Here is a 144,179-nt window from a genome sequence, read left to right on the forward strand (position 1 = left end):
CTTTCGACGAATGGAACGAAGGGAGTCCTAACCGTGAGTAATTGGTTAGGTTCTGAGTGACCAAGGGCAGGGTACACCTTAGCGAGTGTACACCCCCCGGGTCACGTTCACTGGTCCTGACGAAAACCCGGTAGTAACAACGAATGATTGAAACATGTAGACCTTTTTTCACTTTTTACTCACAAGCAGATACTATAGGTCAATCTAACCTATCACGGTATCCCTATCATTTTTTAACATTGTCCAAATTGCCCTAGAATAAATTATTTGGATTGGGTTCAATCTGGCCAATTTTTAACCCAAAATGTTCTATTCACCCTCACACAAAATAACCAGCTCCACTGTAGTCAGGTGTCGCAGCACACCTGGACGGCACTCGGCTGTCCAGGTGGGACCCCGATGATGAAGCATGTCACCAACCAGGTTGGTGAGTGAGGGGTCTTCTCAAGAAAGATAATCTCTCTCCTTTGCTCTGCGTTCCAAATATCCCTAAGACAGGTTTCTGTCTATTGGGAGTACTCCTCTGCTTTGTTTGGTACTGTATTTTAAAGGGGACCAGGAGTACCCCCTCCAATGGTCTTTCATTGCGAGAATCCCTTTCTCTCCATTTTTGTTTTGTGTGGTGGAGCATACCTTTGGTCTGCTGAAGTCACTTTTCCGCTGCCTGGACAAGACCGGAGGTGCACTGATGTACTCGCCCGGGAAGGTGTGTCAGATTGTACTGGCATGCTGCATGCTCCACAACCTAGCCATTCGCAAGGAGATCCCCCTGATCCAGGATGATGATGAGCAGCAAAGGCCCCTGCCTGCAAACCAACCCGTGTCTAGTAATGAGGACAGTGGAGAGGAGGACGTTGTTGACCTGCGTCAACAGCTCATCATCCGATACTTCACTTGAAGGTGAGTGACAATGTACAACGGATCCATTGTCTGATGATGTTGCTGTTGTTGTGAAGGTGTATGTGGGCTTTGTGACTGCAGCCGGTTGTTGACTCAGTGGTGGCTGACAATGTTTCTGGAACAGGGTAGTTTTGTACATTGACAGGTTGTGTATGTTGGCACCTGTTGCCCATTGTGATGTGTGCATGTTGGATTATCTTGATGGTAGGTGTTGTGTGATGCCACACCCAGACTAGTGAATGTTGTTCTGTTGTGTTTTCCTAGGTGCCTTCAACCTCTCCTTGCCTTCATACATTCCATACTCCTGGTACATTGTATTCATGTTGAAGACTGTACATCCTGGGATAAAGACGGAGCAGACACATCAAAATGTGTGCAAGGATTTATTATTTACGATGGTGACATGTGAGGCGGGGTGAACATTTGCATTGAGGTGATTAGTGGAGCAGTGAGTTGATAGTTGTGGTAAATGAGATAATCGAGTTGGTCACAACATTGATATGGTGACCCAGTACAACAGACAGATGCCATTCACAAGGCAGTGTGGGGAAGGATAGTCCAAAAAGTCAATGCAGTGGTGAAGAGGGTTGCCATCATGGCTGGCTCTGTGACTGGCGTTTGGCAGGTGCTTTCCCTCCAGTTACTCACAGGGTTTTCTTCGGAAGGCCCCTTCGTCGCTTGGCAGGTGGGCCCTGCTGTAGGGCCAGTCGGGTCTGAGGACTCACCCCTCTCTGTGGGCGCAGGGGAGGATGGTGAACTGTCATCCTGCAGCCCACCAGAGGGAGGTGGAGGTGTTGGTTCTGGCGCAGGCCTGTCCCTCAGTATCGCCACTTGCTGGCCGAAGAGGTCCACAATTTGTCCCATGCTGGTGTCGATGGACCTCATCAGCAGGATGAGCTTGCGGAACACTTCTCCCGACCGGCCCGTTCGTCCCTGGGCACATTCATATGCCCGAAGGACTCTGTTAATGTGGTCCAGGATTGGGTCCCAGCCTCTTGGTGTCTGTGAGTGACCGTGCCCCTCCCACCTTCCCTGCTGCCCAGGACCTGTTGCCACACCACTGTAGGCACCCGCATCCTCTCCCTGCCATCCTCAGTTGGTGGTGTGGGGTGGTCATCCTCTGAGACAGGGGGAATGCTGCAGGCCACACTGATGGAGATAATGTTGGTGGTGGTGGTGGAGGACACACAGGCTGTGACAGCAGGGGTCTGCAGAGATGTTGGTATTGCAACAGATGTGGTGGGTGGGACGATGGAGTCCTGAGACCTGTTGCACCCTGGCACACCAGATGGGCCGGCTTCGAGCTCATCATCCAGAGAATCCCGGGAGTCAACATCCGAGAGTCCATGTACCAGGGGGGAGACTGGCTCTGCAGGTTGCTGGTTTTGTCCTCTGCAGTGAGTTCTTGGTCACCTGTGGGTCAGATGGGAGATGGTCATTGTAGTGCACCCCAAAAGCTTTGTGTTTGCTGTATATCATTCACTGTTTGTACACCACACAGTTGACTAATCATTAAAAACATTTCTATGTGCACTACTGTGCTTCCTGACATGATGCTGTGGTACATGCATCACTTGTCCATGGTGTGTGTTGTCAATACCTACCATACACAACATGCATAATTTGTGAGTACAGGGACATGTTGCCATCTAGGGACTAGCGCAACTTAAGGTTTCGGTGAGGACTATTTTTGGCTTACTCTGCCCTGTCAGACATTACATCTGTTGAGAACAAAGAAGGCTCGGGTCCTAAAACCTCCTGGACTGGACCACTGTAAATACAAGGGAAAAGAGTGTGACCAGAAGGACTAGTTTGCACAGAGAATACCCTAGACCATCAATTCTAGGGTTCTTATTGCTTTATTTAGCTAATTTTAAATTATTTAGATTAGCAAAGCAAATAAATATTTTGTCATGTCTTAGGAAAGAAACCTTCCATTTACAGAACACCACATTAACAAAAACACATTTATACACAATGTTATATTCCACTTAAAAATGACAAAATTCAAAGACAAAAATGACAAGTGAAACAAGCTTAGACAATCCTGTGAAATAACATTAACATTGAAAGTACAACACCAGTCCTAGTTTTTACATAAGGCACCAAGCGGACGCTAGAATCTTAACTAGACGTTGTTAATTGTCCTGCTTAGACCAAGAGGCTGTGGGTTATGTCTTCAAACCAATGTTGCCTACACAAGAGGAAAAAATTATTACTACATTCCTTAAAGCACAATATATACACAATCCCCCGGGCTCACAAGAGCCAACACGTTTCGAATCCACACAATTCACGGATTCTCCTCAGGACTTGGACAAGGTTGATATCTATAAAAAACAACATAACCATAAGTGAATATTTTATGTTTCCTAAAATGCAACCCAAAGAATACTTACAACAGATACTGCATTTCATTGAGTACCTTATAAGCAGCGTGATGTGCGTCCGCCCTGTGTGTAGAGGAATAGTTGAAACCTCTTCTAAGTCATCATCATCATATCACTTTATTTCGGTCACAAGGACCATAAAAGAGTAAAATAATGCAAGCATACAATAGAAAATACATATTAGTCACAGCATATTGAAATACACCAGATAGAAATTGCGACGTAGCTATGGGGAAGCTTGTTCAAGCGCAATGTTTGATTTTATGCAACGATTGCGACTAATCCACATAGATGTTAAAAATTTCACAACTGCGAATACTGTAGGTGCTGATAAATCAGTTTTTAAAATTCTATAAGCTGGGATGTGCTGCCTAATGCCCAAGTTTTTTAAAAGTGGGAGGAGCCAGTGTCTCCTTGATCTTTGATACGCTTGGCAGAAGAATATAATGTGCAAGTCAGACTCAGAAGAATGGCCACATGCTGGGCATTGTGTTGCTGATTGTGATTGTGACCAACTGGCGGTGTGAGCTCGTAGGGGAAGGGTGCCATAACGCCATTGTAAGTAAAGTTTTCTAGTTAGCGTTGGTTCAATAGCATCTAAGACTACTTCTCGGTTGTACGTATCTTTGAATCCCAGAAAGTGCTCAGTTAAAGAGCCAGCCCTAGCCTTCATATATAGAGCACGTAGATTGTGCTCATAGTAGGCCAGTGAGATGGTTTTGCGAGAAGTCGTGCAACATGCATTGGCTGGGTCAGACCACAAATCAGATCTACCTATTAACTCACAGGATTGTTTGACGTACAATAGCCATGGTACTTGGTCAACTCTTACAAGGCGCAAAATCTCTAGTAGCTCCAACCTATAATTCTCAAGCTCTGGGGTGCACCATAATTTGCGCCAGAAAATTAAAGGTTTGAGGCCCAGCTCCACCACAATAGGTCTTAGTCCCATATCTAGTCTTAAAGGTAATAATGGTGTGCTAGACGGTAGGGCTGTAAGCTGCCTCAGGAAATTATTCTCAGTGATCTGTAATTTCTGATTGGATGTGTGTCCCCAGATTTCGCCCCCATATAGCCCAGCCGCCCTCGCCTGTGTTTTATAAATGTGGAGACGAGGGCCTAGTGGTTTGTAATTCAGCCCACTCAACATCCTGGAGATGGCGCCCGTCATCTGCGTTAGCTTCAAATTTATTTTTGTCTGGTGTGAGTCCCACTTCATTGAGTGGTTAAAAATGACCCCCAAGTATTCGAAGGTATGTACCCTCTCGAGGCTGAGAGCCCCTATCCGAGGGCTCGGTCGGGTTAAGGCGGGCGGGTTGAAGATCATATATTTAGTTTTAAGTTCTAAGTGCCTGATGGTTCAATTTGCCATGAGATGTGAAGAAAAATTCAGGGGGCAAGGTAATGACCAAAACGTTGCGTGCACATATGGCTGTATTTATACAATGTGCTGGTGTTCACAAGCTATTGGGATTAGTAAAGAGCGACCTTTACCTTTAGTTAGAAATCCCAGTTCCCACAGAGACTTTACAAAGTTGTACTGATGGCTTGACTGTAGTCAGTAATTGGCGCCTCACTGTTGGAAAACAATGTTCCATTAGTGAAGTGTTTTTATGTCCAAAGCCTCTCAAAATCGACATAAGTACTCTAAATCAGTTTACCTGCCAGGGGAATCAATTTCACTCCATGAGGCTGCTCAGGAGGCGCCCATCTCGATTCCACTCTTTTTTAAACTTAGTCTAAAGTGGAAACGGTAAAAGTTACTAAAATACTTGACCTAAATGTACTTTCCTATTTATAAAGGCGGTGCCTCATGCCGCTTACCTGGATTAAATTGTTTTACAACATTCTCCACACAACCGATGTCTGATACAATTCAGCAAACATTTGGGTGAAGCAAGGCACTTCCTAAATTTTAACCCGGCAGAGATTCCCAGGAAGTTACAGCGTCCCCGGGAATTCTTGTACTGGTAGTTCTCAAATGAGTAAAGCACTCACTTTGGCTGCTGGAAAATCCAAAATGGATCATTAACTCATGAGCTCAAATATTAACGTTGTTGGTGTAATGTATGTGCCCAGGATATAAATTTATCTTGAAACATGAAATGTTTAGAGCCCTAAACAAAGCAAATCACCTGGCAAAAATTCTGAAATTAGAGGGAATGTTTAAAGTTGTAATTACAGTTTTGTGATCTCAGACAATTCATTAAGCCCATGCAGGGCTGAGTCAAATGTCATAATGAGGAAAGCCTCCCTCTGTGCCAACTGGACTTCAGGGTCACCTCCAATCTGGTTATTTTTCTTTATTTGGGACAAAACCGTCCAGGTAAAATCAGTGTATAGGTGTTTTGAGGACACAAAGGTGCCGATTCCGATCCTGTAAAACCCGGGTACGATTTGTCGTACGGAGCGTATTCTCCATACGACTCGTACCCGGGAAACCCACCGTACAATCCAGCAAGTACGATTCGTACAGAAATACCATTTCCGTACGAATCGTACAAAACACCGTACGGCTAAAAAATATCTACAAGTCTGATCCTGGACAGCACATACGCGACGTCCGTACGGAGTCAGGCAGCGTTTTACGGACCAGCAAGTACGATTCGTCCCTACATCACTCCGCACAGCTATTTTTTACGGCAGCCAAAAAATGCAGGAAAACTGAGTCCGACGCAAAAACGGAGCCCCGGTACGCGACGGACAGCCATGGACCCCATCCTACGTGTCATCCCAGCCCTCCTAGCCTACAACCTGGTGCACCGAACCCGACGCACAGGGGCCAAGGGGGGGTGAGGGCCAGGAAACATACCCCCTACCCAAATTAAAACCTACAATAATGAGGACATACATTACCTCAAGGGTCCGGTCACTCCGGGGGGCATGTCCACCAATCCCTGCGCCACGCAACAACGGAAGTGGACGTGTACGCCTACCCCTACGGCAACACTACAATAGTGATACGCACCGTACACACACATACATAGCGTGTGTACGGTCCGTAGCACAATATTAGTGGTGCCGAGGGGGTACGCATGGTACGAACCGTACACATGCCCCCAGAGTGTGTGTACGGTCTGTATCACCATTGTACTGGTGCCATAGGGGTACGCGTGGTATGGACTGTACACACACCCTCAGAGCGTGTGTACGGTCCATATCACCATTGTACTGGTGCCGTAGGGGTACACGTGGTACGGACTGTACACACGCCCTCAGAGCGTGTGTACGGTCCGTATCACCATTGTACTAGTGCCGTAGGGGTACGCGTGGTACACACCATACACACGCCCTCAGAGCGTGTGTACGGTCCGTAGCACCATTGGAGTGGTGCCGTAGGGGTATGCGTGGAACGGACCGTACACACGCTCACAGGGCATGTGTACGGGCTGTACCATGCGTACCCCTACGGCACCACTACTATAGTGATACAGACCGCACCCACACATACATAGCGTGGGTACGGGCCATATCACCATTGTATTTGTGCCGTAGGGGTACGGGTGGTACAGACCATACACACCCCATGAATGCGGGGGTATGGTCCGTATCACACGTACCCCTACGGCACCAGTACATTTTGGATACAAGGCGTACACACGCCACGAATGTTGGCCTACGGCCTGGTGCAGCATATTACCACTATATTGGTGTGTGTGTAGGCCCAGGACAGCAGTGTACTGCACCAAGGGGGTGGGTGTGTGGGTGGGTGTTTGGCTGCATAGGATTCCCAGCAGTGGACAGACATGTGAGGGGTGGGTGCAGAGGACTCCCAGCAGTGGACAGACATGTGAAGGGTGGGTGCAGAGGACTCCCAGCAGTGGACAGACATGTGAGGGGTGGGTGCAGAGGACTCCCAGCAGTGGCCTGCAACATGAGGGGTGGGTGCATATCACTCCCAGCAGTGGACAGACATGTGAAGGGTGGGTGCATATCACTCCCAGCAGTGGACAGACATGTGAGGGGTGGGTGCAGAGGACTCCCAGCAGTGGACAGACATGTGAGGGGTGGGTGCAGAGGACTCCCAGCAGTGGCCTGCAACATGAGGGGTGGGTGCATATCACTCCCAGCAGTGGACAGACATGTGAGGGGTGGGACAGAGGACCCCCAGCAGTGGCCTGCAATATGATGGGTGGGTGCAGATCACTCCCAGCAGTGGACAGACATGTGAGGGGTGGGTGCAGAGGACTCCCAGCAGTGGACAGACATGTGAGGGGTGGGTGCAGAGGACTCCCAGCAGTGGACAGACATGTGAGGGGTGGGTGCATATCACTCCCAGCAGTGGACAGACATGTGAGGGGTGAGTGCAGAAGACTCCCAGCAGTGGACAGACATGTGAGGGGTTGGTGCAGAGGACTCCCAGCAGTGGACAGACATATGAGGGGTGGGTGCATATCACTCCCAGCAGTGGACAGACATGTGAGGGGTGGGTGCAGAGGACTCCCAGCAGTGGACAGACATGTGAGGGATGGGTGCAGAGGACTCGCAGCAGTGGCCTGCAACATGAGGGGTGGGTGCATATCACTCCCAGCAGTGGACAGACATGTGAGGGGTGGGTGCAGAGGACTCCCAGCAGTGGACAGAAACTTGGGGGGGTATACATCATTATCAGATGACCACAACTCCATGGGTGTATGTACGCATCCATAACTGTGGACAATGATGATAGTGCCATAACAACACATCACTGACAGCAGTGTCCCACTCCCTGGAGGATGGATGTCACTCCCCCAATGCATGACACACCACAGGACAAATAACACATGCATACCCACCCCTGGCGGATGCAGCACAATACACACACTGAGATCATGCCACAAGACCGTATAGTCATGTCACTGCCTACTAAACTAAGAGAGCCAAAGGGAACACACACTGTCACGCACATCCCAGGACTGATAGGAATGCTCAGGTGCTGGGCCAGCCACCAAGATGTTGTCTCTCATGGAAGGACTAGGGTGGAGTTCCCACAGATACAATGCCCACAATTGTGAGTCAGGTGCCCAAATACCCTGCAGAAAAAGTACTATATGTGTGCTAGGCCAGGAGTACACACATGCATAGTGCTGAAAAGGGAGAATTTCTCCATGAATGCATTTCGACATACTCAATACACAAGTACAGTGACTAGCAAGAATGGCACAGACGATGCAGCCGGAGACATTGCTGAGCAGGCATGGCCATAGTTGAAGGGATCCGTCACCAACAAAGGAAATGTAGACACAGGTCAGCACAACAATTGTGCAACTCTTTGCAGGGAAGATGTCAGGTGCCACAGAGGAAGGAACACTCCTTGGGACAATGTCTCAAAACCAAAATAACACACACTAACAATGATCATTTGCAGAGACCTTGTGATGGTACGCAGAAACCATGGTCCACCTCATGACCATCAGAGTAGAACATTTCTCAGAACCATAACGCATTACCACTACACCAACTCCAGGAGCATCAGCACCAACATCAATACCTGAAATGCAATAGTGTGCAAAGTAAAAATAAATGCTTTATTCAGCATAAAATAAAAAACATGAAATGACACTATATACAAAGGCCAATGGCCAGTCTACAATAGAAGTCCTTGGGGGGCACCGCAGGGACAGGAGGGGGAAGGGCAGGTGTGGTGGGTACAGGGGTGGACGTCTCCAACGCAGGGGGTGGGGCAGCGGCAAAGGTGGATGTTAGCACGTCGCTGCACACTGCTGCCAGGGCGTCCAGGGTAAGCCCTGCACCGGAAGAAACCCCAGGGCCAACGGAGGGGGGGTGGCTGAGGGATGGGGTGCAGCACCCGTGGGGGAGGGGGTGGACAGGGGGGGGACTTGACTACCCTGGCCGGGGACTTCCTCGCCCGCTTGCGGGGTGGTGTCACAGTGTGGGTGATGGTCAGCTCTTCGGGTGTCATTTTGGCAGGGGAGCCAAGGGGAGTGCTTTTGGAGGGACTGGGTTGTGAGGCCTGCGGACTCAGACTGTGGCTGCGTGCATGTCTTTTTGCCCCAGACCCAGTGGGTGTCCCTACATCCCCCTGAGTGTGCATGACAGGAGGTGTGCGCTTGCCCTTACTTGGTGGTGTGCTGCCTGTGTCTGGTGGGGTGCGTGCATGGGAATGTCTGGGTGTGCATGGGACAGGTATGGGAGAGGGAAGTGTGGATGGGGCTGGGGTGGGGGGGACGAAGCGCTGCAGGAGACTCACTGCTGCCATCAGTGAAGAGTCCATGGACTGCAGAAACCTGCATTGTTCAGACATCGATGCTGACATGCCCTCCATGAATGACACCATCTGTGTTAGCAGTGTGGTGTGGCCATGGAGGACAGTCAGCACCAATGCCTGCCCAACCTGCAACTGCCGCAGTAGGTCCACAGACTATGCACTGAGGGCAGCAGGGGTGACAGGGGCAGGGGGTGCGGTGCCTGTCCCGAAGGAGACATGGTGGTGCCCTGCACGGACAGAAGGGACCAGAGCAACTGGGAGGGTGGTGATGGGAATGGAGGAGGCGGGGACAGATGTTGGGCTGCTGCCAGGTGTTGTAGCAGCCTCCTCCCCCACGATGAGGTCAGCCTCGGACCCGTCTGCGTCGTAGTTGGATTAGCCACCAGACAGGTCCTCTGACTGACTCCCCTCGCCCTCCGTGCCACTGGCTCCCGCAGACTCACCAGCACTGGTGGCACTGGTGCTGGGTCCCTCCTCCAGGTCCGTGCCGGTGTCTCCCTCGGTTTCCAATGATGATGCTGTGGGCAAGGTGAAGATACAGAAAAACATCTGTCACCTGTATACATCTGACACATGAGTAAAAAAACAATAGGTCACAGTGCATATCAGGCAATGCATCATGAGTAACAGCTAGATTACTCCGCACATATGTAAGCCCTGTACTCCCCAGTTGGTAGACCCACCATGCCACTTGGACACAAGGAACAATAGGACACACCAGCCCAAAACTTGAATGAGAAAACACTGAGGAGCTAGTGTCTGGGAACAGGTGAGCACAGCAATACAATGAAGTCATGCCACCTCTTGTTTACCCTGAAAGAAACAGTAGTGGTGCCCCCAAGGCAAAGTAACACACCTCAATACCAAAGGTGTCCCCACACTCAGAGACCTGTAAGTACTTTGGAACACAAAACGAAAAAAGTGTGTCCTTTGGGAATCACAATACTTGACACAATCGACATGGTCAGAATGTGGGAATGTGCCATTTTGTGAACAGAACACACATGTGCCTTCATAACAGATGGCTCCCAAGGAGGTGCACACAAAACTACATTTACCCAGTCATTGAAGAAGCTGGCAGACTTCTTTAAAGAAGCCACTGTTAGAAAGAAATGTAGTTGCAGAAAGTACATATACATGGGCCCACGGAGGGCTTGATGACTTGACACTCGTAGGTTGGTATCACCAACAACCAAGGACCTACCCAATTTCAACAACACTGGGGGACCATGTATATGTATAATCAGAAAAACAGTCTCATTAGAACAGTGCCTTATTTAAAATTGTGCCAGTGTGTTCCCTGAAAGTGTAAAGGTGGTTTGGTGTGCACTTCCTTGGGAGACATCTGTCATGCAGGCACATTATTGTGCTCAACAACAAAACATCAAGCTAAAGCATAGAAACATGAAGACCTGTTGACAAGTGTTGTGAGTGCCAAGGTACAATACCTTGTGACTAACAACTTGAATTATGTCAGTTGTCACATGGCCATCTGTTACCTGATGACACAGTTGCCAACACATCTGACCCACTGCCTGTCATGTGGAGTGGCACACATGTCCAAACCCAGGACAATGCATGAGCTAATGGGCCTGCCATTTTGTTGTAAAAAGGCATACCTGCACCAAGGAGACACCCCCATGGCAAGCCTGAATGTCCACACAGATATCAGCACACAAAGACCAAACTACGTAGCATCTTGACCACACACTGGTGCAAAACATGAATGAACAGGAATCATGTATCTAAACAATTGACACATGCTGCAAAGCACAAACATTAAACCCTGAACAACATCACTGGGACACTGCACGTTGAGTCTCTGTCCAGCCAATTATCACACACAGGTCAGACCTGGCAAGGAGACATAAGGTCTGGCCATGTAGGCCTCGCCCGCACAAATCCCCTATACCTGAGACATTGTGGTTGAGACAGATCAGGAAGTGACACGTCTTAATCAGGCTTTACTAAAATGTGCAGCAAGACTTCCCAAATGTACTCCACATCACCTTGTGAGGCTGCCAACACATATTTGTGACAAACAACCATCGACAGATAGTTGTGAATAGACACACAGGCACTGCCAAGTGTGAGTATGCACAAGCCAAATGGGGTCTCCCTGTCCAGTGGACACATGTAGCACACTTTGGATAAATACAAATGAGGCCAGGGAACAATGCCACAGAGGCAAACATATGCTGAACACACTGAGAATGCCACAGTATTGGATGACACCCATGATTACGAGGCAAGGGTGTCTCAGGGGACTGTAGTGGGCACACTGTTCCTTGTTCCTGGAATGATCTGACTAACATGAGCAACCGTCCTGGCACTATGCATATCTCCCACTCATGCACATCATGTCTGAGGCCACAACATTGGTCATGCATGCCGCAAGGGTGTTCATTTGAAACCTCACACTCCCATGTTGAGACTCATCATCAGTGCCAACAAATATGGACCCCCAACAGAGTGAACAGGACAGGGCACATGCAAGGTAACAACACATGTCACAGACCACCCTCCCACATGATGCTGAAAGCAATGTGCACTTGGATCAACTGGCAGGCTAGATGACCATGTGCAATTGTGATTACACACAGACCAGGGGACACGTGTCAAGCAGGGGAAGGGACGAATAAGAGCACCGGTTGACTTTGGGGAACAGAAATGCACTGCACAGATAAACCCTGGCAGTGTATCCAGGCGACAGAGCACTTCCAAAAGCTGGGGACACACAACACAACAAACAGACAGGTACCTACCCCCTCCTTGCTGCTGTCCCTCCTACACCTGCCTATCCAGGTCAGGGACCACCACCGCCATGGCACGCATCATGTGGGTGGTCAGGCGTCGGCCTAGGCTTGGGCTATGCGCCGATTGCGACCCCCCGCCACTCTCACGGCCCTGACGATCCGCTTCCAGATACCCCCTTCTCATAGGCAGTTACCTGTGAGGATGACAAAGTGGGACAACATCACTACACCTGCTCCATGTCACAGAGACACACATTTGAACATCGATGATATGTTGAACAGGGCATAGGATGCTGCCAAGGAATCCCATCTTACTCATATCGACATTGGCCTTTGTGGAAGCCCCAATGCACTACATGGCATTGAAACTACACAGGTGGCAGAGTGGTGCGACACACTCCCTGATCATGGCACACACTGTGCATCACATGCAACACCAGGCTGATGGACGGCACCTCAAAGCAGTTACATGCCCCAGCCCATTGGCGCAACCTCAGCAGAGTACACAGACACACACAGGCACAGATCAATCACCTGCCATTGGCTACAGCGGATACATACCTCACTCTGCACATGTGCCACTTGCCTGTGGGGTGTCACAGGTGTCGGGCTAGCCCAGCAAGTCAGACACACAGCACAGCTTACTCCTCACATCAGATGGGTAGAGCTGTTGCCTCCTCCATGCAGCTGTGGTGCAACACTTCACATAGACACTCACCCATATGACAAGGAACCTTCACACACATCAATGTCCAGGAGGGTGTACACATCACTTGGACACTCTCACCACAGCTCCACTCAACTCATACACATCTGTGGGTACAGTCAACTGTCACACCGGGGGGACCACTGAATCACCTCAGGACAATAGCCAACAAATGCCACCCAGGATTTGCCAGGCTGAATGTGTCATGCACTATGCAGTGAATGTCACAGTAAGCACAATGCAAGTGAGGAGTGCACACAGGAATTACTTCATGCTTTGCATGACAGACATAAGACTCCCCCCCCCCCCGGGACCCACTCTAAACCTCATTGCATGTCTGTCACACCTGGACACAATGCCAGAAGTGACAGCTACGAAACAGGTGCACAGTCAAAGGTTGTGGGGTCAGCACTCAACTGCTCCCCTGGTCTGCCATACAGGCTGGGATGAGGACATTCAGCAGGGCCTCATTCTCCTCCAGGGTGAATGACTGGGCCCTCTCCACAGTCCATGACATGGTGCCAGAGGAAGCACGGACAGCAGCAGTGTGGTCAACAGGAAAGTTGTGCAGGCAAGTGCCCTCTCATGGGTTCTGGCTGACTTATATCTGTCTTGCTGGGGGCTTTCATTTACAGGAGTACAGAGTGATTGGTCAGACTCATTTGCATCCTACGTTTCCTCCAATCCCTTTAAACATACACCAATGACACGAATTTGCATGGTTCAAATTTTGAGCATCATAGCAAGGCAAACACCACTTTGCAACATTGTAATTTTTGGCCCAACTGACTTCTCAAGCCCACATGATGGCCACATTGCAACTGAAATCGTTGTATCCATGACAACCAGCATGCATTTTAATACTTGTCCCCTATGTAATTTTTGATTCAAAAAAACATGTACGGTGCGTTTCACATGTACCCGTACACATAGGGCACTACTACAATAGTGATACGGTCCGTACACATGCTCTGAGAGCATGTGTACGGTCCGTATCACTATAGTAGTGGTGCCGTAGGAGTACGCGTGTGTGTACTGTCCGTACCACGCATACTCCTACGGCACCACTACTATAGTGATACAGACTGTACACTCGACATGTGTATGGTCCGTACCATGCGTACTCCCACGGCAGCACTACAATAGTGATACGGACCGTACATACGCTCTGAGAGCGTGTGTACCGTCTGTACCATGCGTACTCCTACGGCACCACTCCTGTAGTGATACGGACAGTACACACGACGTGGGTACGGTCCGTACCACGCGTACTCCTATGGCACCACTATTATAGTGATACAGACTGTACATATGCTCTGTGTACGGTCCGTACCACGCGTACTCCTACGGCACCACTATTATAGTGATACGGACCGTACATACGCTCTCAGAGCATGTGTATGGTGCGTTTCACACGCTTACACTGGTGATAGGAGGCGCACACGAAAGGTATGAAGGTCTCCGACTCGCACAAGGCTGCACATCAAGTCATTGTCATTGCAGACTTTCATGTGCAGGGCCTAGGTGTGTCAGGCAGTGATCTTGCACATGTCTCCTCATGTAGTTGCACTATTGATGTGTGATGACCTGTGTAATCATGTCATGTGTGATGGGTCAATACGTGGCACACTTCCCCTTCACACTTTGCACATGTGTGCCTGCAGTACAAACGTGTCAAGCTCAGCATCACTGGTATGGCACAGTCACCACCACCTGCAACTGTCCCCTGATGCCAGAGACAGGGACACTAACAACTGACATTTCACAATCAGCGTGCCCCGATGTGACTATGTCATGTGTGTGTCATGTCTTCCCATGAGCTTGCTGTTACTGTTCCGTCAACTACATCTGCTGTTGCTGCATCCAACATGTGTCTGTGTGGAGATGGGCATGGCAAACATCTACGCACACCATGCCACATGTGGATTCCCACGTAAGCAGGGTCTGTTTGCATCGGACATGATATTTTCACATCAGGACATATCTGCGTCGTCTCAATGTCTGTGTTTTCTGTTTTCACGTGTACCCCTTCATCGCAATGTGTGTGATCTGTACATTTGACATTCTATGTGACCTGTGCGTCTAGCTTGCCGTCAGCTGTCTGTATGAGATGACATCCTTTAAATGCAGCTATGTGGGTGTATGTCACTCCTGTGATGTCTCTGGCTGTTCACTCAGACTGGCCCCTAGTTCATTTCAGGGCATATCATGTAGACTTGCCAATCAACAGGTGTAGGTGGCTTTTCGTAGGAGTATCACCAAGCTAGCATACGTGTCCTGGATGTATTGCACACACCAGACTCTGTATTTAGCAGATGTGTAGTAGCAGTTGAGCATCTGCTCTGTTCATTGACATTGATATTGTTCTGCCCTCAATCTTCGTCATTCATCACAATTTTCTGCAGGGCACCGCCTGTCGCCCGACCAATGCCAGACTTGGGTGCCATGAGGAAACATGCCTGCATCCGACGTTACAGATTCACTCAACAGTTGATTGAGAACTTGACTGCCAAGGTGGCACCACACCTCCAACCGCGATACAGGTATCCCACTGCACTGACCCCCAAGATGAAGGTGATGGCAGCCCTACATTTTTTTGCCACAGGTACGTTTCAATTCACCATAGCTGATGTTGGTGGCATGTCCCAGACAATATTCAGTAGTGTCCTGCATGATGATTTGGCAGCCATGTTGGAGCACCTTGATGAATTCATCCATTTTCTGACTCCTGAGGAGTTGACAGGTGTCAAGGGTGATTTCTATGCCCTGGGAGGGATGCCCCATGTCATTGGGTCCATTGATGGGACACATGTGGCTATGGTACCACCACAGGCACAGGAGGTAGCCTATCGCAACCGTAAACATTACCACTCTATCAATGCCCTTGTGGTGTGTCTTGCTAACATGCTGATTTCCCATGTCTGTGCACGTTTTCCAGGGTCAGCACACAATGCCTACATCATGAGGCATAGCAGGGTACCACAAATGATGCTGCGGCTGCACAACGAATGAGCATGTCTTGTTGGTGGGTATACTCTGTTTGTCCTGTGTGTTGCGGTATCTCTGGCTCTTACGGCATCTCCTGACCCACTTATTTACATGATGTTTCCATGTAGGGGACTCTGGCTATCCCAACATGCCATGGCTGATGACACCTCTTCGCAACCCAAGATCAGCTGCAGATCACTGGTACAACAATGCACACGGGCAGACCAGGCGAGTGATTGAGAGGACGTTTGGCCTCCCGAAGAGCCGATTCCGGTGCCTTCACAAGACAGGCGGGTCCCTCCCATATGCACCGGCGAAGGTCTGCAAAATCTTCCTCGTGTGCTGCATGCTGCACAACATGGCAGTGGAGAAGGCAGTGCCACTCATCCTCGATCAGGATGAGCAGGATCATCCACCCATGGAGGATGAAGGGCTTGGTCACAAGGCAAGTGAGGAGCCGGAATCAGCTCATACCCAAATTCTTCTCATAATGGTGAGTCACTGGGTCTGAGTGTGCACGCTTGTAGCCTTGGGTGGCATGTGTTGCAATGTGTGGGTCCAGCTGACTGCATGCTAAGTGACTTGGATGTGTGTTCTGATGTGCCACTCGAGTGATGATGTCATTCTGCACATTTTAGCAGGGACACTTTATTTTAAATTTGCATGGGGCCAACATTGTTCCTGTTCAGTAAATGACCATGTATGTGGAGACAAATCTGTTAGCTAACTTCTTGTGTGTCTGTCATTCCCACGTTCTTGCGCAAGTTGTCTGCTCGTGTCATCGTTGTCCTCCTGCTATTCGTCATGAGTATTGCAACGTCTGCTGAATCAGCGTTCCATGCACGGACATGGGGATTTTTCATTTTGGGAAAGGATTGCAGCAAGGCATTTTGGGGGTGGTACGTGTTTGTTATTGGTGGGGACTGCTTCTGTGCATGTTGTGTTGCCATGCATACATGTTGACTCACCATGGGGCACATAACATGTAGCATGACTCCCATGAATTGACAGTCACCCTTCGTGACAGTCAACTGTAATGGTTTTTGGATTCTGATGACGGAATCAATGTGTGTAAAACTTCCCTCTGACACATACGGGATGCTACGGGTGGACATAGTTTGGGACATCCCCATGACGGGCTCAATGGGGAATTGCAGCCTCTCCGTGTACAGCAGGAGGTGTTTGGCTCATCCCCTTAACTTGTGTGCCAGTTCATTTGGACTTACTACATCCGTGTTGTGAAGGGGGTGTCCAGCGTAGGTCCCACATGTTCAGTCAAATTACCTGTGAGTCTGTTCGTATTGATGCATTTCCCTCAGTGTGACCTTGAGTAATAAAGGTGTTCCTCACCCTCCGAAGTGCCTCATCTCTGTCAATGCAGGACTCTTGCCACTTTGCATGCGTCATCTCTGGTATAGTTGTCATAGATTGTGCATATGTGTGTATGTGTAGTTCGGCAACATGCATACATTTCTTCATGGCTAATAATCTATATTGTGCATAAAGTCCATGGTTGTGTATGTATTTGGTCAGGTTGCTTCCACCAACAGGCCGTCAGCGCCTGCTGAGGGTGTGTCTCCTGTGCGCAACTCGGCCTTCTGTTTCCTGATCCTGCGTCAGTCATCTTTGGTGACTGTTCATCCATTTTCTCTGGGTGAGCCATGAGTAACCTGACACTCCTTCCTTTACATGCACCTGTTGCAGTTGTCCTTTCTGACCTCCTTGTCTTTATGTGCTACTTTTGGCCTAGTTTCCAGTACATGCCGCCTGCTGCTGCGGGCCCTGCGGCAAGGGCCCACCAAGTTCCCCGATTCTGCAACCCACATGCCTCCAAGATGCTCCTCCCTTCCTCCCTCCACCCATTCATTAGGCTGTCATAAGCTTGTCTGTGCCACTGTTGCGGCCAGGCGATGCTAAAGGCAGGACGGTCAGCGCATGCAACGTGCACATTGCACGACCCTCATGTCCTTGCATGACCCACATCACACAACAGTCTCATATTGCAGCCACCCTCCAAGCAATGTCCAAGTGAAAATCAACCGCCTGCTCTCAGGCATACCCTAAGCGCACACACCACACCTTCGGCTGCTGAGTGTGCAACTCCAACTGCCTACACAGCGCTGCCCCGCCTTCCAGGCCCTGTCACACCAACCAGGTCATGTCCCTCCTACTCCACACTGGCTCCGTCCAACAGCATGCCATTGGACTCTGTTACCCCCTCAACACAACAGGCACACACATCACCATCATGACAGTGACCTGGATGAAAGCATCCTCAGACCACAACTTCTTCATTGCCATCTCAGATGGATACAAGAGCACCCGCAGGGACGGCACTAACAATCCCGGAGGATGAATTGATATCTATTCCCAAGTACGCACTCAGGGTCACAAATCCGGTTTGGCACAAACCCCCTGCAAACCATCAGAGTAACACTCATCTACAGATCTCCAGCCCTACATCCACAATTCCGCTAAGCCATCAACACGTCCATCGTCACGCACGCCCTCACATCCACAGGATACATGTGGCTGTTGGCCAGGAACTTCTGGCTGGATGAGACCAACACCAGCATCCATCATTGGTCCATCCACATTAGCAACCACGTCTCCGAAGGGCAACACACTGCCACACACCCCGCTACCAATCCCCCAAAGATGCTTGATGTAAGTCAACACAGACATGCTGTGTGGGACACTGGAGCCAACACCACCGTCACACCGTGCAACCTCACACACTGGATCAGCAACTGATCCAACAATCTAGCCACGTAGACGGACTTTCCTGTGACGCACATCACCAATTAAGCCACCTGGGATAAGGCAGACCTACTGGACTCATACACGTCTAGCAGGACTCTTGTGCACAGCTTGCAACACAAATAACCATCAGTGGCCTTACAACCGTGAAAAATGGCACACACAGACATCACCATATAATCAGCAAGGGCAATTGGAGATCCTTCAGATGGGGACGAGGACAAAAACAGCACGACATCAAGGAGCTCATCAGCATCGTGAGTGCACTGACATCAGCTCTCCATCCAAAAGACACCCACCCTTGCAAGGCTGAGCCAATCCCTTGCAACTTTCTACCACTGCAAGCTCATGGACATACACGCAAGCCTTGGTACACAGAGGCAGAATGCACGATTATACGCAGGACAAACCACCCTCAGGTTTTGGACTTCCATCATCAGCAGATACAACAACGGACTCATGTGCAACATCCCCTGGGGATCTCCATCAGGCCCCTTCCCACACAACATCTCAACCACATCATTCCCCATCCTTGTAGCCCCGTCCAGCATGTCATGTATGTATCTTTGGAGTTAGCCACATTCCATGGTAGATAGAGGCATGCAGTGACCCAGGCCCTTCTTAGACAATGGACGGCAGGAACGCTGGCTCTCAAAGAACCTCAACGTGCTTCCATAGCCAGCAAATGTCATCAGAAAGACAGTCAACGAGCAACTGACAAACTTCCTCCACGCAAAGAGCTCCAGGCAACCTGCACAAGACCGTCTTCCACAGTAATCACCCCACTGAAACCGTCATCATTGCCAACAACACCGACAACTTTGCCCTGCTCAACAATGGTGAGGCCACCCCCCTTGACCTCTCCACAGCATTATGCACGATGTGCTCACACACTGTCAGCTCACACAGCTCCAACACTGGTATCCAGGGGATGGACCAGGATGAAATCACCAAGTGGCTCACCAGCAAGGCCATGGGAGTGGGACTCACACCTTCAGCATGTAGTACAGTGGCGTCATCTGGCACATGGCCCAGGGCTCATCTCTCAGCGTGTCAATCTTCAATGTGTCCATGACCCCCCTCTCCACCATCACATGCGCACACAACCTCATCATCATCTAGTATGCCATTGACAGCCAGCTGCTCCTCACCCTCACCAAAGACACAGCCATTGCCAGTTTCAACCTTCAAGAAGGCATGAGGTCCGTTGATGAATGGCTGAACATCAGCCACCTGAGGCTGTTCTTGTACAGGACTGAGGTAATCATCTGAGGATTGTCCCCTTATAGCTGGGTCAACTCCTTGTGTCCCACCCGCCAGGGCACTGCACCAGCACCCAGTGGCCACACACACAAGATGGTGTGCATCATGGACTCGTCACTCACAATTGCCATGCAACTCACCAGCATCTTTACCTCATGCTGCAACACCCTCCGCATGATGCACATGACCCACATATATATCCACTCCAAGGCAAGACAGACCGTCCCCCAGGTCCACAACACCAGCCGTGTCAAATACAGCCCCGCCCTCTACAGAGCAAGTACAGCCAAACTCCCGGAAAACTTGTCCACATCCAGGGTGCATCTGCACACCTCAGCTTCAACATCCTGCGCCCCAGCCACATCACCGTCCACCTGAGATAGCTGCAATGGTTCACTGTCTGCTGCAGGATGACCTTCACACTCCTCACCCACGCTCAGGAGGCAGTCCACAACCCCAGACCCCAAACCAACCTTGGACGTCTGTCATCCAAGACCCCATTGGGCCAACTCCGTGCATCCAACCTTGCCCTGGCAAACATTCTTCACATCCACCGAACTCCAGCATGCAGGACATAGTTCTCCCACCTGGCTACACATACCTGGGACTCCCTCCCCGGGCACCTCCACATGAGCCATGACCTCTACACCTTAATGATGCTCTTCCAAATTGGTCTGTCCGCACAGTATTGCAAGCCCCCCAGCTTGATGCCATCACGGGTGAGTATTGTGCTCCATGTCTGTATTGGATGATACATTGTGACCCATGTGTGTTCTGTACCGGACTCAGATCCCAGGGTATGGATGGTTGGAGTTCGTTCAACACTCAGGCATAGTTTGACATTTCCCCACACATATATTGTGGACTCATGCAAAATGACTACAACATCTAATTAAAGAAAGTTTGTTTTATTCTCTGTGGGGGGTGTCTATTGTGGGTGAAAATAGGTGCTATACAGTGTGGCTAGAATCCAAAGTTCACAGGGGGAGATGGGATCCTTTGCATTTGAAGTCATCAGAGTCCAGAACACAGAGTTTGTCATCATTGGTCAGACTGTGACCAGCAAGTCCATGTGGCAGAGAATGTCAGTGGATGAGGTGCTGCTGTTGCGCATGAAGGCCAGGTGCCAGGCCAGGTGACCTGGGAGATGTGGATGGTCCGCTGCCTCTCACGGTCTTTTCCGTGGATGACCCACCTTCCTCGCGGGACCCTCAGATGCAGGCCTTGACGATGTTTGGGATGCTCCGTCAGACGAATCCTCCTCCTCCTCCCTCCCTGTAGCTGGTGTTGGTCTTCGCTTGGTGCCACAGGGAGGGTTGGCCATGTTGCCGGCGATCCGACGGAGTGAACAGCTTATGTCCGTTTGCACCGCCAGGAGCTCAGCCAGTCTTGCCTCCATCCGTCCTTGGTGTTGTTGTTGACTGGCGTGTTGCTCGGCCTGCTGGTTCTTAATCTCTGTGAGGGTTTCCACTACCTGGCTGATGGCCCTGGTGTCACGCCGGTATGCGTCCATGATGTTGCGTATGTGTGACATACCGGTCCCTTCAGCTGGCTGGTCAGGTTCTCGCCTCCGCCTGCCTCCACTCCCACCACCCCTGCCCACATGAGCTTGGCCTGCCGTTGTGGGCACATCGGGTCTATGGGACCCCTGAGGGATGGCAGTTGCGGGGTTGTCTGCCTCCTCCTGGGTGCCCGGCGAACCTTGTCCCTCCAGGTCAGACTGGCTCAGTTGTTCACTGCGGGCAGGGTTCCTGGGTGTCTCCTGGGATGTGGCAGGAATGGGGGTGGTGGTTGGCACAGTTGTACCTGAGGCAGGTGCTGCAGGGGCTTGGACACCAGAGGGTCCAGGTGGGTTGGGGTAATCCGCTGAGTGTTGAGAGGCATCGCTGCCGGTGGGATCAGGTTCTTCCTGAGCCTGGGACTGTGATTCTTCCCCCCATTGTTGGGGGGAGATCCATGACGTTGCCCTGTGTGTGAGAGAGAAACAATGTTAATGCTGTTTCATGCGACATCCATGTTTCATACATAGTTGGCACAGTTCCTCTAGGTAGTTGTATGTGCCTAGCATTCCCCTCACTGTTCACTTGTGGATGGGTATGTTGCTGGGGACAGATTGATATGTTCTCCTGAGAGTTTGACATGTAGATTTTTGGCTTGGATGCTTCTTTGGCTATGGATTGATCTTGTTGTGTCACATGTCCATTGTGAGAGTGGGTAAATCCATTGGCTGCCCCGGGGGTGTGTGCTTGTGTAAGGGGTGTGTGTGACAGGGCCTGCTGGTGGATGTAGTGTGATTTGGCAGTGGGTCTCCCAGGTGATGTATCTGTCCCCTCGTGGTGCATGCTGGCATGAGAGTGAGTGTGAGTTCCTGTCCTAGATATCTGAGCTTGTGGTGTTTGAGTTTACAGTGGTCACAGGAGGGCCTTGTGCGGGCTACAGCAGGGCCAAGTGTCACCTTGTCAGTACTTTGCCAGTCCCTGTGCATTGAGCATGGTGCATGGGTATGTACCTGGGCCATATGGGCTGAGGGCAATGGTGTCTGATTCAGAGTTGAACAATGTGTTTTGTGAGCCCCACCCTCCCAGCATCCCGGACATCCAGTCTTGGGTCTGTACTTCGTGTAGCCTGGGACATGGCATGGCCTTGCTTTGTGGATGGGGCATACACATGTTAGTGGTATGAGCGTTGTTTTTGAGTGTGGTGGTGTCCGATGAGGGCTTGGGGGTAGTTGCGTGCATTTTGTGTAGTTGGCGTGTGGATGCCATTACCCTCATGTTACGTAAGTTGTTAGTGTATTCACCAGGCTCTGCAACTCCTTCGACTCTGTTTACTCCCACCGGCGGAAGCAGGGCCATCACCTTCTCCTCCCAGGGATGGTAATGTACCGGTCTGCGGGGCAGACCACCTCCAGTGATGTTGCTCTGAGCGTAGTCCTCGTTCATTTTGCGCTTGACTGCCATCCGCAGATCGTACCACCTGGCTTGGCATTCATTCCTGGTCCTTCTGATGGGCGCAACAGCATTCACCCTATCGACGATGCTCTGCCACAGGCGTGATTTTTCGGCTATGCTGGTCTGTCTGACCAATGTTCCAAATAGCTGTGGCTCGACTCTTATGACTTCGTTGACAAGGATGTCCAGCTCCTCCCTTGTGAACTTTGGATTCTTGTCTGTGGGCATGGTGTGGGGTGAGGGTGTGGATGGCTGTGGGTGTGTGGGTGTGAATGTGAAGGTGTGTGTGGGAATGTGGAGAGGGGGTTTGTGTGAAGGAGTGTGTGTGAAGGTGTTTATGTTAAGGTGTATGGGTGCAGTTGTTGGGGTGTGCTCTGTAGCTGCAGTGAGTCTGTTGCAAAGGCTCATGGTTTGTGTGAGTGGGCCTTTTTTATTCGTCCATTTGTGGATGGGCCTGAGTTTGAAATTTTGGTGGGTGTGTTATAAGAGGTGGTTGTGAGTTTGGGCCTCTGTTTACCTGTTTGGATGTGCCAGGTCAGTCATTTTGATGTTTTTGGTACTGTAGACGTGTTTTGTGGTGTTGTGTGAGTCGAATTGACCCTCCTTGTGCTGTTTTACAGTGTCCTGGTTCAGTACGAGTCGTTTTCGCATATGTAAGGTGCATTCATACACGATGTTGTTGTACCGTGCTCGCATACGCAATGTTGTTTTTAAGGTCCGTACATACGTGATGCTGGGGGACGGTTCAGGGGTACGGTGCGTACAAGTACGGTGCTGGGGTACAGTGCATCCAAGTACAGGGCTGGGGGATGGTGCTGGGGTACGGTGCGTACAAGTACGGTGCTGGGGTATGGTGCGTCCAAGTACGAGGCTGGGGTACGGTGCTGGGGTACGGTGCGTACAAGTACGGGGCTGAGGTACGGTGCGTACAAATATGGGGCTGGGGTACGGTGCGTCCAAGTACGGGGCTGGGGTACGGTGCTGGGGTACGGTGCGTCCAAGTACGGGGCTGGGGTACGGTGCGTCCAAGTACGGAGCTGGGGTACGGTGCTGGGGTACGGTGTATCCAAGTATGGGGCTGGGGTACGGTGCTGGGGTACGGTGCGTCCAAGTACGGGGCTGGGGTACGGTGCTGGGGTACGGTGCATACCAGTACGGGGCTGGGGTATGGTGCGTCCGAGTACGGGGCTGGGGTATGGTGCTGGGGTACGGTGCGTCCAAGTACGGGGCTTGGGTACGGTGCTGGGGTACGGTGCGTACAAGTACGGGGCTGGGGTATGGTGCGGACATGGGGGAGGTACAGTGCTGACATATGGGGGGACGTGCGGACATATGCAGGGGGAGGGGGGGGGCTGTACGACTCATATCCCGGGCACAAGTTTACCCGGGATACGAGTGGTACAGAGTTCGCTCCGTACGGGACGTTTTACATACGCTTGTGTATTCGGTAGGGCGGTACGGATCATACTTGTGCGCTCGGACTTCAGTTTTACGATTTGTACGTAAAACTGTCCGGGTACGTCTCGTAGACCTTTTCCCGATGCGATTCGTATGTATTTTTCACGTACGAATCGTTCTTCACCGGTGGGATGGGATTTGTACGATTCGTACGTAAAAATATACGGATACGAGTCGTACGGGAATTTTTTTTACCCGATCGGAATCGGCACCAAAGTGTTCCACCATGGGTGCAGTGTGTATCTTATTTTTCAGGCGAGACCGATGTTGGACAATGTGGTGACGTACCTCCTGACTTGTTTTGCCAATGTAAATCAGGTTACATGGACATGTAATGGCGTATTCCACGTTTTTAGATTTACAATTTGTAAATTCATTATGGCGCCAGTGCCGTAGTCCATTTGTGAATAATGTCCCTTCTTGTGTCGAATCACACAACGAACAGGTACCACATTTGTGGTGTCCCTGTATTGGTTGGAGGTTGAGCATGGTGCAAAATGTAGATGTTTTTTTTTTAAAAGCCCAAAGAGCTAGTAACTTGCTGCCCAATGTTCCAATTCTTTTTTAGTGCAAAAAGTGGCAACCCCACATCTTTTGTGGTTCCTTCAATCAGATGACAGTTGCTTTGGATAATCTTTTTAATGGGATGTGTGTGTGGTCTAAACGTGGACACACATACAATTCGATCTGTTTGCCTTTTTGTCTTTTCGCGGAGTAAACCATGCTCTATTTAGTGACTGTTTTAACAATTTTCTAGGGTATCCCCTCTCTCTCAGTTTATTGACTAGCCCCTCGGCATGTAATTCGAAGTCCTCTCTCCTAGAGCAATTCCGCCGGATATGCAAGAATTGCCCATAGGGCAAGTTGTTTTTAAGGTTGGACGAATGATAACTCTGATAGTGGAGGGAATTGTTCTTATCCGTAGGTTTGGTGTGTAATGGGGTGAAAAACCCACCTTTGGATGTTTTCACATTGACATCCAAAAATTGCAGATTTTTTTTGCTGAATTCAAGGCTAAGTTTATTGTCAGGGCTACGATCGTTAAGCCTATTCCTATTCTTCTACACACAGGGCGGACGCACTTCGTGCCGCTTTTAAGGTACTCAATTAACTGCAGTATCTGTTGTAAATATTCTTTGGGTCTCAGTTTAGGAAACATAAAATATTCACTTATGGTTTTGTTGTTTTTTATAGATATCAACCTTGTTCAAGTCCTGAGGAGAATCCGTGAATTGTGTGGATTCGAAACGCGTTGCCTCTTGTGAGCCCGGGGGATTGTGTATATATTGTGCCTAAGGAATGTAGTAATAATTTTTTCCTCTTGTGTAGGCAACATTGGTTTGAAGACATAACCCCCAGTCTCTTGGCCTAGGCAGGACAATTAACAACGTCTAGTTAAGAATCTCACGTCTGCTTGGTGCCTTATGTAAAAACTAGGACTGGTGTTGTACTTTCAATGATAATGTTAAAAAAAATAAAAATAATTATTTTACACGATTGTCTAAGTTTGTTTCACTTGTCATTTTTGTCTTTGAATTTTTTCGCTTTTAAGTGGAATATAACATTGCGTATAAATGTGTTTTTGTAAATGTGGTGTTCCGTAAATGTAAGGTTTTTTTTCTAAGACATGAATTATTTTTTATTTGCTTCACTAATCTAAATAATTTAAAATAAGCTAAATAAAGCAAAAAGAACACTAGAATTGATGGTCTAGGGTATTCTCTTTAAAGTATGCAAACTAGTCCTTCTGGACACACTCTTTTCCCTTGTATAGACGTTACATCTGGGCATGAACTGGCCATTGTCATCTCCTGCATACCTTTGTCTTGTCATGTGCATATCTGGATTTGTACCAACAACCATGCTTTCTTGTTTCTCATTTGGTCCTTGCTGCTCTGGCCCCATGGCACTTACACATGGAATTCAGTGCTGTGCATGACTGTGCCCAGACTTTCTTCTACATGTGCATTGGTGTGTCACACTTTGGTTGCTGTGACAGTTTCATTTGCTTGTTAATGTTAATGTTAATGTTAAGGGGAATTTATAGAGCGCGCTGTCACCATAAGTTTCCTGGCGCTGATAGACCACGGGGATGTGCAGAGAGGCTTAACGGGAATGTGAGAAAAGCAGAGTTTTCAGTGATTTCCTGAAAGGCAGGAGAGAGGGCTCAGCCTTAAGGAGGGGAGGGAGAGAGTTCCACAGCTTGGGAGCCAGGTAAGAAAAGCTGCGGCCGCCTAATCTAGAAAGTTTGAAGCGAGGGATGACTAGGAGCTGGAGATTAATGGACCTCAGAGTGCTTAGCTGTGTGCACACTGTGAGTGGCAATAGGATCTGTGTGCATGTGTGTGCAATGAGAGGGCTGGTGTTGTCATGTGGCACCATGCTTTTTGAGAAGAATGGCTGTGTGCACATACTGGCTACTTACCTGTTATGTTTTCCCATTTGGCTTTGACTTGACACATCTGTGTGTGTGTGTGGTGGAGGCTTGTGTCCTGCTCAGGGGTGTGACAAGCATGCATGATATGTCTACCTACCTGTTAGTTTGTAGTGATACAATGGCTGACATATGCACCTGGGTGGGAGGCGATGCTCCATCGTGATGCTCTGGGGGACGAGTCGGCCTGTGGTGAGTTGTTGTTCAGGCATCCCACCCCCAAACAGACCTCCCAGGGAAGATGTCTGCCTACCTGTCAGTTTGTTTGTAGCGAGCCAATGGCTTGGAATTGCTTCTGCGTGTGGAGTGCTCCATCCTGCTTGTGTTGGGACAGGGCTGCCTGGTGGGAGTTGTAGTGCAGCCCCCCCCCTACCCCCCCCAAGACCTCCCCGTGAAGATGGCGGCTACCTACTTGTTAGATGACGGTCAACAATGCAATCAGTGCAACATGCTTTTGGGTGGGTGTGGTGCACCATCGTGCTCAGGTGTGGGACAGGGTACATGGTGGGAGTAGTGGTGCAGGACTCCCACCCCCCGACGGGGGAAGGGATTGTGGTTGCTGCTTGACCAGGGCTCACACCTCAGTTAACCAGAAACCCAATTTCTAACACTTATTCTTGGAAATTCACATCTTAGTCTAGGGGAAACTAGAACTGTTGGTAGTTCACACCAAACACTGAATTAAATCTTATTGTAGCAAATCTGCCTCACCACAGATGCACAGACACAACACCAACCCGAGCCAGTGGTAACAAGTCCACAGGTGAGGTAAGAAGATGTCACTCAGATGTGGGAAGACAGACAACGCACATAACAAAGCGTAGCACAGGTTCATTACACATCAGCAACACATTTATTCCACAATAGTTGCATGGTAATTCTACGTAACATTGGACACACACTCTCAATGTGTTGGAGAATGGAAGTCCAAGGATGTGTGGTACATCAGTTGATGGGAATTGTCAATTTTCACACTGGTGTTGGCTTCTGGGTGTTGGGGATCAGTGTTGACCACACAACAGGCAAAGTACCTTGGGAAGGACAGACAAGATACAGTCAAAAGCACAGAAGAACAGGAGAGAAAGGCAATACACATGCACAAAACATGTTGCAAGACACCTACACAAACACTAGTTAGCAGTACTACCCTATTATGGAGTACATACCAGCTGAATGGACACATCACAGCACGTATCCAGTTAAGTGGCGCACAGACACACTCAGAGAGCAACAGAGCTGGCACAACACATTCCAGGCTACCTCCATACGTTCACATAACAACCCTGGAAACTCACATTCAGGTGAAGAAGTTGTTGATGAGCTGTGAGCGGACGTCACCATCATCTTCATCATCACTGGCATCTTGGCCCAGTATGGGATCCTCCACAGGTGCCGGATGTTGGTCATCGTCATCCTGGATGAGAGGCACCTCCTTCCACACCGCCATGTTGTGTAGCATGCAGCAGACAAGGATTATTTTGCACACCTTTGCAGGCTCATGTGGGAGGGCCCCTCCGGTCTTGTCCAGGCAGCGAAAGTGGCTTTTCAGGAGGCCGAATGTCCGCTCAATCATGCTCCTGCTCCGACCATGTGCCCCATTGTAGCGCAGCTCGGCTGGCGTCACAGGGTTCCTGAGGGGTGTCAGCAACCATGGCATGTTGGGGTATCCGGAGTCACCTACACACACAAAAATTAACAAGTAGCTGAGTCTTGTAGGAGTGCGAAATACAACATTGACAAACACACACAATGAGAAACAGTCAGTACACACCAACAAGCCAGGAATGCTGAGCTGGCATCTGTGACATCAGCGTTGCAATGCGACTACTCTTCTAATGTAGGCATTGTGCGCAGAACCAGGGAACTGTGCACACACATGTGTGATCGACATGTCAGCAAGACAGACCACAAGAGCATTGATTGAATGGTAGTGCTTCCTGTTCCTGTATGCCTGCTCATGTGCCTGTGGTGGTATCAGGGCAACATGTGACCCATCAATAGATCCGATGACGTTCGGCATTCTCCCCAGTGTATAAAAGGCATCCTTTATTTCAGGGAGTTCAGCTGGGCTCGGGAACTTGATATACAGGTCGAGGAATTGCAACATCCCCTCCAAGACATCGCGTAGCACCCGACTAAACATTGTTTACGACATCCCACCAGCAGTAGCCACAGTTTACTGGAAGGTACCAGTAGCAAAGAAGTGCAGGGCTACCATCACCTTCACCTCTGGGGTCAGTGCAGTAGGGTATGTCCGGCCAAGTAGCAGATGTGGCGCCAACTGCTCTGCCAACTCCGCAATCAGTGGCCTGGTGAAGCGGTATCGTGTGATGCAGTCGCGTTCCTGCATGGTTGCAAGGTCTGGGAACGACCGATGGACAGCTGGTGCCCTGCAGTACAGAGATGCACAAAGGAAGATTGTCAGTTCATCCACCCATGTGGCCATGACCACGATCACTATCACATGCTAGTTCATCACATTACACAATGTACTGAGGTGTGTGCTGTTGGTCATGGACACATATGTCACCTATAAGACCACCACCTCACATCTCAATTCCACATGTCCACAAGAGTCCCATTTAGTGCAATGGCCAATCATCTGGCTGTGTCACCCAACCCATGTGCTGCTGCAACGTTCCAAACACACACCACAGTGACAATTGAGGCCTCAGGTCTCCCAGGCATCACAGATCTTTGCCATGCAGAAACCCAGGCTTCCTGTATTGCCACATCAACACAGCAATGGACATGGCGTAGCACGTACACACCACAAGGCAAGCGTAAGTCCCACAGGTAGTTGCCACTGTTGTTTCTGCCGGCCCTACATGTACATCTCTTAGACACACACCCCATCAATGTTGATGCATATGCAACATGGATGTGGAGACTGTCACCCATTGGGAACATTTGATCAGACACGTCTGGGACAGAACATGCACACAGACTATGTGTGCACATCAGTATTGTAGCTTCAGGTCTCACAGTCACGTACATGCCATCACCCCCAGGACTCAGGGTGTATGTGACCTGTCCTAAACATATCCAACCTGACACTGTGGCCGTGACTCATGCCCATTACTGTCCAACTGCACATCACAGTTGTAATGTGCACAACACACAAAGGATTCTGCCCCCATGTACACGTGCACAGCCTGGGAGTGGCTGCACAAAGTGCCAGCCAAAAAAACAGATGTGGCCCCGCCAAACACCCAGGGAATGCAGCAGTACATGCCATGGGACACTGTGTGGACAATGCTGTAGTGTGGTAGGTGTGCACAGTTGTCCCTGGCCAGTATATGTGTGTTGCATCCGTATAATAGTCACACTAATGAGGTTCGACGCGGTTAACAATGCATACGCATTGCACGGGTCATGTCCGAGCCGTGCGTATGCTTTGTCACTGAATGCAATGAGGTCCAACGCGGGTGACAATGCGTACGCATTGCACGGTTCATGACCGAGCCTTGCGTACGCTTTGCCATTGACTGCAATGAGGTCCGACGTGGGTGATAATGCATACGCATTGCACGGTTCATGACCGAGCCGTTCGTATGCTTTGCCGTTGACTGCAATGAGGTCCGACACGTGTGACAATGCGTACTCATTGCACGGGTCATGTCCGAGCCGTGCGTACGCTTTGTCATTGAATGCAATGAGGTCCGACGCGGGTGACAATGCGTACGCATTGCACGGGTCATGTCCTAGCCGTGCGTTCGCTTTGTCATTGAATGCAATGAGGTCCGACGCGGATGACTATCATGCATACAAGTCGGACAGGCATGGTCCGAGACAGGCGTACGCTTTGGCCAATAAATCGTATGGAGAGAGGTGCATGTGTATATTCAAAATACGCGTTGTACAGTCAGATGAACGAGCCGGGGGCATCCATTGACTCCGGACTGTCATGGAGACGGATGCGGATTCAAAACTTGTACGATTTGTGCACTGGAAATTCAGTTGGATGCCTACAACAATGTTGCAAGTTCAAGTGTTCCATGAAGGTGAAGATTTGAACGATGCGGAAGGCGTGCACTTTTAAATGGATTGGCCAGATTCATAGAATGCAACCGTGTTGGACTTATCACTTGGGACACATGGCACAGAGTCTGCCTCTGCAGCACAGATATAAGGCTGGCTGGGCCCCAGGGAGCTCTCTTGCCCGCACTACATGCTACTGGACCACATCCCTGCTACCACTGCTGCTGTCTATGCATCCTCTGGCTCCTGCTATGGCACGTACTCTGGAGAGGGCCCCAGCCTTCACTGAGGAGGAGAACCAGGCCCTGCTGGATGGCCTCCTTCCACAGTACAGCAAGCTCTATGGGAGCAGGTGAGTGTGCAGTCCACTGCCTTCCTAATTATGCATGTTGTCTGACTAGCAGTACTAGTAGTGTGTACACCAGTGGCAAGCATTCTCACTGACTACTTTCATCCCCCAAAGTGTGTAGGTACATGTAATGAATAGGTTTCCTGCTGCTAAAGTGCACTATTGCAAGCTTAAACTATCCAGGCATTGTTAACATGTCAGACATGAAGGTGATTTGGCCTTCTCCATGGTTGCACTACCTGTGTAATTCATTTCCCTTTGTGATGATGACATGTATATCCAAATTCGTGCTGCACAAATCTGGGGCATGTGTGTTAATGTACTTTTCACTTTGTCCTCCTCACAGGTTGATGCCCACCAGAAGCAGGAGATCTGGCTGACCATCGCCCGGGCTGTTCGTTCTTTGGGGGTCTACAAGTGCTGGATCCGCAACTGCCAGAAGAGGTGGCAGGACCTTCGGGGCTGGACCCGGAGGATTGCTAGAGTCCAGCCGAAGTTGTCACCTCCACGCAGTAGGGGCAGACACCGGACCCTGACTCCCCACATGCTCTGTATCCTTGCGGTGGTCTTCCCGGACCTGGATAGGCAGCTGAAGGCCAGACAGCACCAGGAAGGGGGTGAGTCCATGTCTGATTTGTGTACTATGTCTGACATGCTAATAGCAGTCTTTTGTCCTGGTCACACTTCCACATTACGTAGGTCTTGTAGTCCACAACTCAGGTCCCTCAATTGTGTGATGCACCCTCCTCATCTGTTCCACAGGTGTTGCCCCTCCAGTCTGTTGCTTGTGTCACTAGGGCACTGTGTCCCTGCAGTCAGCTATGCTTCAGCTACCGATCAGCATCAGTTACCGTGACTCTGTTATGCGTTGCATGGGTGGGTCAATTGTTTACACAATGCCTGAGATCTGACATGTGATCTGTGATCTGTGTGTGCCCTTGAGATGTGTACCAATTGCTGGTCTGACTCGTAACATGTGTCTGGGGTATTCCAAACAAACCCATGCAGCAGGGGACTCCAATTTTTGGGCCTCAGGAGTATGTATATCAAGTATATCACACTTGCTTAGCCACCTGACTATTGTCCAGGGCCAAACACTGTTTCACGTAGACCTGGCCAGTCATGCCTCTTCAAGGGCATTTAGAAACACTCTGTAATCCCACTCCTGTGTATGAAATTGCAGGTTGTGCTTAGTGACATGTGCCCTCAGGTGTCTGCCTCTGTGTCATTAGGGTGTGGCTCTTTGTTACGTACAACTGGGGTGTCCATGATTCAGAGGGTCAGCATGACATCTGCGATGTGACTGTGAGAGACAAGACCTGTGTGACATATAGGTGTTTGATCATCTGACAGCGCACAATGGTGTATGCAACTGTGTCTTTCATGCAGCTAGGTTACATGCATGGCATACTGTGATGTGTTAATGTACAGGGATTTGTGTTTGCAGAGACTCATATGTCTGATTTGCATGATGTGGGGTCTTCTGGGTCCTATTTTGTTTGCATGGGATGGTCAAGTGTGCCGGTCATCTGCAGAGTTAGCTTTACCCCTGAGCTAGGATTGTGGGTCAGTGCATATTGTTGTTCTCTGGATGACCTTCCCCTGTGACAGGGGACAGTGTTGACTGACTTTCAGGGCATCCCAGTGCCATGGCATTTAACTTGCTATGAGTGAGCCTGCATTGTGTTCAAGTGTGCACCATGCACCCCATTGTGGCATTGCCCATCAGGACATGAGTACATCATAGTGTGCGTTGCTGGCATGCATCCCAAGCATGTGAAATGAGTCTCTGCCCATCCCTTCATCCGGTTACCTGTACTGCGTCAGTAGCAAGAGATGTGCTGTGTGTATAGTGACATACTACTACATGTTCACTTGCATGTACAACTAATGTGTGGGTGGTGCATGTTGGCACATTGGGGTGTTAGTATCCAACATGCAACAGGCATATGTGTGAAAGTCAAGGAGGGATATGTGTGCCATGGTTGATGTTGAGAATGACAATTGTCTTATTCTAAAAAGTGTTGGCAATTCGAGCTGTGTTCAGCTGATGATGCCAGGGCTTGCCCTGTGATGTGATGTACTCACTGTGGTGTGTGCAGACGGTGCAGGTGACTGATGTTGTTCTCTTACTTCCTATTCCTATCCAGATACATCAACGGCCACAGGAGGGGACAGCTCCACGGACCAGGAGGAGCCACAGAGCCTTACAGGGACAGAAGGAGAGGGGTCGGGTGGACCCAGTGGCATGCAGGGCGAGTTGAACCACACAGAGGAGTCGTCAGCACCACCCACCCCAGCTGAGGGCCACAGCAGCTCTGAGGATGACTCCCTTGTGGAGGCGGGTGGCAGCAGCCATCAAACCCCAGCTAGTGAGGCTGTCCCCGCCACTGCCACCACCACCACCACCACCACCCCCCTCCCATCGGCTTCCATCCCAGAGGTCCCTGTGGGCTCCCGTGTTCGTGAGCATGTCTCCTTTGTGCCCGTCTGACTTGGGCACTGCAGTGGTGAGCCAATCCACTCCATCTGACCTGCCCACTGGAGTTGTGCTGGCACCCCCACCATCTGACTTGTGCCCCACAGTTGTGACAGCACCCACCACTTCAGTCAGCTCCACTTCAGTTGCAAGCGTCACACCTGCATCCCCCACCTCTTCACTGCCTCCTTCTGCTGTGCCCTGATCCTGACCCTGCGGTGCCTGGCCTGCCCCCATGCATACCCCTCCGAGGTGATGAACTCGGTCCTTAGCAGTGCAGCAAGCAAGGTGTGACAGTTGTCACTCTAATTCACTCCTTGGCATTTGGACATGGACTGGCCATTGGCCTTTTGTTTGCACAGACGTTTAACTTTTAAAATGCTGAATAAAGCTTTTTTCTTTCTTCCTGTGAACTAGATTTAGCTGTACATTATGTTGATGATGTTTAACATGCCCTTGCACCTGTGATGCTTTGTTTACAATGTTTAATTCTGATGTGTTGCTGTGAGGTACTCCCTGTGGTCCATGAGATATGTATCCTATTCTGGTCGGTATCCATGTTATCCTTTGCAGCTAACTGGGTGTGTCAGGATCAACTATTTGTGGACATCTCTCTGTGAGCATTTCATTTGCATGGTCACATCTCTGGCTTGCACCCCTGCACATATGATGTGCTTCCCATTGTCCAATTTGTCACTTCCACATACTTTGTGCTCATCAACACTGGACCTACAGGTGTGGGCATCATTGTAATAGGAGCAACTTGGTCCTATGTGCAACTTGCTAAACATATGTTTTGGGTATGTGCAGATGACTTAGGGGAGACTCACGTACCCAGGCTGTTGTGACCAGAGCCTTCATTGTGTGGTAACTGATGGCTGACTGACCAAGTGTTCTGCAGGCATGAGTGGGACTTGTGGTGAATATGTTTGGCACAGCTGGGCTCCCACAGGAGTTGGGTCCCCTCAAGTAAGTGTGCTGTCCAGTGACATGGCCTTGGCACATGGTGTGTGTTGTATGAGCATGTGTGTGTGTCCACATCCCTGTTCATACACAGACAGTGTTCCCTTGATATGTTCCAGTTGTTGATGCTTGCTGAGTGGTACTAGGTTCATCTTACTACTTTTCCAATGGGCTACCAGATGTGTGGGTGCATGGCACACTACTGTTAATTGGTGTTTCATCTTTGGGATTTGTCAGTTCAGAGTGGTGATGATGTTGTCAGACACAGATGGAACACAGTCAGGGTTCCTCAAGGCACCTGTTTGTTTGCTAAATCATGTAGTTGTCCCTAGGTGGTAGTTTTCAGTGATTGTGACATTTGTATGTGTGTGTGACTGCTCCCACTTGTCGGGTTCATGGCTGCGATGTTGGCAGGTGTCAGCATGTGTGCCTTGTGGTTCTCCTTGGCATCTACATTGTCCTGGGACTGTGGCAGGGATTCTGAAGGTTACGTGAGCTTTGAGGTCATGGCCATGTACCGCATACTGTGCAGTATGTCCGTCATTCCCCAGGGTTGTAAACGGTCCGTGTGTGATGTGTCTGTGCACCTTAGTTCCTCCCAACATTCCTGTGTTTGTCATGGGTGCATGTGCAATGTCACCTGTCCATGTGGGCTTCACAGATACACATTGTTGCAGTTCAAGGTGTGTGGTGTTGAGGGTGGACTGAAGTGCATGTTTGCATGGATAGTCCCCTAGCTCCCGTTTGTCCATGGATGAGGGGCCATGCTGAGTGATTTGTGTTCATGTATGTGTGATGTACGTTTGTGGCACAGAACACATGTCTGGGTTTCCCAGTTTGTACGACATCTGCCTTTAGCATCACAGTGGAGGTGTCATGCATGCTTGTGTCACCCCAATGTCTGTTCCCTGGGGGTAGTAGTGTTATGTGTCAGTCTCTTGCTGTGTTAGTTGGTGTTCCTTCAAGCTTGTGTCACATGTGTCTGTTGTGTTCCCTCTCATCTCCCAATGCCTGATTGCCCACTGAGGGTGTCCCAATGATGGTTTACTTTTGTATGGCACTGTGTCCACATCTGTGTCACTGTGGTTCAGCCCCCCTCATGTGTTGTGTAGTTGCCTGGGTATACTGTGACACACACACACACACATATGCTGTGTCAGATGTGCACTGTGAGTTTGCCTGTTTGTGTTTGTGCATCTGCACCAGTGCATTGGTATTGCTGTTGTGGGCCATTGTCTGGATGCTGTTTCTGTGATTTTGCATGCTGTCCCTGTGAGTCATATCACATCATTATGCACATTCATCCTGGTTGTTAGGTGCATTTGCTGGCATGGAATGTGAGTTTGGGAGCTGACACCTACAGTCTGCATATGTTGTTTTGATTGGTGTGTTTATTTTCGAGATGTGTGCATGCTTGGTGATGGTCACCTCTGCTGTTGTGTCATTGCATACTGTATGCATTGTCAGCCCCCATGTGTGGTGCTTGTCTGCACATGGAGAGTGTGTTATATTTTCACAGCACTGTTAGCCTCACCACATCTCTGTGTGTATGGGACACAACCACTAGTTTGCCCCAGAAGGGTTTGATGTGTTGGGAGCAGGGATCATACATGCTGTTTGTTATTTGCAGCTTAGACCATGATGACACTTACCTTTTGGTCACTGCGATGAGGGGGGTTTAGTCCCCATCACCACAATGCTCAACATATGCTGCATTTTGGAAGCCCACACTTAACTTCTGTTCTACACAGTGAGGTGGTGTTCTTTTTACATTGCCACAGTGCTATGGTGACGCTTGCCTTGTGTATGTCACACTCATGTGTTGGTCACACGTGCTGTTACTTACATTGTATGTTCGTAGACATAATCACTGTTGTGGGCATTTGTCACAGACTACACACTGTTGACATGATGTTAGGGGAGTGTATTTTGCAGACATACCTGATGTTGTAGTATGCTGGATGTGTTGCGCATCACCCATCCTATTGCTGGGGGTGGCAGGGGTGATGGGCAACATCAGCCCTATGGCTGGGGGTGGCAGGGGTGATGGGCAACATGTCCCCTATGGGTGGGGGTGGCAGTAGTGATGGGCAACATAGTCCCTATGGCTGGGGGTGGCAGTAGTGATGGGCAACATAAGCCCTATGGCTGGGGGTGGCAGGGGTAATGGGCAACATAAGCCCTATGGCTGGGGGTGGCAGTAGTGATGGGCAACATAGTCCCTATGGGTGGGGGTGGCAGGAGTGATGGGCATCATCAGCCCTATGGGTGTGGGTGGCAGTAGTGATGGGCAACATAGGCCCTATGGCTGGGGGTGGCAGTAGTGATGGGCAACATAGTCCCTATGGCTGGGGGTGGCAGTAGTGATGGGCAACATATGCCCTCTGGGTGTGGGTGGCAGGGGTGATGGGCAACATAGGCCCTATGGCTGGGGGTGGCAGTAGTGATGGGCAACATAGTCCTAATGCTGGGGGTGGCAGGAGTGATGGGCAACATCAGCCTATGGGTGTAGGTGGCAGTAGTGATGGGCATCATAAGCCCTATGGTGGGGGTGGCAGTAGTGATGGGCAGCATATGCCCTCTGGGTGTGTGTGGCAGGGGTGATGGGCAATATAGACCCTATAGCTGGGGTGGCAGTAGTGATGGGCAACATAGTCCCTATGGCTGGGGGTGACAGTAGTGATGGGCAACATAAGCCCTATGGCTGGGGGTGGCAGGGGTGATGGGCAACATAAGCCCTATGGCTGGGGGTGGCAGTAGTGCTGGGCAACATAGTCCCTATGGGTGGGGGTGGCAGGAGTGATGGACAACATCAGCCCTATGGGTGTGGGTGGCAGTAGTGATGGGCAACATAAGCCCTATGGGTGTGGGTGGCAGTAGTGATGGGCAACATATGCCCTATGGGTGTGGGTGGCAGGGGTGATGGGCAACATAGGCCCTATGGCTGGGGGTGGCAGTAGTGATGGGCAACATAGACCCTATGGGTGGGGGTGGCAGGAGTGATGGGCAACATCAGCCCTATGGGTGTGGGTGGCAAAAGTGATGGGCAACATAGTCCCTATGGCTGGGAGTGGCAGTAGTTATGGGCAACGTAAGCCCTATGACTGGGGGTGGCAGGGGTGATGGGCAACATAAGCCCTATGGCTGGGGGTGGCAGTAGTGCTGTGCAACATAGTCCCTATAGGTGGTGATGGGCAACATAAGCCCTATGGGTGGGGGTGTTAATGGTGCTGGCCATGCAACCCCTATGGTGGGCTGTTGTTAGTGTCCAGGATGTGGATCCCCTGTGTGTGTGTGTCATTTTGCAGGTACGTGTCATTTTTCAGGGCGTGGAAAGGGCGGGGCACACAAGGGGTTAAATCCAGTTTGGCCACTAAGCCTCTCCAGAGCTCGAATACTAATCCTTGGATGGAAGCGTTAAAAACCCTGGTTCATAGTTTAATAGCCTGCCTCTCAGCCCAGAGAGACCAGATGGATGTTAACTGCTGCCCTCCTTGGATGGATTGACCATCTGTGAGCATTTGGGAACAGTTGGCAGAACAAAGGGCCGCTTTTGCACTACCTCATTAGATTTGGAGGTGCCAGTGAGGGAGTTTCCAATCATTTTCTGGACATTCTGAGACTACCAGGTTTCAGTCATAAAGAGGGAGAGAACGAATATTGATCCTATCAGGTGGCAGGAGAGCTAATCTAAATAGGGAAGTGCAAGAGCTGAAGATGTGTCTGTCTGGTGCCAGATGGGTTCTGTCATCGTGAGCCAAGGGTTTATGAATAATTTGACAGTAAGGCCAATATGAACTGGTGCAAAAGTAGGTGGAGGGCTGTGAAAAACATTTCTCTCATTACTAGTTAAGGCACAGGATATATCAAGCATCTCAGCTACCACCTCAACCTCCTCAGAACATTCCTGGATCCGGGATTTGGGAAGAATCCACCTTTAGAGGGACTCATGGCTCCTGCTGGCACCGGGGCTAGAACTGACCTTTGATCCTCAAGCGGTTGGTCTTCTCTTTTCCTACTTGGAGATCATAAAAAGCAGCAGGTCTCCTAACTCCAAGAGAGTCTAGCTGACCATGGAAGACTGGTCTCTGCAGTAGACCTGGCTGTAGAGAGAGACCTGGTGCCAAAGAAACCTGCACTAAGGAACTAGGACTTTAGTGGCTTCGGGATTGACCACAAGGAACTTTTTCAGTACTATGAAAGAAGTGGGACTTAGTAATTGTTTTCATCTCCAGAAGACTTTGAGAATGTTCTGGGATTTCCCCAACAAGGACACATTCAAGGAGGACACAAATTCAGGTTCATCCCACACAGAGAATCTTGTGGAGTTGAAAACTGCTTCATCACAGCCTCATGGGGAAAGTATCAAGCCTTGTTGAGCCTGGCCAAGCTACAGCTTCCAGCCTTGGAACACTGGATAATTTTAACTTCCAAAAAGTGACAATGCCCAAAGCTTTTAACAGGGGCAAAGTAGCAAATCTGTCTGACCTGCAAAGCGACTTCAGTGCCTACAAAATCCAGGTTTGTCTTGCTCTGAACTTTTGTCATCAAAACCAACTGCTTCAGCGGGACCTCGATGAAGGCATACCTGATTGCGAGAGAACACTGCCAGTCAGCTTCTTGCACCTTGCCAAGCTAGAAGATTATGACTTTCATTTCATAGAGTCAATAACTTTGACCAGGACAATTGGCTTGTTGTATCTGATCCCCCACTTCATTGCAGTCAGCCCTAAAACTCTCCTAGCTCCAGGTCAACTATAAAAAGAGACTTTTGATAGTTGCTTTACTTTTCTTGACTCTCTTTGTCTTAGAGTTTTAAAAATTCATATCTCTGGTTTCTTTTAAGCTATTTTAATGATCATGGCGTCTTTTTGCTCATCAAATGTGTCTCTACTTTTCTAAATTGATTTAGGAAATGTTATTTTATTGTCTTTTTTACTTTTAAATTGTTGATAGTGCACATGTCTCTGGGGATAGCTTCCTGCTTTTGCCATATATACCAGGAATAAACAGAGAGTCTCTTAAAACTGTGTTTTAACCTCACTAGATTGTGCAGCGGCACCACATCCCAAATTATTGACTCCATTCCTGGTACACACCAACTAAATAAAACCTTTTAGAGTTGACTCAAAGGCTCATTTATCCTTTTTTCTTTCTCCACCCTACATTTATTTATATTTATACTTTTATTGTATTGGCTGTATGCTGTGTTTTAACAGTGTTCCAATTAAATTCTTCATTAAGGGCTGGATGTACGACCAGTTTTTGCATGCGCAACGGGTTTGCGACCCATTTGCGCAGGCAAAAATCTACATGGCCATGTACAAACACTATTTTCCGACTCACAAAAAATTGCGACTCGCAAAATAGTTTTTTGCAACTTGCTATCAGGAAGGGGCACCAGTGCCGGCAGGCAGGCAGTGGTCAGACAGGGCAGGCAGTGGTCCCAGGGACCACTACCTGCCCTCAAAAAATGAAACGAAAATGTTTCATATTTTTTTTTTTAAATGCATCCCATTTTCCTTTAAGGAAAATGGGCTGCATTAAAAAAAATAAAACTGCTTTATTGACAAGCAGTCCCAGACATGGAGGTCTGCTGAGCCCAGCAGGCTACCATCCCTGGGAGGGCCAGCCATTTCCAATGGGGTCGCAAATTGCGAGTCGCTCATTAATATTCATGAGCCTTGCATTTTGCGACCCCATTGGGAATCACAATCAGTGTCTCTGACACTGTTGTACATTCCAAATTGTGACTCGCAATTTGGGACTCGCAATTGAGCACAAATTGTGAGTCGCAATTTGGAATTGTTGTACATCTGGCCCTAGATTCTTTAATCAACACAAGAGATGTGTAAGCATTGGATATGAACACTAGGAACTGATTTAAACTATGAAAAAATGTCTTCATGCATTGAAGATATGATGCAACTCATTTAAATTGTTTACAAGTAGCTGTGTGATTCTGTATTGTGGTGTGGTGAATATGAATCATTAACATGGTTGAACACCACCCTTTTAATCTTGTGTCCAGTATCTCATTAAATGGTATCACCCACAATATACCTGTATGTGCGTGTGTGTGTGTCTGTGTTTCTGTGCGCATCCAGGTATCCAGGCAGTCACCTCCCTCCTCAGCTCCTGGTTGTTCAACAGTGATGGCTTCTCCTACTGTCACAATGTTAGCTTTACAGATCCCACAACTTATAACTCCTTGCACTGCATTCTGAAGGTAGTAAGCCCTCATGGTCCACACACAACAGCTCCTCGCACTGCTCTTCATAGTGGTTGTTACAAAGTGTTCTCTAGAGATAGTGCCTTGCTGTGCCCCTCCAACACCATACATTGTTTACTCCTCTGCATTCACATAAGAAAGATTGTACTACCCACTCTCATTCTTGTACTGGAGCCTCCATTGCGTGTGCCCAGTACATTTCAATATATGTGATAACTCTTGCTAAGCCCACCTCTATATCAGGCACTTTTTTTCTGCCCTTGGTTTTCCAATCACTGTTTGCAGGTGCTAGTTCTCAGCGTTCACTAGAGAAAGCTACTCCAAATGTACATCTAGTGCTAGCAGCTTTGCTCTTCCACCCCACTTAATGCCACCTTTTTATGTCTACCAGAGATAGATCCTCATACAAACACATGTGTTTGCTCTTTATTGCCCACAAGTAATAGCTCCTCTCACTGCCCCACCTGGACTCATCAGGTGGTTACTCATCAACGTCCATCATTAAGAGGGCACTTGCATGAGCCCTCAACACTTTAAGTCAAATGCTCTCTTGTGAAAGCTCATTGCTTTTCTTGAAGATGGCAGCTCTCCAGTGTCGACCTGTCAGAGTGTTTTGTGCTGCTCTCAATGTGCTTACTGCAGAGAAAAACACTTGAATAATTTGTACTTTGCAGAAGTAAGTGCCTCTTTGTTTGGAAGATGTGATCCTATTCCCAAGCATGAGGAACACATATCCAAAATGAGTGGGAAATCCTTTGGGGGGTTCTTTTAGTAAGCTGTCCATCATCCTGGGAAAAGTGCAGGAAGACATTGCATACCACTAATGAATATGGGGCTGGACTTGTAGGCAAGTTTACATACTCATAGTTTGTAAACGTTTAGAACACAATCTCTAGTCTCACCAGCAGATGTACAGAAAGAAACCCCTTGTCACATACACTATATGAGATTTTGTGCTTGAGAAAAGCAAGGATGCAAACACCTCCATCATGGATTACAGATACGTTTCCACAGTGGAAATGCAGAGAAAACGCAATTGCTTTGTTTGGCCATACCCACGAAGTTTGGATGATTAGTACTTTACAGAAGTGGGACTTTAACATGGGCACCTGCTTTGTTTATATCTGTAAGTCCTTCCATTTGAGGTTTCATTTCTGTTACATGAGCATCGTGCCAGAATGATTTCTGCCCTTTGTATTTATCCAAGACACCACTGTTTTGTGCAACAACTCTACCCCAACTGGAGTACTTTCTACTGGCTAATTAGTAAGTGCTACCTTTTCGGGTAAATGTGTAGTGCATCTCCTACACTACAGCTGTGCAATGGACATCGTGGAAATGTCTCCAGTGACCTTGCATGTCAGTAAATTTGCCAATGTGATTGTTCCTTCTGCATCTTCAACAGATAACTTTACAAGGTGGTACTGCATGGAAAACACACTTGGATGGTTTGTTGTTTTTTAGGTTGAGCAAAACAGCACGTGCGCTGTTGCTTAGCTACCTGTTGTATGTGCTTTGGAAGTTGGACTCCTCTCATTTCTTGCCCATTGCTTTCCAATTGTCTCTGTCCGCGTCCTTTACAAATCCTTGGTTGCTAATGGGCAGTTGCTCCTCTTCGTCCCTCCTTTACATTTCCGGTTTCCTCCGATGCAGCACCGACTAAGTACTGTGTTTTTACTCTTACAATGTTCATGTCTTCCTTCAGGCACTAATTTTCTTTTTTTGTGTTCCCTGGCTCAGCGAGCACAGCTTCACTTCGGCCGCACTTTCCATTGTCCTAATTGTATTGATTTTTAAAAAAACGATCATGCCTCCCACCAACACCAGCTGTTGTTTTTCATCGCAGCAACGCCTCCGGTCGCAAGGTCAATGATTATTTTTTAAATGTCTTCTGTCCCTTTCCTATGTTTTTCAGCGATTGATTGAGCTTGTTGTTTTTTAAGTTTGTCAACTTTTACATCCACAAACCATCTTATTGTCGATGATAACAAGTGTAAACTAAGATCTGTGACCCAAAAATGTAATTAGTAAGACTCCACACATGCTGGTGTCAACATGGGCTTCCATTGGAATTCTCTGCGGCATATTATCAAGCCCATTATCGCCGCTTTAGCGGCAGTTTTCTGCCACTAAAGCGGCAATAATTTTAATGCCCTGCTTGATAATATGCCCCTCAGTGACCTGTTCATTTGGCAAATCCATAACTCGGACAGACTACATTCCTTGCTTGTCGCTTTTTCATGCTAGATGTTAAGCCTCTTCTAGAACACCTAGAATACTTTACTTGGTGACCCGTGCAGGAAGAGAGCATGGTGGCAATCACGGGGGTCCTGGGACATGGGACTCAGCTTTGCACATCGATCCTACAAGGACAGAGCAGGGGTCAGAGAAAAGGCAAGGTGGCAGGCAGGCACAGCCCCTTCATTTGCATTATTCTTGCAACACGCATTTCATCTTCCGGACTGTTCGAACTTGAAGGGACCGATATCTGTCTTGACAATCTGCAATGAAAAGTGTTATCTTAGGTTTGGATACACAATAAGCTTGCGATGTTCTGGAGTAGTAAACCTGCAAGGTTCATACGTTAGACTTTCTTCTAAACTCAAGAATTAACTAGGGAGCTATCCCTAAATGTAGCTGTTGTGGCAGGGGTTATTAAGCTCATTGCACTACTGCAGTCTGGATTCACATTTGCAAATTGACAACTTCAAACATTTGCTGTAGCATAATGTTACCAGATAACTCTAGTCTATATCACCGTCGACTCGGCCCTCCAGTCCTGGGTTTTTACTTAATATAAGCATGTATTTTCAGTATTCTTGTAGTAGTTCGCCTTGATTGACCATGCACACCTAAAAAAAACAGAAGAGCAGTTTAGGACTAGAGCATTGCGTTGATGGTGATTTGCTATCATCTAGTAATTGTACTCAAGCCACCTGTGCATTTTTGACTACTGTTTAGACAAAGTAAGCTCCCCCACATCTAGTGGAAGATATGGTCCATGTAGATAAAGGCATGGCTTAAAAACACTTAGGCTTAAAATCTGTGCTATCATTGCATCCAGATACATAATATAAGTAACATTACACCTGCAACAAGCCAGGACTTTTGGCTATGCCAGCGGTTGCTAATTGCATAGGATAAATAAGCAACAATTATGGCTTTGTTGTATAGAATATTGAAAAGGCTTTGGTTCTACAATGATGAGACAGTGAAAGAACTATAGCGAGTCTCTTTGGAGTCACATCACAGGCAGTAAAGGGTGATACTGCTGCAGAGTTAAGATATTTTTTCTCAGAGGGTGATGACGAAAATAAGAGCCTGAAAGGGACCGGCTTCAGCACCTGCTTTTTAGAACTGCCGGTGCTGGACATCGGCAGGACCCGGCCCACTTAAAACCCTAGAGCCATGTTCACCTGATTTTTGATGGATCTCGTCCCCAGGCACAAACCCATAGAAACTAGGTCATGTGGTTGGTCCCGATTACCTATGGAAAGATCAGGCTCCTTCAAGCTCACTTATTTGTTAATTATCGTAGATGATGCAAATTAATATTACTCCACAGAAATAGCTGTCCCCATCCTATCATGAGTGGGTCTAATTTTTCAGTGAAAGAATATAGACAGACTGTTCTCTCGCACACATATAATATACATTGTCATATACAAACCACACATGCTTGCCTATCCTACATTAATAAATAGATGTATTTATAGTCACTAAAGAGCGAAGCTAGCGGTATCCCTCTAGGACAGCACTGGATTTCTTTGTTAACCCATCATATTAGTTGGTGATATTTTAAATTCACCACAAGTGTGCACTCTTGTTTAGCACCCACCAGCACAATGCTGTTCCAGCCTCTGGAACATATATAAACACACAGCAAAAGGTGCACCACTTCAACGAATACAGTGTGTTATAAATCAGTCCATATCCTTGATGTCTTTTCTTTTCAAAACATTCTTCTTTATTTTTCATTTGTTACACAAACATTAAAAACAGCCAAAGCAGCCGACGCGTTTCGTCCAACTTGGGACTTCTTCAGGGCTGCAAAAGTTAATATGAAAAAATACATATAAGTAACACATATGACGACATATAACAGACAATTTCTAAAATGCAAAATGATATAATCAAGGTGCACATAAAAGTAGAAATTACAACATCAGTTCAAATCCTATGTGGATTACAAAAGACATCACTTAACAATTCTAATCAAACATCAAATGCCTACGGTAACTCTCATATCAGCAATTATAGAAAAAAATAGTTGCAAAAAGACTTTTATTTGCACATTAGCTAGTTAGAATTGCGAATAAGCTGGACATACAAAGATGGCTCAATTGCTTACCAATTCAGACTATATATATGAACTCAATATAAAAGTTTTGTTGACAGGCTCCAGCCTATATTATGGGGCCACATTAGTTATTGAAGCATTGTCAAGGACCTCAACATGGAAAAGAAAGTACTATTTAAATGTATGATCATAGTTTTAGGACATAGAGAGAAGGCTCAAGTTTAATTAAGAGACATGTTTTAAGGCCGTACATCATGTCATACTATAAGTACGAAACTCACAGGAACGAGTGATATACATAGTTTAACTACAATACCCTTTATTTTCCACTATCTAAATCGAGAAAAAGAGAAAAGAAAAAAGGACTGGATATGCACCCACCGTAGACAGCGATACATCGATATATATTTACAATAGTAGCGATTCCAAGAACACCATTAAATGACACTAGAGAAATCAAAAAGCAAAGAAAGTGTAAGAAGGATTTTTTCAAAACAATCTTATATAGAGGCTATATGATTAAGTCATCAATCATAATGACCATTAAACATAATAATCATTAACCCAAGATGGGTATGTTACTGTCATACCCCCAGTTAAATTCATCAGGGGTGTGTGTGTACTTACATTCACGAAGTAAGAATGTCGGTCAGACAGGTAAAAATATCTGCTAAATAACGCCAAAGCGATCACTTCCTTCCAGTGCAGTTCATATTAGGACTTCGTCCAATAATACGGACAGGAATCACAGTCCTTAGAATGCCTATAAACAAGTTATACCCGTTTAGTCAAACACCTTGAGCCACAGGGAAAAATAAAATAAAATATTAATGTAAATCAGCCGACAAACGAAAAAAATGGAAGAAGAGAAAAAAGAGATATTGAGCAGAGATAATGTTTATGTGAGTAAATCAGTAACACCGACCAATCCCGATTTTTTCAAATATACATTGCGTTCGCATATGTCAATGATGTCACCCCTGTCAATTCAGTTAGGTAACAATATACCTAACCGGCCGTGTAGTATAAGCGGTTAAGATGAAAGCAAAGTGAAGATTTCCATCATAATATGAGACTCTATTCACACAAACCCCTTAGCATCATCCCTATACAGGGAATTCAAACTTCTTGGGAAATCCTGGCTACAACACACCCAATTATAAAGGGAGAGAGTTCGGTAAAAAGCCTACCCGATTCCGCATCCTCCGTCTTCAAAAAGGGAGACCAACTCTGTTGGATATCTGCACGAAAAGGCGGTTTTTCCTGCATGTTTAAATAGTGTCAGTCATGTATTGAAACTCGAAACACCTGAGTTTCGCATCCCAAAACCACGGAAATGACGTCAAACAGATGTCACATAGATTGGACGAAACAGTAGTCGCCATCTTTGAAGGGGTAAAAATATGTTTCGGCGAATGAGTATAATCATACTTATTGATTAAAGTGTGGTACATATGCGGTTTCAAATTAAGAGCATACTAGCTCCGCAAATATATGTAGAGGAAAATCGTATAACCCGGTGTAATAATTGGGTACCCCTAAACCGCCATTGAAAATAGGTCAATGCGGGTGATAAAAAGAGAGTTGTCGCCATCATGATATGGTCATGTCATCCATCAATGGCCGAGTGCTTATAATAACCTCGTCTTGATGTAGTGGAGCCACTATGGGTCAAAGGCCAAATAGAGGGGACGACATGAATGGTTGCCATCTAAAAACAGAGATATCAATCGTAGACCTACCAATACAGCGTCACGAAAAGTCGCCATGTTGGAAAGGTAATATCCTCAACAAAAGAAGGCTAGGTAGATATAACTATTCGTCTCAAAGCCACAGAATTAACGTGGATGATGGGCCAAAGAGAAAAGAGACGCCGTGAGTAGTCGTCCACTTGGAAAGGCAGTGTCGGCCATGCAATCATAGCGGCAGGGACAATAATTGCCTGTATGAGAAATCAAATGTAAATTTCCTAAGCCAGCGCCTGAGTATACTCACACATTTTTACCATATTTCAAACGCATGGGCGAATTCCTTAAGAGAAAAATTCCCAAGGTTACTAAGTGTATATACGGTATTGGTATTACAGATAAAATAGTGAGTCAGTATACAAGAATAGGTCATATGTCAAATGCTAAAGGCAAAGTGAGCTACTAGGTCCACATAAACAGAGAAGAGTTCATCAATTCTAGTATGTCACTTAAATAATACAGGTGTTTGAGAGGGGGTGAGTTTGATGCAATGTGTTTTTCATTTCAGATGTATCATTTGAGTGTTACCAATGTTAGAATGAATAACAGTTAGAGATGGAACTTTATCAGAATGCTTGAGAAAGAAAGTAGATCACCTAAACAAATAAACAAGAGGAATTTCATCAGTTCCAATTTGTCACTCGAGTACTACAGAAGTTTGACAGTTTACAGTTCAAAACAAATGGTTATCAAATCAAATATGTTGATCAGGAGACAAGGATGTTAACAAGGTGACATTTAGGGACAGGAGATTCTCAGGGTAACATGTGGTATTCCTGATTCAACATACATGAGGCATAAGTATATTCTAAAGGAAGTAATGCATTTCAGATTCAATGTTATGCCCCATTTCCACACAGAGAATTCATCAGTTCCAATTTGTCACTCGAGTACTACAGAAGTTTGACAGTTTACAGTTCAAAACAAATGGTTATCAATTCAAATATGTCGATCAGGAGACAAGGATGTTAACAAGGTGACATTTAGGGACAGGAGATTCTCAGGGTAACATATGGTATTCCTGATTCAACATACAAGAGGCATAAGTATATTCTAAAGGAAATAATGCATTTCAGATTCAATGTTATGCCCCATTTCCACACAGCGAAGTCTACATATCCAGCTAGCCTCATGTCTTCTTAGTTCCAGCTCTCTATTTCCTCCTCTAGGGGATATTGGTATATGATCTGTCCCAAAGAACCATAATTCATTAGGCTTATGCTGTTTAATCTGGATGTGTGTTGCAAGGGGGTATCTGGGGTCCCCATTCTCTGCTGCTCTCAAATGTTCCTGTATCCTAACCTTAAGTTCCCATTTGGTGCTGCCCACATATATAATGTTGCACGGGCAGCCCAATATATATGTGACAAACTTGGTTTTGCACGTAATGGTGTGTTTGATTTTGTATGTTTTCCCAGTATTATTTTGAAAAGTACGTGTCCTGTTTCTTCCCATTTTGCATACACTGCATTTCATACATGTAAAGAAACCTCCTTGCCCCCCGTCATCCAATTAGATATTTTTGGAGACGTCACAAAGCTCGGACACAACATATTTCTCAAATTCTGACCACGTCTATAGGTAACCCTAGGTGTCCTGGTTATTTCATCCTTTAAACCTGGTATTTCACAGAGTAATCTCCAGTGTTTTCTTAGGATATTGAAGATCTTACTACTATCCTTATTAAACTAGTCACGAAGGCAGTGACAGGACACTCCTTTTTCCTGTTTCGTGGCGTTCTCACCTCTAATGTGCTTTCTCTCTTCACATTTAAGGCCCTTCTCTCAATTTTATTCATTAGGGGCAAGGGGTAACCCCTAGCAATAAATCTCTTTTTGGTTTCTGTCACATTTTGGGTAAATCCTTCCTGGGTGCTACAAATCCTTCTCATTCTTACCATCTCCCCGAAGGGGATGTTGTTAACTACATGTCGAGGGTGGGCACTATCATAGTGTAGTACACTATTGCAGGCGGTACTTTTCCGATGGATTATACTCTGTACTGAATTGTTATGCACGAAAAATTGGATGTCCAGGAAGTCAATCCTCTCCCTGCTCCAATTTATCGTCAATCTCATGTTGTACGGATTGTCATTGAGAAAGTGATGGTAACTCATCAATTCGGGGACAGGTCCATTCCAGATAATAATGACATCATTTATGTACCTGCCCCAGAAAAGTATATGCTCCATCCATGCAGAGGCATGTCGGCCCCAGGCATGCGCCCGCTCAAACCAGCCCATAAAAAGGCCGGCGTAAGCGGGCGCAAACCTGGAGCCCATAGCCGTACCTTGTATCTGTTGGAACATTTCTCAAGTGTCTTGCCTATTTGTATTGACAAACAATCTGACCGCGCTCGTCCAGAGCACACTGTTTCAGAATTTAATGCCCTTAAATCAATGCTATCTATACAATTAGAGACTGAAATGGATACAGACTCCTTACGTATGGAATTGGATATTGTGGAGGATTTGAATATAAATAGTGGCTTAAAAGTAAAATCTAAGTTCATACCAATAGGGACGCACCCAAATATCGATATCTTCTGGGAGATGGTCAGTCAAGACCTATATAAGCTACAGGCATCACACACTAGAACCCATAATACGACATTTAACCTCTCTATGGCCGAAAACCGGGCCCTGAGTGAGTTAAGATCAAACCCTACACTGGTCATTCGTGAGGCGGACAAAGGGGGTAATGTTGTTGTAATGGATAAAGTAGATTATATGGGGGAAAAAAAAAGACAATTAGCTGATACCACCTGCTATATGAAATTGACCCACAACCCCATCAAACCACTTTGCAAATATATCAATGGTAAACTGATTGAATGGCGGGAAATTGGACTTTTGGATAACAAAGAATATGGATATTTGTTTGTCAGGGAACCCACTTTCCCGTGTATTTACATCTTACCCAAAGTCCATAAAGGAGGCCCTTTTCCACCTGGCCGACCTATCATTTCTGGCATTAATTCCCCCACGGAGAGATTATCAGAATACGTGGATGGATTTCTGCAACCATTGGTACAGAATTTGCCTGCATATGTTGAGGAAATATGAATTTTGTGATCAGTTATGTCCCCTATCGTAGACCCCAACGGCTCCATGTACATGCTATAAGTACATGTATGTTCCCTCCTGCTCCAGTTTTGAAGACGCAAATATATGTGCGTCCACCGTCAACATGTCCTCTTTCAGATCCACCATGAATGGGTCAGATATTCCTTTCCTAAGTATGAAAGGCCACCGACTTTATGTGGTTCACTTTCCACATTTTAACAGATTCAGGCGAGTAGGCCCGAATTCTGTCATCAAGCCTTTTCCTGCCTTCTGCCTCTGAAAGCTCCAGTCTGAGCCTGCATCTGTGACCATGAACTTTGTCATACTCCCTGCGCGGCTAACGGTGCCTGATCCAGCCCGTCGCCTGCCAAAAACTGTATTTCACCTTCAAGATTATCTCCTCCGCCCCTCATCCGATGCATTCCTGTCTAGCTGTTTAGGTAAACATTCCTCCAGCTACCGTGCAAAGGGCCAGGCCTCGCTGTCCTCATGCAAGTAATTCATAGCCCTGTTACCATGGAATATTCCTACCCCCTCGCATCTAGTGTAGACACTTAGACGCTTGTACACGCACTAACAGTCAGTATAGTCAGTATAGAATAAGATTCTATCCTAAGAGACCTCTCTTTTTGGATAACACAGTTCTTCAAACATAGGATATTAGATATGATTTGGGATTAGGTTGACATAACCCCAGACTTCTGTCTCCACATGTAGAGCTAAATGTCAAGTCCCCTTCACCCTCTAGTTGCACGTCAATCACACGTCATGCGGCTGCGCGCGCATCTCTGCCAAATATTTCTGCTGACATTGCAGGATTCTCTTATGGATCCACCCACTTGTGACATCATGTATAATGACGTTTTCTAGTTACGCCTATTCTAGTTACGCATGCATATTTTATTTTGTCTTATCAGTTGTTACGCCTACTACATCTGTTTCACTGTAATGCCTTTTCTATAAAAATGATTACCTGTCAATAATATATGCCCTTCCTTCCTGAACTTTCGTGGTGATGGAATAGAATGCCTACAATTCGAATTGTATTCCTTTGTATAGGAATAAAGCCTTTTTAAAACCTCTAATACCACGGATTCTGCCTCTCATTCTACTGAGTTGTTCTTAATAGACTTTACCGCATAAAAAATAGTACCGGTAATGAAATATTTACCACATAAATTGGCGCCCGAACAGGGACACTTTCTCATCTCACGCGCCGGTGGTGCGTTGCAGGCCCGGTCTCCTGCCACAGCTGAACGGACAAAAAACGCGTATCTGCAGGATTTCCTGTATCTCCATCCGGCCAAGCGGGGACGACTGAGGCTGCGATCAACACCCAGACGAGGCGGTGAGAAGTGCGAAGTATCCCGACCAGAGCCTAGCTGAGAGAGCAAGATCCGAGGTATACAGAGACCCGCCAGGTTCCGAAGTTCCGAGTCCAGTCGAGTCGAGTCCAGTCCGGTCCAGTTTCAGTTCCGTTCCGAGGCCTTCCGTTCCGAGCTACCCGGTGAGTACCATTACCGGGGAGGCATTTAACGTGCACATAGTCTGTGCCGGTCAAGACGGGTTTGGGTACACAAATCCGGTCTGCACTGTTTTAGCAGTGTATCTGTACTGTTTAGCAGTATATATAGTATGTTTTGCATAAAAATAAATATAAATAAGTATTATCTAGTGTCAGTATTATGTCAGCAATTAGTTTTCTATTAGTTATCATTGTTCGTAAAAACTGTTAAGTGTTAAATGTTTTGAAATACGTTCTATATACTGTGGTGTGAATGACTGTTCATTATTGTGTTTTTATAAAGTGTGTTCTAAGTAATAAGGTCTAAAAATGCCACTCTTTTCGAAACTAAGACAGATCAAAACTAGAAAAGGTGTACTCGAAGAAGCTGTTCCCATCCCACCAAGGGACACTCCAGGGTACTTTATGTATCATAAGCATGGCCTAGATGCCGTATTATTTCTTGATTTATGGGTAGACTACACCAAAGAATTACCAGAGAGTCAGAGATGGCCCGCAGCGGGGACCTGGGATGCAGATTGCATCATGCGAGTAGAAGAAGAATTATGGAAAAAGAAAGCCAGACAGTCACAGAAAGATGCCATAGAATTATGGCGTAAAGAATCCTATAGACGTACAGAAAAGGCACTCAGACAGGAAGAGAAAGGTAGAGAGAATTCCAATAAAACCCGAGAAAATCTATTACTTGAGGAAGGTACCCGAGTAAAATCAGAACAAGTAGACAGACAAAGAAACGCCCTTATGAATGGTATGTATCCACTTCTGGCCGAAGGGTTACCTAAGGCTACTCCGGAAATACCAAAAGACTTGCCACCTCCATTGTTTCCGATAAAAGCACATCCCAAGGGGCATCCCAGAACCGCAGAAGATGTTTTCCTTTCCTCTTATTTACATGACGCAGCTCCCGAGTATGCTAATACCGCACCACATAGACCGCTTACCGATGGTGCTCATCGCCAAGACTCTCCGTCTGTACCTCCGCAACAACAAGCTCCGACACACATTCCGACAAGCACATCTGTTTCTACAGCTTTTCCCGCAACGACGGTTGCTGTCTCACCTTCAACAAATCCTTTCACGTCCAGCACCCTAGACGGTGCTACAGGAGGTACGACAGACATTTTTTCTACGCCACCCAGAGGAAATAAATTTTCCCTTAGAGAATTAGCACACCAACGTACGCCCAAACTAGCAACTCCCGACATGCTCAAGGAACTTCTAGTAGATTGTAGATATGATCCTGTGCCCGGTAAACGGGACGAAATGCTGCTGTCATCATTACGTATTCGACGAGCTGCAATATATTTAACGAAGCTACCAGGAATGGCTACACATTTAGAAAATATATATCACTTTGTCCAGTCAGGACGAGGTCCTGAAAGTATTAGCAGAGCCATGGAGTACCAGAAAGCGGAGGTACAGGGACAACTGTTACGTTTCCTCATAAACTGTGTAATAAGAAATCAAGACCGGCCTGGGGTAAATCCGGAAGAAATGCAAAAACTTGTCACTTGGGGCCAGAATATATCAGAAGGGAGACATGATAAACAGTTATGTATAGTAGCTATGTACCGAAAGATCCGCAAAGAAGTAGAACGAATACACGAAGAAAGATTAGAGGTAGACGCCACTGACCTAAACAGAGAGGAGGAGGAGCAAGAATCAGAGCAATTAGATACAATAGCTTATGTAGGTAGAGGAAGACCCCATAATAATACCAGAGGTTTTAACGACCCAATACGTCCAATACGTCCAGAATATAATAGACATCTTCCAAACCCTATGCTAAATACAAAATCCCCCGAACACTTATTCCAAGCCGCTGATAAATTACTCCGAGATCGAAGGGGGTACCACGTGCTTGATTCCATGGACGAACAAGAATTAGCCAGGTCAGCAGTACAATGGGCTGACAGTCCCGGCGAATACAATGACGATGTACTTGCACACACGTTTCTGAATCTAGACCCATATGAACAGCGTTTAGCTAGTATATACATGATTCAACACCTCCTTATATTATATAAAGGCCAACACTCCGATCCAGGACCCTTACCTGACATATTGACAGAACTACTCACGAATATATGGAGAGGGTCAGGTACTGATTTGATTAAGGAAATTCTAGAAACCCGAAACCAATATTTAAATTTCGTATGCCCAGAACACGTTCCAGTTCCCATCATGGGAAGAAAAATGTATCACATAGATAGACAGAACCCGTTACGCGAAGTACACCCAATTAGAGGTGCCGGTGATAATTTTACACGCGTGTTTGTGTACACGCCTATAACTAAACTGGAATTATTAGAAATGAAGAAAGTAGTACCCAGCCATGACAAGGATCCAGCAGGTTTCCACCGTGAGATAAAAGACATGTTACTCATGGGAGAGTATACCTACCCCGATATTATGAAAATATTAAAGGTCCTATTACCCGCCGGTGTTTATGAGAAACTCAAAGAAAAAGAATGGGAGGTGGGAGACCAAAAGATAGATTGGACAGCATTAGAAAACGAAGAAAAGGCCCGAGCTGCAGGAGCAGGGCTTGGGGAAAAGACTACAGCACTAGCAGGATTACTAATACAGGTACTGCCACGTTTATTAACTACGAAAAAGGAAGACTGGGGTGCAATCTCAGCCTGTAAACAAAAACCAGATGAAGACACTAGTGATTTCTATTCCCGATTTGAAAAATGTTTTAGTATAAATAGTGGCATAAAAGCCAGTAGTGAGTCATATCCACATCTGTTTGTGACAAAATTAGTTGAAAATTCTCTGCTACAAGTCAAGAATAGAGTATTGAAATTCGAAAGTACCTGGCAAGGTAATACCCCATCACAGATGTTACAGATGTTACAATATCACCACAATAGAATTAGAGAAGAACAAGAACACGAACAAAGACGTATGAAAGATACGAAAATGAAAATGCTTGTTGCACAGTCAGTTCCAGCCGATAGTCATCAAAAGGGTGATCCCGCAAGTCCTGCGAAAGGGACATGCAACTATTGTAAACAACCAGGTCATTATATACACGATTGTCCAGTCCTGAAACATAATATTGCCACAGGTAGAACGCATGAAAGACCACGTCCACCTAGACAGGATCGGAATCAACAACAAATACCTCAGAATGCACAACCGAGGTTAGCTCCGCAACAGGCAGCTCCACAACAGATCGTAGCACCACCACAAGCGCAGCCTATTGCTGCAACTCAAGCAACAACACAACAAATGTATCAGTATGCACAAACAGATTATCCCGATTATCAGCGATACTCATGAGATAGCCTAGAGAGGGAAGTTGGCTTACCCCTTATAGAGGTTCCTGTAGACCAAGAGGGACCTTATGTACATAGTGAACTATTAGGGGAAGACAGAAAGTTTTTACTTGATACAGGGGCAAGCAGAACAACTATAAGACGCAGTGAAGTTCCAGGGGCACCCCTCTCAGGCTCACAGAATATTTCCCTTGGATTCTCAGGAAAACCTATAATTAATGATGTAACACAACCTCTTCCACTTACAGTCGGTCCATTAACACGTACTACAGATTTATTGCTTACTAAATCATGTCCAGAAAACTTGTTAGGTATAAAAACATTGAAAGCTCTAGGAGCCATAATATGTTGCTCTCCAGAAGGAGTACGACTATTTTTACGTGACTTTAAAGGTCACTACGTATCCAGAGACATGGATCACCGACTGCAGAATTTACCTACACATTTATGGGCACAAGGCCCCACTGATGTTGGTTGCATGAACATTACACCATATTGGGTCACACTAAAGACAGGAGTGGTACTACCACGAATGCGACAATACAGGTTACCTCCAGATGCTGTAGTGGCTTTACTGCAAATCATTGACGAGCTTATTGCCCAAGGAGTGGTTGTCGAAACCGACTCCAATGTATGCAATTCCCCGATAATTCCGATCCTTAAAAGAACGGATCCAAAAGCACCACCAGTATATCGATTAGTTATTGATCTGCGTGAATTAAATAAATGTATTGTACCACAATACCCTATGGTCCCAGATATCTCCTCATTACTCACAGCTATTGACTCAGAAGCAACGTTTTTCACTGTAATTGATCTCAAGAATGCTTTCTTTAGTGTCCCAATTGATCCGGAAAGTCAATATCTTTTCGGTTTTAGTTTAAATGGACGAAGCTTTAAATTCACCCGCGCACCTCAAGGATTTACAGAAAGCCCCAGCATCTATAGCCAAGCACTGAAACGAGAACTTGACAGTATACACATGCCAGCTAACACTGCCTTGCTTCAATATGTCGATGATCTGCTGATCACCGCCCGAAGCGAACCTGAATGTGAAACAGCGTCACTGACGGTTTTAAAATTTCTGGCCGACAAGGGGCACAAGGTGTCCCCTTCTAAGCTGCAATTCTGTGTCCAGCGAGTTGTTTATCTTGGGCACTCGCTGTCCAAGGAGGGAAGGCAGCTTACACCCGACCGCATCCAGTTAATTGCTAACATGCCACCACCCAAGACACAAAAGGAGGTGCGGGCTTTTATAGGCCTCACTTCATACTGTAGGCAGTGGATCCCTCAATATGCATTTCTAGCAAAACCACTCATCCAGTTGACAACACAGGAGGCAGCCACATCGACTGTCCTCCCTTGGACTCCAGAACATACACATGCCTTTGAAAGCTTAAAGAAAGCTTTATGTCAAGCACCTGTCCTAGCAACACCATGTTACAGTAAACAGTTTACACTCTTTGTTACAGAACGCGAAGGTACTGCTTTGTCAGTACTCACTCAGGAACAAGCAGGATCACACAAACCATGTGCTTATTTCTCTAGTACATTAGATCCAGTAGCTCAGGCTCTTCCAGCGTGCCTGAAATCAGTGGCAGCAACAGCTTTAGCAATCAGACAAAGCGATGCCATAGTGTTAGGACATCAATTGACAGTACAAGTACCACACGCAGTAGAGGTTCTCTTGAACCGCACACAAACACAACACTTGACTATAGCAAGACTCACCGGTTACGAATTAACATTGTTTCAGCCACACATAGAAATCAGACGTTGTAATACGTTAAATCCTGCCACACTGTTACCAGTAGGCGGAACAGATCCATTGGCACATGATTGTGTCGAAGTCATTACTATCACGACGAAACCCAGACAAGACTTGACAGATATCCCTTTGTCAGATCCAGACTTGACATTGTATGTAGATGGGTCATGTATGAGAACAAGTACAGGAGAGTTAGTGGCCGCTTACGCAGTCACAACAGACACTGAAGTCATTGAAACAAATTGTATTAACACTTTGTCAGCTCAAGCAGCAGAGCTCATCGCTCTGACACAAGCCTGTATTCAAGCCACAAATAAAAAAGTGAACATATACACAGATTCACGTTATGCATTCGGAGTCGTCCATGACTTCGGCGTACTGTGGCGAGAGAGAGGTTATTTAACTTCTCACGGTGCCCACATCCAACACGGACCCCTCATTCAAGCCCTATTAGACGCGATTCATCTACCTACTGCAATATCGATTATGAAATGCAAAGCCCACACAAAAGTTACCGATATCATTTCTCAGGGTAATGACCTAGCTGACAGAACAGCTAAACAGACTGCTCAGAATCAGACTCACACAACTGACATGACAAAGACAATAGTCCTGACACCAACACATTGCATGACAGTTAAGGATCCCGCCCTTGATGTAATTGACATACAGACACATGCTACACCAGAAGAAATAAAGAAATGGACTGAATTAGGAGGGATCCAAACAGATCAAGGATGGATGACGAAGAAAAAATCTATATGGTTTCTTCCCGACTCAATGGTCCAAGTCATCATTAACACTATACATAGTCCAGCGCACCTAGGAGAAAAAGCTATGCTAGACAGCATTCAACACATTTGGTTCAACAAACACTTGCGAGCCGCAGCGAAACAAAAAGTTCGTACCTGTATGATATGTTGTCAGTTTAATCCAGGTAAAAGCATCCCCGTAGAACAGGGTGGATTCCAAACTCCCGATCATGCTTTTGAAGTCCTCCAGATGGATTATATCCAGATGGAACGATGTCGAGGATTCAAATATGTTCTCGTAGTTGTCTGTGCTCTTTCCCGTTGGACAGAAGCATACCCGGTTTCAGATTACACTGCCCCGACTACTGCCAAACAGTTAGTTCGAGAATTCTTCCCACGGTACGGTTTACCACGTGTTGTCTACTCAGATAACGGCCAGCCGTTCTCATCCGAACTAATGAAACACGTTTCCCTTCTATTAGGATACCAATAGAAATTCCACTGTGTCCGACATCCCGAGGCGGCAGGTCTCGTGGAACGTCATAATCAAACTCTGAAAATTAGATTGTCCAAAATATGTAGAGAAAAAGGAGTCGATTGGATAGTAGCCTTACCAGTTGCGCTCTTTTACATGAGAATGGTAGCACATTCTCGAACAGGGCTATCCCCGTATGAGGTGATCTTCGGTAGACCACCAAATATGTGGGGGACGCCTATACCTCGTAAAATCACTGATGTTGACTGTAATATGCTGACAGATTACCTGGCTTCCTTGATGTCTGCACTACAATCTTGTCGTTCACAGGTATCCGCAGCTTTTCCCGACAATACTGAGGTGAAGCCCCATGACGTGGTTCCTGGTGACCTGGTTTTGGTCAGGAATTTCGACCGGAAGACCCAACTGGATCCTAGGTGGAAGTCACCGAAGTTGGTTCTACTCACCACAAGGACAGCTGTGAAAATCAAGGGAAGGAAAGGGTGGTTGCACTCGAGTCATATCAAGAAATTTTATGGACTACCATCCAGCGTAGATACTCAACCCTGTATTCCCTCACAAACAGACTCAAAGCTCCCCTTGGCTGAATTAACACAACCAGAACTGTATAAACTAAAATTGAGGTCTAGTAAGTCAGACAATTTGATTGTTTAAGTCCTCTCCAAGGTGAATCGGTTGAATTTGTCTCTGACATGTATCCTCTAGACCGGAATAGAGAAAGAAATCATCAAATGCTGCTCAAAAAGCATGCGTATTGTAAATCATTTCGTAGTCACTGCACAGTAACATTATTAATTTTGTTTTTTCTAAGTCTTCTGATCATCATTGTCAGCATCCTATTGCACATGTATTATCCTGTTCCTAAGCGTGCTTATAATATAACTGCAGAACATTCCTTTAGCGAATTACCTCCGCATGAATTGTCCTATAGATTTGCACTGCGCAATAACACTTTCATTAGTATGCTACATCATTCCCATCAAACCAGCAATGCCACAAATTGTTGGATATGTGGCCGACTCCCTCCCTATCAGAACTATAAGGGAGTTTTGCCCCTCTTTCCTTATCCGTTCACACACAATGGCTCCTGTGGAGCATGGTTTAGTTTGATCAATTCCCTAGATTCAAATTCCGCAATTTATCAAGACAACTGGGTATGGGGAAACCTGAACTTAGTTTTGCTTAAAGTCTGCTACCCTAACAAGGAGGGACTTCCCAAAAGAACAGGAACTGATCTAGAAAATGAAGTATATGGATTAGGTAATTTTACACTTAACCTCATGATCCTGAACGTTGAATCTGAAGCTACACCAATCTTGCCCGCCATGTCAGTATTCCCAGTAAAAGGGGAATTATGTATAAGAAAGAATGGTTCCATACACATGGGCCATAGTAAATGCACCACTGTAATAAAATTCAATGATCAAGGCAAGTCTACATTTAGAGCTTCCCGTCATTCCTACTTTATATGTGGCCAGATCGCATATATACGTCTACCTTTAGATTGGGATGGTACCTGTTACATAGCATTCCTTCTACCACCTGTTTTCCTAGCCCCTCCTGATTATCACAGAAATACCCATTTAATACACAATAGACAGCAGAGAGATCTCCCAATTGTCGATTACACTGAAACAGCATGGGAAAAATACACAGATTTCAATAAAGGTTTCTTTCCCTATATAGGTACAGTCACTAATAGTAAGCTGATACGTAGACTAACCAGAACCCTTGAAGCAGTAGTGAACGAAACTATTTCCGCCTTAGGCAATTTAACAGAAGAGCAGTCTGCTATGCGGATTGTTGTGCTTCAAAATCGTCTTGTCCTTGACGTCATCCTGGCCGATAGGGGCGGAGCTTGTAGGGTCATCGGATCAAGTTGTTGCATTTTCATACCAGAAAATTCGCCGTCAGTATATAAAGCCATAACCCGCCTTCATAAGATTGTAAGCCAGATACACCAGAGTCCAGGCACCTGGACTTGGTCCGGTTGGTTCTGGGGCGTGTTGTCAGCCTGGGGATGGAGAATGCTCTCCTTCCTAGGTATTGGCTTTCTCATACTATTCAGTTGCTGCTTATGTCTACAATGTGGGCCAGCGATTTGTGGTCTGTGTGCCACCTCGTGTATCCCACATCCAAGTTTTCGCTCGAGATCCCGGAAGAAGAAAGAAGAACAAATGATGCTATATGAACAGATCGATGGATTGATGAAGATCGATATCTCCTGAGGGTCCGTAGGGGACAAGGAGGGAATGAGGAAATATGAATTTTGTGATCAGTTATGTCCCCTATCGTAGACCCCAACGGCTCCATGTACATGCTATAAGTACATGTATGTTCCCTCCTGCTCCAGTTTTGAAGACGCAAATATATGTGCGTCCACCGTCAACATGTCCTCTTTCAGATCCACCATGAATGGGTCAGATATTCCTTTCCTAAGTATGAAAGGCCACCGACTTTATGTGGTTCACTTTCCACATTTTAACAGATTCAGGCGAGTAGGCCCGAATTCTGTCATCAAGCCTTTTCCTGCCTTCTGCCTCTGAAAGCTCCAGTCTGAGCCTGCATCTGTGACCATGAACTTTGTCATACTCCTGCACGGCTAACGGTGCCTGATCCAGCCCGTCGCCTGCCAAAAACTGTATTTCACCTTCAAGATTATCTCCTCCGCCCCTCATCCGATGCATTCCTGTCTAGCTGTTTAGGTAAACATTCCTCCAGCTACCGTGCAAAGGGCCAGGCCTCGCTGTCCTCATGCAAGTAATTCATAGCCCTGTTACCATGGAATATTCCTACCCCCTCGCATCTAGTGTAGACACTTAGACGCTTGTACACGCACTAACAGTCAGTATAGTCAGTATAGAATAAGATTCTATCCTAAGAGACCTCTCTTTTTGGATAACACAGTTCTTCAAACATAGGATATTAGATATGATTTGGGATTAGGTTGACATAACCCCAGACTTCTGTCTCCACATGTAGAGCTAAATGTCAAGTCCCCTTCACCCTCTAGTTGCACGTCAATCACACGTCATGCGGCTGCGCGCGCATCTCTGCCAAATATTTCTGCTGACATTGCAGGATTCTCTTATGGATCCACCCACTTGTGACATCATGTATAATGACGTTTTCTAGTTACGCCTATTCTAGTTACGCATGCATATTTTATTTTGTCTTATCAGTTGTTACGCCTACTACATCTGTTTCACTGTAATGCCTTGTCTATAAAAATGATTACCTGTCAATAATATATGCCCTTCCTTCCTGAACTTTCGTGGTGATGGAATAGAATGCCTACAATTCGAATTGTATTCCTTTGTATAGGAATAAAGCCTTTTTAAAACCTCTAATACCACGGATTCTGCCTCTCATTTTACTGAGTTGTTCTTTATAGACTTTACCGCATAAAAAATAGTACCGGTAATGAAATATTTACCACAATGTGAGGGATAGCAAGGACATTTTATCAAAACTTGAAGGCTTAGAATGGTCGGAAACGTTGGTGTTTACTACCCTTGATGTGACTAGTCTTTATACGAGCATCAAAAAGGAGTTTGGTGTTAGAGCAATGGAATTTTTCTTGGGACAAAGGTCGGCTGACCATTTGTCCCATAATGAGATGCTAATGGAGATGACGGACATAATATTGTCCAAAAATTATTTCCTCCATGATAACGAATGGTTCCAACAGATACAAGGTACAGCTATGGGCTCCAGGTTTGCGCCCGCTTACGCCGGCCTTTTTATGGGCTGGTTTGAGCGGGTGCATGCCTGGGGCCGACATGCCTCTGCATGGATGGAGCATATACTTTTCTGGGGCAGGTACATCGATGATATCATCATTATCTGGAATGGACCTGTCCCCGAATTGATGAGTTACCATCACTTTCTCAATGACAATCCATACAACATAAGATTTACGATAAATTGGAGCAGGGAGAGGATTGACTTCCTGGACATCAAATTTTTCGTGCATAACAATTCAGTACAGAGTATAATCCATTGGAAAAGTACCGCCTGTAATAGTGTACTACACTATGATAGTGCCCACCCTCGACATGTAGTTAACAACATCCCCTTCGGGGTGATGGTAAGAATGAGAAGGATTTGTAGCACCCAGGAAGGATTTACCCAAAATGTGACTGAAACCAAAAAGAGATTTATTGCTAGGGGTTACCCCTTGCCCCTAATGAATAAAATTGAGAGAAGGGCCTTAAATGTGAAGAGAGAAAGCACATTAGAAGTGAGAACGCCACGAAACAGGAAAAAGGAGTGTCCTGTCACTGCCTTCGTGACTAGTTTTAATAAGGATAGTAGTAAGATCTTCAATATCCTAAAAAAACACTGGAGAATACTCTGTGAAATACCAGGTTTAAAGGATAAAATAACCAGGACACCTAGGGTTACCTATAGACGTGGTCAGAATTTGAGAAATATGTTGTGTTCGACCTTTGTGATGTCTCCAAAAATATCTAATTGGATGACGGGGGGACAAGGAGGCTTCTTTACATGTATGAAATGCAGTGTACGCATAATGGGAAGAAACAGGACACGTATGTTTCAATATAATACTGGGAAAACATATAAGATCAAACACACCATTACGTGCAAAACCAAGTTTGTCACATATATATTGGGCTGCCCGTGCAACATTATATATGTGGGCAGCACCAAAAGGGAACTTAAGGTTAGGATACAGGAACATTTGAGAGCAGCAGAGAATGGGGACCCCAGATACCCCCTTGCAATGCACATCCAGATTAAACAGCATAAGCCTAATGAATTATGGTTCTTTGGGATAGATCATATACCAATATCCCCTAGAGGAGGAAATAGAGAGCTGGAACTAAGAAGAAATGAGGCTAGCTGGATATGTAGACTTCGCTGTGTGGAAATGGGGCATAACATTGAATCTGAAATGCATTATTTCCTTTAGAATATACTTATGCCTCTTGTATGTTGAATCAGGAATACCACATGTTACCCTGAGAATCTCCTGTCCCTAAATGTCACCTTGTTAACATCCTTGTCTCCTGATCAACATATTTGAATTGATAACCATTTGTTTTGAACTGTAAACTGTCAAACTTCTGTAGTACTCGAGTGACAAATTGGAACTGATGAATTCTCTGTGTGGAAATGGGGCATAACATTGAATCTGAAATGCATTACTTCCTTTAGAATATACTTATGCCTCATGTATGTTGAATCAGGAATACCATATGTTACCCTGAGAATCTCCTGTCCCTAAATGTCACCTTGTTAACATCCTTGTCTCCTGATCGACATATTTGATTTGATAACCATTTGTTTTGAACTGTAAACTGTCAAACTTCTGTAGTACTCGAGTGACAAATTGGAACTGATGAATTTCCTCTTGTTTATTTGTTTAGGTGATCTACTTTCTTTCTCAAGCATTCTGATAAAGTTCCATCTCTAACTGTTATTCATTCTAACATTGGTAATACTCAAATGATACATTTGAAATGAAAAACGCATTGCATCGAACTCACCCCCTCTCAAACACCTGTATTATTTAAGTGACATACTAGAATTGATGAACTCTTCTCTGTTTATGTGGACCTAGAAGCTCACTTTGCCTCTAGCATTTGACATATGACCTATTGTTGTATACTGACTCACTATTTTATCTGTAATACCAACACCGTATATACACTTAGTAACCTTGGGAATTTTTCTCTTAAGGAATTTGCCCATGCATTTGAAATATGGTAAAAATGTGTGAGTATACTCAGGCGCTGGCTTAGGAAATTTACATTTGATTTCTCATACAGGCAATTATTGTCCCTGCCGCTATGATTGCATGGCCGACACTGCCTTTCCAAGTGCACGACTACTCATGGCGTCTCTTTTCTCTTTGGCCTGTCATCCACGTTAATTCTGTGGCATTGAGACGAATAGTTATATGTACCTAGCCTTCTTTTGTTGAGGATATTACCTTTCCAACATGGCGACTTTTCGTGACGCTGTATTGGTAGGTCTACGATTGATATCTCCGTTTTTAGATGGCAACCATTTATGTCGTCCCCTCTATTTGGCCTTTGACCCATAGTGGCTCCACTACATCAAGACGAGGTTATTATAAGCACTCGGCCATTGATGGATGACATGACCATATCATGATGGCGACAACTCTCTTTTTATCACCCGCATTGACCTATTTTCAATGGCGGTTTAGGGGTACCCAATTATAACACCGGGTTATACGATTTTCCTCTACATATATTTGCGGAGCTAGTATGCTCTTAATTTGAAACCGCTTATGTACCGCACTTTAATCAATAAGTATGATTATACTCATTCGCCGAAACATATTTTTACCCCTCAAAGATGGCGACTACTGTTTCGTCCAATCTATAGTGACATCTGTTTGACGTCATTTCCGTGGTTTTGGGATGCGAAACTCAGGTGTTTCGAGTTTCAATACATGACTGACACTATTTAAACATGCAGGAAAAACCGCCTTTTCGTGCAGATATCCAACAGAGTTGGTCTCCCTTTTTGAAGACGGAGGATGCGGAATCGGGTAGGCTTTTTACCGAACTCTCTCCCTTTATAATTGGGTGTGTTGTAGCCAGGATTTCCCAAGAAGTTTGAATTCCCTGTATAGGGATGATGCTAAGGGGTTTGTGTGAATAGAGTCTCATATTATGATGGAAATCTTCACTTTGCTTTCATCTTAACCGCTTATACTACACGGCCGGTTAGGTGTATTGTTACCTAACTGAATTGACAGGGGTGACATCATTGACATATGCGAATGCAATGTATATTTGAAAAAATTGGGATTGGTCGGTGTTCCTGATTTACTCACATAAAGTGATGGAGCGTTTATCTCTGCTCAATATCTCTTTTTTCTCTTCTTCCATTTTTTCGTTTGTCGGCTGATTTACATTAATATTTTATTTTTCCCTGTGGCTCAATGTGTTTGACTAAACGGGTATAACTTGTTTATAGGCATTCTAAGGACTGTGATTCCTGTCCGTATTATTGGACGAAGTCCTAATATGAACTACACTGGAAGGAAGTGATCGCTTTGGCGTTATTTAGCAGATATTTTTACCTCTCTGACCGACATTCTTACTTCGTGAATGTAAGTACACACACCCCCCTGATGAATTTAACTCGGGGAATGACAGTAACATACACATCTTGGGTTAATGATTATTATGTTTAATGGTCATTAGGATTGATGACTTAATCATATAGCCTCTATATAAGATTGTTTTGAAAAAATCCTTCTTACACTTTCTTTGCTTTTTGATTTCTCTAGTATCATTGAATGGTGTTCTTGGAATCACTACTATTGTAAATATGTATCGATGTATCGCTGTCTACGGTGGGTGCATATCCAGTCCCTTTTTCTTTTCTCTTTTTCTCGATTTAGATAGTGGAAAATAAAGGGTATTGTAGTTAAACTATGTATATCACTCGTTCCTGTGAGTTTCGTGCTTATAGTATGACATGATGTACGGCCTTAAAACATGTCTCTTAATTAAACTTGAGCCTTCTCTCTATGTCCTAAAACTATGATCATACATTTAAATAGTACTTTCTTTTCCATGTTGAGGTACTTGACAATGCTTCAATAACTAATGTGGCCCCATAATATAGGCTGGAGCCTGTCAACAAAACTTTTATATTGAGTTCATATATATAGTCTGAATTGGTAAGCGATTGAGCCATCTTTGTATGTCCAGCTTATTCGCAATTCTAACTAGCTAATGTGCAAATAAAAGTCTTTTTGCAACTAGTTTTTTCTATAATTGCTGATATGATAGTTACCGTAGCCATTTGATGTTTGATTAGAATTGCTAAGTGATGTCTTTTGTAATCCACACAGGATTTGAACTGATGTTGTAATTTCTACTTTTATGTGCACCTTGATTATATCATTTTGCATTTTAGAAATTGTCTGTTATATGTCGTCATATGTGTTACTTATATGTATTTTTTCATATGAACTTTTGCAGCCCTGAAGAAGTCCCAAGTTGGACGAAACGCGTCGGCTGCTTTGGCTGTTTTTAATGTTTGTGTAACAAATGAAAAATAAAGAAGAATGTTTTGAAAAGAAAAGACTTCAAGGATATGGACTGATTTATAACACACTGTATTCGTTGAAGTGGTACACCTTTTGCTGTGTGTTTATAGATGGATTTATAGTATTCGTGTATACATTCTAGGCCTGGGCGGTAAATTCTGTACCGCTTGTGGAATTTGTGGAATTTGGGTAATTTCGGGTTCTGCGGAGAACGCGGAATTGCCCAAAATTCTGCGTCATGTGGCTTCGCGGCATTTTTTGCTTGTTTGCGTTCTCAAAATGCGTGTTCACGAGATATTTCTCCCCGATCACGCAAACAGCATTCACGAACAGAAATAAAATCATCGCGAACAAGCAATTCCGTGTGTTCATGGAATTTCTGCGTGTACGCGGAGATTTTTTACCATTTCGCGGAGGTTTGCATAGCGCGACTATGCAAATTCCACCCACCCCAAATACATTCCATGCAGTAGTTCTTAATAGAATGCAACGATTGATTTAACAAGGTAGGCACACTTGTGTTGCCATTCCGTATTTATGGATGTCATCAAATTAATATAAGTGAGGATGTCTTTTATACAGTGCATTTGTGAATGAAAATGTGCTATCAGTCATGAGTTATGTTTTTCAACTAGGGATCTCAGAAGTTAGGTATTGTGCTCTGTTTTTAATAGTTATCGAAAGCAGACTCCCAACTTTGTAAGAACTGTTAAAGCAAATGTTAGCACATAAAAATGCAAGACGAACTGTCTAAAGTAGACTTGCCTATCATAAATCCACAAGCATCTTTTCTATTTATCAATTGATAGTTGAGCTTTCAAGTTACACCAATTCCATTTTAAACTAAAGGCAAGGGGAGCTTCTGTGGTATATTTAATAACGCAACTCAAAATCAGCAGAACAATTTTTTTGAGCAATGATGTTGCATGGTGTAAGCATTAGTAAATGCCTGGGATGGATTCAAATGACCAAATTCATATATGACTCCCTCTGATTCTCCCCCTTTGAGTCTTTGGACATGTTGATCAAACTATTTAACACCGTCACAATTTACAGCACCTGACAATAGCGAGAGTGCCACAGATATGTAAAGGGCTCCTTATGTCTTTTGTTCACAATGCCATTTGCAGGGTGACGCTGTAAATTTCTTCTCAGTCCTCTACCCCAACATGATTTAGTGCCCTTCATTCAGAGTCTCGAATATGTGGTACCATGGTTACAGTCCATCTTATTAGCATAACTCCTAGGTGTTTCATTATCTCCCTTTCCACTATTTATTTATGGTTTGTAGATTTTATATTGGCTGACGGTTTGGTAAATGTTGCTGATCATCGTCATAGAACAGTGGTTTAATTACTGATTGGTTCATGAATACACAAACGACTACAGTGGATGAGGTGTGGAGGCAGTTAGGAATGCTGTCTCATTGGGGATTAGTCTAGCAACCTTTTATGGCATGGGCAAAGGGGGAAATTGCTCAGGGCCTCCCCTTCCAAGGAGACTCTGGTTAGTGAGTGAACAATCAAAAGTCCTGGTATGAAAAAGTGGGCATAGTAGCAGATTATTTGTCGTATTATTTGACAGCTAAGCAATCTCACCATAAGCTTAATGTGTATTCCTCGCCTGGGCTGGGCTGGCCTACCTTAATCCTCATATTCTCAGGCAGGTAATGGCACTTAGATTAAAATAATTGGGGTGATGTCTCTCGGCACATTTCACCCCACCCTTCTGTCTTTCCCTCTGTCCGCTAATCTCAACATCTCTTCGCACCTACACCCTCTTTCACTACATAAACTCTCTAACATGCCGATGTAAGCCTCACCGCTTCAATATATGTGATAACTCTTGCTAAGCCCACCTCTATATCAGGCACTTTTTTTCTGCCCTTGGTTCTCCAATCACTGTTTGCAGGTGCTAGTTCTCAGCGTTCACTAGAGAAAGCTACCCCAAATGTACATCTAGTGCTAGCAGCTTTGCTCTTCCACCCCACTTAATGCCACCTTTTTGTGTCTACCAGAGATGGATCCTCATACAAACACCTGTGTTTGCTCTTTATTGCCCACAAGTAATAGCTCCTCTCACTGCCCCACCTGGACTCATCAGGTGGTTACTCATCAACGTCCATCATTAAGAGGGCACTTGCATGAGCCCTCAACACTTTAAGTCAAATGCCCTCTTGTGAAATCTCATTGCTTTTCTTGAAGATGGCAGCTCTCCAGTGTCGACCTGTCGGAGTGTTTTGTGCTGCTCTCAATGTGCTTACTGCAGAGAAAAACACTTGGATAATTTGTACTTTGCAGAAGTAAGTGCCTCTTTGTTTGGAAGATGTGATCCTATTCCCAGGCATGAGGAACACATATCCAAAATGAGCGGGAAATCCTTTGGGGGGTTCTTTTAGTAAGCTGTCCATCATCCTGGGAAAAGTGCAGGAAGACATTGCATACCACTAATGAATATGGGGCTGGGCTTGTGGGCAAGTTTACATACTTATAGTTTGTAAAAGTTTAGAACACAATCTCTAGTCTCACCAGCAGATGTACAGAAAGAAACCCCTTGTCACATACACTATATGAGATTTTGTGCTTGAGAAAAGCAAGGATGCAAACACCTCCATCATGGATTACAGATACGTTTCCACAGTGGAAATGCAGAGAAAACGCAATTGCTTTGTTTGGCCATACCCACGAAGTTTGGATGATTAGTACTTTACAGAAGTGGGACTTTAACATGGGCACCTGCTTTGTTTATATCTGTAAGTCCTTCCATTTGAGGTTTAATGTCTGTTACATGAGCATCGTGCCAGAATGAATTCTGCCCTTTGTATTTATCCAAGACACCACTGTTTTGTGCAACAACTCTACCCCAACTGGAGTACTTTCTACTGGCTAATTAGTAAGTGCTACCTTTTCAGGTAAATGTGTAGTGCATCTCCTACACTAAAGCTGTGCAAAGGACACCGTGGAAATGTCTCAGTGACCTTGCATGTCAGTAAATTTGCCAATGTGATTGTTCCTTCTGCATCTTCAACAGATAACTTTACAAGGTGGTACTGCATGGAAAACACACTTGGATGGTTTGTTGTTTTTTAGGTTGAGCAAAACAGCACGTGCGCTGTTGCTTAGCTACCTGTTGTATGTGCTTTGGAAGTTGGACTCCTCTCATATCTTGCCCATTGCTTTCCAATTGTCTCTGTCCGCATCCTTTACAAATCCTTGGTTGCTAATGGGCAGTTGCTCCTCTTCGTCCCTCCTTTACATTTCCGTTTTCCTCCGATGCAGCACCGACTAAGTACTGTGTTTTTACTCTTACAATGTTCATGTCTTCCTTCAGGCACTAATTTTCTTTTTTTTGTGTTCCCTGGCTCAGCGCGCACAGCTTCACTTCGGCCGCACTTTCCATTGTCCAAATTGTATTGATTTTTAAAAAAACGATCAGGCCTCCCAACAACACCAGCTGTTGTTTTTCATTGCAGCAACGCCTCCGGTCGCAAGGTCAATGATTATTTTTTTAAATGTCTTCTGTCCCTTTCCTATGTTTTTCAGCGATTGTTTGAGCTTGTTGTTTTTTTAGTTTGTCAACTTTTACATCCACAAACCATCTTATTGTCGATGATAACAAGTGTAAACTAAGATCTGTGACCCAAAAATGTAATTAGTAAGACTCCACACATGCTGGTGTCAACATGGGCTTCTATTGGAATGCTCTGCGGCATATTATCAAGCCCATTATCGCCGCTTTAGCGGCAGTTTTCTGCCACTAAAGCGGCAATAATTTTAATGCCCTGCTTGATAATATGCCCCTCAGTGACCTGTTCATTTGGCAAATCCATAACTCAGACAGACTACATTCCTTGCTTGTCGCTTTTTCATGCTAGATGTTAAGCCTCTTCTAGAACACCCAGAATACTTTACTTGGTGACCCGTGCAGGAAGAGAGCATGGTGGCAATCACGGGGGTCCTGGGACATGGGAGTCACCTTTGCACATCGATCCTACAAGGACAGAGCAGGGGTCAGAGAAAAGGCAAGGTGGCAGGCAGGCACAGCCCCTTCATTTGCATTATTCTTGCAACACGCATTTCATCTTCCGGACTGTTCGAACTTGAAGGGACCGATATCTGTCTTGACAATCTGCAATGAAAAACATTATCTTAGGTTTGGATACACAATAAGCTTGCGATGTTCTGGAGTAGTAAACCTGCAAGGTTCATACGTTAGACTTTCTTCTAAACTCAAGGGATTAACTAGGGAGCTATCCCTAAATGTAGCTGTTGTGGCAGGGGTTATTAAGCTCATTGCACTACTGCAGTATGGATTCACATTTGCAAATTGACAACTTCAAACATTTGCTGTAGCATAATGTTACCAGATAACTCTAGTCTATATCACCGTCGACTCGGCCCTCCAGTCCTGGGTTTTTAGTTGATATAAGCATGTATTTTCAGTATTCTTGTAGTAGTTCGCCTTGATTGACCATGCACACCTGAAAAAAACAGAAGAGCAGTTTAGGACTAGAGCATTGCGTTGATGGTGATTTGCTATCATCTAGTAATTGTACTCAAGCCACATGTGCATTTTTGACTACTGTTTAGACAAAGAAAGCTCCCCCACATCTAGTGGAAGATATGGTCCATGTAGATAAAGGCATGGCTTAAAAACACTTAGGCTTAAAATCTGTGCTATCATTGCATCAAGATACATAATATAAGTAACATTACACCTGCAACAAGCCAGGACTTTTGGCTTTGCCAGCGGTAGCTAATTGCTAATTGTTAAAAGCGACAATTATGGCTTTGTTGTATAGAATATTGAAAATGCTTTGGTTCTACAATGATGAGACTGTGAAAGAACTATAGCGAGTCTCTTTGGAGTCACATCACAGGCAGTAAAGGGTGATACTGCTGCAGAGTTAAGATATTTTTTCTCAGAGGGTGATGACGAAAATAAGAGCCTGAAAGGGACCGGCTTCAGCACCTGCTTTTTAGAACTGCCGGTGCTGGACATCGGCAGGACCCGGCCCACTTAAAACCCTAGAGCCAGGTTCACCTGATTTTTGATGGATCTCGGCCCCAGGCACAAGCCCATAGAAACTAGGTGATGTGGTTGGTCCCGATTACCTATGGAAAGATCAGGCTCCTTCAAGCTCACTTATTTGTTAATTATCGTAGATGATGCAAATTAATATTACTCCACAGAAATAGCTGTCCCCATCCTATCATGAGTGGGTCTAATTTTTCAGTGAAAGAATATAGACAGACTGTTCTCTCGCACACATATAATATACATTGTCATATACAAACCACACATGCTTGCCTATCCTACATTAATAAATAGATGTATTTATAGTATTCGTGTATACATTCTAGGCCTGGGCGGTAAATTCCGTACCGCTTGCGGAATTTGGGTAATTTCGGGTTCTGCGGAGAACGCGGAATTGCCCAAAATTCTGCGTTCCGCGGCTTCGCGGCATTTTTTGCTTGTTTGCGTTCTCAAAATGCGTGTTCACGTGATATTTCCCCCGACCACGCAAACAGCATTCACGAACCGAAAAAAAGCATTGCGAACAAGCAATTCCGTGTGTTCATGGAATTTCTGCGTGTACGCGGAGATTCTTTACAATTTAGCGGAGGTTTGCGTAGCTCGACTATGCAAATTCCACCCACCCCAAATACATTCCATGCAGTAATCCTTAATAGAATGCAACGATTGATTTAACAAGGTAGGCACACTTGTGTTACCATTCCGTATTCATGGATGTCATCAAATTAATATAAGTGAGGATATCTTTTATACAGTGCATTTGTGAATTAAAATGTGCTATCAGTCATGAGTTATGTTTTCCAACTAGGGATCTCAGAAGTTAGGTATTGTGTTCTGTTTTTAATAGTGATCGAAAGCAGACTCCCAACTTTGTAAGAACTGTTAAAGCACATAAAAATGCAAGACTGAAGTAGACTTGCCTATCATAAATCCACAAGCATCTTTTCTATTTATCAATTGATAGTTGAGCTTTCAAGTTACACCAATTCCATGTTAAACTAAAGGCAAGGGGAGCTTCTGTGGTATATTTATTAACGCTACTCAAAATCAGCAGAACATTTTTTTTGACCAATGATGTTGCATGGTGTAAGCATTAGTAAATGCCAGCGATGGATTCAAATGACCAAATTCATATATGCCTCCCTCTGATTCTCCCCCTTTGATTATTTGGACATGTTGATCAAACTATTTAACACCGTCACAATTTACAGCACCTGACAATAGCGAGAGTGCCACAGATATGTAAAGGGCTCTTTATGTCTTTTGTTCACAATGCCATTTGCAGGGTGACGCTGTCCATTTCTTCTCAGTCCTCTACCCCTACATGATGTAGTGCCCTTCATTCAGAGTCTCGAATATGTGGTACCATGGTTACAGTCCATCTTATTAGCTTAACTCCTAGGTGTTTCATTATCTTGCTTTCCACTATTTATTTATGGTTTGTAGATTTTATATTGGCTGACGGTTTGGTAAATTTTGCTGATCATCGTGATAGAAAAGTGGTTTAATTACTGATTGGTTCATGAATACACAAACAACTACAGTGGATGAGTTGTGGAGGCAGTTAGGAACGCTGTCTCGTTGGGGATTAGTCTAGCAACCTTTTATGGCATGGGCAAAGGGGGAAATTGCTCAGGGCCTCCCCTTCCAAGGAGACTCTGGTTAGTGAGTGGGACAGCCAAAAGTCCTGGTATGAAAAAGTGTGCATAGTAGCAGATTATTTGTCTTATTATTTGACAGCTAAGCAATTTCAACATAAGCTTAATGTGTATTCCTCGCCTGGGCTGGGCTGGCCTATCTTAATCCTCATATTCTCAGGCAGGTAATGGCACTTAGATTAAAATAATTGGGGTGATGTCTCTCGGCACATTTCACCCCACCCTTCTGTCTTTCCCTCTGTCCGCTAATCTCAACATCTCTTCGCACCTACACCCTCTCTCACTACATAAACTCTCTAACATGCCGATGTAAGCCTCACCGCTCTCTCCGTATACTTCTAACCTCCACATCTCTCTACCACTCTCTCATTACCATGCGTATTTCACTACAAATCGCTGTGCCTTTCTGTTCATCTCCTGCCTTACCCCTTTCTACCTCATCCATCCGTTCTTAGCTGATTGTTCTGTTTCCATCTTTTCTCCATCTACCTAATCTATCTCTCAAGCTCCTCTTTTTTGTTCCCTCACCTCGCTATTGTTCTCTCTCTTCATCTCCGTACCTTCTCTGTACCTTTTTCATGAGCTCTCTCTGCCTCACCACTCCCTTACTCACATCTCACTCTCATTTCTTTCTAGTTCATACCTCTCATACTATCTTATCTTTGTTTACTCCACCACTTTCTTGCTACCTAACCTCTTTTACTGCCAGCCATGCATCTGGTAAGCGAGGACTATAAGTACAAAGTGCTTGTTTATGCACAGCTTGCAGGTTTTCAAAACACATAAATAAGAGGCATTGTCATTTACAATGCCAATAGCCCAAACTCTCGCAAATGCGAGACCAATTGCATTGCAAATGCTTGCTAATATTACAATAGGGAAGAGGGTTTGCGCTCCCATCCCCATGCCGATTTCTGCCCCGAGATCCCCATCCCCCAGGGCCCGACCATGTCTCCTGATTGCCTATAGGGCTCCCAGTGTGTGAGGGGACAGCTGAGGGATCTCAAGGCCTCCGGGGTCCCAACCAACTCCTTGCCTCCTGCGGAAACCGGCACTGCTCTGGCAGACAGGGGGCTGCTGCAAGGCAGCTCTCTGCCTGTCAGAGTAAATGTTTTTATCTATTTCCCTGTACGCATTTTTGCATGTAGGGAAACAGATGAAAACTCTACTTTCTGCAAGCCAGAGCTGTATGACGGCTCCAGCATACAGAAAGCAGAGTTATGTTTGCTTTTGCCTGGTGGAAGCTGTGAGCTCTGACCATGCAAAAGCAACCAGCTACCTCTCCAGGGTGGGCACCTCAGGAGGTAGCAGAAGCTGACCCTGGGGGCTGGCGGTCCCTAGGACAATCCATGGCTTCAGGAAGGGGGCGCATGGCCCACCTCCATTGTGGTATTTAGCCCTGGGAAGGTAGTGGTCCCCGGGGCCAGGGGTCTGCGATGGACCCCCTACATTAATTTATTTCAGCCCTCGGGAGGTGGTGGTCCCCTGGGTTGTGGCGGGGCATGTATCCCCCTTATTTTGAATAAATTGCCCCTAGAAGTTGGTGGTCCCTAGGGCTGAGGTGGCCTGTGCGGGTCCCCATGAATTTTGTCATCATAGCTTGTCCGGGGGAGGTAGCGGTTACCCTGGGCTGCTGGGGGCAGCACTAGACGCCTTGCATTATTTTAGCATGATTTGCCTTAGGGTGGGCCCAGTGGACCTGTCCTCATATATATTGTTAAGTGTTTTTGGGGAGGTGACAGTTTCCGGGGCTTTGGGGGCTGCACAGGCCCCCTGCGGGATTACAAACCAATGCTCCAATGTCCTGGGGCTTTCTTAAGCCCTAGAAAGGGAGCCCTTTGTGCACCCCTCCTATTTCACTTGCATGACCCCGGAGTCTTGTCCACCCAGGGGTTAATTAAAAACAAGTGCAGGAGCCAGCGCTTGTTTGTTTTTTGGTTTTTGCTGCATATTCGTGAAAATTACTATTTTGCTGTATTTTTTTAATGCTTTTTTGGCCTATCAAGGTTCCTCTGCGACCCCAGGACCTACTTTATGGGGTCAGGGTATTCCTACCCTGCACCATTTTCTTTTTTTTTTTACATTTTGTTTTAGACTGAAGCTGAGTCCCAAGATGGCTGCTAACACTTCCTGGTTGAAATGTTGCCAGCCAATCAGAGCTCTGCATTTCCCTGCACCAGCTTGTCATTTTTCGTGAAGTAGTCCTGGCCACATATCTCACTGACTGTATTTTCTTAACTTTCTCAAAATTTACAGATTGGATTTACACCTAGTAACAAGTACCACAATCTGCATAACCAAATCTACTGTTCTGCTGAATTTGGGGTAATTTCGTTCAACAGTTCCTGCTGTAGTCGTGCTCAAAGGTCCTATGGGAATTAACATGCAAAAACACAATTTTTTTGACAGTCCTTTTACTTGGCCTCCGCTAGACGGATCACCTTGAAAATTTCCATGCACAACAAGAATCACCGTGGCACATTTTCTGAGAACAAACAAAGCCAAAGATATAGGCAAGTCAAAAAACACTTTTCCTATGGAAATATGGCCCTAACTATAACTACAGTGTCACAGTGAGTCATAGAAACTTTTGGAGTGATCCATTAAGTGGGGGGGGCGAGAAAAAAGGGGGTCGAAATTACACCAAATTTGTCAGGACAATAGATTTTGGATCGGAGGTCGCACTTTCAGTTATCCGGTGTAAATCCCTTCAACAATTGTTGAGAAATTGAAGGGAAAGCAAATAAGGATATCTGGGCAGAGCCTTAGCACAGATCTCATGGTGAGATCTAAATACCGAGCAAACACAAGGAGATGATGGACGGAGCGCCGACCCTTTTCAGACACTCACCCAGTCACAGATCTGGGTTGAATCTATCATCGTTCTTCTGCTCACTAAGCCACCCCAGTTTGGATCCAGCTAAATGCAAATCAGTCTTGACCCTGTTCCTCATGGGAACAATCCAGCCCTCCTCCCCAGGGCTAAAGAAAGATTAATGGGGGAGAGTTGCAGACTTCCCCGAGCCCTGGGGACCACCACCTCCCCGGGGCTAAAAAACTCCCAGAAGTAAGCGCCCACGGTGGGCTTGCTCAGACCTTTTCAAAGGCCCCACCCCCTTTCTCAACCACTCTGCAAATGCGTCTCCTGGCACACTACTGGTTGGGGGAGGGAGCCCTCTTAGCTGCTGAGGGTGATTAGGGGCCAATAACCCATATTATTGCCACGAGCAAGTCCCACATCGTGGGATTGCTCAGACCTCATCTGAGGCCCTGCCCCCTTTCTCAGCTCCTGGCACACTATTGGTTGGAGGTTGAAGTCCCCTTGGCTGCTGAGAGTCATTGGAAGCCTAGAACCCCTATTGCTGCCACAAGTACATCCCCCACAGGGAGATTGCTCAAACCTTCTTGGACACCCCGCCTCCTTTCTCAACCACTATGCAAACACGTCTCCTGGTGCACTACTGGTTGGGGAATGAAGTCTCCTTGGCTGATGAGGGCTGTTGGTAGCCAAGAACGCATATTGCTTCCACAAATAAGTCACCCACGGTGGGATTGCTCAGACCTCTTCGGAGGCCCACCTCTTTTCTCAACCACTCTCCAAATGTGCCAGCATGAGTGATGTCATCAGTGATGTCACTGACCATGTCACAAGGGATGTAATATTTAAGGTCAGAAGCAGTACATTGCAAAGGCATAAGTTATAGTTAGCTCAGGTAACTACAACTGCTGAATTTCACTGGTTTTGTACAAGTGAAATCTGAGCCTAACTATAACATTGCTAAAACCATTGTTTTTTTCAGTGAATTTCTAAGTTTTTAAAATTCTATTTCCTAACAATAATGTCTGTGTAACCTTTGTTTTTTTTCACATCACTGATCGCATCATTCACAGAATCATCCAACACCCAGTCATACCCCTATATAACCTTACATACATCTACTCCCACAAACCCACTCACAAGTCTATTCACAGACACTTAGAAGTATCATACACCCACTCACTGATTCATAGAGCCACTCACACATCCACTCACATAACCATCAACTTAACCATATAGCCAAGCATACACTCATTCATTCACTTATAAAGATACTCACATATCCAGCCATACAGAAATGCAGACATTAACACACTCACTCATACACCCATACAGCCACTAACACAGCTACTCACACACCTACTAACTCACCCATACAGTCAATCATATAGCCACTCACTCACCCATACAGTTACTGATATACCCATACACTTGCTCATACAGATACTAACACATGTACTCACTCACATATACAGTCACTGACACAAGCACACACTCACCCATACAGCCACTCGCGTATTCACTCACTCACCCATACAGTCACTCACACAACCACAAACTCATCCATACACCACTTATGCATTCCCTCACTCACCCATATAGACACTCACACAACTCATCAATAACCTATACACCCTTTTACATACCCACCTACTCACCCATATACCACTGACACATCTACTCACTCACCCACACAGTCACACATACAGTCACTTACTCATCCATACAGCCACTCACATAGCCACTCACTCACTCATACAACCACTCACACACCCACAGAGACACTTAGACACCTACTCACACACTGATACACAAAATCACACAGCCACTTGTATAATATGTGATACAGATAGAATTACTCTTTAGTAGTACACAAATTATACTTTTGTAAGTTTTGTAGTATCTTAGTAAATATCTTTAAACTTCAAAAACGTTTAGAAAACACTCACACTTACTGGATGATGTCATCAGTGATGTCTTTGAGATGCCATCAGTGATGTCACTGACCATGTCATGAGTGATGTAAACGTGAGGTCATAAGCAGTACATTGCTGGGACGTAAGTTATAGTTAGCTTAGATAACCACAATTGCTGAATGTCAATGGTTTTGTATGAGGGAAATATAAGCCTAAATATAACATTCCTATAAACTTTGTTTTTTTTTCATTAAATTCAAAGGTTTTTTTAAATTCTATTTCCTAACTATAACGCCCTTGTAACCTTTGGCTTTTCCAGTGAATTTCTATGGTTTTTAATGTTATTCCTATCTGTAACCTGTAACCTTTGCAAATGAGTGTGTGAGTGTGTGAGTGAGTGCAAGAGTGCAAGAGTGCCTCAGTGGGTGTGTGACTGAGTGTGTGAGTGTCTCAATGGGTATGCCACTGGGTATGTGTGTTTCTGAGTGGGTCATGGCCTATCTGCATAAGTGTCCAGACTAGAGCCAGCCAGATGGGCTCAGAAAAAACCTCAAGCCAATTTCACCCAACATAGGGCTTACCATGAGTGTGACTTTTGGTAGTGTGGTATTGTAAGATGTGGAAAACAGTATTCCTAACCATATTTATTTGGTTATATCTTCTTGTTCTTACACAGCTCTCAGTAAGAATGATAGACATTCTGGGTAGTTCCCTTTCTTTAGGTGCTGAGTTTCTACTATTTTGAAGCTCATGTACAACACTGATGACATTCCAAATATGCCCTCCTCAAATCTCTGCTTTCCTATCAGAATCACAAACATTGGATTACCTATGCTGAACAAGATAAGTCACAAAGCATTCTCCCTTGTTTGCAACAAAATCTGTAGGCGTAGGATTACCTACTACTGTGCACAATAACCTCAAACAAAGCAAAGATATTCTATCTTTCCAGGCATTGCATTACAGTTTTGGAGTACATAATGCCATTCATGCCAGTCTGGAATAGTTAAAAGCAGCTTCCGACACATTTTACATCTCATTAGTGAAGAATATCTTTGTTCTCACATAATGGACACCTAGTGCAGATATTACAAATATTTAGATTCATTTATTGGTTATCATCATCACTGCAAGCTTCTTCAGCCTGTACAAAGCTAAGCTTTCCGATGACCGTTAACAAAATGTATTAATATTGATATATACACAGACTCTGAAAGTCTGTGGTTTGATATACTGCACATTGAAAAGATCGTCCAACAACATTTGCACTAAAATAATAGAGCCTGTTGTGTACGAGTGTCTAACTTGCTTTTTAAGATCACTCTTACTAAATTGCCTCATTATTAAATGTAATTGAATCCTTCTGTTTAGCTATTATCATGGATGTCATTCAGGGATCCCAGGGGTCGCAGTGGAGATCCCTAGCTTACCCCTTGAGGCCCCTGGCATTGCTTTTGTGAGCCTTGGCAATCAGGGCTGCACATTCCTTTTTCCTGCTCATTTATTACACTAATAGAGAATAATAATATATTATTCATAATTAGTGTAATAAAAGGCAAAGGACCAAGAGCTGGAGCATGGCCTTTTCTGGGTGGTGAGGTAAGTAAAAAAAGATTTAAGGCATGTTTTGTGCATGCTTGTGGGTGAGGGTATGTTTGTGTGAGGTAGACAAAATGTATATGTGTAAATGTGAGTAAGAGTCAGTTACAGTGAGTGAGAATGAGTGTGATTAAGTGTCAGTAAGTAAGTATGAGAGAGTCAGAGTGAGTGAGAATAAGTGAGTAAAAGTAAGAATGACTGCAAGTGACTGAGTGGGTGAGTGAGAATAAATGTGTAAGACTAAGCGTGGCATGCCACTCACCTCACTCTTGTCTGCAGAGAAGATGCAGGACCTCCTATCTCTCCTAGGGTGGTGTTTGATCAGGCATTGTTACCATGAATCAACTGCCTCCGCAGAAGGGAAGGGGGTTGGGACACAATAAGAAACAAAGAGACTTACGTGCCTTCAAGATCAGACACCGTCTTCTTGGAGTCGTAAGTACATCCCTTCTCAGTCGTGGAGAACGTAGACGTGATATGTGCATAATGTAGTGCACGGTGAGCCGTACTGCAAATACAAGTAAAGAGGTTATTCAACAAATGAGTAGTCAAGAAATATTCCCATCTGCATATGACATGTGTGCTAACATTCACTTACACGATAATGAATCTATTGTTCCATAGACTTCTAAACATCAACTGCTAACCTTGGAGTTGTGGCACTCCAAGCAGAAGCTATATCATGTTTTCATATCACACAGTAAGGTACACCTTGTTTGTTCAAAACTAGGCACAAGGCATGTAAGAGTGTGCCTTTCTATTCACAGACAGCACAATAAAGGATAGCACATAAGAATGTCACTGGGCAATGTCTCAATGTTCAAGAATTGTCCTCTTTTCTGATTTTTAGCATCATAAAAATAAGTCTTTGGTTGATACGCGTTGCAGGGATAGTTTTCGCTGCATTGTTTTATTTTCACAGGAGAAGATGTCCGCAGCGTCGGAGATTCACAGGAGAGTCGCACTGTAGAAGAAGCTCGGCCAGTCTTGGAGACGTTCAGGTGAGCTGGATTGCTGAAGATGCTCCGTCCTCTTCAACCAGTGGGTAAGCCAAGCACTGCTTCGTGGTGTGGGTGCAGCATATATAGCCTTCCAAAATGTAAGATGGCAAGGCAATCTGAACGTGAGTTGCCCCGGGGTACTATGAGTCAGCCCAAATATCACCATTGTTATGATGAGTCAGCCCAAATGTCTCCATAATCATGATGAGTCAGCCTGAAGGCCCTGGGGGATGTTGCTGTTTGTGCTTTGGTGTTTCATGACTCAGTAGACTAAGGCACCCGGGGAGATTTACCATGCCAACAAACATGTTAAGCCTACGGGGCAATGAGTCCCTTGAACAGCCAGGGAGGCATTGAGATGTGTGCTCAATCATGCTAGCCTCCCACACACAAGGTACAGGAGGGGTGAGAACAAAAGGAGGTCAGGGTCATGACAAAGTGTGAGGCAGTGTAAGAGAGTGGGAGTGAGAATGAGCTGGCGTGAGAATGAGTGGCAGCAAGTGAGTGTAACTGACAGAATGAGTGAGTCAGAGTGAGTGAGTTTGAGAAACTATGAGTGAGTAATAGTAAGAGTAACTATAATTGAGTGATTGAGACAGAATGAGTGACTCAGAGTGATAATAAGTGAGAGTGTGCAAGAAGGAGGAAGTGAGAATAAGACTGAGTGCGTGTGTGACTAAGTGAGAAAGTATAAGTGAGTCAGACTAAAAATAATGTAGCGTGTGTGTGAAAATGAGCGCAAATTAGTGAGTGGAAGTGATTGCAAAAGAGTGAATGAGAAAGAATGTGTGCAAGTTGATGTGAATGTAAATAAATGAGTCAGTGAGAGTGAAAATCATTGTAAGTAAATGTAAGTGGGTAATAATGTGATGTTATGCCTGCAAGGCTGCCACTAGCCTTGGCATACTGAAGATAATTCTTCACTTATAGAGGCACCCATGAGAAAAATATTGGCACTTACGCATTGCAGGTAATTTTGGCATAATGGGCACCTTGGGTAAATTATTGATATTGGCATACTAGAGTTAATTCTTGACATATGTGGCAACCTTAGACAAAATGTTAGTGCTGGCACACTTGAGGAAATTCTTGGAAAATGTGCCATCCATGGCAAAAAGTTTTTAGCACACTGTGTGGTAATTCTTGTTAACAGAAGGACAACCAAGGCATATGGGATGGGAGCACTATGACAAAAAGCTGGTTCTAACATACTAGAGGTCATTTTTTACATACAGGGCACTTGTGATATAGGTAGGACATTAATAGCAACATTCTGCACTGGCATATTGTATACAATTGTTGTTCTAAGGGGAGACCTGTGGCATATGGGGGCCCCATGACAAAATGCTGGACCTGGCACAATGGAGGACATTTTTAAAATACGAGGACACCCATAGCACATTATCAAAATAATCGGGTCAACTTTAGGGCAGTATCAGGCTTCATTGTCTTCGGCAGTAAATGAAAGGACTTGAAAATATTAAATGAGTGCTGTTCCAGATCCTTTGGCTTTTTAGCAAATTTATGTGAACATTTTAATTTATAATGCTTTAAAATACAGTTTTTAAGAAGATGTGTGTTTCACTCTTTGCTAGTTAACTGTAATTCAGGGCACCTATTATCCCCTACCACTTTTAATGATCATGATAGTAACCCAATATAAGTGGTATCTAAAACAGACATTTCTCTGTGTTGTGCTGTTATATTATTCACACAGTTATTGTAATCAGCAATGTCCATTAACATAATATCACCAGGGTTAAGGTCAAGTGACATCACTTCCTTTAAAAGTTCAGAGTCATGTGACATATCATGTCACTTCCTGCACGGTCTTTAAAGTCAAATGGTGAGTGATGTCACTTGCACAACCCAAGACATTTTGGTAAATCGACACCCATGGCTTTTATATTACCTATGGCTTCTTTAGAGTACAAAGGAACACATATGTAATTTACATAGTTTTGAAAATAAATATAGATGTTGTTTCCTTTCTTCAATTGTTTTGTTCTTGGACTTCCTGTGCACTTCATGTTATTTGCAACCCAGGCTGGTTTTTATTTTTTGGTTTAACTGTAAGTTAAACCAAGTTAAATAGGACATTATTTAAAAAATATATATTCCACCTCCGTACCTTTAATTAATGTCAACATGTAGCAAAGATCCTGTCCTCGCATGCAGGGTAGAAGTCAATAATTCAAAAAGGGCTTTATCTTATCTGCTATTTTTTTCAAGGGTTCGAAATTTTCGATTCGGTATTCATGCTTGCAATACTTTTTTGCTTTATTGTTGTTTCTTTAAAATACATTTTTTTAAAAACAGCAAAACTTCACGTACACCAAACGGACAATAATTAAACTTTTTTTTTTCTTTTTAAAGTTTCTGAATTTCTAAGAATTGTCTATGTTTTTTCCTATCTATGCGAAAGCAGGACAGCACCGTGTTTTATTTTATGCTGCCAGAGATGCGGGTAACATAGGTTGAAGAGCATAGCTTTGATCACAGAAGATATAAATATACTCATAAGTCCTCTTACATTGCAACTTATTCCTATGGCTTTGGGGTAAACCATATTTATTCTGTTAGTTATCACTAAAAAGTCATATACATTTTTATGCTCCTAGAAGCATAAGTGGATTGAACACACTGTGGGCTGAAAGAGCTGGAAGATTTTGAAAGACTCTAATGCTCATTTTGTGAACAGAAATCATTTAAAAAAGTTTACGTTGCTCTCGGAATAAAAATGAGTCGAACACCACTACCGAGAATTCATGGTATGCAAAGACCCATGCAGAAGGAAAAGTGCAGTAAATGCAAGATTTGTGATCCAATTACTTCTGCACTCTTATGGACCGAACAAAGACATTTGCGAGCCAGTGTGCAGGTAGCTTCCCATAACTACACAAGCTGTGGTACAGTGTGGTACAGGGTGTGTGTCTCTCTTGGTAAGCTGGAAAACCGATTCACAGATCAAGGTAAGTGTTAGAGCTACACTAACCTTGTTCAAGTTGTGAGAATGGAGGGCGGGACAGGCAGGAAATGAAGGTTATATCATAGACCACAAAGGTTGCCACTAGCAAGCAAGACTGACAATGGCAATGAGATATGGCTGCTTAAATGAGAAGCTGTTGACAATTGATGGGAAGGTGTTAGACCCTGTTTCCTGTAGAGACCATGGAATGTTATACAGGGATCTTGGGTTTATTATAAATTCAAATACAACGGGTTGACCCTTTTTTTATTTATGCATTTTAGTTGTCAGTTTGAATCGGAAACTCTAACATTCACAATCAATTGATCGTCTACCATAGAGACCCTGCTACATTAGGAGGATGACCTGTTAGATACTACCTGCCTTTTTGAAAATACACTAGTCCTCATCCCATTACTTTATGGTCAAATGAATTTGATTAAGCTGCTGATTCTTCCTAAATTTATGGATATTTTGAATTATATTTCTCTCACATTCCCAAGATTGGCAATTTATAAGATTCAGCAGAAAATAACTAGCTTTACATGGCTTGCGTGGAAGAAGCTGAGGCATAGGTTAGAGAAGGGCGCTCTTGCCCCCCCCCCCCGGATTTGAACTTGTACTGTATGGCTTTTCAGTTTAAGAATTTAAGGATGGTTCAGGGTAAGCCAGACAGCTCTACTTGGGGGTGCTACTAGCAGAAATGAACAGTGAGTTAGGAGCATTAAGTTTCCTATACAAGTTTGATGTCCCAAAATTCTTTAAAAAAGTACGACTGAAGGTTTTAAAGGCAGCAGCAAGTCTCTAGTTTCGAGCTAGGAAGATCATGGGTATTGGTTTTTACACAGATTTTGCACCTATTTAGGTTTCCGCGGGTACCCTGGATTGCTTGAGGGATGGGTTGGGTCTTCCATTAAGAAGGACAGGAATAGTCACCAGGGGGGAGCTGATGGCAGTGCAGGGGGTCTTATCCTGGGAAGTATTAAGGGTGAAGACTTGGGGCTCCCTATCAAGGTTTACATTGATGCAGTTGTCTTCCTCGTTTGCAAGTGTGGCTCAGAAGATTGAGGGGGCCTGGAAATGTAAGTAAAAACTCTAGGATGTGAGGCCTAAATGTAAGGAGGTTGCCATTTGTTATTGGATGTTCCTGGATGCCAAGGATAGAAAAATTATGGCGCCATATGCTATATGGGGTTAGGGGACTGAGCTGCAGCTAGTACAGCAAACCTCCCGGAAGCTACTGTATTCAGTGGTGAAAGCATCTAACCTGTAGCAAAATCCCTTTTTTTTTACCATCAATAGACTATTCTGGAACCCCCAAAATATCGCAAAGTTTGTCCAGGAGCTGACTCCCAGATGCCGAAGATGCAGCTTCCTAAGAGCCAATGATAAACATGTCTTTTTCACTTCTTCCGGGGTTAAGCCGACCTGCAAGGATTTTGAGACTACTTTAAAGAACATCTTGGGTGTAAATAACACATTAAGCTAGGTGATAGTTTTATTGGGGTGGAAAGGCCCTCACGCAGTATCCTGAGTAGAGTGCAGAGGGGCCTCTTGTTTTATTTGGCATTCTTAGCCAGGACGGAGAATTGTAGAGGCTGGATTACTCCATCTCTTCCATGCATAATAGTCTGGCTGAAAGCGTTACATTGGACTTGCCATTTGGATAGGAAGGCTGCGTCTGGCGGCGTGAATAATGTATGGGCCAATTTTACCAGGTGAAGTGGAGCTATGGGTACAAAATCAATAGTATGAGAGGTCCTATAATTACCCCAAGGTGCCACTCTGGGTGACAGGCCGGTAGGCTTGGTCAGTGTGGTTGGGCCTAAATTGGATGCAGCAGGCTGTGGGCCGAATATTAAGGGCCCTATTACAATGTCGGCAAAGTTTCCTATGCCGGACATCATCTCTGTCATGGGACCGACCGACACCCGGTCAGCAGTCCGAACAACTAATTAGGATGCGACCGAACACTGCGCATTCCTAAATTTTTCAAAAGGAGCATGCATTCTGGCCGTACACCAGCCAGAATGCATGCTCCCATTGAAAAATGAGAGATGCAGTCCATCCCTGCACCCTGTGGCAGGTACCTAAAGGTGCCTGCCATGAGGTGCAGGGATCAACAGAGGGGCACGGCCTCCACTGGAGGCCGTGCACCCAAGGCGGCCCTGCTGTGGGCCCCCAAAGCAGAGTTCCGACAGCCTTTCTGTGTCGGAAAGGCCAGCATGAAAAGGCTGTCGAAACCCGACATCGTAATCCCTAGGGCGGAAAAAGCCACCCTTGGGATTACTGGGTGTATTCCAACTGGCAGAAGGGCTCTCCGAGTCCATCAGAATCCAGTTGGAAAGACTGTTCGGATTCTTTTCCGACCACCTCCATCATAATGAGGTGGTCGGAAAGGAATCTGACCGTAATTAATGATGCGGTCTCTGACGGCATCGTAATCGGCCCCTAAGTGTAAAAAGGCTTAAGTCTTGCAGATGCTGTGGTGATATGAGGACAAAAAAAGTCCTCACCCCATTACTTCATTATTTCCCTACTATATTAATCAGACCTTTATAAACCAAAACAGCTGTAAAGGAAATAAGACATTATTCTGCATGGCAACACAACCCTAAACAAACAAGTCACACTGCCATCCGTTAATGAATACTAAGCATCCCAGTGACGTTTCTCTTCCTTATGTTTCCCAGGACCTTCATGTTATTTATAAAGAATAAAATCATGTTGCTGTACTTCCTTTTCATTTTCTTCATTCTCTATCCCTCAGTTCTCATTTTGCCTGCATTTAAATACATCAATTTCTAACTAAGAAAAACAGGTATCCTTTTTAGTGCTTCTGTAATCTTTATAGGAACATATTTGGACTTGACGTCAAAGATTTGATGAGATGCATGACGGAGGTAAAATAAACCCATAATGTCTCATACCTTTTTAGACAAATCTCTTGACATTCAGGGCATTGGAAAACAAGAAAGTCAAAACCAAAAAATGAATTAAACGAAAACTCTTTCAACAAAGAAACACCTGTGTGGTAACTGGTAACATCTTTATGTTAACATTGTGGGTTTTAATCATGAGGTGTTCCATCAGAACTTCTGTTCTGATAGAAAGTGAGGTTCTGAAAAGGCACCCCAGCTTCACCATGGTGGATAGCTGGGATGTCTCTCCTGCGATTTGTGCTTTATAAACTCCATCCTCCCTCATGCAGCGTCTACTGTACACGTCATTGAATAGATGTCACTGTTAAATCATCTGTTGCTGTGGGGTGATGCTGGTTCCTCTGCACGCTATATAATTAATTTTTGAGACTCAGTTAAGAAACCGTGAGTTGAGAGTTCACGATCTCCTTTTTGAAAGCGCTACTACAAAATCTGACTGATCCAGAATTGTTAATTCGTGACAGCTCCGCTATATTTATATAAGCGGTGAGAATTCCAGCTCCACGAAAGTGACTATTCGTGTTGAGTCCAATAAGAAAAGGGTCATACTTTAGATGCAATAACTACTGTCCTGAAGATGGTCTGATGGACTGACGCCATTCAAGACCAAAACGTCGACTTCATCATCTATTTCCACAATTTTCAATATATTCAATTGATTATTATTCTCATCAGGAGATATGTCATTGCTTTTTCCTTTGGAATAGATGTCTTTTCATGAAATGTAGGATACATTTAAGACTTCCTCATTCATGATTTATTGCTGAATTTACTGTTCATTTGTACTCCTCTTTTTAACTTGATTTATACATATAAAAAAAATTCTATATACTTCATACAAGATATTCCCGTGTTTGTGCTTTTTTTATATATTCATTATTTCTTCTGATTTAATTGATTGACATTGTGGTGACTGTTCTAAGTAGACTCACCCTTATAGAAACTCCTTGACGAATAATAGGATATTTGATCTGAAACAAAATCCCTTGTAGGCATCTTAACCTGTTACTGTGTAACACTGGCAACAAGTAGAACTACAGGATAGTGCGAGGGAGAAGACATCTCAACATTTGGCCTATAATGAGTTGTGTGTGCTGTGCTGGCATGAAAGCTGCAGTGTTTTTGAGTATTTTCGAGGAGACTACTTTGGTCCATGTGTGGTGTGGTGTGGAACAACTGGTGTTCAAATTACTGCAATTGGACATTTTGACAATGGTTTGTAAAATGAGAAGAAGGAGAAAAAGGAAAGGTACGGTCTCACACCTTCGTGCTAACTTACAATTGTTGGCTTCTGCATATTTGTGCACACGTCTTGGACTGGTGAGATATCACAAGTAAACAGCTAATGGCACGCTTGAACACTGGTGACATAGTGAGGGAGGAATTGCACGTATGTGTGATAGCCAAGAGTCAGGTTCTTTTTTTACGGTGTGTGCATAAGCTCAAGGGTGAAAACCAGCCCTATGCACCATGGAAAACTACATAATTTGACGCAGGGTGCAGCCATTTTGAATGGTTGGGGAAACCTCATTGTGCTGCATTGAAGACACTTTGTTTTCAGTGACAGACACTTCTTTGAATTTCTGTTTGTTGTTTGAAGTATTAATTACCCTCATCATTGTACAGAGATGGTCACACCTTGTTTGTTTTGGATCATGCTTGTGTTTCTTTGGCAATAGGCATACCTTTTGTATATCTGCCTGCTGTTCATAGCTGTGCTATTGTGACAGGCATGCCTTTGGGTTATTGTCTGCTGTTCAAAGCTGTACACTTCTTCTTCTTTGCTCACTAAGAGGCACACTTTATTTTGAAGCAATTCTGTGTTTACTTGATTTGTGCTTGTGCAATTTTGGCGATAAGCATGACCTATAATTATTACATAGTGTGTTTTCATTTAGTTGGAGTAATAATTTTGTGCAATACAATGCAAAATGTGCCTGCACGAACTTTGCTTTTGTCCTTGCCTGGTGAGCCTACAATTAAGTGGAACAAATGGAAAAAGATTTTTGAGCATTATGCCAGGGTATGAACAGCTTCTTTAAGCTTTGATCGCAAGACTGCATTGCTATTGCACTGCTTGGGTCCTGAAGTACATGAAGTGTTTGATCATCTTCCCTCTCTCTCTCAAAGTGATTCTGTGGAGTTAAATGACTACGAGTTGTGCACATGAAAGTTAGATAAACACTATTCACCCAAAGTTAGTACCATACTTAAGCAATACCACTTTGGTAGAAGGGTACAGAAAGAAGGCAAGTCTGTAGAAAACTACATCACGGATTTACAGAAGCTAGCATTGTTGTATACATTTTTGGGTACCACGTCTGAGAGGATAAGGAATCAATTCATGCTGGGATGAAGCATCGAAAATGTCAGGCATGAACATTGGCTGAAAGATGATACAACTTTGGAAGATGTTTTAGCAATGACTATAAAAAAACAGAGCACTCCTTTAAGTGTGTAGTAGTGATAAAAAAGGACACAATGACAGATGTTTATGTTATAAAGAATAAAACAGATGTGGTAAGAAGTAAACAGGGATGGTTGGTGGACCAGAAAGGTGGAAAAAACAATGATGGCAAAAACAAGAGTAAGGATGTACGGAAGTTTTACAGGTGTGGGAGTACAAATCATTTGGCCTTTCGCTGGAATCGTTTGCACTTAAAGCACTGTGCAGAGGCTGTGGCATGAGAGGTCATTATCAAAGTGAATGTAAGAATAATAGTGGCAAAAGCAATCTTAAATTAAAGGAAGTGGAGGAGCATATCAGTGATGATTTGGATTTTGAGTGTGGGCAGATAGTCTTGCAAGTGGGATGTTGACACAAAAGAGTCCCATTGATGACATTTTGGGGGATAGTAAACAAATGAAAGATTTGTTGGATTTTGGGGCTTAAACATTATTGCTTTCCAATGCGTCCTTTAATCAGAATCTGGTGGGAAGCATGAAGTAGATGAAACCTGACATCAGAACTTTGGCCTAATGTTGAAAGCCTATAAAGTTGAGAGGATATTTCATGGGAATGATTAAGTATAAGAAAAGATGGGCTGCTAAATGTTTACATTTTATTAAGAGGAGACAGCATATTGAGCTGGCTTCATCAGTGAGATCCTGGAGTGATGCTTGATCCTAACAGTGATCCCTCATAATTGTGAACAATGTGGTTCAATCGGTAATGCAAGATATGAATCAGTTACTGTCAGATGGAATTGTGTAGAGTTTGCTAGAAGAGTTCCCATCTGTATTTAGATCTGAATTAGGATGCTAAAAGGGGTATACTCACACAATTAAATTGAGGGAAGGCACTCACTCTAAGTGTGGTAAGGGATGAGATGCAGTCGGAGTTGGAAAATTGCAGAAACAGTGTGAAAGAAGAGGTGGAAGGACGGGATGGTTGGCCTCACTGGCCATTGCCAAAAAGAACAGAGGAGAGTTAAGGTTGCGAGTTGACCTATGTGAACTGAACAAGGTAGTGATGATAGATATGTTTCTCAATCCTAATATTGCAGAGATGTTGACATTGTTGAAGGGGGCTAAGGTGTATTTGCCAATTTAACTAAAATCAGTGAACAATCAAATAGAACTGGAGGAAAGTTCAAGAGACATCACTGTATTTATAATACTGTTTGGCACGTATAAGCATAAAAGAATGCTGTTCAGTTTAGTATCATCATGCTCTCTTTTCCAGTGAGCTATGGAAAAAGTGCTGAAGGGTTTGGAAGGCATCAAAATATTAAATATATCAAGATGACATAATTTTGTATGGCTCTGATGTTGGTGTGCATGATAAGAGAGTGATGATGGTTCTTACGAGGTTGAAAGCAGTCAAGTCAATTAATCTTTATACGGGTATAAAAATATCCACAAAATAACATGACATTTAACAAATTTCAACATTACATTAGCATAACAAATTATACATAGATAAAATATTTAAAATATTTCATATCTTCAGGGTTTGATCAGAACAACGGCATTAGGACATAGAAATCAAAAGATGCCTTAATAGCAAAATACCTCTAAAATAGCAGCGAAGATAAGGTATTATAAAGTGCAGGGATTTAACCGAATTGGTACAGGGAACACCAATGATATAAAATTAAAAAGTGCAGGATTATAGCCGAATTAAGACAGGGGATTAAAATGTGAACTGTGTCTTTTAAAAACATCATAACACTTCCCAAATACAATATACCAGTCCTTTATATAATTTGTTTAAATCCTTGGCTAAGTCTACAGTAGGGCGACAATAGGCATAAAAACTTCAAGAAAACAACTTTATTTATGATACCCGACCCTCCCTACCCTCTAAGACAAAGTTGTCTACACCTCATATCTAGTCTTCCTTATTTTTGCAGCTAATCTTAGAAAATTCACGGTACAGAACAACGTAAAGGGATCAGAAGAAAGTTTCAGGTACAGGAGTGCCATCCTTACCTGGGTAAATTTATTCTTTCTTAAAATAGTTTTTAAAAATAGTACCCGTGGGTACTCGTAAAAGGGACAGAAAAATACAAAATGAAGGGTAACCTGCGGAGATCCCAGATCGCAGCCGCAAGGACCCTTTGATGCGACATCTCTTGTGTACCCTGCGGGGACAGATAAAATATGATGTAAAAGATCCAATCTGAATCTAGTCAATAAAAATCTATCATTTTTGTTAAAGATGTACGCCAGGTAAGGTTCTAAGCCTGATACAGACTTCGTTAATATGTGGGTTCTCACTGAGGCTTTCGATATTTCACTGTCTTCCCTTGCACAAACTAGGCGCCGCAGGTGTTCAGACTTTATGACAACTTTTACTTGAGGCGTCAGGGTCGTGGGCTCATCAAAATAATTTGCAAATCCCAGCCACTTCAGGGTGTCCTTTACGTATTTAATCCAGGGTATCCGATAGCCTTTATCTCTGTTAATGCAGTCCTTAATTATTTGTCTACTTAGACTAGCCTCAGGGTTGGTCCAAATTTTGATCCAACACATTATTGGTTTGATACTTAGCCTGTCACTAATATAAGGAAACCCTAGCTCCTCATGGACAATGTGGGCAGGCGTACTTTGAGGAACTTGCAGAATCCTTCTGAGGAACTTATTTTCCTCCAATTATATCATGGAGGTATTTCTGAAACCCCATACCTCACTCCCATACAGGGTTTTGGAACAACATATCGAGTTATACAAATGCAGTATTTCGTTCGGTGACCAACGACCTAATCTCGTGGCTCGATTCATTATTGAACCCATCGTGCTCGTTTGTTGATTACATTTATCTGAGATTAGTGTTTTAAAATTGAGGTGTTTGTCGAATATTATCCCTAAATAATTAAAAACCTCGACCTTCTCTAATTTGTGGCCCCCAATTTTAAAGATAAAGTTCTTTGTCGGTCTTTTCCCTGCTTCCATTATATATGATTTTGTAAGATTGGGAGATAGATCTAAATCTGCCATAAACCTACTAAAACCGTCAATAAGAGACTGAAGTCCCCTCCCTGTATGGGACAAAAGGACTGCATCGTCCGCGTATAGAAGGACGGGTATACTTCTCTTACCAACTCTTGGACAGTCTACCCCCAACTCTACAAGAGCTTTATCCAAACCATTTATATATAAAGTAAATAAAAAAGGCGCCAAAATGCAACCTTGTCTTACACCCCTGGTACATGAGAAATGTTCAGTAAGATTCCCCTCATTGCTATATCTGACCTGAGCGGTTGTATTCAGGTGTAGTGTTTTTAGGATATATATCAAACCTGAATCGACCCCAAGCAGCTCTAAGATCTCCCACAGCTTCTCACGATTTACCCGGTCAAAAGCCACGGTCAGATCCATAAAGGCCAGGAAAACCGTCCCCTCGCCTGCCACGGTATACTTTGCCACCAAATTATAAAGATTAAGGCACTGGTCCGTTGTGGAACGGCCAATCCTAAAACCGTACTGAGAATCAGTAATAATCTCATTTTCCTCAGCCCAGACCATCAAACGGTTTAGAATGACCTTACCTAGTACCTTCGCCGTCACATCTATTAGTGAGATCGGACGATAACATTGGGGGTCACTCTTATTACCCTTTTTAAACAGGGGCACAATGCAAGCCATTGACCATGACCTGGGCATTCCTATTTCCACTGCCGTATTAAAAACTCGAGTGAGTATAGGCGTCCATATATCAACCTGGGACAAAAATAGATTGGGTGGGATCCCATCCGGACCTGGAGCCTTGTTGCGTGTCAGTGCATATATTCCTTCTTTAATCTCGTCCACCGCAAACCGCAACCATGAACTCGGTAAAATGGCAACATCTGCGATTTGTCGATCAGTCGGGCTACCATGGTTATACAGGTTCTTGAAGTGAGATACCCATGCTTCGGGCGAGATATGACAGGCCACCTTCTCATTATTCGGTGCCTGAAAGCTAGGATCATTAATCACCTTCCAAAATCTCGTCATGTCTCTCTTTTCAGCTGCCTCCCTCAAATTCTCCCAGGCCTCACAATGGAGGGTATATTTCCTGTTTTGTGGCAGATTTATATTGGGCCCTGCACTCCGCAATCCTGCTCCTATCCTTGGGGACCATTTTAAGTGCCAACTTCAGATCTTTTTGTGCTCTAGAACAAGCTTTGTCGAACCATTTTGGGGATAGATTAGACGTGGGCAATGATTTGGCCCTCAATAGCCTATCAATGTCCCTTGCCGTGCATTCAAATGCACTAATCAATTCTCTACACTCCACTACCTGATCTAAGCACATTCATATCCCACTTTCCGGGGTTATAATAAGCTTTCTGTAAAACGCTTCCCCATCTACATTTCTCCATCTTATACGCCTGCCCTGGTCTAGTGCTTCCAATATTCCCCTCATCATCATATTCCTTGGCTGAGTAAATAGGTCTGTATCCCTCAAGGACAATACTAAAGGGTTATGATCACTAAAAACACTAATTTTTATACTAAAATCTATGACCCTGCATTTAATAGCATGTGAAACAAAAATAAAATCAATAATTGTATCCCTGCCCCTGCCTTTGAAAGAAGGATTAATTATATTAGAATTCCTGACCTGGATTAAATCCATCGTGGAGGATAAATCGTAAGTACCCAGGATCTTGCTTAGTTCGCCGCCTTCTCTTGTGTGCTCTAAGCCCCATTTCAAATATGGACATTGATGGCAGTTAAAGTCGCCCAATAAAATCAGGTTGGGGAGACTGTCTTCTCTTTCTTGTAAACCTGCCAATCTTTCAATAAGCTCATTCAACCTCTGCATCGATTGGCCCGCATTATAGAAATTTATCAAGATAAATTTTAGGCCCTTCTTGCGATATCTAATACCTTGAATGTTGTCCGAACTCCAACCCAGGACCTCCCATGACCCTTGTAAGGACAAAGACACGTAGGTTATTAGACCGCCCTTTGCTCGGCCCATTGTAGTTTTTCGGGCAGGAACAAAGAACATTTTGTATCCCTCAAGGTGTGGGAAACTACTATCAATTTCCCACGTTTCCTGAAGGCATATAATGTGGAACTGTCGACTAAAATCTAGCCATTCCTTATTTTTTATTTTGGCTGAGATCCTTGCAACATTCCACGAGACCACCCTAAGCTCTTTAGCAGCTTGATCTACCACTCTGCTAGCTGAGTTAACCTGCCTTGGCCGTGAAAATCCAACTGGGCTACTTATAGTTAATACAGTACTATTTCCCCATAAATTTTTCGAAACCTCGTTAAGGGGGATAACAGATGAAAGGGGATTTCCTACAGAGCCAACAGCATCCATCAACGCTGAACTATCTGGAGTAGTGACATTCTTCATGTTCACACTTTGGGCCAGTCAATCCAGTTCATCCATTACTGCTGCATCAGACAACAGAATGAATCTATTTGATACTAAACCCAGTCTGTTCGCCCCTCCGTTGGTAATTTCCCCTCTCCTGTGAGCCACTTGACCTGTCTCTTTCGAATTATCCCTGTAAAAAAAATTCAGGGGAAGCATCTTTATACTAGTCCCCCTATCAAAATCCCCATAGCGGGAAATAAGTAGATCTTTTACCAACTCAGAGTACCTAAAATTAACAATAACGCAGTCACCTGCGAACTTTTTCTTAGAGGCCCCAACCCAGGCCACCCTGCTTGCCATGAGGATGTGACTGCTCTACGAAAGCAGTCAATCTGACAATAAAAAGGGAGAAATGCAAATTTTGGCCGACATTCAGAATATATTTATAACATGCAGTGTTCAAGAATGAGGTCAAACCTAAAATAAGTTTCGTGTTTTCTATAAATGGATTGTTGTATCCTACGAATAAAGAGGAGCTATTCTCGTTTTTAGGGATGGCAGAATCTTGTTGTAAATGCATATCTAATTTTGTTTCAGAAAGTACCATGATGAAGACTGTTGTTACAAAAGGGGGTGACGTTTGCTGTATGAGACAAGGATTGTGAAGAGGCGTTAAAAGTTCTAAAGAGAGAATCGGCTGGAGCTCCTAATTTGAATGTTTTGACCCCCAAAATGGAGTACAGTAATATTACTGATGCAACCATCAAGAGTTTTGGAGCAGTCCTTTTGCAAGGTAATGGTTCTTGCACTAGATTATGTTTGCATCCAGACATTTGAGAGACCCGCATACAAGGTACTTGATAACCGAGAGAGAGACTCTATTGATATATTGGGCAGTCAGGTAAATGAAATTGTTCTTATGGGGGTGTGAATTTAAAGTCAAGAAAGACCACAAGCCTTTGAGAGAGATTTTTCAGAGCAAGGGTATTGACGTAGTGTCAGGGACAAATTACTCGCGGTGTGGTGGCATTGCAGGAGTACAATGATGTGGTGGAGTACGTCCTGGGGGTTAGAAATGTGGTTTTGGTGCAATATCTAGATTGGTGCTGGAGTATGAAGAAGTAGGGTCCGAGGAAGATGATGCAGATGAGAAAGAGTGTGTATGTGACATTGAGGGTGCTGCGATTTCTAAGGAAGAGTGGAGAAAGGCTTCTTGCGAAGATGGTGATTGAAGTGTTTGAGTAGTTAAGTGCTGGTTGGAGTAAGAAGGGGTGTGTTGGCAAGAAGAGTCAAACATTCTGGAATGTGAGGGAGGAGTTATCAGAATTAAATGGTTTATTGTTTCATGGAACAGGATTGGTGCCACTGGTTATCTTGAGAAAATTGTTGCTGGAACTGGCACATGAAGGTCACTTGGCCATATGTAAGTTGAAAGACATGTTAAGATCTATTTACTGGTGGCCAGGAATGGACATTGACACAGAGAGATCAGTTCAGGAGTGTGTTCAATATATGACTAGCGATAACATTTTGAAGCATAGGACTCAACCCATGGTAATGAGGCAATTACCTAAAGGTCCTTCAGAAAAAGTTGCACTGAACATTTTAGGTCCCATTGCTGGTCAAGAAGGAAAATTCTATGTCTTTGTTTAAATAGATCTTTTTTCACGATAGCCTGAGATAACAAATTCCAGGGGCATTGAACCTAGATGTGCGGTTGCAATTCTTCAGAAACTCTTCGCTAGGGAGGGGGTCCCGGAAATGTTGTTAACTGAGAATGGTGTACAGATAGTTTTGAAGGAAATGAGGGAATTCATGGCTGGGAAAGGAATCAGACATACAAAATGTACCTCATATCACCCTGAAGTCAATGGATTGTGGAGCACTTTAACAGGGTGTCAAAAGAGACAATTAGAATGGCAAAGGACAATGCTGAGGACTGGAGAGAGAAAGTGTGTAGGAAAGTGCATGTGTATCATTTGACCCCACATTCTGTGACTGACAAATCACTGTTTAAATTATTCAGGAAAAGAAAAGCTTACAGTGTAATGGCATTTGTGTGGGTAAATTAAAAAATGAGGGAAGTGATGATAATGTGACTGTCCGAGAAAAGGAAGAGAAGAAAATGTAACCAAGAAAGAGATGGTTTGATGACAGGAAAAGCATTAAAGTTACTAAAGTTAATGGTGGAGATTCTGTGAGACTCAGAATACCAGGAAGTCATAGGAGACTCTCAGAGCTCATATTGGTCATATTGTTGCTGAGGAATGCAGTTAAGACAACAGACACCAGGATGTGGAACCTTAACAGAGTAATCGTGGTGAACTATGGGGTGCAAGGGAAGGGGGATGAAAGGGTAGATAAAGATGGGTGTGAGAGGAAAGAGAAGGAGAATGATGGTGTGGAAATGAAACAAAGTCTGAGAAAGGTAGTGCATCATAGGTATTTGGGTGATTACAGCAATGCAAAATGATCATGTTAGTCATATTTCTATTTTAGGTCTGACACTTTTATATCTAATTCAACATGTTATTTTATGTATACATCTTTAGAGGCAGTTCAATCACATGAAGCAGTTTTTTCTATTGGCATGCCACAGTTTATTCAGTAGTACTATACATTTCATTATTTTTGTCTTTGCTCTTTTGTTTTTAGTTTCAATGTTGTTTCTCATTTCTATGGTAATTGTATGAGAAGGAGATGTGTAGTAACTAGTAATATCTTTATAACAATGTTCTAGTTTTTAATCATGAGCAATGTAGAATGTGGTGGTGCACACTTAGAGAGTGGAACAATGGAGAAATAAAGATATTTTCACATCTTGCGCCTCCCTTGGAAACACATAGGAATTTGATGCATTCCCAGGTTTAACAGTTTTTGTAAATCTGGGAATGCACCAAAATCCATGGGTGGATGCATAAGAATACCCACGCACCACCCTTTGAATGCCTTTCCAGAGCAGAATATAGCGAGGCAGCCAAGTGCGCTTCCTTGCGTTACTCTAGATTAACCAAGCAACACAGTGCCAAGCTAGGTGACTTTGTGTTGCTTATAAATCTAATTTAGGTATTGTGTTGCGCTTGCCAAACCATGAGTGATACAGGAGCAATGCACTACCATGATACATTTACCCCTAGGTTATATCTAGTTTTTAGTCAATATCTGTGTAGTTCAGTAGTATTGTAGTCTATGACACATTCTGTTCCTGAAAGGAAATTAATGAGACTGATTATTAATATGTTAGTAAGAACTACTAAGGAATTATGGGCATTCTTGATTTACACCCAATCTCAGGCTTGTCATTTTGAATAAAGAGCAATGAGCAGTGTTCTTAGGACTTAATTATAAGTTGTTTGGTACAGGAAAACTAGGTCCAGAATTACCCTTCAGTCTGGCATTCCCGTCCATGTACCATACATTACATCCCTGATGATGAGTGACTGTTAGATTTGGCATGCTTGGTAAGGTTTCCCCAGACTTTTTGCCTGTACCTCCTGCATATTTGACTGTGTATGCTGAATTCAGAATTGGTGTCCTAGCCATCACATTCAAATGCTGCTAAACCAATTGACTTGATGGCCTTTAGTCCAATAAATTGGTTTAGCAGCATTTGAATGTGATGGCTAGGACACCTCTTTTCTTAGTTCACTTTCTAAAAGTGGCATTTTCAAACACACAATTTAAAAAACACCTTTACTAAAAGATGTTTTATTGAATTCTGAATTCAGCGTGCCTAAATTCAAAATGTCTAGATGTTCCCAATTTAAAGTTACACATGTTACAGTGCAGCTCCAATGATCCAGTGAAAAACGAAATACACTGTATTTCACTATCAGGATATGTAAAACACAGCAGCACATGTCCTAACGATCATATACACTGCACCCTGTCCATGGTGGTATCTTGGGCCTACTTTCAGGGTGCCTTACATGTATCAAAAGGGAGCTATATTAACAGACTAAAGGCCATCAAGTCAATTGATATGGGCTTTGAGCATGTATTTGCTACTTCATTCTGTACACGTTACCCCACATTTAATCATGGGTCAGGTAAGTGCGGATATGTTTCAGTCAAGAACAAATTATACATAATAAGGCAACAAATAAAACAAAGACATACAGGCTTTGTGATGATGTAATGTGATGTAAGAAACAATACATGAAGTGTGATACATAACAACAATTATCTAAACATTATATCATCAGTCTTAGTTCACAAACGGAGCAGCGACTAGGACATCCTTTAGCATCCACATTGTGTAACAAATTTAAGAAGCTGCTACCCAAGGGGAAAAGAGACATTAGGCCCAGCAGTGAGACAATTCAAATAACATTTCTACTGGAGGAAACTAAATAAAAAGCGAAAGTCCCCGCGTTGTGTGATGTCGACGCGTTTCGATTCCCAAGGTGGTTTGTGGGATTCTCTTCAGGGAGTGGACTGGTTTATCTGATAGGATTGAGAAATAAATGTGCACATTGCAAGCGAGAAGAGGCAAGTTAAACTGTGGATGGCACGATCTGCGCCCGTAGCTGCTTCATTTGTGAACTAAGACTTGTTGCTATTACACTTTTAAAAAGTGGGCATTTTCTTGTTTTACCATCCTGTGGGCCTCTGCCTGTTTGTGTATTCGCTGTCTGGTTTTGGAGTGACAGGAGCTGGGGATGTGCATTCACTTTAGACAGTCACAAGGGGGGGGGTTGAGGTGTGTCTTGCCTTTCTGGGTGACTCATAGCCAGGCTGAATAGATCTTTCTGCATTTAGAGCGGTGGGAGGGGTTTTCACTATTACCTGAATAAGCTGTGTCTCCTTTGCACAGTGCTGTCTCCTCCTCCTGTAGTGAAGCTGGACCAAAGACAAAACGGGGTATAAATATTAGATCTAAAACCCCACAACTTTAGATCACTTGTGGAAACAAGAGGCACCACTGCTATGTAGAAGAGCGGAAGAGTTGTAAGGAAGTTCACTGTCCATTTGCTGTGTGTTGCTTTGCTGGGTTGTCCTGCAGTTGTTTCTTCTACCAAGGAGAGGATATAGACAGGAACTTTTCTGTGAACCTGCTTGTGAAGAATCTCCAAGGGTTTGTGTGTGCTTGCCTCCTGTTCTGACGTCTCAGGGACACAAATAATTCACCGCCAGCTTCCTTGAACTCCACTGCTGGGAGTTCTGACCTACCAGGAGGTGCCTGTTCCAATTCTGGGCCTCTGGATGTTGTTTATGGTAATGGGAGCTGAAAAAGCTTGAAGAAACCAAGGTAATTGACGCATCAACTCTTCCAGCGACTGTTTTTCTGATGCAGCTCTGCCAAGTGGGAGAAATGTCCATGCTCTGCCAATGTGCGGCGGAAGAATCGATGTAGAGCCCGCAAGCAGCCGAAAAATCTGTCACATGCTGAATCCTGTGCACCGATCTCTGAAGTCCGGGATCACCGCACCGACTCCAACCCATGCCCTGAAAACATCAACGCATCGTGGGACCACTGCTGAAGAAACCAACACAGTGTCTGTTTGGCACCGCTGCATCGACCTCCAACACGTCCAGGGTTTCCATGCATCACACCTGATTGTCAAGTTTTCCAACACATCTCCTGCAGATCAGAACTGCCTTGTAATCGACGCATCACTTCCCCCTACAGTCGGATTAGATGCATCACTTCTCCTGCATGCAGCAGAACTGTAGCATTGCCTCCATGGACTCAGGAACTGATTCATTGCTTTGTTTTCCGACGCTTCCCTTCTCTGTGGCTGTTTGGCCTTGTGCATTTTGACGCATTTAAGGTACTTTGTGTAAAAGTCAAACATCCATAGTTTTCTATAGACAGAATTTCTAGAAACCTTTTAAAAGTCTTATTTTGAATGGTGTAAGCTGGATTTTTGTCATTTTGGTCTAGTTTGGTTTAGATAAAGATACTTTATTTTCCTAAACTGGTGGAGTGTTCATTTCTTGCGTTTTCACTGTGTTACTGTGTGTCTGGCTGCAAATACTTTACAAATTGCCTTTGGAATAAGCCTGTCTGCTCATGCCAAGCTGCCAAGGGCATGAGCAGGGGTTATCTAAAATGTGTAACTCCCTTACCCTGACTAGAAGCAGGGGTCCCTACTTAGACAAGTTGCATACCTCTGCCAACTGGAGACCCCCATACCTAAGTGACAGAATGTCAATTAGATCCATAACTCCAGGTGGGATGTTGCCACCTGCAATTCTGAGGCTCTGGGGCCAGGTTTGAAACCTCTGGAATTTATATTTTCAGCACCGGAACTCTGGACCCTGTTACAAGCTGCAAAACAGGGGTGGCTGTCAACAGCAAAGCCCAGCTCCAGGCCTATTGCTGCAGCAGCATGGGGAGGGCAGACATGCTCAACCGGAATAGGCTCAAGTCTGCTCTGACTCCTGCACCCAAACATCCTGTCAGCTCCATCGGCCCTTTCACTGACACTTTCCCTCTTCACACAGCAGGTAGAACATTTGAGACGTTTTCTCCCAGGAATCAGGGAAAACAACAAGAAAAAAGTACCTGACATCTCCGATCCCTGGGGAGATTTAAGGAGCTCATATGTGTATGATTTTTGCTGCGAGCATACCCAATCAAAATTGTCAAAACCAATTGGTATCGCCTATTTGAGCAAATGCCTTTGTCACTGTTTAATCCATGTGGCCTCTATGCAGCAAGGCAGAATATTTTTTTTGAAAGCACAATGACACAGTCAGGGCTGGCTATGTTATAGCCTTTTTAAAATTTCTGGCAGGAGAATGGGGCGAGGGGCATCAACAACCTCAGTGTTGCACGCCCTCCTTCTCCCCGATATGCATCTCACCCTCCTCCCAGCAATTTTTTTTAAGTGCTATAATGTTTCAGCCATATTGCACACGGTCACCATGCGGCGTGGCTGAAAGTTTTGAAAAGTGCAATCACGGCCCTCACTATGGATGTGTTATAGTGCTATTCTTTATAAATTGCTGGCAGGAAGACGGAAGGCATCTCAGAAGGAGAAAGGAGGGGGTGCAACACTGAGGGGGTAGATGCCTCCTGCTTGTTCTTCTACTGAAATTTTAAAAAGGCAATAATGCTCCAGTGCATGATAGCCCTTTGCCAATGCTTGATAAGGCACGGCTCATTCTGGTTTCCAATCTGACACTGCGGTCACATTTACTATTGCTGCAGCATGAAGTCCAGTATGGCAGTATCTTTCCTGAGGAAAGGGTTTCATGACTGTATATGTACCCTAGGTCATGGGGTTAGCAGGAGGGAAAAGTGGACTATTCCTAGAAATGCAAATTTGTGTTTTGTGCAGAACAAACAAAATCATATGTGAGCACACCCCAGGCCATGTTGTACACACAAATGAGGGGGGTTCTTGTGAATTGAAATTAAACAGGCCACAGGCTTCATGAAATGTATGAGAGGCTGCAACTACTAGGGCAGACTAGAGAGGCCAGAGGGGCCAAGGGTGGTCAGGAGCTTTCAATTCAGAGAGGCACAACAAATAAATTAAATAGCCCCAAAAAAATGACGCTCAAAGAAGCGCAAGCAGAGTTCAGCTCACTGCATCTTGACGACTTCTACTAAATAACAACACACAAAAATGTCATGCTAAAATATCTCATATAGCATATAAAAAAGAAAAAACTAAAAATGTTGTTAAAGCAAAAGAAACACCACAGGCTAACAAGAGCTGCAATGCAAAAAGCAAAGGGGGGGAGGGATGGGTCAACAGGCAGCAAGGGAAACAATCAATGGTTGTGGAGGGATGACAGCAACAAGTGACGAGATAAGAGGGAGAAAAAATGACCTCAATTTGATCGTGACAAGAGAAAGGACACTTATAAAGAAGTCAATCAGTATTTAGTCCATGCTCCACCAAAGAGAGAAACACCTATAGACAAAGTAAAACCAGATGTGAAGACCAATGTTAAAAGCACATAATGGGATTGACTATGAAGTCAATCGATGATAAGTAATGGGCAGGCTCTAAGCCCTTTCTATTTATTTTTTGATCACAAAAGATCATTGCTAGCAACAAACGCTTGCACTGTCTCAGCTGGTTCCTATTAAGGGGAACACATTACCTATGACTTTACATACTAAAATTAGGCACTTTCCCCCATTTTTATCAAAATCGATGTCCTTTACTAGGTACAAGTCCACACCCAGTCAAATTGTGATCTCCGCACAGTTTGTAATTAGGAGATTACTACACTGAGGAAAGCAATCAGCCTTAGCTATTCTGGAAATGCAGAAAGCCATGGCTACAACTCAATGTTACAAAGGCTTTTATAAAAAGGCATTTCATGAAAGTTAAAATACTACTGCATCTCCGATGAGGTAAGAGCTTCAATATACTTTATTTTTGCAATAGTTCATTTTTAGATGAAACAAATAAACAACTGGAAATGTTTAAACATGAATGAAAGTTTACTTCGCCTAAAAGAAGAGTTCACGCATTGTTGAGCTCTCTCCATGAGCATTCAAACTGTAGATGTGGTCTGAGGACATTTAATCTTCAGATCAGACCAACCACTGCAGCGTGGAAAACAAAACCGACTCCCAGCATATTTACGTCTCAGGGAAACTAAAGTGGCCAAAATATGTAATCTTCCCTCTACACTGTGTAAGATTTGCAAAAGACGACAAGAATAAACTCGGTGGATGGCTGCAAATTCAAGCAATTGAGTTTTGATGAGATTCAAGAAAGATAAGATTGTGCTGACAACGTGTGGAATATTTCTGGACCCTACAGCAGCTGAGTTCACATATAAATGCAAATTTGATCTAAGCAGACTTCTGTCACACTGGTTTCTGCTTTGAGAATGTGTATGGTTTACATCTAGTATTCCACTAGAAAAAAAAAATGATTCTTGTTATGAAAAGTTTGCATTACCATGGTAGGCTCCTTGGTGGCTCATTGAAGTTCAACAAAGGTATCTTTGCATGTGTTTGACTAGAGGGGAATTAAGAATGACAGTGTGACAATTTGTATGTGTGACAAAGTGCATGTGTGGCTATGTGTATGTGTGTGCACTTTTGCCACTGAGACCGGGGGATGGATACAAGAAGTGCGAGGGGAAGGGAGATTGCAGAGAGAAGGGGGAAACATTAAAAGAGAGACAGAAATGAAGAGCAAGAAGGAGAGAAAAAGTCGATGACCTTTTGAAATCTTCTCATGCTGCACAAATGCACAGGGTGTGGTAGCAGCGGTGCACATGAAGTGCTGGGGAAAGAGTATTCTGGCAAATTTAGTCTATAGGTGACATCTTAAAGGAATAAATCAAAGAAGTTGGGGAAGGCAGGGGTAGCCACAACTTTAGTTTTCACATGCACAACACTACACAAAACATTTGACTTCAACACATTTTACAGCAATGTATACAATTGTGAAGAGATTATCTTACATTCATCCCTTAATTCACACAGAACAACCCTTACCCTAAGGGAGGAGGAAATCGTACTAATTCATGATAATCCAGATATGGAAAAATATATCCATTTAGCCTTCTGTGGAATAAAACAATTTAAAGCACTGAAAATAGTTAATGATAGAGAACACCTACATTTAGTGTCAATTTTTCACACCTTCTTCCTTAGACAAAAGATCCATTGTGTCACTATATACCGCTTTAATTTTAAAGAGTAATCCTTTAGTACACAAATCATTTTTTTTCATTTTATGAATTAATAAATGCAAGTAGATATTTTTCAGATGGGCAGAAGTTCCTTTCAGAGAGATTCTAAACTAATAGTTCGGTTTTCATAAGATAGTCAGGCTCTTCAAAAGGCTTTTTTTTAGACATTTGTTTTTCCTTTAATTTTGCCTTCTCTTTTTTTGCACATTTCTTTAGCACCACCGTCTGAGAACGTGCACTGGTTTGAAAATAATTTTCTTTTAAGTTGAATATAAGTATATTTAATAATATAAATATTACTGCGAACTCCTGCCCCGTCCCCTACCTGACTCTCCCACCTGCTGCCTCTCTGGCACCAACCTCGCTCTCGTCCTCCCACCCCCTCACTGCCCGCTTTGCTTTCTTTCAACTCTCTCCATCACTTCACTGACCCAACATGCCCCCCCTCAGCCACACCGACATCCCCCATGACTGTACTCTCTCCAAACATTGCCCCAACTCATGGTCCATTCTTTACCCCCCCCCCAAGCTCTCAAAAAATGCTAAGAACATTTTTAAACACAAACTACTCATCAGAAACCCTGAAACACTTATTGTTGATAACTACATCAGCCTCACTTCCCCCATTAAAACCAACTACATATTCTATCCCAAACACCCCTCCAAATGGAAAAGCATCTTCCTACAATATCTACCACTAACTCAACTAATATCCATTATGGCTTCAAATTATCCACCACTCTCTCCCCAGCTTTTCCAGGCAAAATTGACATCTCCATTTTCAAAACGGGCAACATCCTCATACAAGCCACTGATTCCCACCTCACCATCTTTGAACACCACTTCAACACCTTATCCTTCCAACTATACAAACCTACTCCTAACCTTCCGTCTTCCCAACCACACAATGCTCTTCCATTCTCTCCCTTATCTCCGACCCCATTCTCCCCCTCCCCTGTCATCCCTACAGACAATATCATCCTCCAATCAATGACATCTTTCTCTCCCTCCCCTGACATCTCTACAACTAATGCCATCCCTCAATCTCTGACATCCAAATATTTGCTCCTCCCAATGACCCTCCCTCTTCCTGACATCCCTACTGCACCCCCCTCTCCCAATCACATACGCACTCTAACAACCTGTCCCCCAACCCCCAATACCTCTATTTCTTACCCCCATCCTTCCCACCTACCCCCCAGCTTGAATCCATACCCCTCTGTCCTGATTTCCCTACCGTGCCCCCTCCGGCCCCATCATCTTCCTCTCAAGAACCATTATCTCATTCCCAGAATTACACACCACCCCCAAACCCCGAAGCGGTCTTTCTCCACACTCTTCACACCCTTCTAACATCTCTTACCTCATCCCCCAAGCTCTTGAATCTCCTGTCCCCATCACACACCCCCTCACGCCCAACAGCCTCAGCACTCCTCTGATCCCCAATGGCCACTCACACCCTCCAAACAACAGATCTCCTACTGCAGCAAACACAGAACACTCCCTATCCCCCTCCTCCTCCTCAACAGTGTCCCCCTCACTCTAATCACCCAAACTCTATGCAACATAGTACGCAACCTCTCCACATTGATGAGAGAATTCATGCAACTTAGAGTAGATTTAAATTCCCACAGATCTAGAACCCTCTTCAACCGTGCAAATTCCCCTAACGCAGGGCAAGAAAAACCCACTAACTACAATCTTTGGAGAACTACCCCTCTCCGCTGCCGTATGCATAGACCTCTCTGCTCCTCTAGCCATCTCTCCCTGTCCGACCTTACTGACATATGCAGCTCTTGCCATCTTAGCTCATCAATCAACAATCCTCCACTCCCCTACTCTAACATCCACATTATTCTGGGAACTAACAGAATCGCCTCCTCTCCTGTCTCCCCCAGACCCCTCCTCAACTCACCACCATCCACTCCTGCCCACCCCCAAAAGCAACCCCAAACCTCTCACCTGCATGTTTGTGAACTGTAGATCTGCTTTCCGACATGTCACTGAAATTTCAGAAACTATCCTAAGTGAATCCATTGACATCGCTGGCTCAATGACCACTCAACGAGCATACTTGACCTCCTCTCCCCCTCCCCCCGGATACTCTATTCTCGGAAAAGACAGACCCGACAAAATGGGAGGTGGTTTAGCCATAATCTTCAAAAAGAAACTTCAGCTCTCCCTTATTAACAATTCCGACCACTCTACCTTTGAATACCTTGAAGCTGAACTAAATGTTCAAGGTTCCCACCCAATTTGTCTACATATTATTTACCACCCTCCTGGAGATCCTCATCCCTTGGTTGATGAATTATCCGACCTTTTAACGCAATTCTCATTATCCAACTCTGAAAATCTCTTCCTTGGAGATCTCAACCTTCATTGGAATGATACTGATGATCCTACAATCACCCTCCTCATCAATCTCCTTGAGATTAACGACCTCAAACCACTATGCCTGTCCCATACCCACACCAAAGGAGCCATCCTGGACGCTATCATTACCAATAAAGATTTGGCCTTCCTCACCAATATCGTCCCCATCGACTGGTCTGACCACCACCTCATACTATTCACCATTGCTTCCACAGCCCCCCCCCCCCACTGAAATTAGTAAACCTAGGAAATGTACCAGAAATCTTAATCATATCCCCCCTGGTGAACTTGAATCTAAACTTCAAGCTCAACTTCTCCTCATCCCTCCCTCACAAAACGCAAATGAGCTCACTGAACACTTTAATAAAGCTGTCACCGATGCGTTAGACCAAATGGCCCCGCCTAAACTAAAAAATCAAAGAAACATCCCTTCCAACTCAGAGTTCAACAATGAAAGACGCTCACTTAGTCTGATGGAAAGAACATGGAGACAGCATCCCTCTCCCTCACATCTTGGACTCCTCAGATTAGCTAGCTCAACATATAAGAAACACATTTTTAACGAAAAGGCATCCTTCTTCCGTACACAACTTGATCCGGCCAAAAATAGACCCAGAGAACTGTTCAACATCATTCTTAACCAAGCATCCACCGCACCTCCAAATCAGTTGGCCTTGATTGCTAGATGTGAAGAAATTGCCCACATCTTCTCGGAAAAAGTCGCCAAAATAGAGCAATCCTACCTTTCAACTCAGATCCCAACCAACTCCCAACACACTCATTACATCACTTCAAAAACCTTTACCGCATTCCCCACACCCCCTGATCCCACCTCACACTTGCCTACCACTTCACCTCACCTTTACTACTCCCCACACACACCAACTATGATACCTCTCCTAAACTACTCCCCACGCTTACCCACAACCACACCTCTTGTAACCAACCACCCTTACTCTCAACTAAAAAACAATACCTCCTGGCATAATTTCCACCCTGTAACTGAGCGCAAAGTTTTTAACATCATTGCTAAACTAAAACCGTCCTCCCATACTAAAGATCCCCTCCCTCCTAACCTTGTTCAAGACCTAAAGCACATCATTGCCTCATCTTGGACCACAATCATCAACACCTCCCTTGCCACGGAATGTGTCCCTATCTCCCTTCAACATGGACAAATCACTCCTATTATCAAAAACCCTAAGGCCGACCCCAATGACCTAAACAATCTCTGCCCCATCTCTAACCTCCCCCTTCTTTCCAAAGCCCTCGAAAAATGTGTCCTGCTCCAATTAGATAAACAAATTGAACATTTTAACTTACTGGACCCCGTACAGTCAGGCTTCAGGAAAGGTTGCAGCACCGAAACTGCCATGTTCATTGTTGATGACATCCACCACTCCCTCGACAATGGCGAAACCTGCCTACTTATCCTCCTTGATCTCTCCGCAGCGTTTGATACAGTTAACCACTCTGCCCTACTTAATGTTCTCAGAGATTGCTTTGGCCTTGATGGTACTGCCCACAAATGATTTGTCTCCTATCTCCAACACCGAACACAGCAAATCAAAATTCACGACTGCTTATCAAACCCCACTCTGGTCTCCCTAGGAGTTCCCCAGGGATCTACTCTCTCTCCCTTTCTCTTCAACCTCTTTATGGAACCCCTCACCCTCATTCTAAAACAAGCTGGAATCAACTACCACCTCTATGCCGATGACACCCAACTCTACTATAAGATCAAATCCCACGTGGACATCCCACACCTTAACAACACTCTCACTAAGATTCAATCCTGGTTCCAACTAAATCATTCCAAACTCAACCATAAAACAAATCGAAATCATTCTCTTCTCCCCTAAAAACAACCCTCTCCCCATTCAAAGCTGGATTTTCGACCTTAATGCCCTCAACTGTTCTCTCTGCTTGTCCAACTCAGTAAAATCCCTTGGTATCTCCATCGATAATAGCCTAACTCCAAATGTGCCCATCAAAAACTCGGCTAAAGGAGCCCTCTTCACTCTCCATCATCTCAAAAAAATTCTGTCCTTTATTCCCACTGATAACTTTCAATTGGTAGTCCAATCACTGGTCCTTTCGCGAATTGATTACGGCAATGCCATCTTAACCGGAATCCCCAAGGTCCACCTAGCTCCACTCAAATCCGTGCTCAACCATGCAGCCAGGCTCATCACCGACTGCAAACGTTTCAACCACATCTCTCCAGCCCTCAAATCCCTTAAATGGCTCCACATCGAAGGAAGATCCGCCTACAAAACTGTTTGCATTACACACAAAGTCCTCCACCAAAATACACCACCATACCTCGCCAATAAACTCTGCAAAGCGGGCAGCACACGACCTATGAGAAGCACCAACGCTCTCCTCCTAGTCCCACCCCTGCAAAAAAGAAATCCACACAATCCCGCTCCTTCTCCGGTAATGCCCCAAATATCTGGAATGCCCTCCCCAAAGACCTGCGATGCAACCCTTCCTACATCACCTTTAAAAAAGACCTCAAAATGCACATCCTCAATAAATATTGGGGGTCTTAACCAGCACCCTTGATTCGCCCTCCCTCTCCCACTTTTCTGCCCTCCTACTTTCCTGCTGTCGCCACTGTCTCCCTCCTCCCCCTCCCCGCCCTCTTCAATCCACTGGCACTGCTTTCTCCCTCTCCCACTTCTCTCATCCGCTCCCTCACCTAGTCCTTCCCATCTAGGCCTGGGCCAAAATTCCGTTCCGTTCGCGGAAATTGCGATATTTTGGCATTTTCGCGTTCCGCGGAAAGCGCGAAAATGTCAAAATTTCCGCATTCTGCAGCTTAGCGATAATTTGTTTCTTGCTCGCGCTGTAAAATAATACATTCTCGCACGCGCGCGATCGCCTTACCTGAATCCCTGCGTTCTCTGACAAGTTTTCTTGACCCGGTCGCGTTCTCCACGAGATGTTGGATTTTGGTAGCCATTTTGCGCTGTCTCGCGAGAGTTCGCGGCCGCATTAACGTCATTTGTCACGCGTTCACGTCATTTTTCGCGCGATCACGTCTTTCTTCTCGCGATCATGCACCGCGCGAGTATGAGAAGATTGAGATCTCGAACATGTCATTCTACATCGCGAGCCAGAGGATGAGGACGCGGGCACGTGTAATCGAACGCGAACAGGAGAAAGAGACCGCAAACACGTCATATCCAACGCGACAGGGACAAAGAAGAGAACGCGATCATATCGTTTTCGACACGCCGGCGGAAGTAATGTGAAGCTCGAGAACTCAACAACGTAAAATTTACAATTTGGAGAGGAATATCGGCTCTAGCAGCATGAAACCATCTGCAAATGCTGATTTTGGATGAAAAGAACTCCTTACATTGACATTTGGCTTTCCTTTTTTGTGCAAGGAGTCATTTTTTTAAAAGGTGGAGAGAGGGAGGAAGTGACACAGAATCTCCAACTTCCTGTTCCTGTCCAGCAGGCTCCACCCAGTGCTTTGTCCATCTCCTGCTCATTCTGCCTTTGGATTTGGAGCTGGAAAGATCACTCTTTTTGTCTGCTGCATCATTGCAATTGGATTTCAGGATTTTTGGAATAGGATATTTTACAAGTAAGTGGTTGTTGTGTTTGATTGTGGGCATTGCAGTTGTTGTAACTACAATTTATTTTTGATAATTAATTAATTATCATCATTCCTTTTTTTTTTTTTTTAATTTTGTGGGTTGTAGTAGTAGGCCCGAGCTAGCCATGGGCATGGCCTCATGGGTGTGTGTGCATGATGAAGCAACTGTTCCTTTTGTTTTTTGAATGTATTTCATTTTCAAGCACATTTAGGGCATGGATGGCATTGGATTGAGTTGGGGAAGTGTGTTTTTTGGGGTGGCCTTTGTGATGTTGTTGGGCCTGGCCATGTGGCTGGTGGCCATTTTGAGGCCTAGGCCTGCAAGCTTGCCTGGCCTTGTCTGCCAACAGGCCTGCTTTCATCCACTAGGACCAGAGCAGGTAGCCACAGCTTTATTGATCAAGTGTTTTCTATGTGATCTGTTGAATTTAGACATCATTTAGGGCATGGATGGCATTGGATTGAGTTGAGGAAGTGTGTTTTTGGGGGTGGCCTTGCTGATGTTGTTGGGCCTGGCCATGTGGCTGGTGGCCATTTTGAGGCCTAGGCCTGCAAGCTTGCCTGGCCTTGTCTGCCAACAGGCCTGCTTTCATCAACTAGGACCAGAGCAGGTAGCCACAGCTTTATTGATCAAGTATTTTCTATGTGATCTGTTGAATTTAGACATCATTTAGGGCATGGATGGCATTGGATTGAGTTGGGGAAGTGTGTTTTTGGGGGTGGCCTTGCTGATGTTGTTGGGCCTGGCCATGTGGCTGGTGGCCATTTTGAGGCCTAGGCCTGCAAGCTTGCCTGGCCTGGTCTGCCAACAGGCCTGCTTTCATCCACTAGGACCAGAGCAGGTAGCCACAGCTTTATTAATCTACTGTTTTCTATGTGATCTGTTGAATTTAGACATCATTTAGGGCATGGATGGCATTGGATTGAGTTTAGGAAGTGTGTTTTTGGGTGTGGCCTTGCTGATGTTGTTGGGCCTGGCCATAAGGCTCGTGGCCATTTTGAGGCCTAGGCCTGCAAGCTTGCCTGGCCTTGTCTGCCAACAGGCCTGCTTTCATCCACTAGGACCAGAGCAGGTAGCCACAGCTTTATTGATCAAGTGTTTTCTATGTGATCTGTTGAATTTAGACATCATTTAGGGCAAGGATGGCATTGGATTGAGTTGAGGAAGTGTGTTTTTGGGGGTGGCCTTGCTGATGTTGTTGGGCCTGGCCATGTGGCTGGTGGCCATTTTGAGGCCTAGGCCTGCAAGCTTGCCTGGCCTTGTCTGCCAACAGGCCTGCTTTCATCCACTAGGACCAGAGCAGGTAGCCACAGCTTTATTGATCAAGTGTTTTCTATGTGATCTGTTGAATTTAGACATCATTTAGGGCATGGATGGCATTGGATTGAGTTGGGGAAGTGTGTTTTTGGGGGTGGCCTTGCTGATGTTGTTGGGCCTGGCCATGTGGCTGGTGGCCATTTTGAGGCCTAGGCCTGCAAGCTTGCCTGGCCTGGTCTGCCAACAGGCCTGCTTTCATCCACTAGGACCAGAGCAGGTAGCCACAGCTTTATTAATCTACTGTTTTCTATGTGATCTGTTGAATTTAGACATCATTTAGGGCATGGATGGCATTGGATTGAGTTTAGGAAGTGTGTTTTTGGGGGTGGCCTTGCTGATGTTGTTGGGCCTGGCCATGTGGCTGGTGGCCATTTTGAGGCCTAGGCTGTAAAGATGAAGCTTACGATTATTTACTTGTAGAAGTTTATTTCATCATAGGACGACACACTCAACCGGAGGCTGGATGTGTAACTCACATATGGCCACCCAACCAACTGTCAACTGTAACCCTAGAACGCCCAGCTGTCAACATTCCAGCTGGTGAATGCCGCGTGCAGAAAGGGAGGGGCGCGCGGTGGGAGCAGGCAAACCTGATGCAGAAGCTCTAAGTAATCAACCTAACACATCTCCTTCTCTTTAGGAAGATAAGAACTGAGAAAAAGGGTAAACACAAACAACAGGTGGGATGCATTTCAACTGTTCGTAAATAAAATACTTGTACTAGCTAGGTTTAACCCCGCTGCGCCCAAAACTATTAGTGATGGCCGCCTGTTCCAAAATGTCTTTCTCCGGCCCCAGTTCTTGGTTTATGTCTTGACTATAACTAGCGTCCAAGGTACCACTTGTGGCACTGGTAACGGAATTTCATTTTTCTCCGCCAGGCTCAGCAGCCTACAGTTCCACCTAAATCCCTGTGTCAATACCATTACCAATGGATGCTTCAGATTCGCTTGTACTCAGTTCGGTGTTGACTCCTATGGTTTCGATAACCTTTTGTCTCAAACTTCTCCCTCCGTTTTCACTCCGATGTTGTTGTTTCACGTAATCACCTTCTTCCTCCGAATCCGATGATTCAAGTTGTATCCAGTCCTGTTTGTCATGTCCCCTGCGGACCACATCCATTTTCTCCTTTTCATGTTCAGATATGTCTCTTTGTTTTCTCATACTCCCAGTGGTTTCGATATTCTCACCATCTTCTCTATATTCCTTGTTTTCTCCATTAGTTTGTGCTCGGAAGCCAATGCCCACCCTCTTCCATGCCAAGTCCGGACACTTAAGGGGTAGGAGAGGAGGTCTCCTGCTTGTTAGTGATTCGTCAGATTTCCCACATTGCATGCAGTTTCTCTTTGTTCTTACGATTTTTATCTCGTACCAAGGCCTCCATTGTTTTGTTTTATTTATGTCCAAACGTCCCTCACAGCATAGTTCAATGAGATTCTCTCTTAAAGTGGTCAGAGGTATACACTTCCCTTGTCTTAAAACCGGTTCGTTTTCCATGGGCCGTTCATTCTTCAGTTGGCCGAAGGTCCGCAACTCATCTCTCAGAGATATTTTTTTTGAACATCCTTCCACAATACGCTCCCTAACTTCTTTTAAGGTTCCATCTCTTTCGTTCTCTTTGTTCCTTACTACTTCTTTAATGCTCGGGAACTCTTCTTTGATGTTTGCTACACATAGTTCATCTTCCTCTACCTCATTTTGTGTAACCTGGACCTGTTCCACACTGTTTGGGTTTAGAGTTATACCAAGTTTTCCCTGGTCCTTCCAACCACGTACAGATGGACCTTTGACAGCAACGTACATCTTGCTGTAGGTTTTTCTTCCCTTAAATGCAAATGTAAGTTTTTTGTAACCCATAAGTTCTATCGGTTCTCCTGTGAATGTTTTTAGTGAAATGTCAGGTTTTTCTAATTGTCTTCCTACCTTACTCCAAAATTTCTCCTTCCAAACTTCACGGTTGACAATGGTGCATGGTGAACCCGAATCAGCTACTATATCAATAGGCACTCCTTCCATTTCCACCACGCACATAGGTTTTTTTTTCCTCTTCTTCTCGTCATTCTCTTTATCCGTTGCCTCAGTTACATACATTACACATAAGTTATACTCCGAATCATCCGATGAGTCATTCCCTAATTCTTCTTCATCCTCATCCTCTATAAATTTTTCCCTTTTCTTTCATCTTCCACTTGCATGCTTTCTGAAAATGACCAATGATCCCACATTGGGTGCACTTGTTGTTTCTCGCTGGGCATTTCCAGTCATTTGCCAAATGCTTACTGCTGCCGCACCTGTAACACTTCAATTGCTCGTATGAACTAGCATTCTCTTTGAATTTTGTTGTGTCCTTCACTCTATACCCGGTACTTTTCTTGTACCCACTTATTTTTGCAACTACATTTGCATCCTCAGTTTTACTTTTTCCCTCATTGATGACTTCCTTAGCACATCTACCTGTCAACTCCGCTTTCTTTACAATATCAATGACCTGTTGTAAGGGTTTTTCCCCTTTGGCCCATAAGGCGTCTTGTATGTTTGAATTTGCAGCACACATCACAATCTGGTCTCTAATTAAATCGTCATGCATATTTTCAAACTTGCATGAAAGTGCCAAGTTCTTTAGTGCCGACACGTAATCGTCGATGCACTCCTCTTTTCCTTGTTTCCTTCTGTAGAACTTATACCTGTGGACTGCTACACATACTGTGGGTTTGTAGTATGCATCTAAGTCCTCTATTGCCTCATCATATACTTTCCTCTCTCCTTCTGTTCGCCTTTTTTTAGTAATATTTTTGTACACTGTTAAACCACCTGCCCCCAAACTATGCAACAATATCTTTTTCTTTTCCTCTTGTTTAAGTGGTTCATCCTCTTTGTCAAATGTGGAAATGTAATTGCTAAAATATTCCTTCCATTCTTCCCACTTCACGATAGGTGTCCCAGTACCCTTCAAAAATGCTTCTGGTGGCTGCAAGTTATATAAATTGCCTGATGCCATGCTTCTACCTTTACCTTTATTTTTCCACTGTGTTTTTTTTTTTTATAGTTGCTGTTATTTTATTTCTTTAATTTTAATTAAAAAATAAAAAAATAAAAAATTCTTAATGTTTCTTGTGTTTATTCCAGAACATCTAATTTTATGGAGACACATTTTCCTGTTTGTTTTTTCCTTTGATTTATATATTTTTAATTTCTCTTATTTATCTCCTTTTCTCTAACCTGCCAAAGATTAATCCGACCGTATATTTTCAATTCTGCACAAGTTCCTTTATAGTTTTCTGTTGCCCCCCACACGCCGTGGTATTAACGAGCTATTTCTTTGTTACGATGATTTCGCTTGTTTACACACGCATTTCCTCAAAGATGGTGGGAAGCAACTCCCTACGTCACTACGCTAATCTGCTGTTGCGTATGCTTCACTTCCTTGTTCTCGATCAGTTCAGCAATGTCACGACGTTCTACAAGCAACGCCTTCGTTATGAGGTGAATTTCACTATACGTTAAATTTCTTTTGAATTAAATATTCCTCTCACTTTCAGCAACGCGGTGAACGATCCTTTGCTGGAGTTACTTAGCTGCACAACCAACGACAAGTAATATGTAATTTTAACCGTACCTCGTTTCTCCTGTCACTTCCATCATAGTTGTTTAATTTCCTTTACGTTAGTGTGTTGGTTTTCCCTTCGTTTGTGTGTCCGTGATAACTCCGTTGCCCCTTCGATCGTTCTTTCTCAAAGTCTCATGTATTCCTTCTTTTTTTTTTTTTGTTTGTTAATAGTTCACTTGCCAGCCCTCTTCGCGTCACTTTATGTACTCTTCACAAGGTCCTTACTCACGTTATTTTCTTGTAAAGTTCCTTGTCTTCATAAAACTATTTACTCATCCTCCGTAAAATTTATATCAATATACACTGCGATGGAAGGACCTCAGAGGAAGTCTTTTGACTGCGTAACCAGGGAGAGTCTTATAGTATTCCTTCTGATTCCTCGTAGTTCCTCACAGGTTTGTTTTACTTTAATTCTCACTCGGTTGTGAATTTTCTTTCCTGCTCTTCCAGAACAGTTGTTCTTTGCTCAGATACTTTCTCATAAATACTGGCTTTAATGAACATATCATGTCAGCACTCACTGCGTAATATTTTCGCTCTGCACAAGGTCCTTACTAGCGTTTGTAAAGTTCCTTTACAGTTTCAGGTATTTTCTTAGTCCTTGGTCAATTTATATTCAATTATGTCTCACTGTTATTTTCATTTATCCGCTACGCATCTTCAACTTCCGTTTCTTCTTTATTTAATATTTTCCTTTTAAGTCACTTCCCTTCAATTCATTCAGTCCATCACCGTATGGGTCCATCTGTGCGTCGTCCATCCCGTGCTCGTCGCCAAATTGTAAAGATGAAGCTTACGATTATTTACTTGTAGAAGTTTATTTCATCATAGGACGACACACTCAACCGGAGGCTGGATGCGTAACTCACATATGGCCACCCAACCAACTGTCAACTGTAACCCTAGAACGCCCAGCTGTCAACATTCCAGCTGGTGAATGCCGCGCGCAGAAAGGGAGGGGCGCGCGGTTGGAGCAGGCAAACCTGATGCAGAAGCTCTAAGTAATCAACCTAACACAGGCCTGCAAGCTTGCCTGGCCTTGTCTGCCAACAGGCCTGCTTTCATCCACTAGGACCAGAGCAGGTAGCCACAGCTTTATTAATCTACTGTTTTCTATGTGATCTGTTGAATTTAGACATCATTTAGGGCATGGATGGCATTGGATTGAGTTGGGGAAGTGTGTTTTTGGGGGTGGCCTTGCTGATGTTGTTGGGCCTGGCCATGTGGCTGGTGGCCATTTTGAGGCCTAGGCCTGCAAGCTTGCCTGGCCTTGTCTGCCAACAGGCCTGCTTTTTCATCCACTAGGATCAGAGCAGGTAGCCACAGCTTTATTGATCAAGTGTTTTCTATGTGATCTGTTGAATTTAGACATCATTTCGGGCATGGATGGCATTGGATTGAGTTGGGGAAGTGTGTTTTTGGGGGTGGCCTTGCTGATGTTGTTGGGCCTGGCCATGTGGCTGGTGGCCATTTTGAGGCCTAGGCCTGCAAGCTTGCCTGGCCTTGTCTGCCAACAGGCCTGCTTTCATCCACTAGGACCAGAGCAGGTAGCCACAGCTTTATTAATCTACTGTTTTCTATGTGATCTGTTGAATTTAGACATCATTTAGGGCATGGATGGCATTGGATTGAGTTGGGGAAGTGTGTTTTTGGGGGTGACCTTGCTGATGTTGTTGGGCCTGGCCATGTAGCTGGTGGCCATTTTGAGGCCTAGGCCTGCAAGCTTGCCTGGCCTTGTCTGTCAACAGGCCTGCTTTTTCATCCACTAGGATCAGAGCAGGTAGCCACAGCTTTATTGATCAAGTGTTTTCTATGTGATCTGTTGAATTTAGACATCATTTAGGGCATGGATGGCATTGGATTGAGTTGGGGAAGTGTGTTTTTGGGGGTGGCCTTGCTGATGTTGTTGGGCCTGGCCATGTGACTGGTGGCCATTTTGAGGCCTAGGCCTGCAAGCTTGCCTGGCCTTGTCTGCCAACAGGCCTGCTTTCATCCACTAGGACCAGAGCAGGTAGCCACAGCTTTATTAATCTACTGTTTTCTATGTGATCTGTTGAATTTAGACATCATTTCGGGCATGGATGGCATTGGATTGAGTTGGGGAAGTGTGATTTTTGGGGGGTGGCCTTGCTGATGTTGGTTGTCTTAAAGACAATCCATGCTTTTTTTATGTGTCTGGTCACTGGTGTGCTGGTGTGCAATGCATGCACCCTGCAGAGCTTTTTGAGGCCTGTGAATGTTCCTACATTTTGTTGCATTAAAAAGTCAGAGCAGTGTGCTTTAGTAGGCATCCTTTACCTGGCTTTTATAGGCCTTTTGTCAGCTCCTGGTGTTTCCCAGGCCCCCGGCTTCTTTGTGATTTGTGTGTGTCCATGTGGGTGGTGGCCTTTTTGGGTGTTTGGACTGTGAGTATTAGTGTCCTGCTTTTGCCATAGTCCTGCATGGTTTTTCTATTGGCGCTTTGGCTTACTGCTTCCATCCATCCACCCCCTTTGCCAGCAGCAGCTCCATGGATGCTGAGATGCTCAAATAATGCAATGGTCCACCCCACTTCCATTAGATTTTTATTTTGTTGTTTATTATTAACTTTCCTATCCTTCCTGAGAGTATACTGTGTGGCTGTACACAGTACTAGTAGTATAACATAGCTCTAGTTAAAAAAAATAGTCATAAATGGCTAGACTATCTTTTGTTTGCACTAGTACAGTACTAAGTAACCGAACCACAACAACAAATGCAACATTTCACTGATGTTCTTCTCCTGTCTTCTTTGCTTTTAGGTGCACAAAAGACAGAGTAGGAGGTGTCATCGTCATCACCTGGCTACCCGTTGTACTGCCAGCCAGACAGAAGTCCTGCTGCGCATCACGCCCACGTGTGACCAGAACTTGTTGCCGGTGAGAAGAAGGAACAGAAAAAGGAAGTGCCATTAACCACGACTGGTGGTGTGCCGGCCAATGTTTTTTTTGGCACCAAAGCATTGTCCGGGAACCAAGCTGGGAGCAGCACAGCGGTCAAAACCCACCAACCTAGGCCCAAGGGCTTTAGTGTCGCAGAGGTAGCCAGTCTACTAACGAGCAGCGATGTTCAAGAAATGTCATCACCGCAAAGTAGTACACAATCAAGTTCAACGCACGTGCAAACTCAGCAGATCAGTGTCAAGCCGCCGCAACCAGAACAGCAGCAGCTGCCGCAACCAGAACAGCAGCAGCCGCCGCAACCAGAACAGCAGCAGCTGCCGCAACCAGAACAGCAGCAGCCGCCGCAACCAGAACAGCAGCAGCCGCCGCAACCAGAACAGCAGCAGCCGCCGCAACCAGAACAGCAGCAGCCGCCGCAACCAGTACAGCAGCAGCCGCCGCAACCAGAACAGCAGCAGCCGCCGCAACCAGAACAGCAGCAGCCGCCGCAACAGCCCACCATAGTAGTTGTTGCTCCTGACGTAGGGGCATTTCAGGAAATCGAGCTTCCTGCAGACAAAGTGGAGCGAAGTCAAACCACTGTTTCAGAAGATCAATTGTCTTCCAGACCACCAGCAAGGAAAAGGAGGCTTAGTCCATCATCTTCTTCTTCAAGCCCCGCTTCTGATGATCGTGATGACACTTGGGTCCCACCAGCTCAGTCTGAGAGTGATGTACGCCACAAGACATTGCTTCTGAAAAGGAAGGTCCCAGAAAAACTTAGAGTTATGGAGGTAGATGTAGAAGAGGGGGGTGATGATGTTGATGAAGATGAGCCAGTCATCACACACATTACTCCCGCCCCAAAGGGATTGGAGACCGACATTCTCACCCTATCCAGAAAGGCTGCTACTGAGCGGGATGTAGCACGGATCTCACCAACACAGGTTACACCACCACTACCTCCAGCTGCCATATTTTCCAAGGCCCGGCAGGGACCTACATCCAGCTCAACCATCTTAGTAGGTAGTGGTAGTAAAAGTCACAGTGTAGGTGGACAGGGTCACATATTTTCAAGCACCCCCTCAAGTTCATCTGGTGTTGAAAGTGGCACATGCAGCAGTGCCAGAAAGTTCTCCTCCCCAGTTTGGGACTTCTTTTCTGTTAGCGCCAAGGAGGAGAACGTTGCTATATGCTCAATTTGTCGCCAAGGTGTTCGGCGTGGTAAGCTTGGTACAAACTATGGTACCGGAGGACAAGCAAGTCATCTCAGAATACACCACAATATCGTGTGGGAGGCTCACCTACTTAAGTTAAAAGAAAGTAGAAAAACTCAACCCATTGAAGTTGGTCAAGGTGAATCAGGGAGCGATATTATTGTGGTGGAAGGTGAAGAAGAGGGAGGCATTTCTAGCCCTGTCCCCAGTACTGCAGTGGTAACGCCCACATCCTCCTCAGTAACATCAGAGTGGCACCGCAGTAAGAGCCATACTCAGAGTCAGGCTGAGACACCAAGGCGACCGGCGACTACCTCAATGAGACAATCTGTGTCGTTGAGCCTTAGTGGGTTAATGAAAACAGCACCACTAAGGAAAGTAAGCCAGCCTACCATTGAGAGCATGTTTAGGTTGGAGGGGCAGTTCCAACGCAACCACCCAACGGCACGATTGTACAATGCGAAGCTGGCTAAAATGTTAGCGCTGGACCTTCTTCCTTTTTCATTTGTGGAAGGGGTGGGTTTCCTTGAATTTGTGTCTGCCATCTGCCCTAAATGGAAGGTTTCCAGCCGGTCCTATTTTGCACGAATTGCTGTTCCGGCACTACATCACGATGTGCGGGAATTGGTTGGTCAAGGTTTGCAGCAGAGTGCTGTGCACAATATCCACCTGACAACAGACATGTGGAGCAGTTGCCAAGCCACAGATTACATGTGCATCACTGCACACTGGATCTCTTTTGTGGGGGTTAGAGATCAACTATCTGCACGAGGTGTTGTTGACACAGCTGCGATTTTTGAAGGTACTCGGAAACATGCAACTGTAGCCATGTTCGCCATGGAGAAATCTCATACGGCTGAAAACATTTTAGAAGAGTTTCGCACCAAGGTTTTGGAATGGCTGCGGCCCAGAGGGCTTGGTATTGGTTTTGTTGCCACAGACAATGGCAGTAATGTACTTAAGGCCATGGAACTTGGTTCCTATTTCAGGGTTCCATATTTGGCACACTGCATAAACATTATAGTGCAAGACTTTCTTAAAAAAGAACCCATAGTCAGCAAGTTACTGGCCATCTGCCGAAGAATATGCACTCATTTCAGCCATTCTTTTAAAGCTCGGAAGCAGCTGAGGATCATCCAACGTGAATTTAGGATGCCAGTCAAGGCACTCATCCAGGAGGTGGCAACACGTTGGAACTCAACGTATTACATGCTTGATCGTCTGTACGAACAGCACAGGTCACTCCATGAATATGTCTGGTACAGAAGCAGTGATGCTAGTGTTAAAGGCATGACCCTTCAGAGGGAGCAATGGACCCTAATTAAATGCCTGACTGAGATGCTGTCTCCTTTTGAGGTCTTCACACGTGAAGTCAGCAAGGAGGACTGTACAATGGGCCAAGCTAGCCCATTTTTGCAAATGCTAGAGCATGAGCTGAATAATGTGTCTGAATCCTACAAAGGTGTAGAGGACAGAAGGCAAGCCCATGACTTGGTGGAGAGCTTATCCAGGCGCTTAACTGAAAATGTAAGAATACAAAATAAAATTTTGTCACAAAAACATTACATTTGTGCCACAATTCTGGATCCACGTGCAAAATTAGGACTAGTGAAGACATTCCTTGCTTTTTCTGACAATGATGTTGTCCGCTACAAAAGTTGTATAGCTGAAGCAGCCATTAAGTTTGAAAAGGAAGGGCTGCTAATTAAAAGCCCGCCACATCAACCCACAACAAGTACTGATACTGAAGCAGGCCATGCAGAATCAAGTGCAACTTCGTCGGCTGAGGGCAGTGCGGTTGGCTCACAATCACAACACTCACCATCACCATCGACTACAGAAACAATAACTGGATCATTAGGCCGAGTACAATCATTATCAGATTGGTATGTAAAGATGGGCTATTGTAAGCACAGTGCTAATGCACAGAAAAAACAGCACAAAAGCTTACCAGCAGCAACCCTGAACATTGAGCGGATGGTCTAGGCCTATCTGGACGACCCAACAGAGGTGTACGTTGATCAAAACCCAGTGCAGTATTGGTATAGGAAAAGGTCTGAATGGCCACAGCTCAGCAGGCTGGCGATAAGCTATCTGGCTTGCCCTGTCGCAAGTGTCTCTTCCGAACGTGTTTTCAGTGCTGCTGGTTCCATTGTAACCTTGAGAAGGACCAGTCTATCTCCAAAAAACGTGGAGAGGTTAACAATGATCAAAATGAATCAGCACTTCATACCACCGAATTACACAATGCATGAATCAACAGAGGAAGATGAGGACAGCGGCTCAGGTGACGGAAGTATTGTGTCAGATGATTACCTACTACTGGAAGAACCCCCAGAGTTTGAGGACGAGCTATACTTCCCTGACAATTAGGCTCGCACTTACTGTCTTCCTCCCTTTTTTCCCCCTTTGTTTATGTGTCTGTTGTTCCGGTTATAAACTTGTGAATCGCAACAAATCCATTCTCACCGTCTTCTACTCTTCTAATTTAAGATACAAGTTTCAGGTGTCTGCCATTTGACACTACAGTCCTCAGAATCCAGCTCCTCCGCTCGATCATACTGAATCTCCTGCTCAATTCCATTTCCCTCATGAATGATGATTGGATGATGGTAACAACAAATTCAAACTTTCCTCGTCCTTCCAAAACAAGTGGACCATGAATCAGATGACTACTATAGCTATCCTCCTTTCAGAGCCGAGAGAGACTGGCCATTAACTGAAAATAAGATGGAACAGGTAATGATTGATGCCATGCATTGGCCGCAGAATCGCAGACTGAATGATGTAGATTTTGTTGTGTGTGTTGCGCATGAATTGATGTAATTGTGCACTGCCACTAATCAACTTTCTACAGAACATACTAATTTTCCCCTTGTTGCAAACAAGAAATGTGTACTTCTCCTGCATCTTGGTGATACATTGCTTTTAATTCAATACAGGAAGGGGACTCACTCAATCTGCGCAATGCAAATGACTGTGACTTAACAGCACCGTCCATCATGATGATGGCGAAAGAGACGGCCTGCAGCGTTAACAAGATGAGATGGAACAGGTAATGATTGATGCCATGCATTGGCCGCAGAATCGCAGACTGAATGATGTAGATTTTGTTGTGTGTGTTGCGCATGAATTGATGTAATTGTGCACTGCCACTGATCAACTTTCTACAGAACACACTAATTTTCCCCTTCTTGCAAACAAGAAATGTGTACTTCTCCTGCATCTTGGTGATACATTGCTTTTAATTCAATACAGGAAGGGGACTCACTCAATCTGCGCAATGCAAATGACTGTGACTTAACAGCACCGTCCATCATGATGATGGCGAAAGAGACGGCCCGTTAACTTAAGATGAGAAGGAACAGGTAATGAATGATGACAATTAATGGCATGCATTGGACACCTGACTCTGAGCTATTGGTCTTTGTGTTTGCGTTGTTTGTTTGTTGTGCACAAAGTGATGTCAAAGTGTACTAGTAGTAATCTATCTTTCTGTACACAATAAAGAATGTCTCAAGTCAGTAATATTTATATTTCTACTGTTGTTGTGTCATAAAAATTATACTTATACTGCAGGCCGATCTTCAGTCAGTAAAAGTATCAGAGATGATGATGAAGTCAGGAGGAGGATGTTTCAGGAGTGGCAGAAAACGGAAAAGCCTAAAGGTAAACACGTCAACAACAACCACAGCAGACCCAAATGTCTGTGTAGAAGTTGAATAGAGTGTAGCGGTGGGATGACTGCAGTGCATTAATTTTACTAACTTAAACTGTAAAATGCTATGTTTGGAATGGATAATGTGCTTTGCGTTTGTCCAACTCTTTGAGAGAAAAAAAAAGGACTCTAAAGTGTTAACGTAGGATGTGCTAATGGTAAGCACTGTGGGCCTGATCTCTCCTGTTACTGTTGAAGGTCAATGCTGGAAACAGACTAGAGTAGAGATGATGCATATGTATACATGCCACCTCGGAAAGTGTTCTTGTTGCACTACACCATCACTTGTGCATTTGTTTTCACTTGATTTCTCAATATCCCCTTGGGTTTTCAATCTAAAATTACAGTCCGGGCCTTGGCCAAAACTTTGTAAAACATTACAATGCATATTAATTACCTTACCAATCAATCACCTTTTTTTCCAGCCGGGCAGTGGCGAGGGGCGAGGCGACACACCCAAGATTGATGGACGAGAGAAGCAAGAAGAATGCCGAGATGCAAAAATCCAGTCCACATTTTTGACCAGGATAACACAGTAACAGTATCCACTTTTAACTTCTTTTAAATAATTTGATTAATATCTTGTATACAATCTTTACAACAGTGTGTTCTTGGAGTTGTTATTATCAATCATCATTAGGTTTGCTCTGTGTTTACGATTCTCCACTACCAATATTTAAAATTTCTATTTTCTATCTGTTAAAGTATTAAGGCCGGAACAGAACAAGAAATAGAAGTGTATGTAATCCGGGTCTCTCATCATCATGCATGCATTGCCTTTTTCTCCCTTAACATATGGATATGGTAGTCTTCAATGATTGTCATTTGTTTGTCTATGTATGCATACTGTTTTTCTATGTCAAACCTTTCCCAAAATCCCCCTTCCCATCCATTCAACAAACCCTAACCCTCTTCCCCCGGGCTGTGTGACTTATTGTCGAGGTGTAACTAAATTAAATGTACACCAATACTTAATCACACACTTGCTGGGGCGGATGTGGTGAAAGCAACACTACTTCAATTTCAATGCAGAGCGGTGATCTTCTTCTGCTTGCCCACCCATGAGTAGGATATTTCAGAGGTTATTTTATTTAACAAAGGAACATATACCTCAGCATGAATTGGTGGCATTGATTGGATTTGTTTGTTGTCATTCCTCATATACAGCACTAACTGTTAGACTGTAGGCATAGTCAAGTGACTCGAGTCGACACAACTATAGTTTGTAACTCTGTCTATTAGGCTATCCTCATAACCACCATTCAGTTTTTTTGTCAAATTATATTTGAGCATATAATTGTTGCTCGGTAAGTTCTGTAATGTACTTCATTCAACTACTCCTCTAACAGTCTCTCAAAGGGGATTGACTGTCTCCTTTTCTTTTTTTGGAAATGCTGCCACCCTGCCAGTGTCTACTACTACTACTATACTACCACCACCACCACCCCAATCATGGCATGTATGAAAAAGGAAACCATCTTCACCATGCAGCCAGTGCTGTGCCACAGTTGAACATAAACATCAAGCACCGGTAAGAGAGAAGTTTGGGGGAGGCAGAATTAATAATGGACATGTTGTCAATGATTTCATTTTCACACACCACTCCAAAGAATGCATAGACTAGAGGACAGACTGAAAGTACTAGAAGGACCAGTCAATAAATGAGGTGTGTTGCATCTATCTGTTTGTGTCTTATACAGTCAGCAAATTATTGAAATCAAACACAGGCTATGGGCGGCCATGCACCAGCAAGGAAACAGTGTGATGTAAAACAGTTACCCCACCTACAAAACATTAACAACATTGCATGTAACATAGAAAAATATATTTAATTTACCCTAACAAAAATAAACTAAACCCACAAAAGCTGACCCACCCCCCTCCCTAACCCCAACCACTGTCCACAGTAGAAAAAAGTCTTAACGGCCAAACGAGTAAAGAACAAGAACAGGAATTAAAAAAGGGGCAGTGGCAGGGACTAACTGGTGGGGCGGGACTGGAGGAGGACACGCATCTGGCGCATCTCGTCCTCTAAATGGGCGACGCAGCGTCTAAGGCCGCGGCAGTTGCAGCCACAGTGGGGGTGGGCACCGTAGATGGCACGGTGGCGGCGGGCAGCCGCCAGACGGTGGCGCCGTACCGCTGGAGGGCGGTGGCTGGGGCCCGGGGCACTGGAGGAGGCTTGAATTGCTGCTGCAGTCTCCTCCTCCTCCTCGGCTAGGACCACCAGCCGCCGGTATTCCTGCTGGATTGCCTCCAGCTTCCGGCACCGTGCCTTGGCGGCCAACTCCTTCTGGTTGAGTTTCGGAGTACCTGTGTATGAAAAAGAAAAAAACAAGACAATTGTAAAATATAGTCTTAATAAAACAGTAGGACAAGGTAATTATTTATACACATAGTGGCATGGTAGAGTAGCACTATAAAGCACAGTAGTACATAACATTTTAAATGTCGCCCGTCCTTCTTCCTTCCACCTGTCTTACACTTTTTAGTTTAACAGTGCACCAGGTGCTCTTCTCCATAAAACTTTCAAAGCGGAGTTGAAATCAGATAGATGAGGCCATTGGTTACTCAATACTCCGGCTCCTAGTCCTATACCAATTAAAGGGAATTCTAGTCTTTCTAGTTCACTCTTCAAACGTCCCCAACAACTCATACTTACTTACGACATCGGATAGCGGGCAGACTTTGTCCGCCCGCCATCCGACTGCTAAAAAGGGTGGGGGTCCCGTGGGGACAATTAATTAGGATGATGCGCCCGGCACAGTGGCGGGCGCACCCTGTTTTTTTTAATTTGAATTCTGGTTGGCTTTGCTGAAAGCAATGCTAAAATGTTGTGCTGCTTTTCCAAGCACAACATTACGGGCCCCGCACGGAGCCTGTCGCGTTTTGCTTTGAAAGTCGGGGGGGTACCATAGCATAGGTAGGTACCCTCCATGGGGGCCCCCAAGCATACTCTGCAATGTGTGCATGCCTTTCCGTGGTGGACGGCAATGCCGCCACGCAAAGGCATTCCAAAATGCAGATTATATGGCTGGCGGTGTGGTGAGAGAGACACCACCGCCATATTGAACCCTTTTCCGCCTGGACATGTCTGAATATTTTCTACAGGGATGGTGGGAGGTTTGCCCCTGCGGTGACGGCAGTGAATTCCAGCCGGCCCGGCGGGGGCAATACGCCCACCATCCTAATGGGGCCCTAAGTCACAACTGTACAGTATACATATACATACAGTACACCCTTGCAGTGAGTGTGCTGTCAAGTTCAACAATAGTTAAGGATTATGAATCTAACTTACCACTGCCTGCCACTGGTGCTGCCACTCCCCCTACCGCTCCGTTGCTATCTGCAACTGCCGCATCCTCGCCCTCCGCGTCGCCTTCGCTGGCCCCGGCAATGGTGGTCGGTAGTGCGCCTGGAAAACATTACACATTTATTAGGCGTCATATACACCTCCCCCCTATTGATCAGTAGCAAGGTTGAAAAATGATTTAATACTAACATACATCACTAGTACAAATCAGGTAGTAGTAGAGTAGACACTAATAGTTATATGATTATTGTAGCCTTTGCTTGATTAGCCCTAGCCATGCACATGTGACGTTACCTTTACCTTGCAGCTTCTTAAGACACCTTTGAGCCCACATGACCTGCCTCACACTGCTACTGTCTAGTCTACGCGCTGCGTACAAGCGGTCAACAAACATTAACAAGCCACTTTTTTAGGAAGAACTGGTGTACTACTGTTACTGTTAGTCCATATTCCTTATCCATAGATGCTACACTTTTTGGCACGGCTGAGAAATGCTTGCAAGTTGCAATATACTAACGCACACCATTTCTTTTTTCGCATTACAGACACAAGATTCCCTTCTACGAACCAGAGCTTCTGAACGATGCACCAACTACCAGTACTAGGTTCTTCTGAGGTGAGGGGTCCCTTCACTCACATCTTCATTTATACATTTATATAAACTAAATTGCTATGGGATGGTGGTGCTGCCTTCCACCACTGTTCAGTTATCATGATTTAATTCCCAACTGTATAAGTGTAACAGTGTATATTGTTTTAATGTTATTGATTTGCCGGCTGGTGCTGCTAAGAAAACAGTGTACAGACCTTCTCAAATTGAAATAAACATTTTAAACTTACATAGACTTGGTGGTATTTGGTGTGGACTAACTTACACGAGTGAGCAAATTAAAGTAAGGGTGTGCATGTGAATTGCTTCCAAGACAGAGGTTGGGTGTGTTATGTTCTGGGTTGTGTACTTGTTGGGTATCTTGGGGGGAGGGTTCCGAGACCTAATAGGTATGACAAGACAGTACAATAGTCAAGCAGTGGAATTGTGGTGGGTGCGGAATTTCTGATTGAGGTGTGCAAGGAAGGTCCAACCTACCATCACCAACATCCTATTTTCTGGTGCAAATGTATGTGCAAGATCCCTACAACAGTGGTATGTCCTATAGGGTATCATATCAAAATATTAAGAAATCTGGTAGGGCTGTTGTTGCTGTGAATTTTCAAAGCCTCAACATCAATAAGAGTAAAAGTAGTACAAGACAACGACCCAACGGATTGTACGAGCTACTGGTGAATATGAGTTTTATATTACAACCTTTCACAAAGAGTGGCACTGGCCAACTGGGCAAGGCTAGCTACTACAGTACAGACAGACTGATAGTATGTAGTAGTAGTAGTAGTACTCAGAGTCATCATAGCGGAGGCAGGGATAAGATTTTTGAAACCGTACAGATCGAAGGATAATTGGTGGTAAAAAAATAGCATTTGGAAACACACTATAGTTCGGGAAAAATGGGGCAGTAAAAGTTATGGAATAAGAAATATTATTAAAAACAGGAAGACTTACTGGGGCCAGCAGAGGAACCCTCAGCGGTGTCCTCCTGGTGGTGTTCCTGTCCCGCCAACTGCCCAGTCCCTGTCGGTCTGCCCCTGGGTGCTGATGAACAGGAAAGATATAAGAAAGAGACAAACATTGATGGATGGTGTCAAACAAATACAATATTTTTCAACAACGGTCAAAAAACACTTATGTAAACAACAATTGCAATAACTACATTGACCGATCTCATCTGGTCAACATGTAATATCGGGGGATTCGCAGTTCGACTACTTAAGTTACTATTTATCAACAGTAATCCAGTCTTCCATTCTGATTCCAGAAAACTAAGTTACAACTAAGCCTAAGTAGTAGTACAACGTACCACCCAACCTAGCCCACCTATTCCAGGCATGCCAATTGTACATTAAGTATGCATTTCCACTGTATTCCTCAACAATGCGTATGGTCCAATCATGGAGGACACATGAGCATGACTACATTTTTTGTATACACCAAATTTTGGTTTGATTGATGCTGATCTGCTACTGCTAATTAACTGCTAAGCCTACCTCCACTCATTGAACAAACTAGAAAAGGTTCTAAAGAATGCCGTACTAGCAGCACGTCACGTAACTGAGTGAGGGGGGGCATCACGCATACCACTAACCAATTAGAAGCTCATACAAAGTACCTAAACCTAAGTATCAATCCGCCCCTATCTATTAGTGACAGGACAAAGTAAGGAGTGGACGTGAGTCACTGTAGCATTACGTAACTTAATTTCTCTAAAATAAACTCGTAAAGAATCACGCTAAGCAAGCGCAAACGCAAAGCTGCAAACAAGTAAGATTAGTAGTAGCGCAGAAGAGCACCTGTGTCATAATCACAGAAGACTTTTAAACGTTATTAACCTGGAATGTATTGTAAGCAGCAACATTCTAGCTGGTTGGAAGGAAAAAAAGATATTCGGAATATATCACATAGAGCAGAAGAACAGACACAAAGTTGTAATAATTAAATAGGTACTCACCAAGCCCCGGGACCTCCACTCCTAGCAGGTCCAGCAGGTCCTGCTCACGGTCCAGGATGTCGGACCACCGGTGCGTCAGCTGTGCCTGGGTGCGCCGGACCCCAGAGATGCGCGACACTGCCCGGCGCACCTTCCCCCACCGCTGCCGACGCTCCCGGAGGCCGGACCCGGACCCAGGCCTGCCACCTGCTGCCAGGGTTGAGGGGAGGTGGCGCTGCACAAAGAAAATTAGTGCAGCCAACTCCACCTCCCCAAATAAGGCCCGTGCCTGCACCCCTTGTGGGCGCTGCCTTCCCCAAGGAAGGCAGTCGCGGCTCTGGCTGCGCCGGCGAACAGCCCTACCCTTGGACATGGTTCTGGGGACGGGGCGGGAAAGAAAAGGTAAAATAAATAAAGGAGTAAAGGAAATAAATAGCAGGCAATAGAAAGAGAAAAAGTAGCTAAAAAACAAAAAGAAAGTAGACAAAAACCAAAAATATAGAAGCAGGAAAATAGTTAGAGAAATAATAAGTAATAAAGATCCAAAAAAAGTGGCTATAAACAAAGGATTGAAAAGATTTAGGGAGGATTGAAAATCAGGCCCCAGAACCATGCAATAGAGTGAAAAAAAAGATGGCCGCGCCCATTGCGACCACGTGCGCAAGTTTGCGCGATATTTTCTCCCCGAGCAAGCAAAAAGCAACGCGATCAAGTAAAAGCGGTCGCGAACAGGAAATATCGACCGCGAACAGGCGCGAACATGCATTGCGCGACCCGGAACAGGAAGTAAGCATCGCGAGAGGGCGGGACAAGTGAAAACAAGATTGCCGCGCCCGTGAGCAACCGCATGGGTAAGTTGGCGACCCGCGATCACGCAAAAAATACCGCGAACAGGCGGCAAAAAAACTTCCGCGTCTTCGCGATATTTCCGGCGTGTTTGCGGAGATTTTCTGCATTTTCGCGATAATTTGCGAAAGTTAATTTCGCAAATTCCGCCCACCCCTATTCCCATCCCCTCCCACTCCCCCCTCTCCTACCAAATTTCCCCCATCTGCTTCCTACCCCTTTGTCACATCTAACTTCCTACTATATGCTACCGTTCATGCCTTTCTCCTTCCCATACCATTATACAGAATCTGATCTCCCTTTTCCGTGTTATACATGTACATAGCTCTTGCTCCATCTATCGGTTTATTTGATATGTGTAAATTCATTTTGTTAACTTGTTGGTACTCCATGCTGTTGAATTATTGTTTTATACCATTACCATCTTCATACTTATGTAAAGCGCTCTGATACCTCTGGGTCCAGCCAGCGCTATATAAAACCTCTAAAATAAAATAAATAAGGATAGTATTAATCAAATTTAAATGTGTATTAATTTCCTATACAATTGTGTTTGTGTGTAAACTTCATGAATGACTACATTCAAAGTCAGTGTGTTAAAATGTATTCTAAAATAAACAACATATAGATCAATAACCAGCTTCACCAGCATTACCCACTATCAAGAGTAGTGTACTAGTTTGAAAACCAGGCAAACATTCCCCCGTGCTCTTTCTTATTATTTTTGGAGTATTATGTACCTCGTCAAGGGCTGTTTCCAGCACTTCAAGTTGAATTTTTGCATATTTGTTTTGCTCTTTACTATACAAATAATTGTCTATGCAAATCTTACAAATAATGCACTTTGCATAGTTGTTAAACATTAAATATATTTCTGATTTAAAAAATACTGAAAGCATGTGTGTAGTAATGTGTAGAATTGATGAGATAGCTGTGATGCAATGGAACCGCAGCTAGAGCAGAATTCTAAAGTAAACCAGTATTGGAAGTGTAATGCTGAAGGTGGCTGTTTGTGGATTTACTCTTGAATAAACCATCTTTAATTCAACATTGGATTGAGTAAATTACTTCAAATTTGGCGACAAGGTCGAGATGAATGGAAGGAGGCGATGGAAGCAGATAGTGAGTACAAGAAATTGAAGGAGTTCATTATTAATTGTTGGAGGAATTCTGATGAGACAGTATTACATAAACAATACTTATCGGTAAAAGAAGAACTGAGTTTACAAGGAGATAAAGTTTTGAGGAGGAATAGAATTGTTCCGCCTGTTGTGTTGAGATCAAGGTTGTTAAAAATTGTGCATGAAGGGCATTTGGGTAGGAGCTTAACTAAGCGGAGATTGAGAAAATCTTTTTAGTGGCCTGAGATGGACAAGGATGTAGAGGATTTGGTGAAAGAGTGCCAGGCATGCAATAATAGCGATAAGGTAAAGGTTACTAGAAAACCACCTTTGATATGTACAGGGTTACCAAAAAGACCGTGGGAAAAATTAGCGTTGGATGTATTAGGTCCAATTGAGAAGTTAGAAAGTGGAAATCGGTTTTTGGTAGTACTGGTAGATTACCATAGTAAATGGTTTACATGCAAGTCTATGAGTGATGTCACTACTGCCAGTGTAATAAAGTTTCTCAAAGAAGTTTTCTTGGAAGAAGGTGTGCCTAAGATATTGGTGAAAGATAATGGCCTTCAAATGGTATCATCAGAAATGTGTAGTTTTTTAAGTAGCCTTGGAATTTCTCACAACAGAGTTGCTTTGTTCCATCCACAAGCCAATGGTCTCGTGGAAAGAGTGAACCGTATTGTGATGGAATGTATCCAACTTGCTCTAGCGAATGGATTGTCATGGAAGGATGAGTTGAGGAGGACGATGTGGGGTCACAGAATTATGCCTCATTCGGCGACCGGTATTTCTCCTTTCATTGCTTTGAAGGGAAGAGAACCAGGTACTAAGGAGTCCCCGATGTTGTTATATGAGAAAAGACAGATTTGGGTTGATAGAGAAGGAATGGAGTCTAGGGTACAGGATAGTCAATTGCGGGGCAAGTTAGGGTTTGATCATAGGAAAGTTGTGAAAGAAATAGAGTTTCAGAAGGGTGATTGAGTTGTCATAAGGAAGTTTGGGTTTGTAAGGAAAGGAGAGAGTACACATTCTCAACCCCACAAAGTGATATCTGTAACGGGCTCCGTGGCTCTTCTGGATGATGGTAAAAGGTGGAGTGTTGGTGATTTATGTAAAGTATATCATTTATAAAATGTTGTGATGGTAATGTGAATTATTTATGTGGATTCAATTGACTTTAACGTTATGATGGTGTTGTGGGAGGAATCATTTGGGGTTTTATAAAATCTGTTGTTTCTTAATTTTTGTAGGAATGTTTTTCAAATGTTTCCTTTATTTTGTAAGGGGGAAGATATGTAGTAATGTGTAGAATTGATGAGATAGCTGTGATGCAATGGAACCGCAGCTAGAGCAGAATTCTAAAGTAAACCAGTATTGGAAGTGTAATGCTGATGGTGGCTGTTTGTGGATTTACTCTTGAATAAACCATCTTTAATTCAACATTGGATTGAGTAAATTACTACAATGTGGTTATACGTTTACATAATACTCCTCTTCAACTATGGAACACCATTAAATCAGCAAAATACAGACTAAAGCGAACAACTAATCAATTTCTTAAGACTGCAATCTAACCCTGTGTGTTTATATGAGCAATACAGCAACTGTTTTTAAACACTATGAAAATTGTCGTACTCTACAGGTAAAGTTTAAATTACTTTTGACAGAATGGGAACACTTTATATCTGCAAAATGGACCCATGGAAATATAAAGAATGTTATTAGGGGCCACCTATATTTTGAGATATTACAGAAGCAAAGTTGAAATCCATTTTCCTATATTCTGCGAAGCAAACTGAAGCATTTTAAAACTGCCACCATGTCACCCAGTGTTGGTGAATTGTGTGAGCTAGGTTAACTCATTAATACTAATTACTAGACGTTCTAGTGATCTTCTCATAGTGATATGTGGGTTGTGTGTACAATAATGTGTTTCTCTGCTTCTTACTAGGAAAGTCCAAGATAGGTTTCGATTGGTTATGACCAGACAACCTAGCAGCATTTTGGTAGTGTGTTAGAGTACGGTTGTCTGATTTACACATATTGCTAATTGGTGTTCCATTCATAAATATGTGGTTTGCAAGGAGAGCAGCTTGCAGTCTGGTAAATTGACAGTGCTGTACAGTACTCTGTATTGCTTTGCAGTACTCGCTGGGGATGCTTGAAACATTATACTCCATGTCCACGCTTGCTTGCTTGAGAGAGAAACACATAGAAACTATGCAGAGTAGTAGAATTTTTTTGTTGCTAATCCTCCATTTGTATCCCATAAGCCCAGCACCTTAGCAGTACTGTGAGATTGGACCGGGCCAGGGGAGGACTCTATCTCCCAGAATTTCTGGTGCCCCAGTGACGAAAGCTCTGCGCCAGGAGACGCTGAAACCCATCACTGTGGCCCCGCGGCCCTGAGAGTCCAGTTTCTGTCACAAATGTTGATATTACAGACTGAAGTGAACATGGGCAGTGTTAGAGTTGCTGCTGCTGTGTTGCTAGGGTGGTGGGTTCCCGCTCAACAACAGCGGGCCTGCAACCAATGACCCACTTCTTTTTATCAAATATACACAGCATGCATGGTTAGGCAATGCATAGATTTCAGTCTTCAATTGCCTTTGCTCAGCATGTGAAGATCAAGCAGGACAGGCTATAATTAAGCACATAGCAATCTGCCTTCACACACACCCTGTCGACACTGAATCTCTTAACCAAGCACCATCGAGCATCAGGAAGTGGTGAGTAGCCGTTAGCTAATAACTGCATCTCAACAGAAAGATCAGTTCAAATCAGTCATACCCAGACAGGAAACTGCTGAGAGCTCTTGCTGAAAACAGTGCCCTGATCATTGCTACTAACCCACCTACAGCATGCCACAGCAGTTCTAGAAACGTTTATTAAGTGCCAGTGTAAGTATCCAGTATCTATTGTCAACAGCAGGATGTCCGAGGGTCAGGATAAGGGGTATGTGTCCGTGACTTTACTACATGTTTGCCTTTCTCCTGGAGAGTTTTAGTATCGCTTACACCATGTTTGCCCGCCAAGCCCAAGAGTAAGATTTGTTGATGATGGAAATAGATCACTGCACAACAGATCTCACAAATGGAGGGGCCAGAAAGTTGAGAAATAAATAAATGAATGAGTACAGGGAATAGCCAAACCTTGAGCTAGAGAAAAAAACATTCAGTCTGTCTCGTGGGCACAAAGCAGTACAAAAGGGGGTGGTGAAGGACGGAGCATCAGAACCAATCAAACACTCACACCCAGTCAACAGATCCGGGTTTGATCCATCACCGTTCTTTAGCCCACTCTGCCACCCCAGTTCAGACATGGCCATATGCAAATCAGTCTGACCCTATGCCTCATGGGAACAGTCCAGCCCGAACTGCCAAGCCATGCGTTCCCTGGACCGGAAACAAGCTTCCTAGGACCGGTTTCTGGCATTTCAGCCGTCTTCAGCCAGGCTTGCTTGAATCCAGTGGCAAAGTGAGCAAGGGACTCACGTCTGAGCATACCCTGCCAACTTATGGCGAACAAAGCAGTACAAAAGGGGGTGGTGATGGACGGAGCATCAGAACCAATCAAACACTCACACCCAGTCAACAGATCCGGGTTTGATCCATCACCGTTCTTTAGCCCACTCTGCCACCCCAGTTCAGACATGGCCATATGCAAATCAGTCTGACCCTGTGCCTCATGGGAACAGTCCAGCCCGAACTGCCAAGCCATGCCTTCCCTGGACCGGAAACAAGCTTCCTAGGACCGGTTTCTGGCATTTCAGCCGTCTTCAGCCAGGCTTGCTTGAATCCAGTGGCAAAGTGAGCAAGGGACTCACGTCTGAGCATACTCTGCCAACTTATGGCGAACAAAGCAGTACAAAAGGGGGTGGTGATGGACGGAGCATCAGAACCAATCAAACACTCACACCCAGTCAACAGATCCGGGTTTGATCCATCACCGTTCTTTAGCCCACTCTGCCACCCCAGTTCAGACATGGCCATATGCAAATCAGTCTGACCCTATGCCTCATGGGAACAGTCCAGCCCGAACTGCCAAGCCATGCCTTCCTTGGACCGGAAACAAGCTTCCTAGGATTTGCATTTGCATTTGTCTCGTGGGCACAGCACATCTGTCATGCAAGGGAGCTGACAGTTACGTTAACATACTTCAAATACTCTTTTGCAGTCGAAAGCTTCTAAATTTGTTTTCAAGACTACAAAATAGAGAGTTTGCACACAATGCACAATTATTTATAGTAAGGGAAAGTATTAGTTCGTAAAGAATGGTGGCACTACTTTCTGGCATTGTCTAGCTTGGGGGCAGAGTTTACACTGCAGAACAGAAGTGCCTTGGAGGTTTCCTTGCAAAATAACTGTAAAATTCGAAATTAAAAATGTAATATCTTCGAAAGTTAATGCAAACAGGAAGTGCATGATCGCAGAGGAATCAGAGGGATGGCAGGATTAGGCACATATGCTGGCATAAGTATTGATAACTAAGTCTGAAGGCCGAAGCAGTACCTCTGCTAGACAAATAGACCCATACAACCTAAATGGTTGCTCAGAAAAAAATTAAAAAACAGGTTTAGCTATGGCCATCATGTATGACACATTAATCACTTTGCATTTGCCACTCAAACCATTAGCCATCTTTATTAATAATACATCACCTGGTCAGAGTACATAAGGGTTGCCTCTCTTTTCCCATAGAAAGCCAAAGATGGGTCTTCATCCTGGTTACTGTGAACCAGACTTGCACCTGATAAGTGACATCCCTGTTGAACATGAAAATTAAAAGAAATTGAGAAAGAGAGTCAAGGTAAAATGAGAGGTCTCAAAAAATTCAAGAGATGGTAGAATGGGGAATATTTGCTGACATGCAGTTAATTAAAGCCAATTAAGTTCCATTCACAAAAATATAGCGAAGCATGTGCTCAGAACAATAGTTCAGCTACTAAGCCCTTCACGTTTGCCGCATTAATCATTCAACTTTTATTACTTATGCCAAGCCTTCTTCTTCCAATATAGTGTGTGGTATGTATGTGTTTTTTGCAATGTAAGTCACACACATAAGTAGTGCAGGACTGTCAATCTTCAATGACAGCCAGGCATGAGAAATAACGGTTAGGCACAGGTGGAAGCTAGATCTTTCTGAAAATAGCAGAGCCTATCCGAGAGGCTGTTCATTGCAAAGAATGTGGTTGACCTGAAGGTGAATTTAGTGCCTTTGTTTGTCACCTTGTCGCAATGACTGTGTTCTTGATTATCTATCTCTGGTTCACAACTGAGCACACAAGTCCAATTTATTATTCATATTTGTTGGCACAACAAATAGGTTCTGTTCCTTTTAAGTAGTCTTTTTTTTAATCTTTTTACAACAAACATGACATTTTTTGTCTATTGTGTACATTGCATCTTCAAATTCTGTCTCTTTCTATGAGGGATGGGTCACTTCTACTAGCGTGTCTTCTAGAGCATCATCATTGTTCATTTTGATCATCATGAGCCTTTCCACATTTTGAGGAGACAGACAGGTCCTCCTGACTGTGATGTTTGCTCCAGCTGCACTACGTTATGTTATGTTATGTCTGGTGACATTGTCTGTACTGTTATAGGCGACATTTACTCCTCCTAAATTTCCTGCATCTGTGTCATTGATGTAAGTATCGGAATGCCTAAAAATCAATCCAGCACAGAGAACATGCTTAGCAATGTTGCTGGAGTTTATTCTGTAGCAGAAACTGTCACTTGTAAAGGTTAATTATTTTTAACAAGTGGCAGGCACAGCTGTTGCAACATGCTGCGGAAGCAACTATTGAAGGGTTGATGAATACAGCCATTCAGTTTTTCTTTGGCCTAGATGTGGCAGTTTTTCGTGCTCCAGTTCAGACAATTTCTTTAATATTCAACTCTTATAGTCATATTGAGGCCTGAGAATCAAAGTAGACAACCCATGTTTGTACTATGGGTCCAATATAGTGTGGCACATATGTACTGTTTATAGGACACGATCTTTCATTGCAGCCTGTTATTTGTCACCAGCCACATTATTAAACTGTGAACAAAACAAAGGGCCTCATCATTTATGTTAGTAAGTCTTTCTTCCACTTTATGCAAATGGGATTACAGCAAGATAAAATATGAGGCAGCTTTCTTATACTACAGGCTTTCCTGCTCATTCCATGCATTAAAATCTCCAAATGCAACACTTTTGACCATGTACACTTCCAGACACCATTTACAACATCTATTGAGATTGCTTCAGAATTTCCTTTCCCTTTTCTTAGTAACAAAAAATAATTTATTGACAATAAATGCCTGTAGAATGTGGAGCTCCAATGTGTGGGTGCCTCCTGTATGAGGGTTTTTGTGGGGATAGCTCAATGAATGGCTCCCAAGCTATTCCAGGATTGAACATGCACACAAATCCTGTGGCAGGTGTACAGCATGTTGTGGACAACGTCTTCCTTTTTGAGGAAGTCCTGCACAATCAGGTTGGTACAATGATCTAAAAAGAGTGCTCAAAGGTATCCTCCATCTGCCATGTCTTTGATTATGCTCCTCTCATTGTCATAAAAAATAGATCCAAACCTGAGAAGCCTGGCTTCCAGCCATTCTTAGACTATGACTTTGGATTCTTCCAGATGTTGGTATCTTTGTGTGCTTTCCCCATGGAGATACTGGTGCATATCAATGAATGCCTTCAAAATCATCTGTACTAATGGCGATAGCCTTTGCTTAATGCCTTTGAAAAAGCCCCAATGTACAGTGATTCAGAAATAGCCCATAGCATAGCTGGTCAACATGTTTGTAGTTTGGTAGATGAACTGCACAGTGCTCTCCTTAAATGCATGAGTTCTAAATTGGAACCCTTTCTTTCAGAAAAAGCACTAACATTTTGGCTAGTTTATCATTCATTCATTAGAAGTGACAGTCAATGGTTTCAGTTTTATGGTGCATCCGTGCCGAATGTAGCCTGTATAAGGCGTGTGTTTTTTGCCTCTCCTACCTTAAGTGACTGTGATTGGGGTGGGCTGCTTCAATACTTTGGACATGACCATGATATCTCCAACCGAGATTTTATTATTTTGTGGACTGCGTTTTTTTGTGCCCCGGTCGGCTGGCATCTTAAAAAGACAAAACTACAGGCAGAGACATCAACTATCTGATTAACAAAAGTTAGTTGTTTTTCCATTCACACACCTAAATTCTTTACAGCATGTTTAGGTTGTGGGTAGTAAGCCTGGGAGGCTCAGTAAGTTAGGGTGACTTCTCACCATTATCATATCAATTTTATTGCCATTTTATTACAGTTAGTTAGGGTCCATCCAGTTGGCCACTTCCGTCAGACACTATTTTAGTTTAATACAGGAGTTAAGGTTATATAAACAGCTGTGTGTTGTCTGCGTACATATATATATATATATATATATATATATATATATATATATATCAATTCAATGATCCTGGATCCCTTGCAGCATACTCCACAATTCACACAGGTACAGACCACAAAAGTGCGCCGTAACGAGTTTAAACGTGCTTAATTTATTCTTCCATTTGTCAGCATGACGCGTTTCGGCTGTGAACACACAGCCTTGATCACATGACCCCCCGGTGAAGCACATGATTTATATACTGTGACAGATTGGATAATCACAACTGCGTGATGGTTAGTGCATGGAGCTAAACAAAATACTTACAATTAGACAAGTAAATGTTTAAAATTCATAAATATATAAATAACATAATAAATAAATACATTATCACTGTTAAATATATAAAAAGTAAAAAAATACCAAATGTATAAAATCCATCAAGTAAGAAAAGATTAATCCTTTTTAAATAAGCAGTTTCAGTAAACAGCCTAAGATTGGAGTCCAATTGTAGTCAAGTGACTTGAATTAATGCTCCTACATATGAATTGTCCTATTGTACTGTCCCAATCATGCGTATAAATAAAGTGCTAGTGCTCAAAATTCAAAAATCATTCAAGCAAACTAAAAATAAAAAATCAATAATGATATTAAAATTCATATCATATCCAATTTGTCCTTTGACTCACAGCAAGACAAATAGTGACAGATAAAATACGTAAAATGCATGATTGTGCAAATTATATATCTGAATGCTTGACTCATCAATTTCCTCGATTTAGAACAAATGTACTAACCATTAAGATCAAGAAATGCGCTCATACAAATTTTATGTTAAAAATCATCACATAAAATTTTTTCCTCATACGAAAAATAAAACTCATTATAAATCATGTATAACATGCCTGGCCTGAGCCCCTCTTCAGAAAATATTTAGTAATCAATTAATATTGCAGTGTGAAACATGCCTCAATGCATCTGATAAAATCAAAACACATCATTCATATTTAACCCATCAAAAAACTTTAAAAGACTATAAAAAGTTATGGAGATCTTCCCCTGTATTCATTCCTTTAGGGATTCTTGTATCTAATAACAGAATATATTTGGACTCCAATTGCCTTAACTGTTTCTCTCTGTTTCCGCCTCTCAAGTTTTTTTGTACAGCGTCAATGACAAAGTAACATAGCTCATTTAGGTTTTTGTTGTGCACCAATTTAAAATGTCTTGCTACTGGGTAACTATCGTCTGCATTGACTATTGCTCTCAAGTGTTGAAGGATGCGATTAAAAACTTGTAATTTAGTGCTTCCCACGTATTTCATTTTACAAGTGCATTCCAATACATACACTGCATAGTCTGTACGGCATGTCAGAGGTTTCTGAATTTTGATAGGTTTATTGTCAAATACACTGCAATATTCTGAAGTGTTCTTGCCAAATTTGCAGGCCCTGCAAGAAATACATTTACGGAAACCTGTCTTCGTGGATAACCAGTTGCTAGGAATAATTACCTCTGGGCTAGATTTAACCAGAGCATCCCTCATCGAGGGAGCTCTTCTGAAGGTGATTAGAGGTTTCTCAGGCAAAAGAGGGGCCAAAGTGATGTCTGTTTTTAATAAAGGCCAATGTTTAGTTAAAATACCTCTTATTCTTCTTTCTTCTACATTGAATGTAGTTATTAGCCTGGTCCCATCTTGATCATCTCTAAGCACATCATCTGGATTTTTTCTTTTAGACTGAGCAATAGTATTGAGACATTCCTCTCTGGTATGGCTCTTGGCTTTAGTTCTGGCTAATTCTAGCTCTTTCAAATTATATCCACGGGCAAGAAATCTATTGAGGGACTCAAGTTGGCATTTTTCTAGGTCTGAGTTTGAACTGCAAATTCTGCGCATACGCAAAAATTCACCATATGGTATACTTTTAATAAGATGACCAGGGTGGGCACTGCTAGCGTGTAGAATCGCATTTCCCGCTGTTTTCTTTCTATGCAATTTAGTTTGAATAACTTTATTGTCAATGTAAATTTCAACATCTAAAAATTGGACAGAGGTTTTACTAATATCGGCTGTGAATTGTAAATTCAAGTTGTTATTGTTAATCATGTTAAGAAAAGATTTGGCCGATTCAGGGGTACCTTTCCAAATCAAACATATGTCATCTATGAACCTCCAAAATCTAATTATATTGGATTCAAAGATTACTTTGTGTGTTCCTCTGAGGACATGCTCCTCCCACCACCCAACATGAAGACATGCATAGGTTGGGGAAAAGCATGCCCCCATCGCAACTCCTCTCTGTTGCCGGTAAATCTCTTTGTTGAAAAGAAAATAGTTATTCTCTAGGCAGATTTGTATCATTCGTAATATCATGCCATTATGTTGACTAAATTCAATGTTGCGCTTGTTTAGAAAGTATTTTACAGCTGTTAATCCATCAGCATGATGAATGCTCGTATATAATGTACAAATATCCATGACCACCAGCACATAGTCCTCTTCCCAAGTAACTTCACTCAATTTAGACAAAAAGTGTCCAGTGTCTTTGATGAAGGAGGGAAGGTTTTCTACCGATTCATGTAGAAAGTGGTCCACATATTTGGACATAGGTTCCAGGAGGCTTTTTTGAGCTGAAATAATAGGCCGTCCTGGTACTGGTGTAGACTGTTTGTGGATCTTGGGTATGAAGTAAAGTGTGGGAGTAACCGGAAAGTCATTTTTAAGAAAGCTGAATTCATGCTTGCTCAATAAACCTTCCCTTTTCCATTGGTTAAGTTCTTTGAAAACCACCTCCTTTAGGTTTTTAATGTCATTGAATGATCCTTTATTATAGCAGTTTATATCCTCCAAATGACGCTTCGCCTCTTCCATATAGAGAGTGCGTGGCCAAATGACGATGTTGCCACCTTTATCTGCTTTGTTAATGATGAGATTAGAATTACTCCTCAATTTTTTCATCAACGTAGCATATTGCTTTTCCATGTATTTGTATCTTTTTTGTTTCCTTGATGATACAGTATGCAATGATTTAAGATCTTCAATTACTATGTCGTTGAAACTATCAATCACATCTTTTGGCATAAGCGGTATGAACGTGGAGGCTGGTTTAAAATGACTATAGCATGGAAGGTTGTTGATTATACCCATTGATGCCAATTCTTCCTGCGTTGAACCCATACCATTTTCTTCATTACTGGATAATGCATGTACTGTTTTAAGCATGCTGGTGTCTGCTACTTGGAATTTGCTTCTAGGGCGGTCTTTCAAAGATATAGATGACGCTTGATCTTGTACTTTGTTTAATTTGAAATACTTTTTCAATTTTAACTTCCGGATGAATTTAAAAACATCTATTCTTGTTTGAACATAATTAAAGGTATTGCGTGGGCAGAACGACAAGCCCAGGGATAGGAGTTGAGATTCTGCTTCCGTTAGTTTCATATCAGACAGGTTAACCACAGTGTTATCAGGGGACATAGTCATTGATTTCATGTTTACCATTTCTTTCCCCTGCCTCTCTTGGCGAAGCCTCGCCCTCTTGCATTTCCGCCTCTGTTTGCGGCATTCGTTGTTCCTCCTGCGTCTTTGTTCTGTTGTTGTTGCTGAGTTCTTGGCCACAGGGTTTGGCGTCTGTCCTCTATTAAAAAACCCAACTCTTCTGAGGGTGAATATTTGGTTGCTAGATGGATTTGAGCAATTGATTCACCATCCTCTGATTCATTGCTGCTCGTTGCTGGGCTGGTATCCACATCTGATATAACATCATTGGCAGTGTTCTGTGCAGGCAATGAAGGCATTTTTGACACTAGTGCTTGTCTTTTTACTGTGTCAAATTTACGGGCAAACGTGAAAATTCTCCCTGTTTCATAATCACGCTTGTCACGTGCAAATTTGAATTGCTTACGTGTTCTTATTGTTTCTTCATGCTTAGCTAATCGATGGGCAATGCAGAAGAGATTCTGGATAATGGATGAGTGAATCTTTTCATCTAATGTCTACATCAAAAATGGCCAAGGAGTCAAGAGAGAACATGGAGCAGTCCTTCAGGACAGAAAGAAGAAGTTGCTGTTTTATGTATAGTAGTTTCATTTCCTATAGCACTTCCTCTGCAATAAAAATAAGAAATGGGTATTGTGCTAAAAAGCTGCTCTTGCAATGCTCACTAGTACAAAATCCACTTGTAATGAATTTTACTCAATAATTGATGCCAGGTGACAATGAAAAGGGGGCTCAAAACTGATGCTCAAGCTCCCACAATCCTATGGTTTCCTGATGTTGGACCCGGCCCTCTCTACAGGTTCACCCCCAAACTGTTTGTCCTTTACCCTCCACTTTTTGATTAATTTGATTTTGTTGGCCTTAGGACTCTGTGCACTTTACCACAGCTAAGCAGTGCTAATGTGCTTGTGTTCACTCCCCTTAGCATGGTTTGCTGGCTTACACCTGATTGGCATATTTAATTTAGTTATAAATCCTTTGTAGTGTGATATACTATATACACAAGGCCTGTAAATTGAATGCTACTAGTGCGCCTGCAGCACTCATTTTGCCACCCAATTAAGTAGCACTGTAAAACATGCGCCAGGCCTGCCAACATCTGGGTATCCTTGCCGTGTAATATTATCACAATACCTCAAAGATGGTCCTGGGATTCACAATAATAAATCTTTAGCCTAATCCTGGTACAGTGGCAAAGAGCATGCAGGCTTTACTAGAGGAACATATGTTAAGCATTTCAGAGTGTCAACATGGACGATAAGAAATTGACATGACTTGAGAGAAATCCGACACCAATTAAAAAAATGAGAGTGCATTTTTATCCTAATTTAAACATCAAAATGAACAGAATAGCATACATAAAACCAGAGTTATAGATTTTTAAAGCAATAATAAATCAGTACAGTAAAATACATGAAAAATATAACATTGCGGTCAATGGCAAAAACTACTCGTGACAATTCGTCGAGTCGAGTTGCACCCTTGCAGGGTAAATGTGATGAGGGTCCCAGGACCAAGCCATGACAGTCAGTTCAGTTTTACCTGGCCCGGGGATCCTGGGAGCAGTGTTGTCCTGCCTGGCCATGGTGCTTAACAGGAGTTGTGGGAGTGTTGCTTTTACCGCTGAAACAATGCTGCAAGGGAAAAGATGCAAAAAGGCAACAGAGAGGTTGCTGATGACAGTCACAGGTCAATTGAAGTTCCCTCTTGATACAGCATCGAGTAAAGGGGCTGGATTCTGGACTGTGACCAACAAGCCTTGGCAGCGACAAGCACAGTGAAAAGTTAATAGAACTTCACTGGGTCTGGGGGGAGTGAGGAAGTAGCCTGAGACTTCGGGGCAGGTGAGACTACAACTCCCACAATGCACTGAGCTACCTGGATTTGGTTGATTGCACAGAAGGCCAATGGCCAACAAATCCTTGGATCCAGTGAGTGTTTTTATCTGCAGGCTACTTGTGCAACTAGTCCAGGGGAGACTGAGGGTGCCTCTGGCTTCCACAGTGGTCCCACTCTTCAGTTGTGTCCAGATTTAGCCAAGGATGAGGGTCGGTCATTAAGTTCCAAGTCTGCTGCAACATGGGTAAAGTATCCCTCTTTTGCTTTGATGCTGTGGGCAAAGTTCTGTTGTCACCGACACTGGTCTCCTCTTGGTCCTTCCTTAATGAAAATTGTTCAGATCTGAGGTTCTGGTGTCAGGAGTCCTTTAATTCCTGGTGTGGTAGCTAGTAGCCAATGGGCCGTGACTCCCTGCAGCCAATCCACCCCTGAGTTGACCATACCTGAGGTTGTAGGTCACCTTTTCTACCCAGAATACTCTATTATGCCACTTCTAAAGATGGCAGAAATCAAATTGTGGTATACAAAGAAGGCTGCTCACCCTGGAGGTGTGGCTGGCCTTCTGGGGGTTTGCACCTCCCTGCCTATCTAATTTCCTGCCTGCCCAGGTGGAATTGTGCCTGGGGTGGGGTAGAGGTGCTTCCTCCACTGGGAGTGACCCCTTATACATATTACAGGTGGTGCAGTCTTTGAAGCTCACTGACTTCACTAGCCTGCTTGGGAGGAGGGAGGTGTGAACTCCTTCCTGCCCAAGCCTTTGTTCCTGACTCCTGGAAAATCACACTGTCTGGCAGGAGGTCAGAATCCTTACTTGGTGGCAGCAGGCGTGGAAAAGCATGTGCTGGTTGGCCAGAACACAGTTAAGCTGGTGCAACCAGGAGGGCAACCTGTAAGGTGCCACCTGATGCATGCCACATTACCCAGGGCACGAGAATCATGTCAGGGGTGAGATACACATTGTTTGATACCAAACATGAAATTTTTTAGTGGTCCCATAACAAAGCTGCCAATCTCGAGAGTCCCTGGTTGGCAGCCCATGTTATCCTAGGGGCTGCTAACAGTTATTGTAGTTTCCAATGGGGAACACCACTGAAAGAGACATATATGCTTACACTTATATGTCCTTCCCTTTAATATACTTCACATTCCTCCTGGGCTGAGGAGACCTACCTTAGGGGTGTCTTACATATATTAGAGATAGTGCATTTGACTGTGCCTCACATGGTGATGAGGCACAGTCAAGATCGAGCAGTTTGCACTGCTCCTTCTGTCTGCAATGGCAGGCATGCTGTCAGTAGTTTGCTCGGGGACCCCTTTAACACCTATGTCCTGGGTACCACTTGTACATATACTAGCTACATATAAGGGGGTAAAGTCTTTGCCAAGTTGGGATTACCAAGTCGAACATAATCGTTTTGGATGCGAGCCCAGGCACTGGTGTCTGTGCAGAAGATTCCAGTGCACTATCAGAGTCCTAACCATTAGCATTTGGAGCAAAGCGTGGGGAGGTGACCATACAAAAAGGGGCACTTTCTTCCACAGCTTTAAACTGCTGATTGACCTTGGCAAGCCTCAAACTCCCCTTTTATTGCATATAAGTCACTCCTAAGGTATGCCCTCGGAAGCCCATAGGACAGGGTGCATTGTAATTAAAAGGTTTGACATGTACTTTTAAATTCTGCATGTCTTGGTAGTGAAAAATTCCTACATTTGTTTTTCACTACTCCAAAGCACAACTGTGCATTAGGATGACTGTGTGTGCCTTAG

The sequence above is a fragment of the Triturus cristatus genome, chromosome 12, assembly GCF_964204655.1.
Source record: "Triturus cristatus chromosome 12, aTriCri1.1, whole genome shotgun sequence".
Taxonomy (NCBI): Eukaryota; Metazoa; Chordata; class Amphibia; order Caudata; family Salamandridae; genus Triturus; species Triturus cristatus.